At 36.9% G+C, this 121896-nt stretch overlaps 17 protein-coding genes across 50 annotated transcripts; 9 read left to right on the forward strand and 8 right to left on the reverse strand.

The window, feature by feature from the left end:
• The first annotated feature begins 37320 nt into the window (after positions 1-37320).
• Positions 37321-40189, forward strand: LOC103340689 (Translation initiation factor SUI1 family protein). Its single transcript, XM_008244130.3, has 7 exons — positions 37321-37589; positions 37749-37835; positions 38228-38280; positions 38358-38439; positions 38532-38599; positions 38689-38772; positions 39843-40189. Exons 1-7 carry the CDS (start codon positions 37442-37444, stop codon positions 39897-39899), a joined length of 579 nt encoding a protein of 192 aa, XP_008242352.1. The 5' UTR covers positions 37321-37441; the 3' UTR covers positions 39900-40189.
• A 1182-nt stretch (positions 40190-41371) lies between these two features.
• LOC103340727 (cytokinin dehydrogenase 4-like) lies at positions 41372-44183 on the forward strand. The gene is given in 6 exon segments (XM_008244171.2): positions 41372-41638; positions 41641-42192; positions 42808-42935; positions 43045-43311; positions 43409-43677; positions 43800-44183. Coding segments are annotated over 6 exon segments (1560 nt in total). The 5' UTR covers positions 41372-41592; the 3' UTR covers positions 44098-44183.
• A 6170-nt stretch (positions 44184-50353) lies between these two features.
• LOC103340690 (cytokinin dehydrogenase 3-like) lies at positions 50354-53444 on the forward strand. Its single transcript, XM_008244132.2, has 5 exons — positions 50354-51013; positions 51355-51482; positions 52023-52298; positions 52431-52699; positions 52939-53444. The coding sequence occupies exons 1-5, from the start codon at positions 50428-50430 to the stop codon at positions 53228-53230; spliced, it is 1551 nt and encodes a 516-aa protein (XP_008242354.1). The 5' UTR covers positions 50354-50427; the 3' UTR covers positions 53231-53444.
• Positions 53445-55779: 2335 nt separating this feature from the next.
• LOC103340692 (CRS1 / YhbY (CRM) domain-containing protein) lies at positions 55780-60057 on the forward strand. Its single transcript, XM_008244133.2, has 9 exons — positions 55780-56917; positions 57169-57649; positions 57735-57865; positions 58101-58451; positions 58567-58723; positions 58798-59090; positions 59179-59238; positions 59329-59421; positions 59514-60057. Exons 1-9 carry the CDS (start codon positions 55790-55792, stop codon positions 59598-59600), a joined length of 2781 nt encoding a protein of 926 aa, XP_008242355.2. The 5' UTR covers positions 55780-55789; the 3' UTR covers positions 59601-60057.
• Positions 60058-60184: 127 nt separating this feature from the next.
• LOC103340695 (uncharacterized) lies at positions 60185-62786 on the reverse strand. 6 transcript variants are annotated; one of them, XM_008244139.2, is made up of 8 exons: positions 62670-62786; positions 62497-62540; positions 62288-62406; positions 61978-62060; positions 61666-61787; positions 61176-61340; positions 60731-60824; positions 60185-60607 (listed from the first exon to the last, which is right to left on the reverse strand). In XM_008244139.2, exons 2-8 carry the CDS (start codon positions 62519-62521, stop codon positions 60406-60408), a joined length of 810 nt encoding a protein of 269 aa, XP_008242361.2. In that variant the 5' UTR covers positions 62522-62540; positions 62670-62786; the 3' UTR covers positions 60185-60405. The 6 variants fall into 6 exon arrangements, with proteins under 6 accessions (XP_008242361.2, XP_008242360.2, XP_008242359.2 ...); XM_008244138.3 differs by having other exon boundaries at positions 62288-62433; positions 62670-62782; XM_008244137.3 differs by lacking the exon at positions 62670-62786 and having other exon boundaries at positions 62497-62663.
• Positions 62787-65659: 2873 nt separating this feature from the next.
• Positions 65660-67704, reverse strand: LOC103340728 (UPF0481 protein At3g47200-like). The gene is made up of 2 exons (XM_008244172.3): positions 67538-67704; positions 65660-67237 (listed from the first exon to the last, which is right to left on the reverse strand). The coding sequence occupies exon 2, from the start codon at positions 67207-67209 to the stop codon at positions 65845-65847; it is 1365 nt and encodes a 454-aa protein (XP_008242394.2). The 5' UTR covers positions 67210-67237; positions 67538-67704; the 3' UTR covers positions 65660-65844.
• Positions 67705-71110: 3406 nt separating this feature from the next.
• Positions 71111-73749, reverse strand: LOC103340730 (UPF0481 protein At3g47200-like). Of its 2 annotated transcripts, XM_089042279.1 has the most exons (3): positions 73704-73749; positions 73579-73614; positions 71111-72646 (listed from the first exon to the last, which is right to left on the reverse strand). In XM_089042279.1, exon 3 carries the CDS (start codon positions 72624-72626, stop codon positions 71265-71267), a length of 1362 nt encoding a protein of 453 aa, XP_088898405.1. In that variant the 5' UTR covers positions 72627-72646; positions 73579-73614; positions 73704-73749; the 3' UTR covers positions 71111-71264. The 2 variants fall into 2 exon arrangements, with proteins under 2 accessions (XP_088898405.1, XP_008242396.2); XM_008244174.3 differs by having other exon boundaries at positions 73579-73743.
• A 511-nt stretch (positions 73750-74260) lies between these two features.
• Positions 74261-75752, reverse strand: LOC103340731 (UPF0481 protein At3g47200-like). The gene has a single exon (XM_008244175.3). It carries the CDS (start codon positions 75666-75668, stop codon positions 74388-74390), a length of 1281 nt encoding a protein of 426 aa, XP_008242397.1. The 5' UTR covers positions 75669-75752; the 3' UTR covers positions 74261-74387.
• Positions 75753-76482: 730 nt separating this feature from the next.
• On the forward strand, positions 76483-84811 carry LOC103340696 (uncharacterized). Of its 4 annotated transcripts, none has more exons than XM_016795986.2 (6): positions 76483-76663; positions 77453-77547; positions 78194-78280; positions 78487-78990; positions 80979-82563; positions 83391-84811. In XM_016795986.2, exons 4-6 carry the CDS (start codon positions 78624-78626, stop codon positions 84559-84561), a joined length of 3123 nt encoding a protein of 1040 aa, XP_016651472.2. In that variant the 5' UTR covers positions 76483-76663; positions 77453-77547; positions 78194-78280; positions 78487-78623; the 3' UTR covers positions 84562-84811. The 4 variants fall into 4 exon arrangements, with proteins under 4 accessions (XP_016651472.2, XP_016651473.2, XP_088899289.1 ...); XM_016795987.2 differs by lacking the exon at positions 78194-78280 and having other exon boundaries at positions 80979-81473; positions 81567-82563; XM_089043163.1 differs by lacking the exon at positions 78194-78280 and having other exon boundaries at positions 80979-81473; positions 81633-82563.
• Positions 84812-87612: 2801 nt separating this feature from the next.
• Positions 87613-91640, forward strand: LOC103340697 (basic helix-loop-helix (bHLH) DNA-binding family protein). Its single transcript, XM_008244141.3, has 8 exons — positions 87613-88388; positions 88490-88612; positions 88761-88866; positions 88966-88980; positions 89101-89163; positions 89257-90045; positions 90158-90568; positions 91059-91640. The coding sequence occupies exons 1-8, from the start codon at positions 88273-88275 to the stop codon at positions 91143-91145; spliced, it is 1710 nt and encodes a 569-aa protein (XP_008242363.1). The 5' UTR covers positions 87613-88272; the 3' UTR covers positions 91146-91640.
• Positions 91641-92638: 998 nt separating this feature from the next.
• On the reverse strand, positions 92639-96074 carry RECA2 (recA DNA recombination family protein). Of its 2 annotated transcripts, none has more exons than XM_008244142.2 (8): positions 95776-96074; positions 95549-95606; positions 95193-95410; positions 94928-95015; positions 94359-94531; positions 93964-94110; positions 93603-93737; positions 92639-93340 (listed from the first exon to the last, which is right to left on the reverse strand). In XM_008244142.2, the coding sequence occupies exons 1-8, from the start codon at positions 95830-95832 to the stop codon at positions 92969-92971; spliced, it is 1248 nt and encodes a 415-aa protein (XP_008242364.2). In that variant the 5' UTR covers positions 95833-96074; the 3' UTR covers positions 92639-92968. The 2 variants fall into 2 exon arrangements, with proteins under 2 accessions (XP_008242364.2, XP_016651656.2); XM_016796170.2 differs by having other exon boundaries at positions 94350-94531.
• Positions 96075-96988: 914 nt separating this feature from the next.
• On the reverse strand, positions 96989-100235 carry NAP1;3 (nucleosome assembly protein 1;3). Of its 4 annotated transcripts, none has more exons than XM_008244144.3 (12): positions 99996-100235; positions 99859-99902; positions 99619-99714; positions 99117-99209; positions 98857-98926; positions 98702-98763; positions 98430-98614; positions 98122-98299; positions 97993-98036; positions 97652-97859; positions 97529-97546; positions 96989-97365 (listed from the first exon to the last, which is right to left on the reverse strand). In XM_008244144.3, exons 1-12 carry the CDS (start codon positions 100039-100041, stop codon positions 97297-97299), a joined length of 1113 nt encoding a protein of 370 aa, XP_008242366.1. In that variant the 5' UTR covers positions 100042-100235; the 3' UTR covers positions 96989-97296. The 4 variants fall into 4 exon arrangements, with proteins under 4 accessions (XP_008242366.1, XP_008242365.1, XP_008242368.1 ...); XM_008244143.3 differs by having other exon boundaries at positions 99993-100235; XM_008244146.3 differs by lacking the exon at positions 97529-97546.
• Positions 100236-102228: 1993 nt separating this feature from the next.
• Positions 102229-104138, reverse strand: LOC103340701 (Ribosomal protein S16 family protein). Its single transcript, XM_008244147.3, has 4 exons — positions 103932-104138; positions 103597-103642; positions 102519-102730; positions 102229-102428 (listed from the first exon to the last, which is right to left on the reverse strand). The coding sequence occupies exons 1-4, from the start codon at positions 104062-104064 to the stop codon at positions 102355-102357; spliced, it is 465 nt and encodes a 154-aa protein (XP_008242369.2). The 5' UTR covers positions 104065-104138; the 3' UTR covers positions 102229-102354.
• Positions 104139-104301: 163 nt separating this feature from the next.
• EMB1789 (CCCH-type zinc finger family protein) lies at positions 104302-110036 on the forward strand. Of its 21 annotated transcripts, XR_016122548.1 has the most exons (11): positions 104302-104608; positions 104933-106245; positions 106622-106690; positions 106931-107059; positions 107346-107396; positions 107597-107737; positions 107922-108838; positions 108932-109078; positions 109325-109380; positions 109473-109554; positions 109619-110036. XR_016122548.1 is itself a non-coding variant. In XM_089042327.1 (9 exons), exons 1-9 carry the CDS (start codon positions 104428-104430, stop codon positions 108954-108956), a joined length of 2712 nt encoding a protein of 903 aa, XP_088898453.1. In that variant the 5' UTR covers positions 104317-104427; the 3' UTR covers positions 108957-110036. The 21 variants fall into 21 exon arrangements, 4 of the variants coding, with proteins under 4 accessions (XP_088898451.1, XP_088898452.1, XP_088898453.1 ...); XR_016122541.1 differs by having other exon boundaries at positions 108932-109380; XR_016122544.1 differs by having other exon boundaries at positions 108932-109380; positions 109626-110036.
• A 403-nt stretch (positions 110037-110439) lies between these two features.
• On the forward strand, positions 110440-113531 carry LOC103340703 (uncharacterized). The gene is made up of 10 exons (XM_008244149.3): positions 110440-111010; positions 111120-111214; positions 111302-111369; positions 111448-111491; positions 111950-112027; positions 112146-112299; positions 112430-112582; positions 112735-112842; positions 112950-113015; positions 113106-113531. Exons 1-10 carry the CDS (start codon positions 110712-110714, stop codon positions 113217-113219), a joined length of 1179 nt encoding a protein of 392 aa, XP_008242371.2. The 5' UTR covers positions 110440-110711; the 3' UTR covers positions 113220-113531.
• A 2239-nt stretch (positions 113532-115770) lies between these two features.
• Positions 115771-118190, forward strand: LOC103340704 (heat stress transcription factor A-2-like). Its single transcript, XM_008244150.2, has 3 exons — positions 115771-116530; positions 116729-117582; positions 117675-118190. Exons 1-2 carry the CDS (start codon positions 115919-115921, stop codon positions 117572-117574), a joined length of 1458 nt encoding a protein of 485 aa, XP_008242372.2. The 5' UTR covers positions 115771-115918; the 3' UTR covers positions 117575-117582; positions 117675-118190.
• A 1404-nt stretch (positions 118191-119594) lies between these two features.
• LOC103328057 (uncharacterized) lies at positions 119595-121322 on the reverse strand. The gene is made up of 5 exons (XM_089042678.1): positions 121135-121322; positions 120822-121008; positions 120415-120575; positions 120083-120311; positions 119595-119753 (listed from the first exon to the last, which is right to left on the reverse strand). The coding sequence occupies exons 1-5, from the start codon at positions 121320-121322 to the stop codon at positions 119595-119597; spliced, it is 924 nt and encodes a 307-aa protein (XP_088898804.1).
• Between the last annotated feature and the right edge of the window lie 574 nt (positions 121323-121896).

Raw genomic sequence — 121896 nt, forward strand, 5'->3', positions numbered from 1 at the left:
AATTAATATGATTATTCTTGAAGCAGCTCTCATAGCATGAATCCACGAAGCCCTTCACATAGCGTTTATCTACAATTTCAAGCAAATAAAACCAATATACATAGCATATCAATGACCGAAATATAATTCAAAACGAACATGATAAAGCTAGAGAGAGAGAGAGAGAGAGAGAGAGAGATAAAGGCAGATCAATAATCCCATATGGAAATATGCATATTACCAAAATTGGAAGTGCTTGTGGTGGCAATAGAGTTGGCACAGTTATGTGTACAATTATATACAACATCTGAAGGTCTATGTTTGCATCTGATCATGCACATGCCAAGGCATATTGGGTTCATCAGGCACTTTGTCGCACATTTTAAACCACAAGAAATAAGATGACCATTTGGAACCACATGATTTGTATTGGAAGGATAAGAGACATCATCAACTTGACCAAGAGTGTTTCCATTTGAAACCGTATTGGTATAGGAAGGATTAATATCAGCTTGAGCTATTGCAGGCACAAGCATGCTCATCAAAACCACAGCCCTCAAGATACTAGCATCCATACCTCCTCTTTCTTTGTTTCAACTTTTTTTTTTTATTGAACTCTGTTTGATTGCTGGAGTTTGTTGGTGGAGGAAGTGGAAGCTATAAAGCCACAATTTATAAGGAGACCCTGTGGCCATCTATGGTTCTAAGCATGTTGTAGCTGATTACATGAGCTGTAATGCAGGTATATTGAAGCGATACATGCAGGACTATCATTTTGAGCATAATTGAAGGTGTCTCTCTTTTGATTTCATTTGAATAAGTCCGAAATATTTATCTGGTGAGCGTCAAATTATTGTTAATTGGTGGATGTAATTTAGGCGGTTTGGTAGTATCATAATATATATTGTTTTCTCATTGTACGGAAATGACAGAATTATTGTTTATTTTCTTGATCAATTGCAGGTATGCTTTGATTTAGTTGATCTTGACTGTAATAGAGCCTTTTTCTTTGAAGATCAATTGCGTAGAGTCCCTTTTGATTAAGTCTTTTTGTCGGGACAATTATGTGCCTGGTGAAGTTAGTTTTCTATGCATTTATTTTGCCAACGGGGTGTAACCTAGTGGAAAAGTGTTTTGACATGCAAACAAGAGGTCTCATGTTCGAACTCCCACGACAATTTGACTGTGATTGTGTGAGAAACCCTCTCCCTTGTAGTTTAGACTATCACTTATACTAATAAAAAAAAGCCTTTTTGTCTGGACAAAATTCCTTCATTAATTGGGTCTCACCTCAAACGTTAAATTTATAATTTAGCAATTTTTGGTGTCTATACATCATTATATTGGGAAAATCCGATTATAGCCGAACGGCTGTACTATTTCTTTAAAAAATTAGAAATAAATCTAGATTAGCCGCACGGCTATACTATTTATTATGGAAAAAAGAGAGAGAGAGAGCCGAGTAACGCCCAGCTTCTTGATGGACATCCATTTCTTAATTGTACCAGGGGTTCCAATCACAATTTGTGCTGATACTGGTGCTCGAGATTGAATGGACGTAGAACTCGTCCTCTCCGTCGGGACAACACACTCTGCATTTATCCCCGTGTACTTCCCCATCTTCTGAAGGACCTCCATATTCTGCCACATTCACTTACCACCATCAATCCTCTAGTCCAAAAAGCTCAGCTATATTCAATTTCCACAAACAAATAAAAGAGCCTTTCTTTCTTTCTTTTAAGTAAATTGTATATCATTCACCATATAATTTCTATTCAAATTAATATAAAAAAAACAACAACAATTGGAGTAACAATCTAAGAAAAGAATGGAACTTCACATGAATGGCCAACTCTTTGGTGAGGTAGATACAGAGCGCCTGAGGAGCTTTAACATTGGAGCTCTCCATCTCTCCATCTGTTCAATAAGGGGAAAATTGCAGATAGTTTAGGATGAAATGAAAGGTGAAAAATGACGAAGCTGAAGACAAAGTTCACAACTATTTTAGGTAAAAGCTAAGCTCCAAGGGTCTTACCTTGATTCTTAGGCGTGAAACTCTCAGGAAGTTTTAAATCATAGCAAAACAAAACATCCCTACCAATTGCATTTGACATTAAAGTGCACTAGAGCTGTCTAATTTAGGAACATGTCATTTCATCAAGGTCTGGAGGCTCTAGATACCAAAAGCAAACTATTCAAGCAAGCTCCTACTGAGCACTGACAGCCTAAATACTGATAGAATAGAAACTAAAATGCCTTAAAGTGAGATGAAAACTCGTTACAAACCAGTCTACCAGCAACTAGATGATCAAGCATCCCTGCATATATATAATAGACTTCTCTTCGCTATCCATACAAACTTCTTCCCATCCTTCTCAACGTAGCCATTCATGTGCACTCCATAAGCCTATTCCAAGAAGAAGTACACATAAAAAATGTTAAAAATGAAAAGTTGCAAGAAAATCAAATGAACAACAATAAAAGAGTTAGCTGGCTTCCTTCCTACATGACCATTGAAAAAACGACCAGACTCAATGCTACCACCGAAGGTTCTAACCCTACAAAAAATCTTATATTCCTCTCTAGCCAACACTATAGCGCACAGTGTCCCCTCCATAACCTCATTATCAAGCCCTTTCACAGAACCTCCATGTCGAGGCACTGCAAGATACATATATAGCACCAATTAATCCAATGAGCCAGTTGCCATTCATCATACAGATTAATATAGCCAAAATGACTTGCTAGAGATGCATCAAAAATTGATTATAATTCACTGTTTAATCACCTAGACCAAGGTAAAAAAAAGGTGGCTCAAATCGCAGAAACAAACCGTAGCTCATTCCTTATACATGGACCATGTCTTCCCCTAAGCTTTTGATTAAATCTACCACAGCTCTCGTCCTGTGCTCAGCGATGAATACAAAGGAAGGAACTCAGAGTGCGATTCCTGCAAGCAGTTTCAATAACAAAGTACAACTGAAAAGAAGATTTTCTTTCTAAACATGTCAAATGTTAGTCTAAAAAATACTGAAATATGAAAATTAACAACGAAATGGTATTTTTACACTCGTCAAATTCTAAAACGAAAGAAAATTAAAGTCCTAAATACGTCAAGGTAGCATTTACCATATTAAATTCTCTCAATCATTTCGATGTATAGCTTAGAAACAAATTCTATTGTAAAGTATAAACGAATACTTTTGTTCTAGACGATAAAAAAAAAAAGTGGTTAAATATACATTAGAGTCCATTAAATTTTTAATATGGCTTCAGGATCATTAATTTCCTCATTTTTTATTTCCTTTAATTTTTTAACATCCCTGTTGAATTTTGTCCTTTTGTCTCAACTTGGATGCTTCTTCTTGTAAGAAGAAGGTATCTATTAATTTAATTACTAAATAATTTCTAATGTGAATGAAACATGTGGTTATCATAATGAACTGAAAATTAATATACGAAAAGTGAAACTTGTGCATATATAATTTTATGAAAAATTGGGAAAAATCTGAGTACAGCGGCGCTGCTATACTATTTCTTTAAAAAATTGGAAGACCTGTATAACCGGGGCTATACTATTTATTAAATAAAATAAAATAAAATAAAAGAGCCGAGTAAAGCCGATCGGCTATACTATTTTTAAAATAATTTTTTCTTCCCCGAGTTTAAAAAGAACTGGGCTCATTAGCCGATACAGATATATTTTTGGGCCACAAGAAATGCGTAAAGCATAGCTCTCCAACTCTCCATTAGTGAACCCACACATCTGTCTCTGACTTTACAACTACGATTGATTTAAATCTTGTTGGACCATTGATTTATGACTTTGCGATCAATCTTCGTCTGAGTTTGTGGTCTCGTGTTTTGCAAGTGCATATTGATTTCTCTTCCATCCAGTTGGGTTGTATTTGGCATGATATGGAAATCAATGCACCCGGGTGTGCTTCATATCTTGTTGATAGCTTTTTTGGGGTTCTACTCACTTGGTATTCCGGTGCCCTCCAATGCTTATGTATCCTTCCTAGTGCGTTATTGATGACCCGGGTCTTATATGTTTCCTACTGTTTTCGAGATTCATCCCTTGTAATTTTGCAATAATTTCTCTCTTTTAATGTGGTGTCGATTTAGTCCTCAGTTAAAGTTGCCTATTATTTTATTGCTTGTGTACATAACCACATGACATATTGGTGTGATTTATCAAAATTTTCTCAAATTATTATAATTCATGCACAATAGTTATAAAATTCAAATTTTACACAAAAAGAAGGAACAATAAGAGAAAAAATCATAGCCAAAGGTGGTTCATATTGTAGATCCAAAGATTCCTATGAAGATGAATCCATTCACTTAGAAAGGTTAGAATGGTGGGTTTTTCCCCAAATTTATTTGAAAAATACTACTTCCACATGCCTATACTAGGTTTTTCCCTAATTTTATTTTAAAAATAGTACAGCCGGGGGCTTTCTCGTATTTTCTTAATTTTTTTAAAATATTATAGCCGTCGGCTATACTAGGATGTTAAAAAATATTCTACAGCTAATCGGACTCGAACTCTTCTCTACGAACATCTAGGGCACAAAGCAAGCCGTTCCAGGTTTTGGCGGTGTTCGAGATATCGCCTAGGCTAGGAGGAGGACACCGACACTGGAGAGCGGCCGGAGGATCTAGCGGGCCTAGGCGGGGCGGATCTAAGGCGGCTGGCGGATCTAGGCGGCAAGGCGGCCTGGCGGATCTAAGGCGCACTAGGCATGGCGCCAGGCGGGTCATGTCCTTTTTTCCAAATGAAGACAGACAAGCTGCTGGTGCGAAGGAGCAAAGGTGACATGTATATAGTGTGTGTGATAATTGTATGAATAAATATTTCCAGTATGGAGAGTTTGTGATGCAATTGGAGTTCTCTGACAAACTAGCCATAATAATTTGCACGTTTTCTGGTGGTTAAACAAATAGGATTGTCCTTGCTTGCGATTTCTTTTATCACCCTACTCGACCTCTATTTCACATTCGCTCGCTATCGTCTTACATTGTCAGATTGAGATAACAGTCACATGAATTCGCTCAGTGTTGCTTTTCGTGGATATAAGTCTCGAACGTATTCAAAGTCGCATATTCCGTACTGTTTATTACACTAATGAAAATATACTAGTAAGTTATTGATTCTGTTGATTATGTGAATACCAAACCATTGCGGTGAAAGTGCGTTGATATGATACTTGCAGTTTGTGCTCCAACAGGAGCTGGCAAAACCAACATAGCTGTGATTTCTATTCTACATGAGGTATGCAAATGATTGGCTATTCCTGGGTTTTTGTGAGTTTTGTTTTGGACTGGTTGAGCATTACAGAGGTATCTCTCTCTTCATCCCACTATCTATCTATCTATCTCTCTATCTCTCTCTCTCTCTCTATAAGTTATATATAGCCAGTTTTATCGTTTCTTCATATTTGTGTGGCCGTAGTTGGATTTTCCTGGTATTGTCATGCATGTGGCTAGTGAACCATATTGAAGGTTATCAGGCAATGTTATTCGTTCATTCTCGAAAGGACACAACAAAAACAGCTCAGAAATTGGCACCTTTATATTCCATCTTACTTTTGTGGGTTTCTATTTGGTTGAAATTACTTTTTGAAATTGTTAATAATAAATGAGGAAGGTTCTGTTGGTTCTGATGCAATTGCATCAGCTGGACCCCTACGATTCCTTGCAAGTTTTGATTTAAGCCATAGCAACTGCCTTGATCTTTGTATAATATGTTTCCTTTGGGGTATATGCCATTTGCTTTTCTTAATAGTCTTTCTTTTATACTATTTCTTTATATATAAAAAAGGGATAAATCGAGTATCGCCGCGCGGCTATACTATTTTAAAAAAATTAAAAACTGAGTATAGACTATACTTTTTAAATTTACGAAAAATGAGTACTACGATCTGCTATACTATTTTTAAAAAATTAAAACTGCACGCTGGTGGCAATACTATTGATTAAATAAAATAAAATAAAAAAGCCGAATGGCTGTACTAATTAGGAAAAATAAGTCTAGCCGCTCGGCTATCGATTTATTAAGTAAAATATAATTAAAAATCCGAGTAAAGCCGGTCGGCTATACTATTTCTTGTTAAAAAAAATTAGGAAAATGAGTATAGCCTGGTAAAGAAACGGCGGCACGATTTCTTTTAAAAATTAAGAAAAAACCGAGGTTTGCCTTTTGTTTGGTTGTTGGTGATTCATTGTTGTGTTGCAGCGGTGGACTTGACACAAAAGTATTTCTCCACAGTTGCATCAGCGCCAACTATACACAGTGAGTCTGGAGTTTCTACCTTTTCGTTTCTTTCATCATGTGGTTGCATTCCTTGTGATAGGTTTTGTTTTCTAGCAGCTCCCTGTTCTGAAAATAATATTTGTAATCATTATGTACTTGTCCACATCCAGTTAACTGGTATGACGAAAACTGAATATCGCATCGCCCTAAGATCATATTTGCCAAAGGTGTGTGGGCTCAAACTGAATACCATAGCTTGAGCTATTGCAAGTATATTAAAAACACTAGATGCATCCATTGCTCCTCTCTTGTCTTTGATTTCTGCTGTTGCAGGAACTGGAAGCAAAACAAAGTACTGAAAAAACTGATAATCTCAAAACGCAATTAAAGTCTGATGATACGCAGAAAACAGGTTTACATAAAGTATAATGATCTTTCAACTCAATTAACTAAATTTGATCACAAAGTAAAATTCATTCTTGATGTGCAACCATTTCCATGTCTGTTCTGGATGGTCCAGCCTCATCTTCTGTGGTTTTCTCTTGCAAACTCTCTGAAGGTTGCTTCTCTTTGGCCTTGGAGGCAGCAGCACTGCAATTTCATGGGGAAAAAATAGATTAATTCAAAACTTATTACCAAAGGCGCAAAACATTAATCACTTTTATTAGAAAAAAGATTACTAAGATTATCAATATTCTGCAATTATTGTGAGAATCAATTATATTATAAGAAATGTGATTTATGAAGAACCACATTATGAAATGACAAAAATGGATTCCAAAATTAGATGTTTGAATTTCTTTTAAGCTTTTACTTTTAAGAGACGGTTTTTTGCACGTGACGTGTGTGACACGAGTACAGTAGAGTACAAATAACAATTAAGTAATATATACTTATTGATGCTCTACACTAGCGCGGGAGCATTGGGGGATTATAATAAAGCTTCTTATTTATTTTTATTTTAAAAAAATCTATCTCATCGCACGCTCCTTATAAGCGATGTTATCTCTCCTCCCACCTAGCAATCTCCCCTTCCTCTTTCTCTTTCCATCTCTATATAAATAAATAAAACAACAAATAAACATTATCAAACAAAAGTATAAAGTTTTGCACAACCTGGATTCTCCTGGTGAACTAGAACTTGCACTCCCCTTCAGATTGGATTCAAATAATACTGGTTCTATGAGCCGGATGTCAAAGACCTTCTCTTCTGCATCTTCCGAAGTTGACCAGTAATTGTATCCTTGTTCATATTTTCTCATCTCAGTTATGACATGAGAGGGCTACATTACACAGAACAAATATTCACATATCAGTTATTTATGTGTATATGTATGTTGTTTTGGTTAAACAAAAAAAAACAAGGAGGCAGAGAAAAATTAAGATCATAGTCTTACCAGATCAGGATGTATTGGTGAATTCAGACCATCAGATTGATCATGCTGCAAGTCTTCTTCTTTTGATTGGTTTTTTTTCCCATCAAGTTCTTCCTTCTCCTTGCAAAGTTCTAGGTGCTGTTTCATAATATGGAGTTCTCTTTCAAGTCCCTGAATTTGGGCGTTGAGACCTCTGATAATGCCAAGACAACCATTCACAGGATCATTTTTCCTTGCATTCCCTTCCGTGAGAATGCTTTCAGCAGCTGCCTGTCTTTGATCAGGTGCAGCCATGGCCATGATCTTTTGGATGTTGCTCACACCAAAGATCTTATGAGCATTTTGGAACTCACTGTACCTGCTGGCTGGAAAGTATGGGGCCATTTCACAGGTCTCGTCACATTTTCTCTTCTGCTGCTTGCAGGAAGCACAAGGGTGGTTTTGAGCTGCACCCTGAACCCTAAACCCTATTACTTAATAAATAGTAATTGTTTTTTTTTTTAATTTTTTCTTTAATAAAATACTTAAATACTAATTATTCACTAAGTAAATAATAATTAAAACACAACTACAAAATATAGTAATTAAAAAAGAGAAATTCAGATTACGATATTTCAAGGGTATAGCCGTGCGGCTATACGTTTAAAATATTATGTTAATGGAGCCTTACCAAAACAAATTTATGTCCGGAGTGCTAAATTGAATCAATAAATTTGTGATCATGAAAATACTTTAGTAATTCGCTGACTCACTTGAGAAGTTATTTTATTGCTTGTGTACATATCCACATGACATGTTGATGTGATTATAAAAAAAAATTCAAATTATTATAATTCATGCACAATAGTTATAAAATTCAAATTTTGCACAAAAAGAAGGAACAATAAGAGAAAAAATTGTAGATCCGAAGATTCCTATGAAGATGAATCCATTCTCTTAGAAAGGTTAGAATGGTGGTTAATTTTTTTTTTAAAAATAGTATAGCCGCGCGGCTATACCCGTTGAACCTAATTTGTTAAAAACCAGTATTGCCGGGCGGCTTTACTCGGTATTTTCTTAATTTTAAAGAAATATTATAGCCGTTCGGCTATACTCGATTTTAAAATTATTCAGCGTGTCGGACTCGAGCGTCTAGGGCACAAACCAAGCTCGTTCCGGTTTTGAGCGGTGTTCGAGAATCGAGATATCGGCCTAGGCGCTAGGCGGGAGGACACCGACACCAGGGAGTTAGCGCCTAGGCGGCCCGAGGATCTAGGCGGCGCCAGGCGGCCCGGCGGATCTGGCGGCACCTAGGCAACCTGGCGGGTCGTGTCCTTCTTTTTCCCAAATGAAGACAGACGAAGCTTGCTGGTGCGAAGGAGGAAAGGTGACATGTATATAGTGTGTGTATGATAATTGTATGAATATATATCTCCAGTATGGAGTTTGTGATGCAATTGGAGTTCTCTGACAAACTAGCCATAATAATTTGCACGTTTTCTGGTGGTTAAACAAATAGGATTGTCCTTGCTTGCGATTTCTTTTATCACCTATCGACTCTATTTCTCTTGTCATTATTGTCAGATTGAGATAACGGTCACATGAATTCGCCAGCTGCTTTTAAATGGATATAAGTCTCGAACCGTATTCAAAGTCGCATATTTCGTATTTATTACACTAATGAAAATATACTAGTAAGTTATTGATTCTGTTGATTATGTGAATACCAAACCATTGCGGTGAAAGTGCTGATATGATACTTGCAGGTTTGTGCTCCAACAGAGCTGGCAAAACCAACATAGCTGTGATTTCTATTCTACATGAGGTATGCAAATGATTGGCTATTCCTGGGTCTCTATTCTCATTTTTGGTAATCATACTTTTTCTCTTACTACTTTGGCTTGATCTCAAATTCACACATTTGTTTTTGTATTGTGTAAGAGTTAATCTGGGTTAATTGCATAGTTAAAACGGAATGGGAACGGCTGTAATGTTATATGAGCTGGTATTGTATATATTTTTCTGGGAGGGTTAGTGTGTTAAAGGTATCAGCTTGCAAAATAAAGCAAGGAAACTAGGCTTTTGACTGCCTTAGTTATTCGAGTGCTTTTATGTCATGCTGATGTACTCATAGTACTTTCATGTTGAATTCAACCTATTTAGTTTTTGAAAATATTCAGTATATCATCCATTCTGAGATTTAGATAGTGAGTCGGCATTTTCTGTGGTAGATTGGACAGAACTTCAAAGGCGGTTACTTGCATAAAGACGAATTTTAGATGGTTTATGTTGCGCCAATGAAGGTGTCCACTCTATAGCCATCGCGTATCTTCATTGAATATGACTGAGAGAACTTACTGGAGACATGCAGCTTTCTAAGAACGAACTTGAAGAAACTCAGGTCACTTTTATCAATTATGTGTGCTCCGTGTGGAAAAACTGTTACCCAAAAGAGGAAAATGAAAAACTTAATTAATGGCTTCACTTTCTTCTTATTAAGATGATAGTCACTGATTGATTATTTTTTCATATAAAGTGATTAAATGCTTTTAGATTTTGACATTATGGGTCCACTGTGTTTCCTATTGTGGTTACAGAATTCTTTGGTTTCTGTTTTTCAGTTGTTTTTGTTTGTTTGTTTGTTTTTAATCTTATTTGAAGTCTCTAGTACTCACACTCAGAAGTCTGAATGATATTTGTTCAGTGATGCTATTCATATATGTAGTCTTTTGCACATCCGCTTGCCATTAGTATGAGCTCTGCAGTTAAAATTAACTAATTTTAGTGTGACTGATCTTTTCACTTAACTTGACAAGTTTTGATAAGAGCTTGTTCAGTATGTGACGGAAAATATCATGTATTTTGTACACAAGTTTTTCTTAAACCTTTGTTCAAACTAGTAGGAATTGTTACAGAAGAAATTATTGTCTGCTCAAGTTTTCATTTTGATCAATTTCATAGACACATTACAGAGGTATCAAATGTCAATGTTTAGCCGTAAGGTTCCCTTTGGTTGTAGTTTTGTGAGTTTTGTTTTGGACTGGTTGAGCATTACAGAGGTATCTCTCTCTTTATCCACATCTATCTATCTATCTATCTATCTCTATCTATCTATCTATCTCTCTCTCTCTCTCTCTCTCTCTCTCTCTCTCAGTTATATATAGCCAGTTTTATCGTTTCTTCATATTTGTGTGCCATAGTTTGGATTTTCCTGGTATTGTCAAGCATATGGCTAGTGAACCATATTGAAGGTTATTGTAAGTTGTTCTACTGTAATGAAAAATCAAGCTTTGAATAGAGTTTTCATGAGCTTGCCTAAATTGGGTTCTATGTATATTATGTTCTATGAAGGCTTGTTAGATTTGAGAGAGTCTAAGAAGGAAACATGACAGTGCATACCTTACAGCCCGTATTGAATTGCAGAATGAGATATGGTACAAGAAGGTTTCTTTTTCCTTGGGCTCTCCTTTCCTTTGTGTAATGTATGCATTAGCAACTGCCTTGATCTTTGTATAATATGTTTCTTTTGGAGTATATGTGCCAATTGTTTTCTCTTATATTGTTTTTAGTTTTGGAGTTAATGATATTGCTCTGGTTCAAAAAGATAAAATTTATCAACAGAATATGACTTAAATGAAAAATAAATATATTAATGTACTAAAAAACTACGATCTATATTGATGCAGTAATCATTGGAAGTTTGATTTCACACATCTAACATAGAAACAGTGGCTTGCCTCAGAAAGAAATAATAATAATAATAATAAAAGGGATGCAATTGGGGATGCGATATTACATATACGGGGAATGTTAGCAACCTTCTTCTAACCTTCTCCTTTGGACCTTTTCCTTTCTTTACTTGACATGTATCATTCTCTTACACTTAAAACAATGTCATTAATATATTATTCAAGTTAACTTTTGTTTTCCAAGTTTACCCTTATTAAATGTATTCAATTATCTAAAAATATTTCACAACTTTCTTACCATCTTATTAATTTTTTTAAAAGAACATATTTGCTTTTAAGAGGAAATGTCCTTTTTTTTTTATAAATAAATTAAAAAAACAAACGAAGGGTTTAGATAGAAAAAGAAAAAGAAAAAAAAAGTCCTTTGTGTTTTAAAAAAAACGGACATTTCCTCTTTTGAAAAAAAGCATATATGTTCTTTAAAAAAAATGATTGACGTTAGAAAAAAATTAATAAGATAGTAAGAAAGTTGTGAAATGTTTTTGGATAAATTGAATACATTTAATAAGGGTAAACTTGGAAAGCAAAAGTTAGCTTGTATAATATATTAATGACATTGTTTTAAGTGTAAGGAGAATGACACATGTCAAGCAAAGAAGGGAGAAGGTCAAATGAGAAGGTTAGAGAGAAGGTTGCTAGCATTTCTCTACATATAAAAGCGAACGGGGCGAAGGGGTTATGGGTCACTAGTGGGCGAGGAGGTCAGAGAGAGAGAGAGAGAGAGGCGACGGCTCAGTGGAGAGAGAGGCAACATGGTTTTAAAAAATTTAGGATGTTTTTCCAGTTCCACTTGAAAACGTGGTGAAAAGAATAGCAAAGGGAAGATTTCATATATTTGGGTGTATGTTATTCGGCATATGAGTAAATTCTGTACCTATTAGAAAAGCAATGGTCCTGTTATTGGAGCTTAATTCCATCCATCAATGGGTTAAGGCCCCGTTTAGGATTGCTTTTTTTGGCAAAAAACCTGCTTCACTTTAAAGTTAAACAGTTTAAGATGTTTGGTAAAAATAAAATATTCTGATTATTTTAAAAGCAATGACCTTTTGACAGCAGTTTTTAAAAGCATGCTCTAGGTTGCTTTTCAAAGCTGTTTTCAAAAGAAGCATAGATGAATCTTTAATGAATTTTTTTATGGGAGTTTCACTAAAATACCTAAAATGGGAGCTGAAATTATAAAAAAACCTAACACCCAAAACACTTTATAAACACACCAAAAACCCATCATTACACACACTCAAAACTCATTTATAAACACACCCAAAAAATATACAATTGTTGATTTTGGGGTTGATTTTGGGTGTGTTTCTATGTTTAAATAGTGTTTGGGTTTTTTTATAAATACATGTTTAGGATTGGGTTTATTTATAAATTTGTATTTTTTTAATTCCCAAAATACCACCATTCATTTTAAAAAATGACACTCCCTCCACTTCCACATCCAACTCCACCACTTGCACCACCACAACCACCACCACCATCACCACATCCTACTCCTCCTCATCCATCGCCACCATCACCACAACCACCACCTCCTCCACCACCTCCACCTCCACCATCACCACCACCACCGCCACCACCACTGTCACCACCACCACCACCTCCACAACCACCATCCCACCACCAGTGGCATAGCCAGGAATCTTACCATAAGAGGTCTTAGTGTAAAAGTCCAAATAAAAATTTAGTGGCGGCAGCAAGGGAGGAGATGGAGTTAAGGGTTTGGGGGAGTTGGGAACTTAGGGTTTGGAAGAAAACAAAAGAATTTTGAGGTTGAGAATGGAGGAATCACTGATGTGAAGAAGGACATCTGGGCTTTTTTTTATTTTGTATTTTATATTTATATCTTTTTAAATATATAAAATATGTTTCAGACCTGCCCAAAACGACGTCGAATTTTGCCCAGTTGTTTAAAAACAGCCCATGGCTGCAGCAAACCCTCCCTTCTTCTTCTCCATTGCAAACCTTCCTTCTTCAGTCATTTTCGACCACTTGGTGTGCAGCTCAAGAGTCGCACTAACAACTTCAAGGGACTTCTAAGCTGATTTCCATGGCTTCCAAGAGGTTGTGCTACCCTAATGACCCCACTGTGGCTCCACCACTGCCCACCACCACCACTACCACTACCACTACCACAACCACCAACTCCAACTTCATCACCACCACCACCTCTACTCCATCATCACCACTACCACCACATGATTAGTACATAACACTTTCAACATCATGTCTATTTTAGTTATTATTCACAGTTACAATAATTTTATATTAAAACTTACCAAACGGTTTTGACATTGCTTTTTGTGCTAATAGCACTTTAAAAATATTATTTACCAAACATGGAGCTGCTTTACTTTACGGCTAATTATTTTCAAAGCACAACGTAAACAACTTTTTTTAAAAGTAAAGACAATCCCAAACTGGGTCAGCGTGAGACGTGTGAAATTGGTACTTAGGTGACGAGGGTAAATTTAAAGATATTCAACCAAGACGCAGCAAACTTCACACACTCTAGACCTTGACCAAATACTCTTATGACTAGTCAACTGTCATATATGAATTATACCAAACAATAACATACCACAGAGCACACCAAGATGTACCTGCAAGCCTAGAGAATTACTAGTGACAACCTAGGCACTCAGAAGGACCCGTCAATCTAGGCATCCCATGTGCTAGCAACAACTATGGTGAAAGTGTGTGAAGACCAAGCACAGCAGAATCAAGCAAACACCAAAAGCAGAAAAAGATGACTAGTCAAGCTGCACAAACCAGATGACTAGTCAAGCACAAGAACACAAACCCAGAAAATTTACATGAGTTGGAAACCGAAAGCTGTTTAGAAACCCACCATTGGGAAAAAATCGGGGTCATCAACCGACAGGCAATCCACTAAGTAGAAAAAGATTCTTACAAAGGAACACAAGCAAGCTCAAGAAAAACCTAGATCTATTTAGGAAGATGAGCTATACCTCCTTTGTGCAATCTTCTTCTCCAACTTAGCAAAGCTTGAAGCTCGGTTCTTCATGGCAATGGCAGCTCCTTCTCCAGCTCGTTCATCCCATGGCACTAGCTTGCAAGCTCCAACACAAACCGAAACCAATTTGGATTCAAAGGAGAAAGATCAATTTCTTCAAGAAACCATACTCTTGAAGAAATCAATCTTGAATCTGACCTAGATATAAATGAAAGATGATTTAAGTAGCTAGATGCAGATTTCGGGTTTCAAAAGCAGTTTTTCAAAAGATATTAATTGGAAAAACTCATAGATGAAATATTTGGTTTTCTCTTGAGGAAGAAGAAGAGAAAGATGCAAGCCAATCTTTCAAAACTTCCTCCCCAAAAGAGACAACGACCAAATGAGAAATCTCGTGGCTTTTAATGTCCACGAATTCCTTAGGTCGGACAACCCACTTGGCGGTTGAGAGAGAAAGAATAAAAGGACAAAAGCAGTTTGTTATCAGTGAAACAAGGATGACTAGTCATCTGAGAACGGATGACTAGTCATCATTTTATGAAGATTTAATGTAATGATATGCAATGCTCAATACCTTTGTCAAATTGCTTGAGCCACCATAGAGCGAGATTAGAGAAGAGCACCAATAAAAGTTTTCCCTAATCTAGACTTGAGCTTGATAAATTACATTACACATCCTATTACAAAGTTGTCAAGGGAAGCCAAAAGAAAATAGTAAAAACCATACATTAACAATCTCCCCCTTTTGGCTTTCCTTGACAACACACTCTCTAGGAACACTCAACCCAAAACCGAGACTAAGGAGATGATGAAATGAAGATACCTGCAAGAACAACCAATCTTCCCGGCACAAAAACAAGCATATTATCACAGAAATTTTAAAACAATGTGCAATGTGGGGTTGAGAGTGTTCTCCCCCTTGTTGATAAGGAAAGTGCAAAAAGGCAGAGAGATAGAAACAACATACAAAAGTAACCACAGAGTGATAGGCATATATGAACAAGGTTAACAGACAAATAACTTAGATTGATGACTAGTCAAATAACTTGAGATTGTTTAAAACAAAGACAGAACATAGATTTATGACTAGTCAAATACTAGTTGTTCAAAACAGACAGAACAACTCCCTATCAAAATGCAGGACTAATCACAATGTGATTACAAAATAACTCCCATACCGACTGCGGAGGGTACAAGATTAAAACCACTACACAAATAGAAACTCCCCTAAAGCAAAAACACCCCATTTAGAAAACATACTCCCCCAGGTATCATATAGCATAAAGGAATTAACCTTTGACGTACTCATTAAGCGAACTTTCCATAAATAGCCAACAAACACAAAAGTGCATCAGGCTAAAGAGAATAAGAAATGGAGCATAAGTTGCAAGGAATCATACCTAAAGCAATTAAAATCAAGTGGCTGAATTTAATTTCAATGTGTACACATTACACATAAAGAAACTCCCTTAAAAGATAGAGTTTCAGCAACATATTTATCAAAACAAGGGACAACCAATGAATTTTTCTTTACACACCATAGTACAAAATCAAGACAAAGTACTAAGGTTTCAAAATTTAAGGCATCAATCATTGTCAATTTGAAGAAAGCACCAAGCAAGATGAACCCTAAATTTTTGCTCAAGATTGAGGACATGCGAGAAAGAACACAAGACATAAGTCTCTAGGTTGTCCAAAAACACAACATAGCTTCCAAAAAGCACAAGAAGAAGAGAGTGGACTAGTGAAACGGACTAGTCACGCATGTCCAAATTTAAGGTGGCATCAAAAGACCAACAACCTCATAGACACAGCCAAGAATAAAAGAGAGCAAATCAATCAAGATAAGGCTTAGAAAGGCAACATTGATGTATGAAAATGATAAAAAGAATCAGCAAGAATGTTGCCAAAACACATGCATCTCAAAGAAACTCCCCCAACAAAATAAATTAGCCAACAATCCAAAACTCATATAGCACAGCAAACTCGTAAGGATTTCAAGACCAACTTATTAAGGACTGGTCATAGACCAAAGTGGCATCATCCAAACACAACCACACATAAACCACAGTACAGTGTTGAAGCAGAAGGTGTAAATGAGACAAGGAGAAGACAAGTGAGCCTTTGTGCTTTGTGTCATAACCAATGGTCTTAGTTCTTAGAGAGTGAAAATTAATTTCACCAAAAGGCACAAGATCCCTATTAAGCATACAGCATGACTTGATGGCGAGACATAGCTAAACAATAAGAGACAAGACCAGATACACGGTCAGAAACGAAAATAGATCATGATGACTAGTCAACCACAATCACGTATGCATATAGTGACTAGTCAACCAGAGCAGTAATCACAATAAGCATCATGTTTAGTATCGACCTTATAGAAGATGAAGGACTTTGCTAATACACAGAGAAGCACTAGCAAACATATCAAGTGACCAGGGATGTTCAGCAATCATTGTCTAGACCAAGTCTTCAAGCACATGAATTAAAAAGAAAAGAATTAAAGGCCTATGCCAGAGATCAATCCTAACAAGATGTAAGCAGTTCATAACATTACAAAGTGTTCCAAGGACAAGCAAATGACAAGCTCCTTTCATGGAAAAATCACAAAGTGCAATAGACCTATAAATGCAAACATGAGATTGCAGCCAAGACAATCATCATTCGAGTTACATAAAGCAACAACATCAATAGAAGACTACTCAAAAGTGACTTAAGGAACCCATAAGAGAGACAACGTGTCACATATGGTAACATGGGTCAAATCCAAGAAGGACTAAATACCTTAAGACCAATCCAATACAGTGACCAATGACTAGTATATATGACTAGTCATATGGGCTCGAAGACAAACACCAACATTACTTAAACAAGCAAACTCACAGATTTCTCAAATGTGTGACCAAACCCATGACATGTCAATGAAGAAGCTTCACTAAAGCAAAGTATGGACTATCACAGCCAAATAGATACAAGAGAGACTACCAAGTAGTCAATGACTCCAAAGTGTGCTCACAAATGCATACAATAAAACTCAACACAGTCCAAACCACATCAAAAGAAAAGAGCTTGAATGACATAAAGTGTAGAGCCCCTTTAAGCACAACAAATAACACAACAAAAATGCAACCAATAATGAATCAGTGAGACACAAAGAATGCTAGATTGGATGACTAGTCATGCGAGGCAGAAATGATTTCAGAAAGCTAGCATGAAACACATTGACCCAAGACATAGCATACAAAGAGATATCCAAGCATAATAAGCCATATTGAGATGGAAGCAACTAGAATTTGAATTAGAAAACGACATGCAATAGAATAACATGCATCTCCATAACATGTGCTTAGGTTATTTGGAAAAACACAAATAGGAAATTGTTAATCTATTGCCAAGGCAATATATGCACTCAATTCCCAAAATCAATGAGACACATAAGTTAGAACTTCTCATGAAGCTTAGAGTAAGGAGTTTGGGAAAATGAGGTCTAATTCAATATGAGCTTCAATAATGATTTCCAAGAGTTGCATGAGACTTTCCAAGCATCAAATCTAATATAAGTTCTAGAAATCAAGGCATAAACCCTACCAAGAAATGTGATCCAAAAGTTGACATTTATCAATATTTTAGAAAGGCATAGCACACTTGCTTGTACAATTTTGCTTTTCTATTTGATGATGTACAATGCTCTTCCAAGCGCTTTTACCTTTTTATAAAAAATGAAGTATAGCACACTTGCTTGTCCGAAAATGCTTTTTCTATATTTGTGGACATTGCTTTTCCAAGGCTTTTACTCCAACAATTTATTTGCATTTTGATTTCCAAATGGATCAAAAGATCAAGGTAGAGAGACAACTACAAGTGATCTTAGACACTTTATAGATAGCTCAAAGCATATCATGCAACCCAAGTATATTCAACAAAAAATGCTCAAATTGTAGACAAGAATGGGATAACTCTTTCACACCTACAACATCATGAAAAGACTTCCACTCATAAGAATCATGCATCTTGAGAGAAGAGAGCTTACATGCAATTTATTAACACAAACAAAATGGAAATTCATATTATGAGCACATGAAATTGAAAATACAAGTTAATCCATTTTGCACAACCCAATAGAAGGAAATCAATACCTTCAAGTATCTAGCGGTTGAAGAAAAATAAAAAAAAAAAATAGCTAGTTGCTTCTCAATAGACACAAATTGCAAGGCAAGGCAATTACTAAGATCTCTTGTGCAAGAAAATGTCTTAAGTCAATTAGTCAAATGTCACCAAGTTCTTACATAAAGCATGGAATTTAGTTGGACTCAAGATTCAAAGGATTGTGAGGGAGATGACTAAAAGACATGCACACAATGACCACATCTTTCTAAAACAAAAATGAAATAAATATATAAAAAATAAAAAAGAAGAAGTAAGATGCATGTGCATGACAGGGTATCTAGACTCCATGAAGCAACCACAAACAAGAGAATGGTCTAGATACATAAGATAAAGAAACTAGTCACCAACATGAGGAAGAACATGGTCTTTCTTCTTGATCCAAACTTGCTTCACTTTTGAGACTTTATGAGGCATAGAGATCACCTTAGGAATTTTGACAGCTTTATAAAGAAGATCATTCACTTGAGTTTGAAGTGAGTTGTCATTTACTTTCTTGAAATGAACAAAAGGCTTTTTCTCAAAATTCCTAAACTCAAAACACTTTGGTCTAATGTGTCCTAATGTGCCACAATGATGGCATATAGGAATGAACCTTTTTGGTTGTTGAAAACCAAATTTTGCAAGTGAAAAATGTTTATCTCTTGTACAAATAACAGATTTTGCAAGCTCACATGTTTTAAGAGATGAAATATGGTTCTTAAAGCCATTTGCATCGGTTGCTCTAGACACATTCCTTAGAGCATTATACCTAGGTCGAATATGACCTTTCACACCACAATGGTAACAAGTAGGAATGAATCTTTGAGTCCTAGTTGGCTCTAAAACATCAAACTTTGTATTTGACTCCTTGACAAATGTGGTCAAATGAGGAGGGCATATGAACTAGAACAACCATAACCAAAAGCAATTTTGTCTCCATGAACCTTACCCATATTCAACATTTTATCCACCTTTTTAGCCCTATGGTAAGCTTGATCACCATGTCATTTGCCTCATTTATCGAGTCAACAAATTCTTGTTGGAGGCATGGAAAACCAAGTTGTTTTCCTTGAGCACATTCAATTGGTTTGAAATGTCATTTTAATGACAATCAATGAATCCTTTTCACTCTTCAAGGTCTCAATATTTTCACTCAATTCATTATTTGCTTCTTTAAAAGTGCAATTAAGAATTTCCAGGTTCTTTACCTTCCTTTCAAGTAGGAAATTCTTTCCTTAAGCTTGGAAGTTTCAGTAAAGGACATCATACTTTTCACACATACCCAGTATGATTTGGTCATCTGCTTTCTTGTATGACTGGTCATCCTGCCTATCATCTCGGACATGATTCATTTTTTGAATCAGATTTTCCTTCCTTAACTACATGAACTCTAGCAATGCTAGAGTTATGAACAAAGAACCAACAAGGGCAAAATTATTTGTCTCTTCAAAAGATGAAGTGATATAGTTATTGGAATCAACACTATCACTATCACTCCATTGTGCACTAATTGACTCATCTCTCCCATTAGACTCTATCATGTGGTTATTTGCACATTCCACATCAGTGTGACCAGCACCACCACATAGATAGCACTTTACAAGACCCTTCAAACTTTTGTCCTCCCTAAAGCCATAAGAGTCCAAAAATTCATCTCCTTAAAAACATTGTCTTGAGACACACATGTAGACGAGCTAAGAAGATTTTGACAATTCCTAGTGACTTTGGTTTTACCTTTGACAACCCTTCTATATTTCTGAACAAACAAGGCAAGCTCATCATGAATGCAATGAGCAATTTGGTCCATTTTTATGTTTGCAAACCTAATACCAATTAGCACCCAAAGGATCTCTCTATTTATATTAAGAGCTGGTGCTCGATACCAATTGAAATTGGTACTTAGGTGACGAGGGTAAATTTAAAGATATTCAACCAAGAGCAGCAAACTTCACACACTCTAGACCTTGACCAAATACTCTTATGACTAGTCAACTGTCATATATGAATTATACCAAACAATAACATACACATGAGCACACCAAGATGTACCGCAAGCCTAGAAATTACTAGTGACAACCTAGGCACTCAGAAGGACCCGTCAATCTAGGCATCCCATGTGCTAGCAACAACTATGGTGAAAGTGTGTGAAGACCAAGCAGAATCAAGCAAACACCAAACAGCAGAAAAAGATGACTAGTCAACTGCACAAACCCAGATGACTAGTCAGCATCAAGAACACAAACCAGAAAATTTACTGAGTTGGAAACACTGTTTACGAAACCCACCATTGGGAAAACTGGGGGTCATCAACCGACCAGGCAATCCACTAAGTAGAAAAAGATTCTTACAAAGGAACACAAGCAAGCTCAAGAAAAACCTAGATCTATTTAGGAAGATGAGCTATACCTCCTTTGTGCAATCTTCTTCTCCAACTTAGCAAAGCTTGAAGCTCGTTCTTCATGGCAATGGCAGCTCCTTCTCCAGCTCGTTCATCCCATGGCACTAGCTTGCAAGCTCCAACACAAACCGAAACCAATTTGGATTCAAAGGAGAAAGATCAATTTCTTCAAGAAACCATACTCTTGAAGAAATCAATCTTGAATCTGACCTAGATATAAATGAAAGATGATTTAAGTAGCTAGATCAGATTTCGGGTTTCAAAGCAGTTTTCAAAAAGATATTAATTGGAAAAACTCATAGATGAAATATTTGGTTTTCTCTTGAGGAAGAAGAAGAGAAAGATCATAAGCCAATCTTTCCAAAACTTCCTCCCAAAAGAGACAACAGCCAAATGAGAAATCTCATGGCTTTTAATGTCCAACGAATTCCTTAGGTCAGACAACCCACTTGGCAGTGAGAGAGAAAGAATAAAAGGACAAAACAGTTTGTTATCCAATGAAACAAGGATGACTAGTCATCCGAAGAAACGGATGACTAGTCATCATTTTATGAAGACTGTTTAATGTAATGATATGCAATGCTCAATACCTTTGTCAAATTGCTTGAGCCACCATAGAGCAGAGATTAGAGAAGAGCACCAATAAAAGTTTTCCCTAATCTAGACTTGAGCTTGATAAATTACATTACACATCCTATTACAAAGTTGTCAAGGGAAGCCAAAAGAAAATAGTAAAAACCATACATTAACAACGTGAATTTCCACTTTTATGAATTTCGAGTTAGACTTGAGGGTATTGTTTTGAGATGTGATGATGCATGAAAGAATGATGTCACACCAGTTTAGCAGTAATTGAATAGCATACTTATTTTAGGTGTTGCTCCTTGGAGAGTATATTCTTTCCCTCTATTAATATTATTGATGATGTTGGTGATGACGGTAGGAGTGAAGAAGTTAACAGATTAAGATGGTGGTATGCAAGAAAGAAATAAGGTCCACAAAGCAATATAAATAGTAATTGGAACAATCTAATTATTATTTTAAATTAAAATTATTGCATATGCAAGACGTAATTGTCATATATTTTTCTGGGGCGCAAGACATTCATGCTGCATGCAGCTAGCTAGGCAACAATTGCCAATCCCTTAATTAATATGATTATTCTTGAAGCAGCTCTCATAGCATGAATCCACGAAGCCTTCACATAGCGTTTATCTACAATTTCAAGCAAATAAAACCAATATACATAGCATATCAATGACCGAAATATAATTCAAAACAAACATGATAGAGCTAGAGAGAGAGAGAGAGAGAGAGAGAGATCAATAATCCCATATGGAAATATGCATATTACCAAAATTGGAAGTGCTTGTGGTGGCAATAGAGTTGGCACAGTTATGTGTACAATTATATACAACATCTGAAGGCCTATGTTTGCATCTGATCATGCACATGCCAAGGCATATTGGGTTCATCAGGCACTTTGTCGCACATTTTAAACCACAAGAAATAAGATGACCATTTGGAACCACATGATTTGTATTGGAAGGATAAGAGACATCATCAACTTGACCAAGAGTGTTTCCATTTGAAACCGTATTGGTATAGGAAGGATTAATATCAGCTTGAGCTATTGAAAGCACAAGCATGCTCATCAAAACCACAGCCCTCAAGATACTAGCATCCATACCTCCTCTTTCTTTGTTTCAACTTTTTTTTTTTATTGAACTCTGTTTGATTGCTGGAGTTTGTTGGTGGAGGAAGTGGAAGCTATAAAGCCACAATTTATAAGGAGACCCTGTGGCCATCTATGGTTCTAAGCATGTTGTAGCTGATTACATGAGCTGTAATGCAGGTATATTGAAGCGATACATGCAGGACTATCATTTTGAGCATAATTGAAGGTGTCTCTCTTTTGATTTCATTTGAATAAGTCCGAAATATTTATCTGGTGAGCGTCAAATTATTGTTAATTGGTGGATGTAATTTAGGCGGTTTGGTAGTATCATAATATATATTGTTTTCTCATTGTACGGAAATGACAGAATTATTGTTTATTTTCTTGATCAATTGCAGGTATGCTTTGATTTAGTTGATCTTGACTGTAATAGAGCCTTTTTCTTTGAAGATCAATTGCGTAGAGTCCCTTTTGATTAAGTCTTTTTGTCGGGACAATTATGTGCCTGGTGAAGTTAGTTTTCTATGCATTTATTTTGCCAACGGGGTGTAACCTAGTGGAAAAGTGTTTTGACATGCAAACAAGAGCTCTCATGTTCGAACTCCCACGACAATTTGACTGTGATTGTGTGAGAAACCCTCTCCCTTGTAGTTTAGACTATCACTTATACTAATAAAAAAAAGCCTTTTTGTCTAGACAAAATTCCTTCATTAATTGGGTCTCACCTCAAACGTTAAATTTATAATTTAGCAATTTTTGGTGTCTATACATCATTATATTGGGAAAATCCGATTATAGCCGAACGGCTGTACTATTTCTTTAAAAAATTAGAAATAAATCTAGATTAGCCGCACGGCTATACTATTTATTATGGAAAAAAGAGAGAGAGAGAGCCGAGTAACGCCCAGCTTCTTGATGGACATCCATTTCTTAATTGTACCAGGGGTTCCAATCACAATTTGTGCTGATACTGGTGCTCGAGATTGAATGGACGTAGAACTCGTCCTCTCCGTCGGGACAACACACTCTGCATTTATCCCCGTGTACTTCCCCATCTTCTGAAGGACCTCCATATTCTGCCACATTCACTTACCACCATCAATCCTCTAGTCCAAAAAGCTCAGCTATATTCAATTTCCACAAACAAATAAAAGAGCCTTTCTTTCTTTCTTTTAAGTAAATTGTATATCATTCACCATATAATTTCTATTCAAATTAATATAAAAAAAACAACAACAATTGGAGTAACAATCTAAGAAAAGAATGGAACTTCACATGAATGGCCAACTCTTTGGTGAGGTAGATACAGAGCGCCTGAGGAGCTTTAACATTGGAGCTCTCCATCTCTCCATCTGTTCAATAAGGGGAAAATTGCAGATAGTTTAGGATGAAATGAAAGGTGAAAAATGACGAAGCTGAAGACAAAGTTCACAACTATTTTAGGTAAAAGCTAAGCTCCAAGGGTCTTACCTTGATTCTTAGGCGTGAAACTCTCAGGAAGTTTTAAATCATAGCAAAACAAAACATCCCTACCAATTGCATTTGACATTAAAGTGCACTAGAGCTGTCTAATTTAGGAACATGTCATTTCATCAAGGTCTGGAGGCTCTAGATACCAAAAGCAAACTATTCAAGCAAGCTCCTACTGAGCACTGACAGCCTAAATACTGATAGAATAGAAACTAAAATGCCTTAAAGTGAGATGAAAACTCGTTACAAACCAGTCTACCAGCAACTAGATGATCAAGCATCCCTGCATATATATAATAGACTTCTCTTCGCTATCCATACAAACTTCTTCCCATCCTTCTCAACGTAGCCATTCATGTGCACTCCATAAGCCTATTCCAAGAAGAAGTACACATAAAAAATGTTAAAAATGAAAAGTTGCAAGAAAATCAAATGAACAACAATAAAAGAGTTAGCTGGCTTCCTTCCTACATGACCATTGAAAAAACGACCAGACTCAATGCTACCACTGAAGTTTCTAACCCTACAAAAAATCTTATATTCCTCTCTAGCCAACACTATAGCGCACAGTGTCCCCTCCATAACCTCATTATCAAGCCCTTTCATAGAACCTCCATGTCGAGGCACTGCAAGATACATATATAGCACCAATTAATCCAATGAGCCAGTTGCCATTCATCATACAGATTAATATAGCCAAAATGACTTGCTAGAGATGCATCAAAAATTGATTATAATTCACTGTTTAATCACCTAGACCAAGGTAAAAAAAAGGTGGCTCAAATCGCAGAAACAAACCGTAGCTCATTCCTTATACCTGGACCATGTTCTTCCCCTAAGCTTTTGATTACATCTACCACAGCTCTCGTCCTGTGCTCAGCGATGAATACAAAGGGAAGGAACTCAGTGCGATTCCTGCAAGCGGTTTCAATAACAAAGTACAACTGAAAAGAAGATTTTCTTTCTAAACATGTCAAATGTTAGTCTAAAAAATACTGAAATATGAAAATTAACAACGAAATGGTATTTTTACACTCGTCAAATTCTAAAACGAAAGAAAATTAAAGTCCTAAATACGTCAAGGTAGCATTTACCATATTAAATTCTCTCAATCATTTCGATGTATAGCTTAGAAACAAATTCTATTGTAAAGTATAAACGAATACTTTTGTTCTAGACGATAAAAAAAAGTGGTTAAATATACATTAGAGTCCATTAAATTTTTAATATGGCTTCAGGATCATTAATTTCCTCATTTTTTATTTCCTTTAATTTTTTAACATCCCTGTTGAATTTTGTCCTTTTGTCTCAACTTGGATGCTTCTTCTTGTAAGAAGAAGGTATCTATTAATTTAATTACTAAATAATTTCTAATGTGAATGAAACATGTGGTTATCATAATGAACTGAAAATTAATATACGAAAAGTGAAACTTGTGCATATATAATTTTTATGAAAAAATTGGGAAAAATCTAAAGTATCTGTGTGCGTATTGGCTATACTATTTCTTTAAAAAATTGGAAGACCTGTATAACCGGGGCTATACTATTTATTAAATAAAATAAAATAAAATAAAATAAAAGAGCCGAGTAAAGCCGATCGGCTATACTATTTTTAAAATAATTTTTTCTTCCCCTGACTTTAAAAAGAACTGGGCTCATTAGCCGATACAGATATATTTTTGGGCCACAAGAAATGCGTAAAGCATAGCTCTCCAACTCTCCATTAGTGAACCCACACATCTGTCTCTGACTTTACAACTACGATTGATTTAAATCTTGTTGGACCATTGATTTATGACTTTGCGATCAATCTTCGTCTGAGTTTGTGGTCTCGTGTTTTGCAAGTGCATATTGATTTCTCTTCCATCCAGTTGGGTTGTATTTGGCATGATATGGAAATCAATGCACCCAGGTGTGCTTCATATCTTGTTGATAGCTTTTTTGGGGTTCTACTCACTTGGTATTCCGGTGCCCTCCAATGCTTATGTATCCTTCCTTAGTGCGTTACTGATGACCCGGGTCTTATATGTTTCCTACTGTTTTCGACTCCCTTGTAATTTTGCAATAATTTCTCTCTTTTAATGTGGTGTCGATTTAGTCCTCAGTTAAGTTGCCTATTATTTTATTGCTTGTGTACATAACCACATGACATATTGGTGTGATTTATCAAAATTTTCTCAAATTATTATAATTCATGCACAATAGTTATAAAATTCAAATTTTACACAAAAAGAAGGAACAATAAGAGAAAAAATCGTAGCCAAAGGTGGTTCATATTGTAGATCCAAAGATTCCTATGAAGATGAATCCATTCACTTAGAAAGGTTAGAATGGTGGGAAATATTTTTTCGAAAATAGTATAGCCGGTCGGCTATACTCGTTTTTTCCCAAATTTATTTTAAAAATAGTACTTCCACATGCCTATACTAGGTTTTTCCCTAATTTTATTTTAAAAATAGTACAGCCGGGGGCTTTTCTCGGTATTTTCTTAATTTTGTTTAAACTAGTATAGCCGATCGGCTATACTCGGATTCTAAAAAATATTCTGGCTAATCGGGCTCGAACTCTTCTCTACGAACATCTAGGGCACAAAGCAAGCCCGTTCCAGGTTTTGAGCAGTGTTCGAGATATCGGCCTAGGGGCTAGAAGGAGGACACCGACACCGAGGAGTTAGGGGGCCTAGCGGCCGGGAGGATCTAAGCGGCGCCTAAAGCGGCTGGCGGATCTAAGCGGCACTAGGCAACTGGCGGATCTGGCGCCGAGGCGGGTCATGTCCTTTTTTTTTCCAAATGAAGACAGACGAAGCTTGCTGGTGCGAAGGAGCAAAGGTGACATGTATATAGTGTGTGTGATAATTGTATGAATAAATATTTCTAGTATGGAGAGTTTGTGATGCAATTGGAGTTCTCTGACAAACTAGCCATAATAATTTGCACGTTTTCTGGTGGTTAAACAAATAGGATTGTCCTTGCTTGCGATTTCTTTTATCACCTACTGACCTCTATTTCTGTTTCTTGTCTTATGTGATTGAGATAACGAAGTCACATGAATTCGCTCAGGCCGCTCGTGGATATAAGTCTCTGAACCGTATTCAAAGTCGCATATTCCGTACTGTTTATTACACTAATGAAAATATACTAGTAAGTTATTGATTCTGTTGATTATGTGAATACCAAACCATTGCAGTGAAAGTGCTGATATGATACTTGCAGGTTTGTGCTCCAACAGGAGCTGGCAAAACCAACATAGCTGTGGTTTCTATTCTACATGAGGTATGCAAATGATTGGCTATTCCTGGGTTTTTGTGAGTTTTGTTTTGGACTGGTTGAGCATTACAGAGGTATCTCTCTCTTCATCCACATCTATCTATCTATCTATCTCTCTCTCTCTCTATAAGTTATATATAGCCAGTTTTATCGTTTCTTCATATTTGTGTGGCCGTAGTTCGGATTTTCCTGGTATTGTCATGCATGTGGCTAGTGAACCATATTGAAGGTTATCAGGCAATGTTATTCGTTCATTCTCGAAAGGACACAACAAAAACAGCTCAGAAATTGGCACCTTTATATTCCATCTTACTTTTGTGGGTTTCTATTTGGTTGAAATTACTTTTTGAAATTGTTAATTATAAATGAGGAAGGTTCTGTTGGTTCCTGATGCAATTGCATCAGCTGGACCCCTCGATTCCTTGCAAGTTTTGATTTCAGCCATAGCAACTGCCTTGTCCTTGTATAATATGTTTCCTTTGGGGTATATGTGCCGTTTGCTTTCTCTTAATAGTCTTTCTTTGGATAAATCGAGTATCGCCAGCCGCGCTATACTATTTTAAAAAAATTAAAAAACCAGTATAGGCGTTCGGCTATACTATTAAATTTAAGAAGAAGTAGTATCGAGCGGCTACACTATTAAATTTTTTTGAAAAACAGTATAGCCATTGTTAGTTTTTTTAATGTTTCCTTTTCTGATTTTGCTTATACGTTTGCAGAAATCAAATCTCCATCAACATGTCAAGGCAGTACACCTTGAACATAAACCTTTGTCCGTAGCTTTTCGGGTTTGTGGCTTCAGATTCGCAAACAAGCATGTGAGAGATAAGCATGAGAAGACTGGGCGTCATGTCTATGCATAGGCTAATGCGAAGGAAGTGATAAAGTAGCCAAACCGTTGCAGTTGCGTTGCAGTTGAAGCTCCATCAAGTGAACCTCAATCACGTACTGCAGTTAGAATTGAATGCTTGTTCACTTGTATTTTGAAACTATGGTTATTGGTTCCTGAATTCATTTAGCTTAATCTTTACAGTGGCCATACGTTTGTTCGGTGGATGATTGTCGTTCCAGCTTCAGAAGAAAGGACCACATAAATGATAAATCTTCATATTCTTCAGCACCAGGAGAAACACTTTATGTGTCCGATTGAAAACTGTAATCGTGGGTTTGTTTTTCCCAAGATAACATGAGGAGGCGTGTGAAAGAACTCCACAATGAGGATGATCCTTCGGCTAACGTTGGAGGTCAGAAGCTGCGGAAGCACGAGAATTCTCATGGTAGCTTTCATTTCTAAAGTCGATCTTCTTTTTGTATTCTGCCGAGTCTAGCCGATCGGCTATACTATTTCTTTTAAGAAAATAGTAGAGCCGCGCGGCTATACTATTTCATTTAAGAAAATTAAAAAGACAGAGTAGAGCCGATCGGCTATACTATTTCTTCACAAAAAATCGGGAGAACGGGGTAAACGACTACTGATTTTTTTAAAAAAAAAATTTTAAAACTGATTATAGCCGCTCGGCTATACTGAATTATTAGAGTATAGCGAACGGCTATACGATTTCTTTGAATTGCAAACATAAGCATGGGAAGACTGGGCGTCATGTGTATGCATATGTGAGTATTATTCTTTGATCATTCAATACCCTCATCATATGTTGGAGTTTGGGATAAGCATCTTTCCAGGCAATGCCATATTATGAGTTCATATGTGGGACATTATTGCTTTGAATTGCAGGGGGATTTTGAAGAGGCTGAGGAGAAATTCCGGTCAAGGCCAAGGGGTGGCCGTAAGAGGAAGTACCCCACTATAGAAATGCTCGTACCAATTGGGCCAGGAGTCTGAGTACCTTCTTAGAAGTTTGGGTGTCATGAATCTCAACACTAGATATGGAAATTGGGTGATGCTGTAAATATGTATAGCATTTCTGTGTTTTTTTGGAGATAAGCATTCTTCTGTTTAGTTGAATGGTATTTATTAATACAATATTTGAACCACAACCTCTGAAGAACAAATTTGTGCACTACTTGGATGGGCTGGAACAGTCATTTTGCATTGGCTCAAAGTTGTGGAATGAGTGCTCTCTCTTCTTTTTGCTCTCATTTTTGCCCACCAGAAGTTTATGTGGAACAACTTTGTTCTGCTTGTTCAGACCTTGTGAATATATAGTTTTGGATTGTTTTGATAATTAAGAATGACTTTGAAAACTCATCCCTTTCAATAGAACTTTCAATTACTGTAAGTAGAAAAAAGAAATAGATTTAATTTGGGTGGAATATTTGGTGCGTGGTATTTTGATTTGCGTTGTCAGCAAATGCACAGGCCACAGACTATTGTTCTGCTTGCATCTGAACATGCACAGGCCAAACCAAACTAGGTCTTATGAAAATTTGATATTGATTTCGAACAGGGGAAAGGGATTGGATAGAATGTATGTGACATGTATAAGCCTCTGATAGAATAGAAACTAAATTGCCTTAAAGCAAGATGAAAGCTCGTTACAAACCAGTCCACTAGCAACTAGATGATCAAGCATCCCTGGATACATTTAATATAAATGGGTTTCTGTTGACTTCTCTTCGCTATCCATACAAACTTCTTCCCATCCTTTTCAACGTAACCATTCATGTGCACTCCATAAGCCTATTCTAAGAAGAAGTACACATAAAAAATGTTAAAAATGAAAAGTTGCAAGAAAATCTGGCTTCCTTCCTACATGACCATTGAAAAAACGACCAGACTCAATGCTACCACTGAAGTTTCTAACCCTACAAAAAATCTTAGTATCTAGAGGTCAGTACGTTTTTATTTTAAATTTTCTTTTTAGTAATTAAATAAAATCTTAAGCCTTATTTAATTACTTTCATTAGTAATTATGTTTTAATCATTATTTATTTTGTGAATAATTAGTATTAAATATTTTAATTAACTTCATAAATATATTACTTAATAAATAGTAATTGTTTTTTTTTAATTTTTTCTTTAATAAAATACTTAAATACTAATTATTCAATGAGTAAATAATAATTAAAACACAACTACAAAATAAAGTAATTAAAAAAGAGAAATTCAGATTACGATGTTTAAAGGATATAGCCGTGCGGCTATACGTTTAAAATGTTATGTTTAAAGTGCACTAGAGCTGTCTAATTTAGGAACATGTCATTTCATCAAGGTCTGGAGGCTCTAGATACCAAAAGCAAACTATTCAAGCAAGCTCCTACTGAGCACTGACAGCCTAAATACTGATAGAATAGAAACTAAAATGCCTTAAAGTGAGATGAAAGATCGTTACAAACCAGTCTACCAGCAACTAGATGATCAAGCATCCCTGCATATATATAATAGACTTCTCTTCGCTATCCATACAAACTTCTTCCCATCCTTCTCAACGTAGCCATTCATGTGCACTCCATAAGCCTATTCCAAGAAGAAGTACACATAAAAAATGTTAAAAATGAAAAGTTGCAAGAAAATCAAATGAACAACAATAAAAGAGTTAGCTGGCTTCCTTCCTACATGACCATTGAAAAAACGACCAGACTCAATGCTACCACCGAAGTTTCTAACCCTACAAAAAATCTTATATTCCTCTCTAGCCAACACTATAGCGCACAGTGTCCCCTCCATAACCTCATTATCAAGCCCTTTCACAGAACCTCCATGTCGAGGCACTGCAAGATACATATATAGCACCAATTAATCCAATGAGCCAGTTGCCATTCATCATACAGATTAATATAGCCAAAATGACTTGCTAGAGATGCATCAAAAATTGATTATAATTCACTGTTTAATCACCTAGACCAAGGTAAAAAAAAGGTGGCTCAAATCGCAGAAACAAACCGTAGCTCATTCCTTATACCTGGACCATGTTCTTCCCCTAAGCTTTTGATTACATCTCCCACAGCTCTCTTCCTGTGCTCAGCGATGAATACAAAGGAAGGAACTCAGAGTGCGATTCACATGCAAGCAGTTTCAATAACAAAGTACAACTGAAAAGAAGATTTTCTTTCTAAACATGTCATTAGTCTAAAAAATACTGAAATATGAAAATTAACAACGAAATGGTATTTTTACACTTGTCAAATTCAAAAACGAAAGAAAATTAAAGTCCTAAATACGTCAAGGTAGCATTTACCATATTAAATTCTCTCAATCATTTCGATGTATAGCTTAGAAACAAATTCTATTGTAAAGTATAAACGAATAGTTTTGTTCTAGACGATAAAAAAAAAAAGTGGTTAAATATACATTAGAGTCCATTAAATTTTTAATATGACTTCAGGATCATTAATTTCCTCATTTTTTATTTCCTTTAATTTTTTAACATCCCTGTTGAATTTTGTCCTTTTGTCTCAACTTGGATGCTTCTTCTTGTAAGAAGAAGGTATCTATTAATTTAATTACTAAATAATTTCTAATGTGAATGAAACATGTGGTTATCATAATGAACTGAAAATTAATATACGAAAAGTGAAACTTGTGCATATATAATTTTTGCAAGTGCATATTGATTTCTCTTCCATCCAGTTGGGTTGTATTTGGCATGATATGGAAATCAATGCACCCGGGTGTGCTTCATATCTTGTTGATAGCTTTTTTGGGGTTCTACTCACTTGGTATTCCGGTGCCCTCCAATGCTTATGTATCCTTCCTAGTGCGTTATTGATGACCCGGGTCTTATATGTTTCCTACTGTTTTCGAGATTCATCCCTTGTAATTTTGCAATAATTTCTCTCTTTTAATGTGGTGTCGATTTAGTCCTCAGTAAAGTTGCCTATTATTTTATTGCTTGTGTACATAACCACATGACATATTGCTGTGATTTATCAAAATTTTCTCAAATTATTATAATTCGTGCACAATAGTTATAAAATTCAAATTTTACACAAAAAGAAGGAACAATAAGAGAAAAAATCGTAGCCAAAGGTGGTTCATATTGTAGATCCAAAGATTCCTATGAAGATGAATCCATTCACTTAGAAAGGTTAGAATGGTGGGTTTTTCCCCAAATTTATTTGAAAAATACTACTTCCACATGCCTATACTAGGTTTTTCCCTAATTTTATTTTAAAAATAGTACAGCTGGGGGCTTTTCTCGGTATTTTCTTAATTTTTTTAAAAATATTATAGCCGTTCGGCTATACTCGGATTTTAAAAAATATTCTGGCTAATCGGACTCGAACTCTTCTCTACGAACATCTAGGGCACAAAGCAAGCCCGTTCCAGGTTTTGGCAGTGTTCGAGATATCGGCCTAGGCGCTAGGAGGAGGACACCGACACCGGGAGTTAGGGGGCCTAGGCGGCTGGGAGGATCTAGGCGGCGCCTAGGCGGCTGGCGGATCTAAGCGGCTGGCGGATCTAAGCGGCACTAGGCGAGCCTGGGTCTGGCGCCGGCGGGTCATGTCCTTTTTCCAAATGAAGATGACGAAGCTTGCTTTGGTGAGAAGGAGCAAAGGTGACATGTATATAGTGTGTGTGATAATTGTATGAATAAATATTTCTAGTATGGAGAGTTTGTGATGCAATTGGAGTTCTCTGACAAACTAGCCATAATAATTTGCACGTTTTCGGTGGTTAAACAAATAGGATTGTCCTTGCTTGCGATTTCTTTTATCACCTACGGACCTCTATTTACATTTCTTGTCTTATCTTTGTCAGATTGAGATAACGAAGTCACATGAATTCGCTCAGCTGCTTTTCGTGGATATAAGTCTCTGAACCGTATTCAAAGTCGCATATTCCGTACTGTTTATTACACTAATGAAAATATACTAGTAAGTTATTGATTCTGTTGATTATGTGAATACCAAACCATTGCAGTGAAAGTGCTGATATGATACTTGCAGGTTTGTGCTCCAACAGAGTGCAAAACCAACATAGTGTGGTTTCTATTCTACATGAGGTATGCAAATGATTGGCTATTCCTGGGTTTTTGTGAGTTTTGTTTTGGGAGTGGTTGAGCATTCAGAGGTATCTCTCTCTTCATCCACATCTATCTATCTATCTATCTCTCTCTCTCTCTCTATAAGTTATATATAGCAGTTTATCGTTTCTTCATATTTGTGTGGCGTAGTTGGATTTTCTGGTATTGTCATGCATGTGGCTAGTGAACCATATTGAAGGTTATCGAGGCAATGTTATTCGTTCATTCTCGAAAGGACACAACAAAAACAGCTCAGAAATTGGCACCTTTATATTCCATCTTACTTTTGTGGGTTTCTATTTGGTTGAAATTACTTTTTGAAATTGTTAATAATAAATGAGGAAGGTTACATTGGTTCTGATGCAATTGCATCATTGGACTACGATTCCTTGCAAGTTTTGATTTCAGCCATAGCAACTGCCTTGATCTTTGTATAATATGTTTCCTTTGGGGTATATATGCCATTTGCTCTCTTAATAGTCTTTCTTTTATACTATTTCTTTATATATAAAAGGGATAAATCGAGTATCATGTGCTATACTATTTTTAAAAAAATTAAAAAACGAGTATAGACGGTCGGCTATACTATTTTTTTAATTCGAAAAATGAGTACCATGATCGGCTATACTATTTTTAAAAAAATTAAAAACCGAGTATCGCCGGGTGGCAATACTATTTATTAAATAAAATAAAATAAAAAAGCCGAATGGCTGTACTAATTAGGAAAAATAAGTCTAGCCGCTCGGCTATACGATTTATTAAGTAAAATATAATTAAAAATCCGAGTAAAGCCGGTCGGCTATACTATTTCTTGTTAAAAAAAATTAGGAAAATGAGTATAGCCTGGTAAAGCCGCACGGCGGCACGATTTCTTTTTAAAAAATTAAGAAAAAACCGAGGTTTGCCTTTTTGTTTGGTTGTTGGTGATTCATTGTTGTGTTGCAGCGGTGGACTTGACACAAAAGTATTTCTCCACAGTTGCATCAGCGCCAACTATACACAGTGAGTCTGGAGTTTCTACCTTTTCGTTTCTTTCATCATGTGGTTGCATTCCTTGTGATAGGTTTTGTTTTCTAGCAGCTCCCCTGTTCTGAAAATAATATTTGTAATCATTATGTACTTGTCCACATCCAGTTAACTGGTATGACGAAAACTGAATATCGCATCGCCCTAAGATCATATTTGCCAAAGGTGTGTGGGCTCAAACTGAATACCATAGCTTGAGCTATTGCAAGTATATTAAAAAACACTAGATGCATCCATTGCTCCTCTCTTGTCTTTGATTTCTGCTGTTGCAGGAACCGGAAGCAAAAACAAAGTACTGAAAAAACTGATAATCTCAAAACGCAATTAAAGTCTGATGATACGCAGAAAACAGGTTTACATAAAGTCTAATGATCTTTCAACTCAATTAACTAAATTTGATCACAAAGTAAAATTCATTCTTGATGTGCAACCATTTCCATGTCTGTTCTGGATGGTCAAGCCTCATCTTCTGTGGTTTTCTCTTGCAAACTCTCTGAAGGTTGCTTCTCTTTGGCCTTGGAGGCAGCAGCACTGCAATTTCATGGGGAAAAAATAGATTAATTCAAAACTTATTACCAAAGGCGCAAAACATTAATCACTTTTATTAGAAAAAAGATTACTAAGATTATCAATATTCTGCAATTATTGTGAGAATCAATTATATTATAAGAAATGTGATTTATGAAGAACCACATTATGAAATGACAAAAATGGATTCCAAAATTAGATGTTTGAATTTCTTTTAAGCTTTTACTTTTAAGAGACGAAGTTATTTGCACATGACGTGTATGACACGAGTACGAGTACGAGTACAAATAACAATTAAGTAATATATACCCTTATTTATGCTCCCACTAAGCGCGGGAGCATTGGGAGATTATAAATAAAGCTTCTTATTTATTTTTATTTTTAAAAAAAAATCTATCTCATCGCACGCTCCTTATAAGCAATGTTATCTCTCCTCCCACCTAGCAATCTCCCCTTCCTCTTTCTCTTTCCATCTCTATATAAATAAAAAAACAACAAATAAACATTATCAAACAAAAGTATAAAGTTTTGCACAACCTGGATTCTCCTGGTGAACTAGAACTTGCACTCCCCTTCAGATTGGATTCAAATAATACTGGTTCTATGAGCCGGATGTCAAAGACCTTCTCTTCTGCATCTTCCGAAGTTGACCAGTAATTGTATCCTTGTTCATATTTTCTCATCTCAGTTATGACATGAGAGGGCTACATTACACAGAACAAATATTCACATATCAGTTATTTATGTGTATATGTATGTTGTTTTGGTTAAACAAAAAAAACAAGGAGGCAGAGAAAAATTAAGATCATAGTCTTACCAGATCAGGATGTATTGGTGAATTCAGACCATCAGATAGATCATGCTGCAAGTCTTCTTCTTTTGATTGGTTTTTTTTCCCATCAAGTTCTTCCTTCTGCTTGCAAAGTTCTAGGTGCTGTTTCATAATATGGAGTTCTCTTTCAAGTCCCTGAATTTGGGCATTGAGACCTCTGATAATGCCAAGACAACCATTCACAGGATCATTTTTCCTTGCATTCCCTTCCGTGAGAATGCTTTCAGCAGCTGCCTGTCTTTGATCAGGTGCAGCCATGGCCATGATCTTTTGGATGTTGCTCACACCAAAGATCTTATGAGCATTTTGGAACTCACTGTACCTGCTGGCTGGAAAGTATGGGGCCATTTCACAGGTCTCGTCACATTTTCTCCTCTGCTGCTTGCAGGAAGCACAAGGGTGGTTTTGAGCTGCACCCTGATCCCTATTTTCCATGATTGCTTGTTCTCACTGAAAATGAACCAAACAGAAGCAATTGAGGGTGAGGAAAAGCAAAGAAATTGGGATTTAATTGAGAGTTAAAGAGGGATATAAAAGTTGGCTCAAGCTTTTGGTTCATGAGTTGGATAGCATCAGATTTTGTGAAATATATTTTGGCATCTAAAATTTATTTGGATTTTGTACAAAACCCAAATTATTTTTATTTTTGTGGTTTAAGGCAGCATACGCATGGCCTGAGTCAGGGTTTCAAAGCCAATTGTCAATTTGTCATCATTAGGAAAAGCCCTTCAGTTTCTTTGTTTTTGAATTTGACTCTGCTACAATTAATCTCTCCCGTTTCGTTCATGCATCTAACAGTAGTGTGACAAAGTTCAGTGATCAGCATATGACAACTCAAATCCCAACTGAATTTTTATAGGGAGAGGGAAATCGAACCTATGACTTCAAACATTGAGGTAAATGCTCATAAATCACTTAGTTATAAACCACTTCACCAAATTCCAACCGGATTACTAAAGAGTTATATAGGATTTTACCTTGCTTATTAAGCTAATTTACTATACTTTCCATTGTTTTCATATGCAGAATTAGAGCTGGGTTGGTAAGAAAACAAATGACAAACTGCTATATGGTGATTTTAATATGTTACTATTGTCTGCATATTTGCCTGCATACCCTTTGTGGTATGCAATTATTCACTCCAAACTATTTTTCTTTTTATTCTTCTTCTAGCTTGGAAATTTCTAGCACTACCAAATATGGTTGGTTACCCTGAATTTGTTGTGGTTCTATCTGTAAATTAAATTAGAATTTACTTATCAAGCATTGCTTCCTTTAAATCTTATTTGGGTTGTGCTTTCCATACCTATGTTTTGCCATCTTTATTTGAACATACATCAATTTTGTACAAATTTGAACCTTTGGAAATGTATAAACACAACCCATATTTATCGTAGTTTGATTCTCATGAAGTATATATCAACTAACTCTTAATTTAGTGTTTCTTTCTCTTTGTAAAATTAAAAGATGTTTCCAACTCGAAACTCCTCTCCAGCCCATTGTTGAAAGAAAAAGTTTAGGGGATATATGCACATTTTGGTGCAAATTTAAAAATAATTTATCATTTTATTCAAGCATGTGGGCCTACCTGGCTCAAGAAAACATAATCAGATAGCCTTATATGGTGAATGGGCCCAAGCAATCAAACGCACCGTATTGGGCCTACGGCGTCCACACTTGAAATCCGACAAAGACATATATCTCGCCATCGTCATCGAGAAACCACAAACACCGTCTTCAATTCAAGGATTGCGTAGTCGAAACGCAGCGTTTCATCTTTCCCAATTACACAGAGAGAGCGAAGAGAGAGAGAGAGAGAGAGAGAGGGGCTTGAGGTTGAGCTCTGATGGCGGGAAAACCCCAACCGGTTCGCGTACTGTATTGTGCGGTGTGCAGTTTGCCTGCAGAGTACTGTGAATTCGGTCCCGATTTCGAGAAATGCAAGCCCTGGTTGATCCAGAACGTCCCAGACCTTTACCCGGATCTCGTTAAAGGTTCTATTTTGCACCCAAACCCTAATTTCTTCTGTTCAGTTTTAATCACCCCGCTTATTTTCTTATGATTGCTCTGTTTTGTTTTCTTCACTTGCTATATGTAATAAATTTGTCATCTTTTTTTGTTAATAATTTAGTTCTTGTTTTTATTTTGGGCAGAGGCTAATGCGAAGGAAGCTGATAAAGTAGCCAACCAGTTGCAGTCTACTGGTATATCTTCTGGTGGAGATGGAGCTGCTTCTTCAGGTAATACTGTAAATATGTGTACAGGTGTATGTAGCAGTGTATGTTTGTATTTAATAATGAATTTATATGTTTTTGTGCATGTGTGTTACTATTTCTGGTCTGGATTGGATAAGTTATTAGTATATGTACATATTGTGTCTCTGGTATATGCAATGCATAAACATGGTACATATTGTATAAGATGTATCCGGGCGTTTGTATGTATGTTGTGATTGTTATTGTACGTTTGGCAGCTATAAAATGAGTTGGGATGTTTCTCTGTTTGTTTCTTCGTCTTTGTTTTTCGATTTAAATCTATTTGGAGAGAATTGTTTTCCACTTTGCAAATTCCAATTATAACGAATTTCATTACCCCCACTATCTCTCTCTCGGGGTTGGTGGTGGCACTTCAGCACCTAAGCAAGAAGAAGTCAAGCGTCTTCCAGGCGGGAAGATTAAGAAAAAGGTGAGACTTTTGAAATTATTTGTTTTTGAGGATCTTTATATTACCATTATTTAAACTTGGTATTGGCTTTTCTGTAGGAGAGGCAAGAAGTTACTATTGAAAAGATGACGCGTAATAAGCGAAAATGTATCACCACTGTGAAAGGGCTGGAGCTTTTTGGTGAGCAATCTTCTGCTTTACATCCTTGTTTTCCCATAGATTCTTATTTTGTTTCTTTTGTCATTAACTTAGTGCCTTTGATTACAACTCAGGTGTCAAACTTAGTGATGCTTCAAAGAAATTGGGGAAAAAGTTTGCCACAGGAGCCTCTGTTGTTAAGGTTTGATAGACTTTAAGAAGGGATTTTGAAATCCGTTCTGCCATGTGTGGTTATGCTTGTTATGATTAATTTGGAATAATTGGTTTCAGGGGCCAACTGAGAAGGACCAAATTGATGTTCAAGGGGATATAGCCTATGACATTGTGGAGTTTATTACAGATACCTGGCCTGATGTAAGCTACTACACATTGTTTTCTCTTTCTCCAATAGGATGTGTTATTTTCTCGTTCTCCAATAGGATGTGTTGTTTTCACCTTTTATTCAAACAGAACTTCTTTAGTGTTCCCATAAGAACGTTCACCTCTTTAATGCGTTTTATGTAAGAACTTAGGTACAAGTAGAAGTACTATATGCTAGAAGTGAGTGAATGAGGATCCCAGTATAGTTGTATGAATCCAATAAGATCTTCACAGCCTTGGATGTCTCATTAACATTGAGTTGATAAATGAAAACTAAACCATCACGCATATGAACAGCAGCCACAATTGGACTTTGGGACGTATCCACCATTCAGTGTCAAAATTTTCTGTTGTTGATGCCTGCTCATACTGGTTCTGCTCCTTGTTTTGAACTTCTTTTGACATTGTTTTGAATTTTATTATTATGAGTCCATGAATGATTGCAAGGGCTAGCACCACGTTTAGGAATTGTTTTTAACGAATTCTTTATAATGGCCAGGGCATCAAGGATTATCCTTTCATGCTTCTTTTTCTCTACATTTGTACTAGAGGGAGTTATTTAATATTCCATTGAAGACCAAAAGCCTTGCTTTAACCTTCCGATTATCAAATATGCTTATGTAGATGCCTAACCTAAATATCAAATCTGAATATAGACATCACAAGTTGTACTAATTTTTTATCTTCAATTTAATTGTTTAAAATAAAAAAGTTAAAATGTAATGCTGTATTTAGCATCATTAATGGCTTTAATTGATGTTGGAATTGAATCGTGGACTCCTTGGCTGTGAAGATGTATTCCTAATTTGTTTGCCATGAATTGAACCCGTACTTAAATCATACCAAAAACCCAAAAACAAACATTTATCTGAAGAAAACAATTGAGAAGGTTCTTTGTTTGATTGTTCCCCCACCCCTTCTTTTTCCAGTTTCGATTTGGTAGTCTTTTGTTCTTTGATAAGATCACTTTATACAGCCTGTTTGGGTTGAAGTTTTAAGATGTGCTTAGTTTACAGTACCTAAAATAACAATATATTCTTCTTCTTCTCCTCCTCCTTTATCAGGTCCCAGAAGCTGCAATTTTCTTTATAGAAGATGGCAGAAAGGTCCCAGCTGCTTGAATGGTATTCGTGGCACACAAATAAAATGGAGCATGTTAGCTTCAAAGTAAAAGGCCGCTGGACATACTCTTTAAAGTTCCAAGAGTCCAACAGCCAGTGAGACTTTTGCCCGCTCTAGAATCTCTTGTTATCTGGGTTGCAAGAATAGTGTATTTTTTTGAGTTAAAACAGTGTTTCAAGATCTATGATTTGCTTTGTATAGGGGCAAAATTCTATGTGCCACATTGCTCTGTTTTTGTGTGTCACATATTACCTATAGGTAATTTTAAAGAAACAGGTTTTCTCCGGTATATCGCATACATAGTTTATCATTGTGATGCAATACTCGGCTGCTGCGTCTTGTAAACTTGTTGCTTCTGTGAGTTAGCAAAATGAGAATCAGAATAATATCCAAAATTTTGAGTTACCACATGAATTTCATTCCGTACTTTTCATCTTCCACCTATCCTTACCAACTGAATCTATGCAGGTTATGAAAGTTTGCCAAAACCTTGGAAGCTTCACTTTTTTCTGCCTAATAGAAAAAAGGAGAAGAAAAAAATGGCTTTGGATTGGATAGTCTATTGCTCTGTGAAGCTCTTTTCTTAACAGAGAAGTTTTAGCGTGTGAAACCCCTTAGAGTAACAACCGTAATGCCGCATCAAACTATGTCTTCGCTAAGAAGGAAATGATTTTCCCTCAAATATTTTATCTTAATTTTATATTTATGGTAAAATGCTTGTCAAACATGCAATGCAAACCAGGGGCGCAGACAAACGTGAAAAGACAAATTTTTCCACCGACCCAAACAGGCAGATACGAAATTGGCTCTGTTGACTACAGTGAAAAAATATATATAAATTTATTTGATTTTGTCAAAGAAGAAGAGTGGTTTGATTTGATGGGATATTTATTTCAATAGTAGGTGCCATTAGAGGTGGGTTTATGAGTCCGCTGGATGATGGGCAACAAATTGTGGCCGTGAGGGCTTTTTGTGTACCAAAACAAACCCATTCTTGCAGGCCCCAAAAGCAATACTAGAAAAAAAGATTTCCATTAAAAAATAAAAGATTCGAAATAAAAATGCTAGTCATTCCACATTTACCAAGTAAGAAATCAACTAGATATAAACGCTCACAAAGAGAAAATACCAAGTAATTTGAAGTGGGAAAGTTGTACAAAAGGATTTATTATAGGGTAAATTTATATATATAATAAATAAATAAATATTATATCCAAGCCCCCAAGGCTGCAAATACGTAAACAATGACAAGAATGCATGGTCGATGAATCTGTACGGAAGTACAAGTCCTCTGCAGCACATTGGCTTGTAAAAGAATGTTTGTGATATTGTGAATATTAATTTATCATTTGACACAAGTAATGAACTCAGTCTGCTTATCTATTCAACCGACAATTTCTTACGGAAAATACAAAGTTTATTCAAGGTCTCTTAGTCCTTGCGTAAATATGCAAAAGGATGCATTTGGAGTTTACTGATTTGATCAGGTCTCTTCTTCTTCTTCTCCTCCTCCTCCTCCTTGCGTACATTTGGAAAAGCATATGCAACTTGGCCGGCCACTAAACGACGTCAATTAACGCCACTCCATGCTCCTCAAATCCCACGTCAAATTTCTTAACTCCTATTTAATTCACTCTCCTCTCTCAACACCTCTCTCCTTTCTCTACTTGTGTTATCTTTATTTAAAAAAAAATGGCTGAGAATTTTGCAGTGCCAAAATACTTGACCACCATGACTTTTTTATAGGGTTTACGATGCTATCCACAACCTGCACAAGTCTAGTCCTATTCCCACCCAAGGACATTGCCGGTATGCTTCGAAACGACACAGAATCCATCAATTCAACCTCTACAGATTATGGCCATATAGTTCAAGAATTCCCAGCTGCAGTTTTCAATCCAACGTCACCGAACGACATCGCAAGCCTGATCCTATTCTCAAACAACAATTCTGAGGCGCCTTTTGGCGTTGCTGCCAGAGGCCAGGGCCATTCTGTTCGAGGACAGGACCTGGCCCATGACGGCGTTGTCATTAACATGACGGCGTTGAGCAATGGGTCTAGAATTGTGGTCTCCGAGAGCCTGTCTTTGGGTTCTTATGCTGATGTTGGAGGTGAGCAGCTTTGGATTGATGTTTTGCATGCTACACTCTACCATGGCCTTACGCCGGTTTCGTGGACCGACTACCTGTACCTGAGCGTCGGTGGAACGCTCAGTAACGCCGGCATCAGCGGCCAAACGTTTCGTTTTGGACCTCAAATCAGCAATGTCTATGAACTGGATGTTGTGACCGGTATGAAGACTTATCTCAGCACTCTATCTTTGTTCTCTAAATTGGAATAGCCCCTTTTTCTTTTTTCTGTTTCCATTTTTTGTCCTTATCTATGCATGAGATATATTCAATGTATTTGACATCATCCGGCTTTCACTTTAAAATCCTAACCACTATATTGCCTTTTGTATTGCAATTTGCATGCATGTTCACTGGAAATAAATGCACCTCAACAATCGTTACAAACAGACCATGCATTAACTTCCCAAGACTTCTCAATCTGTTGTCCCTATTTATTATATGAAACAAATTTCCCAAATTTCCTAAAATCAAGCTCTTCCGATAATGAAAGTTAAAACTTGAATTTCCTTTTTAATTTTCCAATTACACATTTTTTTTAGTACAAGCTATCGTCTAAACTACATGGGAGGGAGTTTCTCACACACACACAACTGAAGCCATAAGAGTTCAAACCTAAGACCTCTAGTCTGCAAATCAAGGCTATTTTCCACTGGAATTGAACCAGGTCAAGTTTTTGGTTATTAACTATTATAGTTAGATTTGAAGACACATATTCATATAAAGTTTTCCCAGGAAAGGGGTTTAATGTGATGAGGATTTTGACTTTATCTACAGGGAAAGGAGATTTTATAACTTGTTCCTCAACCAAGAAGCCTAAGCTATTTTATGCTGTTCTTGGAGGTTTAGGCCAATTTGGTATTATAACCAGAGCAAGGATTGCCCTACAGCCAGCTCCAAACAGGGTATACATTATAATAGATATACTTTCATCTTTTCTTTCTTTTCTTTTTTTTTCTGCCTCAAAATAGGATTTGAGTTAGAGTTGACATGAACAACATATATACATTGCAGGCTAAATGGTTACGACTACTTTACAGCAATTTCAGTGCATTTTCAAGTGACCAAGAACTTTTAATCTCAACAAGTGGTAAGATGGAAAGAGATGGGTTCGATTATGTCGAAGGTCTCCTTCTAATGCAGCAAGGTCCTCTAGATCTTTCATTTTATCCAGTAGCCGATCAACCAAGAATAGCTTCTCTAGTAAACAAATACGGCGTCGTTTACACCATAGAAGTAGTCAAATATTACGATGATAGCACACGAGATACAGTGGACAAGGTACATTATTTCTATCCTCAACTTTGAGAATGTGCATGTCATTCATTTGGCCACTACAAGAGACTAACGATTTATATTTCCTTGTACATATATATAGGTAGTTGAAAATTTGACCAAAAGGTTAAGCTTTGTTCCTGGATTTATGTTCGAGCAAGATGTATCCTACGAAGAATTTCTGGATAGAGTGCGAAATGAAGAGAAAATGCTTAAATCACTTGGACTATGGGATATTGCACATCCATGGATGAATCTCTTTGTACCAAAATCACGAATTTCAGACTTCGATTCGGGTGTTTTCAAGGACATTCTTCTTAAACAAAAGGTCCCTGCTGCACTAACCCTCATTTACCCCATGAATCGAAACAAGTAAGTGTCCGATATACGTACATTCGATTACTATTCATGGAATCAAAAAATTCTGGTTTTTTTTTTTTTGTGTGATCTAATGAGAAAAACATGTTTTACATGGTTGAAAAATGATATTGCAGGTGGGATGGTAGGATGTCTGCAGTTATTCCAGATGAAGATGTTTTCTATGTTGTAGGACTTCTGCATTCAAGTGGGTTCAATGAATGGCAGGCATTTGATGAAGTAAATAAACAACTACTACAATTTTGTGAGGATGCTGGCATTATGGTCAAACAGTACCTTCCCCATTACGAGACACAGGAGGACTGGAAAAACCATTTTGGATCAAACTGGCAAAGCTTCCAAGAAATGAAAACTAAATCTGATCCAAACAAGATATTAGCTCCAGGACAGAGAATTTTCAACTCCTTATTGTAATTAAGTAGTGGCAGTTGGAAGTAGGGTGGTTGTTGTGCCCCCCACTGTAATAATCGAATAGTAATAATCTAAATGTTACCACTCAGTTCATGAAAAGCTTTCATTAATTGGTTCATTTTGTCTAATTAAGAAGTCAATCTGGAGTAGGAGAATCTGAGCAGTAAATCATAATTTGGAGAGAGTACACGGTAATAGTAGTCCAAGACTAAAAAACAAAAGAAAAAGTTTGGCTGTGAATCGAATTGAAGATTTGGAAAACCAAAAGCAACCAGAAAGCATATGCGGAAGAAATCACTTGCCATGATTTGGACAATACATTGATAGTTTGGATTTTGCGAGAGATTGCATTATCATGTGAAGGATATTTTGCAAGAGATTGCATTATATCATGTCAAATATATGGACAAAACTACTGTTGCTTGCTATTTCTCTGAAGGTCTCGCGTATATTGGTAGGGCTCACTTCTATTAAAGAGGTGGTCAAATTTCACGATCTATATTTATATATCTTCAAATTTCTATTTCTTTTAGTGTGAATGCATGAAATTTGAATTCTGAAACGATTTAATATCATGTTTGGCTGAGCTTTGCCAAAGTCGTCGCAGTCCACTAATTTCTTTGTTTGGATGGACAAAATTTTCATTTTTTTCGTTCAAAAAAGTGAAACCAGAAGAAGAGCATGCATGTCCCAATTGAGTCCCACAGAGAAGAAATAGACACATAACTACTCATTTCTGTAAAAGATACATACATGTATGTATGATGATATGAGTAAATATGGTAAAAGTAGTAATTAATATATTATTTGAAGAGAAATGATTGTGATATCCATGGGGTTGGGATATAAGGTCATGCTCCATAGATTATCAAGATCCAATTCACACTGCTTTATTGCTTAAAAAGAAAATGTGTTGATTCCTAATTATCATATGCTGCCAAAACGTTGGTTTCAAATTTCATTCACATCTCGGCAGCTGAATATTCAAATGACATGGGATAGAATAGAAGAAGCTTCGATTGCTTGGGGACCATGGGTTAAGTAAATCGAGTCAGTATCTACTCATATATCCTTCAAATCTTTGAACAATATTGCAAATCTTGCTGTCAGCTGGAAACTTCTCAATAAGGACCAAGAGAAGATTGGTCAATTGAACATAAATTTCCACTAGGCAATCAAAGACCCCATGCAAATTGGAGTGACCATGAGGTGTCCCCCAACTTGTCTAATTGATGATATCCAAAAATCTGATTTTCAAAAAATTGTCGTGTCATTAGCTGCATACGACTACAAGTCTTTTTTTTTTTTTTTTTTTTAAATCTTGTATCCGTAGTAATTATATAAATATTTGATGAAAACTCATAGTTGTATACAACCGATTGCATCTGACGAAGTTTCTTCCTCGCAATATCCTTAAAAACCCTAACTCTTCTAGTTTTCACTTGGCCTAATATAGCAACCAAGATCACTTGAAATACTAGTTTAGACAATTTGTACAAAATATATGTCGTAAGTTACAAGATGGTCACCACTAGACTCGAGGAACCAAAAAGTAGCTAGCCCACTAAAGAACAGAAAATGAGGTACAGTATTTACACGATTACGCGTTGGCTGGAAGCAAATTTCACTGGGAGAATCATGTACCGCAGTAGACACGTTCACAAGACAACAAAACAAAAGAAAAATATATACATGACATGAACAATTGAACATGAAAGAGGGACACAGTATCCAAGTACAATGGACTTGATGGAAACAAATCTTTCCCGATCGGACTGCTTGAAATGGACCATTGGATTCTGTCGTACATTGATTGATACTCTCCTATAAACTGACTACTCTTATGTCCAATAGATTGACTGGCAGGCTTTGGGAGCAAATTCCACAATAAACATCTGAATCTGACTCAATCCATCCAGTCTCCACCATGTAAAATTTACTTTACCTTGGAAGATATCTATAAACTCCATGAATGGTGGGTGGGTCCATACAACCAGGATTGGTGAGAATTTTGCAAATGTCGTCCGCGTGCTAAATCTTGTCATTAATGTAATGTAAACTTCATATGCATTAACAGTGAGATTTACCTACAAACACGCAAATGACTCACCGTAATATATCTCAAGATTGAAATTGAGAATCATTCAACGCATGATCTCATTCATTCTAATGGGTTGTTGGAGAACTAAATGGATGGCTCATAAGGACATTGTAATTTTAGGGGTCATGAAAGTCGATCATTCAATGAAAAATTAATGTGGAGATTTTGTTATCTTTCTTGATTTTCAGGTGAATATTGCAAATCATACACGTCATCTCACAGGCCAGCTAGAAAGATACGAGGGGGTCCATTTCATTGAAGAATATACTCTCCATGCCAGGCTCTTAATTATCACTGTTGAGTAAAGCACCACCATCAGCAGACAGTATCATGGTACGGGATCTATGAGCAAGTTGCTCATGTGGGTTTGTTTTGTCAAACTTGTACTTGAAGATTATTTTCCTCCCTCATCACGTAAGTATATATACAATTAGCCACCACTAAAAGATCGTGTATATTCACACGAGATGATTAGTTTTATCATGTTGTTAGACTGTGAATCTGATGAAATATTAATATATTTTTTTGTTATGTTGTTAATTTGTGAATTTTGACATAAATATCATAGTCTAATAAAATAAGCATCTTCTATTGCAAAACTATCCGGCAACAAACTAGTACTACTTTGTCGTCGTGACAACTTTTCATCATCACCTTGTATACCTATACATATACATCGATCGATGAGCTGTCCTGCTCAAAGTTCATGGTTCATTCACGTATGTATATGATTGAGTATAGTACGTGGGAGAGAGCAACGGAAATTGTATACATGACAAGAAGAGATTTTGGCGTGGTTGGTGTGCATAAGCCATGGTTTTTTGTTTCTTTTGGACCACGTGATCTTGTGTGCCAATTGACTTAGATCCCCATAAAGATTTGCAGTATCTTAGATAGTCCCCCCCCACGAGGCCCATATTCATGTTTGTCTGCAAATCCTCTCTCTCTCTCTCTCTCTCTCTGAGTGTATATGTTGAAGAAGCGTATAGGATCCACAAACTCGACGTTTGCATTGCCATTTCGTTGTTGGAACGGATAGGCAAAGTCTTGAGATCCTCTCGAAGAAAACAATTTGACAAAATGAGTCCAGATTCATATCTGCTGGACAACCAAATATTTATATTAATGTTTTGGTGAAATATGATTGTCACCAACACTAATTGATATATATAACTGGATCCGTCAAAGTCATCATATAGTTCATGGTCCATGACTTGACCTTGGTCGATTGAGTTTCATGAGCTACTCCATATTCATATTCATATTGACTCAAGAGTCACCTCATTGCACGCTTAGAAGGTCACCCATGTAGATCAATACTATGCTTTAGTGTGTGTGTGTGTTGTGTATATATATATACAATCCAAGTGCTAGCCAGTTCAACTTAAAACAAAAGGAAATGAAGTATGCAAAGCCTTTCTTATTATTAGGTACCAAGTGTGTATATGTTAACTTCAATAGGGACCACATATATGAACTCTCGGGTTACTCAAAAGACAAGATCATTCACGTTCACGTGTGTAGGATCACTTAAGAGAGAAAGGTATGCATATTTCATATGAAGAGGACTTTGTCGACTGTAAATTTCACATATATATGTGAACTCTTGGATTACTTTAGATTCCGAACATCATACTATTATTTTAGATAAACATAAGAGGGTAAATTACAAAACCAAATACTAGGCGATCTCGTTTGGAAGTGATTCTAGATAGGTTAGAATCACTTCGCGTTTGGGAGTGATTCTCCGTATAATCACTTTAAGTGATTTTAAGTGATTCTAAGCAGAAGCACCTCCATATGATTATCTATAGAATTACTTAAAAACCACTTAATCACTCAACATATATAATTAAAAATTGGAATGTTCTATAGTTTTGTATTCAATCTCTTCCATTTTACAAGCTCGGGTACTCATTATTATTAAAACAATATATATCGTTGATTGAGATTCTAAGTTTTAGATCCCCATTAGATCTTTAAAAGTTGCTTACGAATTCTTAAAATGCCCAAAAGATCATTATTTCGGCATTTTCTTGGTTTTATATAACATTTTTTCGCCTAGAGGCTATAGGCTCCAAAAAAACAGAATATAATAATACAGCCACCCCTTTCTGCCCTTTTTTTTCCCCCAATTTATATCGTCCCTTTTGTTAGGTAGAAGACCTAACTATCACTGTTTATGCATGTGGGAATGCATGCTTAGTTGTTTTCATGAAGTTTGTTGATTTTATATATATTATTTATCCCTCACTACAGTAACCTAATTAACTTGACAACCTATCAACTTATATGTACACATCCTATTCGCTAAATTTAGTTAGTGATTTAATAACATTAATTATATTTTAGTTATCTTAATTAGGGATATGTTCAACATTACATATTGAACTAATATATACATATATATATGTGGACGTCATGCATTTTCTACTACTCATTCCTGTTTTTCTCTCTGTTTATAATGACATTCACACGATAATAACATTCGGACATCTCTGCATAGGAGAAATATATAATATATTGATAAAATATGAATGCATGGGTCATACGCATATATGGACCAGAATATGGTGGAAGGTCTTGCCATCCGATAGCTCCTCCTACCTGTGAGATCTATAGGTCAAAGATTTATCTGTTGAATTTGAATGGGTATATTTGTTATAGTCCAACATACATTATTATTCCAATCAAAATCTTTGCTTGCGACATGGCCATATCTTTGGCTATATATATAAGTTCCATGACGTTGTAAGTGTACAACCTGACCAAAGAACAACTGTCCAAGTACAATATATATAGAATATTAATAAATTACGATATGGTTCATTCTTTTATATATAATAATGTGTATATATATATGTTTCTGTTGCAAAGCATCAATTTTTTAAACTTGAAGTAAACAGGCAGAGCCAAGTTTTGGTGAATTCATACACTAGATTCTCCGGTGTGCATGGCATGCAGTTGTTTTCTTGCTATTTTTTTAATGAATGCATGCAAGACGCTGCAAATTTTCTTGATTTTTTTTATTCGAACTCATACACACTACACGGATGTCAAGACTCGAACCTAGAATCCTTCATAGAGAAACAATTGCTCCAAACCACTACAATAATAGTGAGTTAATTTGTAATGCAGTAATGTTGCGACTCACATATGTTATAGAAGTAGAACTTATTTTATGCGCATTTTATTATGCCAAGTTATTATATATAAGCACGGGTAAAAATTGAAGCTGCTTCCGAAAATATTATGAAACGTTTTTGGATTGGCTTTGTTCTCTTCTGAGAGTACATGTATGTAATTATGCCATTGAAACCCAAACAGAGACACCATGGCTGCTTATAATTATAGCCCTATTTGACTTTTACCCATCACTTGTAGCTCTAGATACACACAAACAAATCTTATATGGAAGAAAGTTTGTGATTTTGTCTCCCACATTTATTTGGTGACATAATAAATCCATGAATCTCAATATAATCTAACGATTGGCTTAACTCGTGAAACTCTCCTCTCTAAACCCTTTAGGGAAAATCTCAAACTGGATCCTTTTGATGATTCTCAAATTTGACCGCCATCCATGCTTAAATAATAAAAAACAAAAAACAGAGACCTTCTAAATAAACAAATAACTAGAAAAATTGACCAAACTTGACATTGCTTGACCTAAGATCAGAATCCAACGGCCGAAACGCATCGGGTTTGGTCTTCATGTTGGCCCACATATGAAGAAATCTGAACCCTCCAAATGGCCCACAAGATTAATGGAGTTGGAAATCTGTGGGTGCCATGCCAAGGAATCTTCATCGAACATCATGATTTCTAACGCATACAAAAAACGCATACCAAAAACGCATACAAAAACTCATACCAAAAACGCATACAGAACGGGTAACAAACAAGCAGTAAAACCCTTTTTCTTTTCTTTTCTTTTTCCTATCTCACACGAGTAATTCATGACGTTGGAAGAAAAAGAATAATCAAATCCAAGGCCTCGTCCTTGCGTATCTTTGAAAAGATAATGCAACAAGTTAGGCCTCAAACACGACGTCGTTTCGAGGTTTCCACACTCTGGTTGGTTCTCATGCAGCCTCATTTTCCTATATATACATATATGCACATATCTTCCCCCTTCATCTCAAACACCAACAAGCACTCCCTTCTGTTCCTTCTCTCCTCTCTCTCTCTCTCTCTCTCTCTCTCTCTCTCTCCAAAAAAAGAAAAACAAAATGGGCGAGAAGTTTCCAACCCCAACACTTTTGATAGTCATATTCTTCATTTTGAGCCGTCTGATCTCAACCATCGGGTACAGTCTTCGTGATGATCCTGAGTCCATTAGATTAGCTTCTAGTGATTATGGCCACATTCTCAGAGAAAACCCAGCAGCTGTTTTGTACCCAACCTCCATTGATGAAATTTCAAGCTTGATCAAATTCTCAAACCTTATTTCCACCCCCTTCAGCATAGCTGCTAGAGGCCATGGCCATTCCACCATGGGACAGGCCATGGCCCCAAATGGGGTTGTGGTGGACATGATGTCCTTGAAAAATCACCACCCTTCTCATGCCTCTGGGATTATTGTTAACACTTTTAATTTAAGTGTTAATAATAATAATTATTATGCTGATGTGGGAGGTGGTCAGCTTTGGATTGATGTGCTGCATGCCACATTAGAACATGGACTTGCACCGGTCGCGTGGACCGACTACTTGTACTTAACCGTCGGTGGGACCCTCTCCAACGCCGGCATCAGCGGCTCGGCTTTCCGGTTTGGTCCTCAGATTAGCAATGTGTATGAAATGGATGTCGTCACTGGTATGAGTTTGTCCCTTTGTTTTTTTCTCTTTTGTTTGGTTGCTAATTCTCCATATTTTCTTAATATTTTTGTGTCTCAGCATGATGACAACTTTGTAGCATACTAAGATACAAAAAAGTTGTTGAGAAACATGAAATGTACAGTTGTTTCCCAACGCATTTATTCATGTTTGAAGCTTGTTCTTTGGGGGCCCCACACGTTTGGAAAACCCTTTTAGGATAAGTTCACACACCCCACCAGCTGATCATGAATCATGATCATCTCACTACTGTTAATTAATCAGTGATTAATTAATTAGCAAGTTATCATTCTAATTAATTAGGTTTGTGTTATTTTCCAGGACAAGGTGATTTTGTGACTTGCTCCCCACAAAACAACTCTGATCTCTTCTTTGGGGTCCTTGGAGGCTTAGGTCAGTTTGGGATCATAACCAGGGCAAGAATTGCCCTAGAGCCGGCTCCGAAAAGGGTACGTGTACGGCTTCAGCAACCGGCAGACATTCATATAAAATCTTGACTTGGACTTTCTCTTTGGTCATAAATATTGTTCCCATTTCAACATAAACAGACAAATCCGAATTTGTTAGGCTGATCGACTCAATTGCACTTTTTCAACTTTGTTTTTTTCAATTCAAAATGACTTGTCTATGTTGCTTAAACAGGATCACAACAACCATCACATTAATCTCTCCTTTTTTGATTCTAAACTTTCCCCTTTTCTTTTGGGTTTGGTGGTGGAATGGAAGCCCGTTAATTTAAGAAATTATAGAATACTACTGTAGTATAGTCATGTGGACATCTTATAATATGAGTGCACAATAATATCAATAAATATCCACTTATATTAACACGTGTACAAGATGTACTGTGTGGCCGAACTAGTGTAGTATTTTATAATTACTCAATTAACCCCATTTATTTCTCCTAACATAAGCTATGATTTTTACATGATTAATTATATATTAATTATGTCTCTGTCAATTAAATTTGGTGATCCATTTGTTTGTAGGTTAAGTGGGTGCGAATGCTTTACAATGACTTCTCGGCATATGCCAGAGACCAAGAACGTTTAATTTCAGTCAATGGAAGGAAGCAAAGCAATGCCCTTGATTACTTAGAAGGTTCACTTCTAATCAACCAGGGTTCCCCGAATAATTGGAGATCCTCCTTTTTCCCACAATCCACTTACTCGAGAATTATTTCTCTTGTAACCAAACATGGCATAATCTATTCCCTGGAAGTTGCCAAATATTATGACCAACACACTGAAACGACAGTGGATAAGGTACATGTATCCCCATATATGACACCAACATTCTACCTTGTAGTAAATTGATGGTGTCAAATCAACAAGACCCCACAATCTAGTTTCAATGAATGTAATTTTATTTTATTTTATTTATTTTTTTGGGCGCAGGAACTTGAACTTCTACTCAAAGGGTTGAGTTTTCTTCCTGGATTTGTGTTCGAGAAGGATGTCGCCTATGTGGAGTTTCTGAATAGAGTTAAATCTGGAGAGGAAAAGCTTCAGTCACAAGGACAGTGGGATGTTCCTCATCCATGGCTGAATCTCTTTGTTCCGAAAAGTCGCATCTCGGATTTTGATGCAGGTGTGCTTAAGGGCATTGTTCTTAAGCGAAACATTACCACCGCACCCGTCCTCCTTTACCCAATGAACCGGACCAAGTAAGATTATAAATTCCTATAATTTATACAAACATTATAATAAAAACTATTTCAGACTAACTACATGTCTTAACCCCGGGTCTTACTCATCGCCTCTAATAAAGATGAGGCTCACTTATCTTTTATCAAAGAAGTGTCACCAAAATAACTAATAAATAAAATATGGTACAAATAGCAAGTCGAGTTCTCTTTGTATTATTTTGGAACTCAAATTAATAACCTTTGGAAACTAAATGCAGATGGGATGATCGAATGTCAGCGGTTGTGCCCGAAGAAGAAGTTTTCTACACCGTGGGATTTTTGCATTCAAGTGGGTTTGATGAGTGGGAGGCACTTGAGGAGCAAAACAAAGAGATACTAAAATTTTGTGCTGGTGTTGGTATAGAGATTAAGCAGTATCTTCCCTACTACAAAACACAACAAGGTTGGATGAACCACTTTGGCTCGAAATGGAACACCTTCCAAAAGAGGAAAGCTTTGTTCGACCCCAAGAAAATACTTTCACCAGGACAAAGAATTTTCAACAAATAACATATAATAATTCGGACTGAGGCATTAATAAGTTAATTTTATTTAGTACGTTTAGAAAGCTAGTATTAGTTTAAATTAATTAGAGTTTATATATAAGTTTACCAATAATTATGTGGAAGAAGAATTGTAAGGTACCCTTGGGCGTGAAGATTAGCATTGTAAAATATTATTTGGACTTTTAAATTAGTATATTTCAGATATTTTGTTTTTTTCTCCTTTTGTTTTATTATACTGTCATCAAATCAAGGATATGAAGTTGGTGACTGCCCTTGTGCTCCCGGTACACTTCAGTAGTAGTACCATGTGAGATTCCTGCCACCGTGCCACGTATGCCATGTAGAAAAAAGTTAAAAACAGGTTGGATTTGGAAACCCTCTTTTAACATCTTCTTGTCAATGGTATAGAGGTTAAAATAGAAGAGGATTATCGGCTTATGCAAATTAATGGCCCGAGTAATGGAAAAAAGGACAGTGCTTAATTTCAACTTGCCAACTCAAATATGGGACCCCTTTTAGGATTTGTTTGAGAGTGATTCTAGAAAGGTCATAATCGCTTATGAGGCGAAACATCTCTCACGTCTACTCCGTATTATCATTTTAGGTGATTTTTAGTGATTATAAGAAAAACACATCTCATGTGCTTCGCCATAAAATCACTTAGAAATGATTCTCTATATAAGTGATCATTGATCTATCCAGAATCACTCTCAAACGAGATTTTGACTTCTCGATTAAAATCAATCTTCTCAATCAATTCCCTGCAAAATCAATTCATGGCCAACAACAACAAAATTCATCCTTAAAATTCTTAAATGTGACCAACCAACCTAAAGGAGTGATTTTACACAAGAACTTCTCCATCCAAAATTACACAAATGTTGGCTTAGAAATATATGAAGAAATAAATATTTAGTGTGTATATATGTTGGTGTTAGTATCCCAATTATCATGCGAGGACTAAAGACAGCTAAATTTTGTGAATAATTAAAGTGCAAATTGGAATGTTTCCAACTCTCATCGCAGCCTTGAGGCAAAGCAGGAGACATTGAAAAGTAATTAGAATGAGTATGTTTAGTTTTCCCACTTACTATTAAATTTCCCAAACAGAAGAAAAGCAAATGAGCCGAGGATATTATTAGATTCTGTCAGCATAAAGGCATGAAATAATATCCAATAAAAGTTCCCGTTTTCGGAAAGAAGACACCGTCCTTCACCTTTGCAGCTTGCACTCGTGCCCTCCAATTTGCACTTTCTCACGTAAGACAAGCCTGGATAAGGCTTTAACTTTTCCCTTTTGGTTAAGCAAAACACTTTGTTAGATGCCTGGTCGGTGATATAATAATAGAATAAGTGGATTGAATTATTCTAATTGAACGAGTTTAACATACGATATATATACAACCGACACATACAATAATTCTTTTACAACAATCGTATTTTTAGTGGACAACATATATGCTTTACCTAGAATCAATTAAATGTGGGGTTTTAGAGAGTTTGAGATTCTTAAATAATAATTCGTTTAATTACCGTTGTTATTTTTAATGGATATAACATATGCTTCATCTAAGAACATCTACAGTCACCTATTTTAAGAGGTGGACAGAGAACATAATTGGAGTACTACATTTTATTTAAAGAAATGATTTAGGGAGAGAATACGAGTTTTAGAGTTTGAACTTCAAAATTTACGAACTAGGATACAGAGATAATATCCCATTTTCAAATAGCCACTAGTTGCTACCCTACTTTATATATATATATATATATATATGTGTGTGTGTGTCATTGTAGCAAAGTGACAAAACCCCGACATAATTATCATGTTTACTAAAATTAAGGGGTAGTTTTTCTACTTTGTGGTGGCCTCAGAATAAGCTAAGTGCACGCACATAATATTAATTTATATTCTAGAACTTCGCACTGTACTAGGTCATGTCCGATTCAATTGCAGCTTGCAGGCGACTAGGAGACATGAAAAGGGCCTCCATCAACGTATGTGTTGTGTTCAACTGCTGTCTTCGTTGATTTTTGCTAGACAAGATCCAGACATTCACACTGTGTAAATTATTATGATCTTCAAAAAGTGAAGGAAAAAAAATAAAGCTTTTATTAATTTATATATACAAGACTTTAGTCACATGATGACTGCCCCCCCCATGGCTTCGCAGCAGCTGCACTAAAAATAATATAAAAAACCATCTCATCAAAATATGATAACACCAAAGGCTCCACTAATGAAACCAATCAACCATACTACCTAAAGTGAGTTAGGCATACTTTATCCATCCTCTTGCTCTCGAGTTCGAGTCTTAATTCCGCAAATTAGGGTAGTTAAGAGAAAAAAAAAGCTCCATACTGAATGTTGTTGAAATTTTGAATGGGCTCCGAAATAGGTTTGAGTTCAGTCCAAATTATTCTGGCCCATCAACAAATCTAATTTGAAATATGGAGCCTGGGCTTTTGCTTGAAACTCACCGACCATGGTTTTGAGCCCAAAGTCGTATCCTCGGTCTGGTCTGGTGTATAGAAGGCTAAGATACTCAACTTCTCACTAACAATGGCGCTGCCACTGTTTTCAGCGAACCCATCCACTACCTGTTCCTCTACTTGCAGTTTCCATGCACCTCATCCTCTGTGCTTTCTTCTTCTACATCATCAAACCCATTCTTTCAAAAGTTGCAGAGCTCTCAGGTTCAGAGTTTCGTGTAAGACTGTTCAAGTTGATACCCAGGAGCAGCCCCAGAGAATCAAAGTAGCTTTTGAGGCCACAAGGAAGAAGAGGAAGCCCAAGCCAAGCTTCTTCGAGCAAATTCAGGACAAATGGTCAATGAAAGTCAATTCCCCGAGAGACAAATTTCCCTGGCAAAAACAGAATGAACTAGTACAAGAAGAAAAAGAGGAGGTGGAGGAGGACGACGAAGAAGAAGGAGAAGAGGTGTTTGAGCCTAAAATAAGCAAACAAGAGGAAGGTCAGAAATGTTATGGGGAACGTGTGGCTGAACCAGTGAATCAGAAAGTGAGTTTTTCTTTGCCAAACCGTATTATTTATGCTCCTTGGGCTCATGGTAGCAAACGCATTACGCCCCAAGTTGATTCTGAGCCTGAAACCTCACAACACAGTGGTGCACAAGGCAAAAATCTTGATGGGTTTGCTGGGCATTCTACAAGTGGTGCCGTTAAAAAAGAGAAAAGCTTTGAGCGGCGATTTGATAGTAATAGAAAATTGGAGAGAGAAAGGGCTGGGGAAGTTGGTATAATTTCGATTGGAGTTTCGAAAAAAGAGGAGAAAATGATCTCAAAAGGCTTAAATGGCGTTTCTTTGGATGAAACACTATCTGGGGATGGTGAAAATGATGAAAAGGTTGAAAACTTTGTGTATTCTGGCAGTGGTTCTATTCGGTTGCCTTGGAAGAGAGAAAGTGAATTGAGTTCTGAGGAAGGTGATAAGACAAGGAAAAGGAGGAGCAACACGGAATTGGCGGAGCGAATGCTTCCGGATCATGAGCTGCGGAGGCTGAGGAATGTTTCTCTGAGAATGCTGGAGAGGATAAAAGTTGGAGTTACTGGTATCACACAGGCATTGGTGAATACTATACATGAGAAGTGGAAGATAGATGAAGTGGTCAAGTTGAAGTTTGAAGAGCCATTCTCACTTAACATGAAAAGGACCCATGAAATTTTAGAGGTTAGTGTTGGTACACTGTTTGCTCTGTTTGTTATTTCGTTCCTCACAATGTGTAGAATTATTCAATCAATTTTGAGGTTTCGATGATTAAGTGATACTTAACTGACATGTATTATCAAAATTATGTTGAAATGGAGATGCATTTATGATATTTGTCATAGGTAGGCAATGCTTTCTCTTTGTATATTAAGATGTTTGCAAGAATTGAGGCCGTTAGCAACTTATTTGGGTTATCTTTTGTTCTCTGCCAGAGTAAAACTGGAGGTTTGGTTATATGGAGATCAGGCAGTTCAGTAGTGTTATACAGGGGAATGACATATAATCTTCCGTGTGTACAAACATATGCCAAACAGAGTCAGACTAATTCACATATGATGCAACACTCAGAAAATGCTACCAGTGATAGCATGCACAATGTAGGTGTGAAAGATGTGTCTAGGACTACAGATTTTCCAAGTCTCGAGTCTGCAGAGTATTTGAAGGATTTATCTCAACAAGAACTCATGGCTTTGAATGATCTAAACCATTTGTTAGATGAGTTGGGTCCACGGTTTAAGGATTGGATAGGCCGTGAGCCATTGCCTGTGGATGCTGACTTGCTTCCTTCCGTGGTTCCTGGATATAAAACTCCCTTCAGACTTCTCCCTTATGGGTTTAGACCTTGTCTAAGAGACAAGGACATGACAAAATACCGTAGGCTTGCTAGAACTGTGCCTCCACACTTTGCTTTAGGTATGTAAGACCTACTGCATATGATTGTATTAAATTACGAAATCTTGTTTTCTTCACATGTTTCGTGTATGATAAATTGTCATAGGAAGGAATAGAGAACTGCAAGGTCTGGCTAATGCTATGATGAAGCTTTGGGAGAAGAGTGCTATTGCAAAGATAGCCATCAAACGTGGAGTACAGAACACATGTAATGAAAGGATGGCAGAAGAACTAAAGGTGAGACATAATGTCCATCTACTTCTTGAATGTCAAGACGTTTGCATATTTACTTACACTACCATACATCTTGAATGTACATTTCATGCTTTGTTTCCAGCTTTTGGAGGCTGTTGACCTCACTTCATTTTCTAGCAGCTGCTCTAATTCCATCTACCCTCTGAGTTATGGATTCTGAATACCCATTTTTCTAATCATTTCTATTGCTGATGAGTGTTGCATTTTATATGTGCAGAGATTGACAGGGGGTACACTTCTCTCTAGAAACAAAGATTTTATCGTTTTTTACAGGGGTAATGACTACTTGCCATCTGTTGTCACGGGGGTATTAGAAGAGAGGAGAAAATTAAGAGATCTCCAACAAGATGAGGAAGAACAAGCACGACAAATGGCTGCAGACTATGTTGTGTCAAACTCCGAAGCTTCTAAACGCCAATTTGTTGCTGGAACCCTTGCAGAAACCATGGCAGCAACCACCCACTGGAGAAACCAACTGACCATTGATAGAGTCGAAAAAATGAGAAGAGATTCAACTTTTGCTAGACGTGCATCTTTAGTCAGACACCTTGAGAAGAAACTGGCTCTTGTAAGTCAAAAATGCTGTATATCTAAGTGTTGTACATAAAAAATCTGGTGCGCCAAAAAACTCTCTTTTAGGAATTTCAAAATTGTGACATATTTATAACCTTGGATGAACCTAGGCAAAAGGGAAGCTCAGAAAGGCTGAGAAGGCTTTAGCAAGGGTGCAGGAAAGTTTGGAACCATCAGATCTCCCAGATGATTTGGAAACCTTAACTGATGAGGATAGGTTCTTGTTCCGTAAGATTGGTCTCAGTATGAAACCCTTCCTGCTTCTAGGTAAGAACTACTTCTACTTTGGATTTAATGAAGTCATTGGGGAGAGTTAAATGCTTGAGTTATTTCTATTTCAGGGAGGCGAGAGGTTTACTCTGGCACCATAGAGAATATGCACTTGCACTGGAAGCATAAAGAGTTGGTGAAGATAATCGTGAGAGGAAAAAGTTTTGAGCAAGTCAAGCACATCGCGATTTCTTTGGAAGCAGAGAGTGGTGGGGTGCTAGTATCTCTAGATAAAACTACCAAAGGCTATGCTATTATTCTCTATCGTGGAAAGAACTATCAATGCCCTCTTCCATTAAGGCCTAGGAATTTATTGACAAGAAGGCAGGCATTGGCTCGGTCAGTTGAACTACAGAGACGCGAGGTGACATTATAATTAATGGTGTTTGACATTTTGTATATATTAATGATGGCTATTATTTCATTTGTAATAGATTTCCTATCTTTTGCAGGCATTGAAGCATCATATTTCAGACTTAGAGGAGAAAGTTGGGCTGTTGAAATCTGAACTAGTATGATATCCATTGCTTTGTAGTAATTTTGATGTGGTGGTGACTTCATTTGCTTTTCAGTAATGTATATTCTTCTGCTGTTAATTTCAGGAGGAAATGGGGAATGGGAGAATGGTTGATGATGGAAGAACCTTGCATTCAACAGGAGATGATCCTCTTATCCCCAGTGATGACAGCGAAGAGGTAAATAATGACCCACTATGTCACTTTGAGTTAGTACAACGTGCCTCTTATTATGTCAAGAACTGAGATGCTTCAAATTTTTCTTGAACCAGGATGAAGGGGAAGAGGCATATCTTGAAGTATATGATAGTGGCAATGAGGATAACAATAACGAACATGAGATTGTTGGATCTGTTTAGTTAATTCCACAAGCTGATTGGTACTTCAGAGTTGAAGATTGATCTGCAAAGGAGATGTATGCTGAGGGTATCAGTGGCAGTCTCCTATAAGATATCTGCAGAGATCTAAACATTAGTTGGGATGAACCAGAGGGTACAGCTGGATCTAAATGTTTGTTAGGTTAAACCGGAAACCCCTCCTGTAAGTTTCATTTATGATCCCTGTAGACCAGTACATGCAAGCTAGGGACGTTGTTCAACTTCAAACCAGTTTAGCAATTCAAGCAGCTGATTGATACTTCAGGGGTGAAGATTGCAGATGTCTGAGAAGATAGCTCCGATCAGCATTGTCTAAGTAATCTCAGTAGTTTTAACGGCGTGTAAACGTGTATTGAGATTATTGTAAATACGTGATTTGTTAAAGTCTCATTTATTAATTATACGTTCGTCCCTTTATAAGTGCCAAAATTTTACGTTCCATGATGTTTCCTGGTTACTTTTGTTTTGAAGCAAATAATTTTACAGTTTTGATGTTACTATCATCCTACGTCTGTTAACTTAGTTACCAAACTTGTGGCAGATATGTATTCTGCTTGATAATAGGCTTCCATCCAACAATACATTTGCACATAAAGTCTGGTTTAATCATATTGATATTACAAGGAGATAAGACATTTCCACACCTTCCTTAGCCACCTTATTTCAGGAGTTGACTTCGTGACAACATCATACTCGTTACATGCAATCATGTTCTTGTATAAATCATCGTCATTAAAGTGGTTTGTACGACAAATGCATCATATTTGAGTAAATGCCAGGAAACAACTCAGTTGGAAGTAGCCTTGTCCTGCTGCAGAGCTGCCTTTATGAAGTCCAAAACAACTGATACTAACTCAGCCTGATGTGAGGTGTAACAATGATCAGCCCCTTCTATAACATGTAATTTGTGGTTTGGTATTATCTTCGAAAACTCTAATGCATCTTCAACAGGGATGGTCTCATCAGCAGAACCATGGACTGTCAAGACCCTGTATATACAGAATTGCCCATAAACTTGGTTATGCAGAAAATTCAAGGAAAAAGCCAGAAAGATGAATATACAAAAATCAACCATAAAACAATGAAGACAAAATTAACTAAAGTTTGCTTACTGGCATTCTTTGTCAATCTGAAGGCATGCTTCATGCATATCAGTACTCAGGCGATCCATCAAACTTTCCTCGGTCACACGATAACTAACATCTCCTACAAGCATGGCATCCCTTAACTGTGTTAAAGGCCAGCATACACATTGTTTTTGTGTGTTTCTTTGTGTTGTGTGTGAGTGCGCATGTCACTGAAAGCATCCAATCTTCTGGCATCTATTCAAAATTTGACCACAACTAATTACTATAAAAATCAATATCATCTCTAAATTTCTTAGTTGCAGATAATTTTTAAAAAATTCAAAGAAAAAGGAAGGGAGAAAACAGGTAAGTTGGTCCTTCATCATTCATCGACACTAGAACCACAGTAATTTATGCTCAAGAACAGGTTCAGCATGAACTCACAAATGAATTTTGTAATTCACCACACATGATAAGAATTAGAAATTACCTGTCTTATTCTTGACATCAAGATATCCTTCCTTCTTGATTGTTTCCAGAAAGTCTTTCCCTAAGCGTTCTTCAATACCTCTCTGGAGATCATAACGTCCAGAAACATTGACAACCGTGCGAATGCCATGATACTTAGAAGGATACAGGAGCACCACATCACCACCTGTAGTAACAATTTTCAGCAATAATTTTGGTGCAAAATACAAAACTACTCTGTTTTCAATATGGTTTTGCCCAATATCAGCAGTTATAGATTTATCAACAATAACTTGGCTAACAGCTAAGCTGCTAAGATCATGTTGACCTAAAGTTAACTTTGGCTCCAGACATTGCCTCGTTCAAAACTTTCATCAATGACTAACACGTAATAAGAGTAATATTAAAATAAGTCTCATTCAAAAGTTTCATGAATGATAATTTATAATAGCATTTTTTCCTCTATTTTATTAAAGTAAAATCTCACATACATGCAAAACAATCCAACGCACCTTTACTGTGCCCAAGAATTGTACTTGCTGCACGGTTTGCCCCAGAGAAGTGTTGGATCACAGCATGCAAGTCATCAGCCTCTCTCCAATAGTTACCATACTGAAAGGTGCCTTCACTCTCCCTGACAACCAAAATACCATCAATATAATTTTTAGATCTCAAACTCCGGGACTTCCATAACATGATGGCGGTTACGAACAGCATGACAGAGACAGTGCCACACTCACGACTATGAAACTAAAGCACAACTGAACTCTTCACAAAACCCATCAACTAAAAGAATTTCAAATCCTGTAATACCACAGCCTTACCCATTTCCAGCAAAGTCAAAACGGAAGGCACTAATTCCTTCATTTTCCAATGCAATGGCAAGGTTTGTAATGGCAGTGGTTTCCTGGAAATCAAGAGACATAGGCTGTAAAACTTTGGCCACAATGAAACCAACTGAGCATATAATTTTCCATAATGAAATGATACAGAAAATAACTTAAATTTAAAGCATCCTAATCAAGCTGGAATTTCAGACCAAAAATTAAATTAAATTAAAGCTGGAATTGAACTTTGAAAAGAAGGGAAAAAGAAAAAAGCGAAGTCGACACTACATATGTTACAAAAGCCAACCTTGGTGGATCGAAAACCATGACATAAGATTACAATCTCCTCAGAACCGGTTTCATGTAATAGGCCCACGAGTTTTTCACCATGTTTGTTGGGTACAATGATTTTCTGTTGCCGACCCACTGAAACAACGCAATTCACAAAGCAACCTAAATTTCTTAGAAAGTCGATACCTTGCTGAATGTTCTTGGCACGAAAATAAAAATTCTTACCTGGGTTGTGTGCAGATTGTGCCATTTTCAAGATTCGTTTTGGGCTGCGATTTTGGTAAAGAGTAAATTTTGGTGAAGGGAAGCTAATGGGAGTGAAAGAACTTGAGAGCAGCATAGCATTAATGGAAACTATAAACAGAGTAACTATAAATCTTCAAAGCAATGGAAGTTACCTTCGGCCTTTGCTTGCTGCTCTTTTCGTCTGCAATGTAAATTTACAGAGCTCCTGTGAGTTTGGAATTGGAGCATCGGACCACTCAGACTCGGTCACTTTTACTTGCCAACAAAATAATGGGGAATGCTACTAACTTCCTCTCTAACATTCTTTTTGGACTTTTTCTATTTTTTGTTTGACATGTTATTCTCCTTACATTTAAAATAATGTCATTAATATATTATACAAGTTAACTTTTACTTTCCAAGTTTATCCTTATTAAATATATTCAATTTATCCTAAAAAATTTCACAACTTTCTCACCATCTTATTATTATTTTTTTTAACGTCAATTTTTTTTTAATTTAAGAAAATGTCTGCTTTTAAAAAGAGGAATGTCCCTTTTTTTTAACGTCAAGTTTAGACTCTTTTTTTTAATTTTAAAAAAGGACATTCCCTCTTCTTCTTTTTTTTAAAAACAAACATTTTCTTAAAAAAAATAAATAATTGACATTAATTTTTCTTTAATAAGATGGTAAGAAAGTTGTGAATTTTTTTTGGATAAATTGAATATATTTAATAAAGGTAAACTTGGAAAGCAAAAGTTAGCTTGTATAATATATTAATGACATTGTTTTAAGTGTAAGGAGAATGACACATGTCAAACAAAAAATGGAGAAGGTTAGAGCACTTCCACCCACAAGGGCTAAGTCTAAGGCAAGAGCAAGCAAGGGCTGCCACTATTCACGTGAATAGTGTCAGCCTTTGCATCTATGGTTCCACCCATGAGGACAAAGTCTAGGGCAAGTCTAAGGTAATTACTATTCATTGTACTTTATTTCCTATTTTTTTATACTTTAAACCATTAATTTTGATAAGCTTTTTAGATTATATTTTCGGTTGTCACGTGTCACTATTTATTATAAAATTTTCACTTAAAATTTAAGATAACATTTTTCGGATAAGATTTTCAAATAAAATTTTCGGATAAAATTTTTGGTTGCCACATGTCCATATTTATTATAAAATTTTGACCTCTTCAAACATTTGTCCACGACCCTCCAGTTTCGATGGAAGATGACATTTGTATTTTTGCACAAATGAAATTTTGTAATAGAAAATTTGGTGTGGAAAGTGAAAAATATTTGAAGGAGATGAGTTTGTATGAAGATTTGGTGTGGAAAGTGAATAAAATTGTTAGGTATTTATAGGGAAAAAATCCAGAATTTTTTGGTATTTTTTAAAAAAAAAATTGAATTTTTTATGCCATTTGTTTTTTTTTTTTTTAATACAAATGGAAAGTAGTAGAAAAATGTGAGGGAAAAATAAAATGGTTATGTATTTATAGGGAAAAAATACATAATTTTTTGGTATTTAAAAAAAAATTCAGAATTTTTTTTGATTTTTAGCCAAAACAACGAGGATCGTCGGATTGCTGGAAAAAGGATCGGAGAGTCGAGGTTGTGACACGTGGCACATTACCGCGCGATGATGTCACGACGTCATCGAACTCTGAAGCCAGTGGAAACCTGCCCTTGGGCTTGCCCGGGAAGTGGGCGGAGCTGTTTTGGGCCATCTGGGGGCCTTTGCCCGTTCTGTACTGCGGTGGAAGTACTTTTAGAGAGAAGGTTGCTAGCATTCCTCCAAAATAATATTGGGGTTTTTCTGGTTTTGGTCTGCAACAATATCTTTTTTACTGTTGAATCTCTGATATTTATGGTATTTGCAAAACTGTCAACTCTACCTGTTTTTTTTTCTTTTTAAGGTTTTGTTTTGTTTTGTGTGTGTGTGAGCGTGTGCGCTCATTTGAGACTTTTTCCGCAACTTCCTTGGTCACCTTAATTTGAGAGTCAACTTTATGTGAAAATCTTCCTCCTTACATTCAATCACGTTCTTGCCTAATCTTCAACAAATTTGGTGATTAAATGCAGAATAAACTTATAGCATTTTGAGTTCATTAAGCTAGAAAGTCACAAATTACTGCTTCACATTTTGAGTTGAAACCATGACTGAATTTTGAGATAACACCTCAGATCACGAGGCAAATGGTTCACAATTACATCACGGAGTTGTTCATTGTTTCATGCCATTGAACAGTTTTCTCAGAATTCACCATGGCAAAGCATATGAATTTATGTACATGTATCCAACTAAATCAAGTTAAGAACCACCCAACTGACACGCCGACGGGTACAACACTACAGAAATTTATTATGCTGATTGGCATGGAGGATCTATTTGGAAGCAGCCTTGTCCTGCTGCTGAGCTGCCTTTATGAAGTCCAAAAACAATGATCAGCTCCTTCTATAACAAGTAACTTGTGGTTAGGTATTATCTTAGCAAACTCGAATGCGTCTTCAACAGGGATGGCCTCATCAGCAGATCCATGGACTGTCAAGACCCTGGATATACAGAACCGCTGATAAACTTGGCCACATAATAACTATTAATTAATCAACTATCTTTTCTTTTTTAATTTTGCACGATGTATGCTGGTGCCAATAGTTAATTGTTGCGAACGCCATGATCAGCTACTGCAATAATGTGAAAATGTGAATCACATGCAAACGATAGTTGATATTAAAAAACTGAAAGCAGAGCTGTCTTAAGAAGAGTATAATAAGTTAATCAGATCACTTGAGCTGTCTAAAAACTGAAAGCAGAGCTGTCTTAAGAAGACTATAATAAGTTAAGAAGAATATATAATATGATATGAGGTTAAATTACAAATTTCTTTTGGGTTAACAATTGGTGGTGTTGCCATCCGTTACCTAACGAGTTGTATCAAAACGTCAGAATTCTTTCATGTAGATGAAGACATAGCGTGGGAGCTATCTATTCTGCTGGATAATAAAGCTTCAACATCAAATGAGTCTGGTTTGATGTTATAAGTAGATGAAGAGATTTCCACAAATTTTGGTGAAACCGATGATAAATTTCATACTTTGCAGTAAAACTGCAGTCTGCAGCCAGAGATGAATTTAGTGCAAGTAATTAGAGGCTTTTGCGAATTCTCATTGCTAGCCACACAAATTTCATATAAATGCGAACAAGTACAACATTGGTTTTATTTTGAACATACAACAAATGAAATCAGCAGAGACTAAGACAACAATTCCAATTCACACAGGACATGATCATGTGTCTAGGAATATTACAATGACATTGACGAAAGTGCAAATAATCTTGCCTGACTAGTAGTAAGTCAGAAGGGAATACAAGGTTTGCAAGAAGGTAAAACCTAGGATCAAGAGCGCGGCAGCAAGCGAAAAGATTGACCATGGATTGCTGAAATAATCACGTCTGAGAATTGTTTGCCATCTGTGCCAGCGACCCTGATAATATGCATTCACATTCTTGGTGAGATTCTCGTAACAGAAATAGCCAACTACAGTGTCACTGTAAAGCCTATTGAAGAGACAGGCTATGTCCTCCTTGCTCAATTGTGTAAGTATAATTTTTTTCTGAATGAGAAAGTCCGCATCTGTGCTAGTGTTAATAAGGTTATCCAATATGACAGCGTAAGAGGTAATGTTACAATCTGTGATGCTTGGATCCGACTGTTCATAGGCGATGAGGTTTCTGAAGAGAGACTCTGCATTTTCTCCAATATCTATTGGTGGGATTTCCATAACTCCATTTTCGAAGGTTATGTCGAGCATGTTGTCCCAAGTATCACTTCTACGTTTAAATTCGACACCAGCTTGTAGAAGTTCTGTGACAGAAGGAATCGGTTCCCAATAATCATGAGTTTCTGCTTGCGGGGACGAGGCAAGTAAAGAGTTTCTTATGCCATCAAGTAAATGCTTAGTTTCCAATGGTCTGTCAGCCTGTGGATCCTGGCCGAATGCAGACACCTCAAAGAATTCCAGAGCAAGCAGGAGTAGAGCTTTGGATTTTGGTTCATCTTTTTCCTTTGTGTGGTGGAATAAACAGTCAACGACTTTCCAAGGAAGCTGGTTTTCAAGTAGAGACAAGTCTTTTCTAAATACCGACGTCATCCATGACGTATTAAACACAGGATCATCCTCGTTTCTGGGCACCTCTTTTGCATACTTGCGGAAGAGCTCCACGATAAAGCAACCATCAACCACCATCATTTCCACAAATTTTTGACTACTCATATGAATTTTTTCGCCATAACAATCACGACAGTCTTGCTCCATACTTTTAATGGTTTCTACCAAGTACTCCAAACTGGTCTCTGAAGTTGGCTTTCGATCAAGGAGGCAATGCAAATACCACAGCTTAATCTCTTGCATCACTTTCAGGTTCTTTTTTCCATGTTGAAATGGCCCTATTGAAACCAAATTTGGAACAAAAGCTTTTTCGTTATGCCTGCGCAACACGTTAGGGATTCTAAATATGCAACTTCTAGCTGTTGATGGAGGATCCTGGAGAAGCTTTCCTCGAATCGAGGATACTATTAATTCCACATAATTTCTATCTTTAGTCAAGGTTGCCATATTCCCATCATTTTCTGCAATCACATCATCTTTGTCCTCATCCTTAATTTGCAACACGGAGTGGTCACTGACATTGTTGTACTTGTATGCCATCTTGAACTCTTAACTCCTATCAGTTAATCTGTTTTTAATAGAAGAGAAATGGATATTGTTTCAACCAAATATGTCAATAAAAGTACAAATATTGGAACAATATGTTTAGATGGAATACCTCTAAATCTAATCTGCTTAGCAGAAAATATCGAAAATAAAATCTAGTCTGCTTTATGCATGCCTGTAACACTTGTTTCACACAACTCTGAGGGATTGTTATTTAGAGATAAATTTCATGTTTGTAGTATATACGTTACCAGTAAGTAAAATCATGCTTATGTCACCGCTGCGTTGTAAAATTTGTGCAGGGTTTGTAGGAGACACTTACCAGGAGGATTGAATTTGATGCAGCTCTCCAATTGCAGGCTCTCTCTTTTGCTTGGAAGAAACTTGAGGAACGAGGGATTCGTCAGCCCTCTTCTTATAGCGACTTCTTCTTCTAGGCATCCTTACTGCAATAATGTGAAAATGAATTGAATTACAATATGCATTCCTGTTTACTAGGACTAGTCTAAGTCTTTAAATATGAGTATATATCATATGACCAGCTAATGTGAAAATGAATTGAATTACGATATGCATTCCCAAGAAATAATTAAAAAAGAAAAAGTCATTTGATTTGGATACTCTTCAGCATGAATCTTGCTTTCATCTATCAAGTCAATCAATATAGTGTGATCCAAAATATTCTAGAATTCCAAATTTATTCAATTACTTAAGTCAAGTCAATACCCACCATTGCATTGTGGAAATTAGTGTCTAACTTTTAGTGTCTAATCGGGGTAGATGATTCGTGGTCTTTTTCATGTCATATATGTCTTGTATAAGTATATGGCTCTATTTGGTCTCCTGCCTGAGTGTGAATATCTCAAACACGTTACAAGGATGATGGAGAAGGATTTGAAAGGAAAGGATCCCATCTCAAGTTGAAAGGAAATGCCAAAATTAATACATGCTCATCTTTTGCAATATCTCATACTCTCAGTCGTATCGTTCACTCATAAAGATAATTCACTTGTGAAAAATCTACTTTTGGTAAAAGTTTGACAAAGACACACATTGTCTTTAAGAAACCAGAATGATCAAAGATGTGCTTTTTGTGGAATTAAACAGTCCAAGTTTTCAAAGTCAAGCTAATACTTACACTAGCAATTGGGCAAGAAGGAAAAAAGTTATGAAACAGAGCCATGAAAATTATATCACCATGTAAATTTGCTTAAGAAATATAGAAGTCACCGCGGAAAGTTTTGGTTAATGGGGCATTTTTTCCTTAATAATGGAATTTTCAATTACAATGCAGTATTGACGATACTTAATTGTATTGTCAATTGAAAAAAAGTGGTAGAGGCTATAAATGTTACATTAAATTAACCTTACCAACTAGATAAGTGAAGTGGTTTGATAATGTTTTTTGTATAAGTTTATTCTCACAAATTATTTATGCACAAAATTGGCTTGAGATGAAGTAGAATCACCATCTCAAGTCAAGTAGAGTCAAGACTTGCATTCTTAAATACCAATCAAGTCATTCTTAAATAGTTTGGTGCATGTTGGAAGGCAAATCACCATCTCAAGTCTAAGTCAATAGTTGCGGGGGAAGAAAATAAGAAATTTTGGGGCAAAATTCGAGTAGGTACTATCTAATAATTTGAAACTCATTTGTCAAGAATTTGCTGCCATTAATGCATCATTGAAAAAGTTGGGTTCAATTACTCTCAAAAAATTTCTCCAATATAAGAATAGAAATTATCGAAATACGGTGCTCGTCCAATAACGTATTTAGAAATCATTTTCACAAAATGTTTTTATGAAATGAAACAGAGAAAACAAATTAATTTCCCAATTCAATGAAGTTTCTATGCAGAACCACACACAAAATTGAAAATGAAAATGCATGTTCTTATGTGAATTCCACAGCATTAATTTTACATTAATTTTGACATGTGATATTTTACTCTGCTTTTATGGTTTTGTCTTGTATGAGAACATTTTGCTCTGTTTTAGCTTACACAGGGCTTCAACTACATGCGTACTATTCCAACCATTTGATAAGCTTCCTGAACTAACAACCTTGTCACTAGAGGAGTGTGATCTTCCTTCTGCAATTCTTTCCACTCTTTCTTACATTAACTCTTCTAAATCTCTTGCTATCGTTAACCTTTATTCCAACCATTTGAGTACTTCTTCAATATTTCTATGGTTGTCCAACTATAATACCAGCCTTGTTGATCTTGACCTCTCTTGGAACCTTCTAGCCTGTTCAATTCCTGATATTTTTGGACACATGAGCTCTCCGGCATATCTTTCTCTCTCTTATAGCCAACTTGAAGGGTCATTACCTGATCTTACAATTGGTAGTTGGGATGCTTGTCCGTTACATAACAAGTTGTATAAGAGTCGGAAGTTTACTGGAACGCATCCGTATCCTGACTGGAATAAAGGAACCGAGTTAGAACTGGCTGGCCGCCTTGACCTGCATGCCTAGCCTTCCTGATGTCCAAAACAGCTCCGGCTAACTGGGAAAATGGATAAAATCACACCAAAGCAACTGTAAGATTTGTATCAATAAATTTCAACCCCCATGCCATCTATAGCCTCACACATGAATTTTGGAATTCACCACACATTAGCTAAGAATTAGAAACTTACGTACCTATCAGAATTCACCGTGGTAAGATAAGATGAGGGTTATATTGCAAGTAGTGTTTTTCCACAAGCTGTGGTGAGATTAATGACGGATTTCATGCTTTGAATTAAAATTGTAACCAGAAATGAACTTAGTGCAAGTAATTAGAGGTTTCTTAATCAATCATGAACAAGTTTTCCACAAACTTAAACCGCCCTGCAAATTCTCATTTCTATAGCTAATAGCTATACAAAAATTTTGTATACACCTAAGCAATTGCTGCCTTGGTTTATAATTGAACATACAACATATACAAACAGCTTTCACACCATGAGCCAAACCACAATTCCAACTCAAACGCACAGACACGACAATGTATTAATTAGTAATTATCTTTACAAAGACGGCAAAAGCACAGCTGCATACTGGAAGCCTAGTAATACGCCAGAATGGCATATATGGTCTAAATGAAGGTCAAACCTAGGATCAAGAGTGCAGCAGCAAAATGAAGGTCTGCCACCGGTGCCAGCAATCCTTATAATATGCATTCACATTCTGGTGAGCTCCGCGTAGGAGAGATCGCGCGGGATGGTGTCATTGTAAAGCCTGGTGAAGAAACGGGCTATGTCCTCGCTCAACACGGTAATTATAATTCCTCTCTGAATGAGAAAGTCTTCATCTTTGCTAGAGTTAATAAGGTTGTCCAAACCACAGCATAAGAGGTACCGTAAGAAATCGAGATGCTTGGATGCATTGATCGTACGCTATGAAGTTTCTGAAGAGAGGCTCTCCGTTCTCTCGAATGTTTACTGGCGGAATTCCATCACTCCATTCTGGTTATGTCGAGCATGTTGTTGTTGAAAAATAAAATGCCACATAGAAAACTTGACAAAATAGGTAGTTAAGTTAAAAACAATATATGTTGCTAGTAGTGCAATGACCTATCTCTCTAAAATGTAACAGTTATAATTGGTGTTTTGAAGCCGAACTGAAACTGAAACCTAACTTCTAGAGAAGTTCTTTATATACTATTTATTTATAAAAGATATTTAAAATGAGCCGCGTAAAGCCGAACGGCTATACGTTTAAAAAAAAAATTTGGAAAAAACGGCTATATAGCCGCACGGCTATACTAATTTTTTTTTAAAAAACCGAGTATAGCCGCTCGGCTATAATCATTAGCACGTCTCTTATTCTCTATTTTCATCAGTTCTTCTTCTGTTATCACTGCAAATTTCCATTGCTAGCTACATAAATTTTATATAAATGCGAACAAGTACAAAGTTGGTTTTATTTTCAACATACAACAAATAAAGACAAGAGGTTCTACATAAGAGACTAAAACAACAATTCCAATTCACACAGGACATGATCATGTGTCTAGGAACATTACAATGACATTGACAAAAGTGCAAATAATCTTGCCTGACTAGTAGTAAGTCAGAAGGGAATACAAGGTTTGCAAGAAGGTAAAACCTAGGATCAAGAGTGCGGCAGCAAGCGAAAAGATTGACCATGGATTGCTGAAATAATCACGTCTGAGAATTGTTTGCCATCTGTGCCAGCGGTCCTGATAATATGCATTCACATTCTTGGTGAGTTCCGCGTAACAGAAATAGCCAACTATAGTGTGACTGTAAAGCTTATTGAAGAGACAGGCTATGTCCTCCTTGCTCAATTTTGTAACTATGATTTCTTTCTGAATGAGAAAGTCCGCATCTTTGCTAGTGTTAATAAGGCTATCCAAGATGACAGCGTACGAGGTAATGCTACAAGTTATGATGCTTGGATCACACTGTTCATAGGCGATGAGGTTTCTGAAGAGAGACTCTGCATTGTATTCGATCTCTATTGGTGGGATTTCCATAACTCCATTTTTGAAGGTTATGTCGAGCATGTTGTCCCAAGTATCGCTTCTAACTTTAAATTCGACACCAGCTTGTAGAAGTTCTGTGACAGAAGGAATCGGTTCCCAATAACTATGAGTTTCTGCTTGCGGGTACAAGGCAAGTAAAGAGTTTCTTATGACATCAAGTAAATGCTTAGTTTCCAATGGTCTGTCGGTGTGTGTAACCTGGGCGAATGCAGGCCCCTCAAAGAATTCCACAGCAAGCAGGAGTAGAGCTTTGGATTCTGGTTTATCTTTTTCCTTTGTGTGGTGGAATAAACAGTCAACGACTTTCCAAGGAAGCTGGTTTTCAAGTAGAAACAAGTCTTTTCTAAGTGCCAACATCATCCATGCCGTATAGAACAGAGGATCATCCTCGTTTCTGGGCACCTCTTTTGCATACTTGCGGAAGACTTCAATGATAAAGCAACCGTCAACCACCATCATTTCCACAAATTTTTCACTACTCATATCAATTCTTTCTTCATAACAATCTCGACAGTGTTGCTCCATACTTCTAATGGCATCGACCAAGTACTCCAAACTGGTCTCTGAAGTTGGATTTCGACCAAGGAGGCAATGCAAATACCATAGCTTAATCTCTTCCATGACTTGCAGGTCCTTTTCTCCGTGGTGAAATGGCCCTATTGAAATTAAATCTGGAACAAAGGCTTTTTCATTATGCCTGCGTAGTACATTAGGGATTCTAAATATGCAACTACAAGCAGGACGTGGAGGCTGCTGCTGAATCCTTCCTCGAATTGAGGACACTATTAATTCCACAGCATTTCTATTTTCACTCAAGATTGCCATATTCCCATTATTTTCTGCAATCACATCATCTCTTCTGTCCTCATCCCTAATTTGCATCACGGAGTGGTCACTAACATTGCTGCCTGCCATCTGGAACACCTTACTCCAATCTGGTAATATATGTTTTTAATAGAAGAAAAATGGTTATTCTATCTATAGGCTTAATTAATGTCTTCCCCTTGTAACGGACATTCGGTCTCACTTTAACCCATATGGAACTGAAATGTTCTCACTTAACTCCACAATCTCAAAAATTGCTTAAATTTTTCTCACTTTACCATCTTCATCCACAAAACCCTTAAGTGTGCTGACCTGACATGAACATTTTAGTATTTTTAGCTATTATAAAATTTGAAGTAATCATTTTTTAAAGAGAACAGAGAAGGTGGTTTGGGTGTCATCATAAGTTGTTATGTTGTTATTTTTTATTTTAAAGTAATATTCATTTTTGTTTTTTTACTCTTGGTATGTACGTGGCAGACTTTTTAACAAAATAATGGATCCCTTTCATGCCACATTATCAATTTTGACAGTTTTTTAAACATACTTGACGGTACAGGGCAAATTGAGATAGACTCTATGGAGGGTTAAGTGAGAAAATTTTAATTTCAAGGGTAAAGTGAGATTGAGTGTCTGTTACAAGAGGGAAACAATAATTAATCTTATTCTTTAAACCAAATATGTCATCAATGCCTAGTGGAAAAGGGCCTTAACTTGCATACTAAATGGTCTTAAGTTCGAACCTCCATGGCACCTTGGTAGTGTGTGTGTGTGAAACTTTTCCCCTTGTAGTTAGACTATCGCTTATCGATTGCTTGTATTCAAATGATATATATATATATATATATATATTGGAACAATATATTAAGATGGAATGCCTCTAAATCTAATATGCTTAGCAGAAAATATAATAAAATGTAATCTGCTTTATGCATGCATGCATGTAACACTTGTTTCACACAACTCTTTTTAGAGATAAATTTCATATTTGTAGTATCCGTTAGTAGCGAGCAGTAAAAACATGCTTATGTTTGTCAATTACCTGTTGTCTAGAGGGAGATCGAGGCCTCGCACACCACTGATTCACACATTATAGTATTATACATACATATATATATATATGTATAGCAGGTAATTGACAAAGGTAAAGAGGAAAGTGCTTGTTACCTGGGGTGTGCGTTGCTCTTCAATTGCAGACTCTCTCTTTTCTTTTTGCTGGGAAGAAACTCAAGGGAAGGAGGGATCCTCGGCCCCTCTTATAGCTAGCGACTTCTAAGCATCCAATGTTGAAAATACTAATGCTCATTTTGCGATAAAAGTATCTAAAAAATTCTATAAGAATCAGGAATATAAGTAACTTGGTGGAAGAGGCAATGTCGCCTAAAGATCGGTGGCTGGAATAACAGCAAAGAATAAGCGCCAAGTCGGCGGTGTCGAATTTTCTAGATTATTTCACCATGATAACTTCAGATGAGGATTCTATTAAGACAAAGAATGATTATTTACGTACCTGTCAGAATTCACCATGCTACGATGAGGGTTGTATTGCAAGTAGATGATGATATTTCCACAAGTTGTGGTGAATTTAGTGCAAGTAATTAGAGGTTTCTGAATCAAGTATATAGCAAGTTTTTCACAAACGTAAACCGCGCTCTGCAAATTCTGAATTGCTATAGCTATACATAAATATTTATATACATGTAAGCAATACAGCCTTGGTTTCATATTGAACATACAACATACACAAACAGCTTTCAAAGCATTGGCTAAAAATTCAGAGAGACAAGCCATGACAGTGTATTAAGTAAATTTACAAAGACATTGGCCAAAACACAATTGCATACTGGAAGCCTAGTAGTAAGTCAGAATGGTATATATGGTCTGAATGAATGTCAAACCTAGGATCATGAGTGCAGCAGCAAATGACAAGATTGACCATGGATTGTTGAAATAATCACGTCTGAGAATCGTCTGCCATCGGTGCCAGCGATCTTTATAATACGCATTCACATTCTTGGTGAGTTCTGCATAAGAGAAGTAGCCCGGGATGGTGTCATTGTAAAGCCTAGTGAAGAAACGAGCTATGTCCTCCTTGCTCAAGACCGTAGTTATAATTCCTCTCTGAATGAGAAGGTGTACATCTTTGCTAGACTTAATAAGGTTGTCCAACACCACAGCATAAGAGGTAATGTTAGAAATGGAGATGCTTGGATTGCACTGCTCATATGCGATGAGGTTTCTGAAGAGAGACTCTGCGTTCTCTCGAATGTTTACTGGCGGAATTTCCATCACTCCATTCTCGAAGGTTATGTCAAGCATGTTGTCACCAGTGTTTCGAAGCTTAAACTGAACTCCAGCTTGTAGAAGCTCTGACACAGATGGAATTGGTTCCCAGTAACTTTTGAACGTTAACTGTAACTGTGTATACGAGCCAAGCAAAGAGTTTCTTATGATGCCAAGTAAATGTTTGTTTTCCACTTCTTCATTGAGATGTGAAGACTGTGAGAAGGTGGAGTGCCTAAAGAAGTTGAGAGCAAGCTGGAACAGAGAATAGTTTGCTGGTTTATCATTGTTTTCCCTTGTGTTGTGGAACAAACACTCAAGAACTCTCCAAGGAAGCTGGTTTTCGAGTAGAAACAAGTCGTTTATAAGCGCAGTGTGCATCCATAACGTGTAGAACACTGGATCATCCTTGTTACTAGGCACCACTCTTGCATACTTGCGGAAAAGTTCTATAATAAAGCAACCATCAACCACCATCATTTCTACAAATTTTTCACTGCTCATATCAATTTTTTCACCGTAGCAATCTCGACACTGTTGTTCTATACTTCTAATGAGCTCGATAAGGTACTCCAGCCTCGTCTCTGATGTTGGTTTTCGGTCAAGGAGGCAATGCATATACCATAGCTTAATCTCTTCCATGACTTGCAGGTTCCTTTGTCCATGGTGAAATGGCCCTATTGAAACTAAATTCGGAAGAAAAGCTTTTTCGTTATGCCTGCGTAGCACGTTAGGGATTCTAAAGATGCAACAACAAGCTGGCAATGGAGGCTGCTGGTTAAGCTTTCCTCGAATCGAGGATGCTATTAATTCTACATCATGCCTGCTTTCACTCAAGGTTCGCCTCATATTTTTTTCTGCAATCACATCTCAGTTCTGATGACTAATTAGCACCGTGTAGAGGTCATTAACGTTGTTCTCTACCATCATGAACTCCATTCTAGCTCCTAGTTAGCTAAAATCTGGTTTCGACAGAGGAAAATGGAAATTGTTACAACCAAATGTCATACAAAGATTGGAGCAATTAATGAATATATATATTAACAAAAAAATGTGCGTTGAACCTCTACTTGGAAATTGTTACAACCAAATGTCCGTTGAACAACTGCTATTCTTGCAATCCTGTAGGGTGAAACTGAGATCTAATTATCCCGTTCCTCCGAAAATTCGAGGATGAGATTGATAAAAAAAAAAAAAAGCATTTAATTAAGAAAAGTTGAGGGGTTTTAATAATTTGGGTTGACGTTCATTTAACAATCTAACAATTTGTAGTGATTTCTGTGGTGTTTTTTACCTACATTGTAAAGGGGGATGCATATGCATGCATATGAAGATTTGAGGCGTTACAGTTAACACATTCTATATAGGAATTTAACAGGTAATTATTGATCAAAAGGTAAAGAGGAGAAACATGCTTCTTTCTTACCCGGGCATGCAAATTGCAATGCAAGTTCTAAACTGCGCCTGCACCATGTTCATCGAATTTGATGCAATTCTCCAATTGCAGGTTTTTCCTTGAGAGAATATTTTAATAGAGAGAAAAATTACAACATAAAAAGACCAATAAGGGCATGTTTGTTTGACAGTATTTAGCGCCAATCCTGTCTTGAACCAAACGCTTATTTAGCAACTGGACTATACAGAAGCATGGGCTTAACTAACACCAGCCCAAAATACACACGGACTCGAGCCGAAACACCGGCCCTAAACCCTAAACCCTCTTCGTCCTCTCTCGCCTTCAACAGCGAAGCCAAAATCTTCGCTGGTCTTCAACAAGGCAAATCTTCGATCGTAGTTAAATCTTCGTTCGTCTTCAAAGATTTGTCTTCGCTGTCGATAAACATGTAAGAGCCTTTTTCAAATTGTGTTTTGACATGGACAGTGAACTATCAATTGTGCTTACCCAGTACCAATTGATTGTTAACTAGCATTTCTTTATTGGGAATTTGGACTCTGATCATCGAACCTCAAATGTGTTTCGTCTGTTTTGTGTATTTGGGGTCACTTTTCCGATTGGGTCTGGGTCATCTACTCCTTTTTCAAGCTGAGAAATAATGTGCATAACTATAGTCAAATTTGTGATTCACTAATCATTTCAGATTCATCTAATGCTTTGGAATTCAAAGCACTTTTGAAATTCAGATTCCTCACTTGTGAAAAATTTACATGTTCTCACTTTAAGATTGGTGCAAAACCATGTTTAAAAGCAAGCTGAAATAGGAAAAATCGGTTTTATCAAACAAGAACAAGAAGTATATATGTTAAATCATGGATTTTTTTTCACATTTGGTACTCATTGCAAAATGCTAGGTGAAACCTAAAAAAGGCCAGTTGCAATAATTTCCCCATCTGTTCAAGAGGGAAATCTTATTTCCACCTTAGAGAAATGCATGAAGTCCTACACCAATATTGCAAACGATATTTTGCCTTTAATGAGACCTGTAGTTTATTTTTCTTTGTATGACTATCTGTCTCAACTCTCTCTCTATCTCTACCAAAAAAGAAGAGTGTCTTGTGCTGTTTATTTATTTATTGGTGATTTCATGTCCTTATTGGCAATCAATTTGATAATTCATTTTGCGAATGTGTTCTTTGTGCTGATTTGCATTGCTTAATTTAATACTTCTTTGTAGATTGTTAGTCGTTAGGGGCTGTCCTAAGGCATACCATCCATCGTGCATCAAGCGGGACGAGTCCTTCTTTAAAGCAAAGGCCAAGTGGAATTGTGGTATGCTACAATACATTAAAAGCTTGTTCATTTTTCACCAAATTTTTTTTAGTTTCTGTAGGCAATCTGGAAATGACTCATGTGTTTTAAGTTTTTCTCATGACTCCTCCTTGAAGAGGCACTCCTTTTTTCTTATTTTCCTGCCATTTTCTATTTCCAGTTGTGTTCTTATCACCATTCTCTATAACCATATAGGAAACATAACCTTTTTCTAATAAAGACAGGATTTATATCCACATCTCTGAATAGCATCTTTACACTTTAGTGGGGGATTTGTACAAGGTATGGTTGCAAAACTTTTGTGAAATTGTCTGTTCCCTTTTCACATGACGTTTCAATTTGGGGTCAGTTCTATTTTTCCAAGGCTTAGCTTTGTTATGAAATAAACCAGTTGCAACTTGCACGCCAAGACCATTAGTCTAGTGCTGCTACCTAGGCAAGAACAAAATTTACGTTTCATCTGATTGTTTGTTAAAGCTGCATGTCTTAATTTATACCCCATGCATTTTTTAGTGTGATTCCATAAAAGAACTGATTGTTGAAAATGTCTCTAAAAACTAGTGAGTTGTAGCATGCATTTTTAACGGATAATCTGTAACAATAAGTGCAATACACTGACCTTCTTGTTATGGTTTTTCTTAATTAGGTAGCGTTATCTGCATCTAGAGAACGTTAGCATATTGTGCACCAATATATCCAGTTGGATATTCTTATATGTTACAAATTTATATGAGTAAGTTGTAGTTAAAATCTTGGTTTTCCTCTAGTGTTCTGTGATGGTATTTATCAGATCCTTGTATGTCCTGCTGTCTATATATTGATATATACTGGTAATCTTTAGTTTTAGTTTCAATTTTATTGTATGACAATTGATTAATCTATGATGAATGGATTGCATTGGTGCACTTCAAATTAATTATATGTTTTTTTTAATGATAGCATAACCAATTGCAAAAGAATGGAGGAACAAGGCTTATCCAAGTGCACAGCACGTGCCTAGAGGTTTTAGATCGTCTTCCTCTTCCGCCCCAAAGCACTTTCCCCTAAACTTTAACCTAACTCTCATCCTATCCACCATGAGACTCATATCTCCAAGAACCCTCTACTGCTTGTCTTCCTCTTCGCTATCTCCTCCTTTTTTTCAGATTTCCCACTTTTCAACCTCTTCACCAGCTCACCATTTTCACAGTAACTATTCTTTCAGACGCCATGATGAGGATGTTCGGAATGTGAGGATTTCGGTTTGGTGGGACTTTGAAAACTGCCATTTGCCGGCTGGCGTCAACGTGTTCAAGGTAGCACATGCGATCACTGCTGCTATCAGGGCCAATGGGATAAAGGGTCCCATTCAGATCACAGCTTTCGGCGACATGTTGCAGTTGTCAAGGGCTAACCAGGAGGCCTTGTCCTCTACTGGGGTCAGTCTTACTCATGTTCCTCACGGTTAGTCTGATTCTTCATCTTAACCGCTTATCGTTTCTTTTTGTGTGGTGAGGTTTGTTGCAATGGCTGGAAAGGTGTATGATTGCAGACTATGAGATGAATGATTTAATTGCATAGATATAGTTGTTTTGTATGTATGCCCATATATTTCTATAATAAATATGTATAAAAAGTACTTTTATATTGAGGAAGATAAATGCTGAAACAACTTTGTTTTCTTTTGTGAATTATTTAATTCAATTTACAAGTTGCTGCAAATGAGTTGAAGTTGGGAATTATGTGGTGCAATGCTGAAATAAAGTAGCCTATAGTATACTCATACGTGTATATTTGTAATTGTATCCTATGAGTGCAAGTGGTGTGACAAGGGTTGACTAAGTGGAAGATTGTGTGAAAAAATTGTATATAAAGTATCTGGGGGAATGCAGTTGTATATCTGATCTTTCGAGGTTCTAAAAGTGAACGCATGAGACCTCCAAACATTTTGACCCTCTTGAGCTCTAGTACAGCAGAATGCTAAAGGTAGCACAATGGTACACACAATATATGTTGTTACTGAGTGCAATGATATACTGTTTAAGTTTTTAAAGAAATGTTTATTTTTTAAAGTGATCTAAGCGAACACGTCGAGGATATGGTTGACTTAGATTTTGTTGCTGTTTCTCTTGATAAATTTGAAGGTTGTTTTTACTTTTACTGAAAGTTATGAGGTGAAAATAAGTAAATCAAACCCAAAAAATAAAAATAAAACACTTAAGGAGGATTGCTTTCAGCAACTTAGATAAATATAAGGACATTACATTTTTTGAAATCTCAAATTTTCATGGATGAGATAAGGTTGTGTAAACAGTATTACAACAAAAAAGAAAAAAGAAAAAAAGAAGAAGCATGTTATGCTGCACATAGTGACCAATAATAGCACTAAAGGAGAACACAGTTAAGCAGTTAAAGGTGTAATTCTTTGAGGGTCTAGTGGCTGTCTACCATGGTGTTAGGCCTCTAGTTGTCACCAAAATGAGTATGAGTTGCTAAAATTTATGAAATTAAAAAAAAAAATTAAAGGAAAGGAGAAACAAAGATCTAGATATGGCTATCAGCGTAACAATGCATAAATGTAGCTTTGACCTGGCATTGCTGCACAATCGGAGCAGTAACTTGCTTTGTTCTTCGATGCTCACAATTTGTAACAAAGTAAATAGATGTTCAAATTTAATCTCTCCTTTGTATGCATTTGTACTTCCCAGTATGAAGAATAGATATATTTTTAACAGTTGCAGATCTTGGAGTCGACTGTCTCTAATCATGGTAAACTTCATCCATTTATAGTTGACTATAACATTCCAATAGTCAAGTATCGCTGATATGGTTAATTGTGAGATTGCCAACTAATACTAGTATTCTATTATATATGAATTTGGTTAGGGGTCTGAAGGGGCTGCATATGACCTCTTTTAAGTGTTGCTATTTGAACTATCGCTTTTTATCCATATGCAATTCTTTTGGACAGTAGGCTGTACTTTAATATGCTGAATATAAATCTAGGATCCTTCTACATGACAGTTTATTTAATCTTGACTGTGCTTTTATCTTTGGGCTCGTTTGTGTTCAAAGTTAGTCATTGCTGGTTTGTTAGAGAAAGCATTAAAGATTTATGACTTGCAATCTAAGTCAGGATGCAAATTTCTCTTCATGTTGTTGTTCTTGGTAAAGAAGGTATTTTTATTTATTGATATTTTTATGCAGAATATATAAATTTTTCACCGATGGTATTTGATATGTATGTCATCATTTTATGCAAGATGCCATACTGGTGGTAAATGCTTAATGTACCTTCTGAAGTAAATTTCACTACTGATTTTTCTGTTTGAAATAAAATTTCAACTTGAAATGGGTTTAACATGTGCATTCCCATCTGTGTCTGCGCACAGACAAACATTCAGTTCTTGTATCCTAACCATATTATATTGCAAATATTTTCGTTATTGCAGGTAGAAAGAACAGTGCTGATAGGTCTCTTCTTGTAGATCTTATGTATTGGGTTTCTCAAAATCCCCCACCAGCACATCTTTTCTTAATTTCTGGTGACAGGGATTTTGCTTCCATTTTACACCGGTTAAGAATGAACAACTACAATATATTGCTAGCAAGTCCTGAAAATGCTCCTGGTGTCCTCTGCAGTGCTGCAAGTATCATGTGGCCATGGCATGCTTTGCTTACAGGTGAAAACCTCACTGGAAAGTATTTTAACCAACCACCTGATGGTCCCTATGGTTCTTGGTATGGCCATTACAAGGTACCTCTTGAAGACCCGTACTCAGTGGTTGAGCCTCCAGCACAGTCACAAACTGAGAAGTTGTCTGAACCTGGTTCAGATTCTAAGCCTCGTCCAATTCCTACTGCAGTCATGAAGCAAATTCGTCAGATATTGAAGTCACACCCTAAAGGAATCTCCATTACAGACCTTCGCATGGAGCTTGGGAAATGTAAGTTGAGTATAGATAGAAACTTCTATGGGTATAAAAAGTTTTCGAGCTTTCTTTTATCAATTCCACATATTTTAAATCTCCAACCGTTAGGTGATGGAAAATTTCTTGTACGTGATGGAAGTGAAAAATCATCTGAACCATGTCAGTCCAATCTAGGTATGTCCACAGAATCTATTGCTGATAATGGAGGCCAGGATCTGAGTTTAGCCTCACAGTTAGATTGTGAGGACAAGTCTATTAATGTAAGTGCAAATAGAAAGTTGTCATCACCTTCATCCCATGAATCAAATGTGGAAGAACCTAATAGAGAATTGCAACAACCCTTTTCACCTAAATCGGATGGGAAGTCAATATTGCCTCCTTCCCTTGAGAATGTGAAGTCTTCGGCAAAACCACAACTTTCTGCACTTGATGAGAAGTCACCATCCACTCCTTGCACTGAGAATGTGAAGACTTCAGTGCCCATTGATGGAAAGGTTGTCGAAGTGGCTAAAGAACAAGATAATGAGCTTCATTTTCCCCCAGCAGTTGCACAAGGTTCTTCATCTGAGGTGGGTTATTTTAAGTGCATTTGGAGACAATGGTTTGGCTATAGAGGTAATGTTTCAGAGACTAGAAGTCATGACGGTCAAGAAGATCATTACACTTCCGGTAATGTCACTGAGAAGGAAGGCCATGACACTCCAGTGAAACAGTGTACTTCTGTTGGTAACTCTGGACAAAGAAAAGATAAGGAAAAGTTAGTGGGATCAACGAGTCAGGTCGTTGATCAAGCACCTCACCTTTCATCTTCTTCATCCTACAATGAATCAGATAAGGACAGCAAAACTGCAACAAGTTATGAAGTATATGCTCATAAATCTAAAACAAGTCAAGGGTTTTTTGATCAGATAGTAAACTGGTGTAAATTCTGGAGAAGTAGCCCGTGCTCTGATCAATTGAGTGATCAATCCTGTGACAGACCGAACCTGATGAACACTCACTCTCAAGAGCACATGCTCTTTTCGACGGATTCATTTTGGCATGACTTGGAATCTTTCATGGGCACACCTAAAGGATCAGTTCTTGTTTCCGAATCAAGGACCAGGTATCATTTACTCCTTCATTCTTTTTTGTGAATTATACACACACCCAGTTCTAATCTTCACGTTTGTGTTACCTTGTGTAGTGGAATTCTTTTTTTGATTAAAAAACAATGATCCCAACTTCCTTTTATTTCGTCACAGGGATAATTCTGTCCAACTTTAGAACTAGGAATTTGCTAACATGTTTATTGATTTTTTGTCTGATTCTTTAGGTCCTTAGATTTTGTAATAGAATACATATTATGTATGTACATAGGGTAATGTTCTCTTGCAAAATATCCGGCACGTATGTTGTAGTACTCAGAATTCAAATTTCGATTGTAAGTTTGGCAAGAGAGAATTTCCTTATATATGTGTATATGTATGAAATTTAAACCCTTAAGAAGTCTTGGATATAAAAGGATCCATATTCTTCATCTGAATTTCTGAATTTGTCCATGAGGCAGAAAATTTTGATGTTAGAGTTGAATGAATTGCATCAAGGCGGTGCAATAGAGTTTAATTATGGGTGTAGGAACTCTTTCATTGAGGATACAAGATTGATCAGTCCATTTCGAGATTGCAAAAAGTACAAGAAACCTGAAGATAGGCTTTTTTTTAAGCCTCGGATTGTATTCAACGTACTTTCATAGTCCTTAAGTTTTAAATAGTTCTCAATGATCCTTGCTCATACTGGAGTTGATATTCAAATATCCGGTCAATGGAACAGTTGAACCCAAATTGATTCTTTTGCTGATTTTCTTTGACAGTATTGTTTGAACTTGGTTGCGTCAGAAGTTGCTATTAAACTTGTATCTTAATGCTATCCTTGTGCCTTCAATTGTTACAGGGAACAGATGGCACTGAATCTTCAGAAGGAAGGACCTTTGTTTCTTAGATCTCTCCGCAAGGGCGATCTCGTTCACTTGGTAGATTTGTTAATATCAGAAAAAAAATGGGTGGAAGAAAGCCCCTCCCAGACGTCACCATTCAAACTTACCTATCACAATGGAAAGAGTTCTCTAGATCATTCTAATGATACAAATAGGTTGACATCCATCTTTTTGAATAAACCATCACAACATGACATACAAAGATCACGAGAACATGATGGAGATGAAAAATGTCGGAATATTCCTCATAGTGGAGTTTCACTACCTGCCATTAAAAAGAAACCCTCCAACAGGTGTAGAATTGAGATAATAGCCGATTGCCAAAAGCTTGTAAATGAGATATTGAAAGAGTACCCAGAAGGATATAACATGGCCTTATTCAGAAAGTTGTTTCTTGATAGGTATGGCTACCACCTTGATTTGCATATGCTTGGTTATCAAAAGTTGGCATCCCTGTTACAAATGATGCCTGGGGTTAAACTAGAGTCCTCTTACATCAGACCTGCTTGTAAGACTCCAAAAATGTCTGATATGGACAGTTATGTCCGTAATATCCAAAAACAGACTGTCAGTCATACAGTGGCTAATGCAGATAGTGAATTATCTGATGCGTCAACCAAGGATGATGTTAGCGACTCACCATGGGAAGAGCTGGGCCCTGTTGCCAGCAGATCGGAAAAAAATGAAGTGGAAGTAGCATCAAGGAGGAAGGCAATAGAATCAACATGTTTTGATTATGAACCGTCCCTTTCAGATGGCTTGTCAGATTCAGAAGGAGAGACTTCGCCCTTAACTGAATTAGAAGGAGAAGGTGCGGCCAGAGTGAACAAGGAAGATAGCTCCCTTTTGCAGATCCTTGACTCGTGGTACAGCGGTAAGGATGGCGGAAGTAGCAAGGACAGGTCAGAGAATTTTGAGGGGTTGGTTGATTTCACAAATGTTTCTAAGCTATCTGTTTCATCTGGAGTTGGCCCCATGAGTGGTACTTGTTCGGGAAACGAAGCCCGCAAGCAAAGACGTCAAAAGAACTACTGTTTTGTTGCAGATTCTGGTGATAACAAGGACAAGCTATTTGATGGCATAGTAGGTAGCTTGAAGAAATCAAGTGAGCCAAGGATGAAGAGCTAGAGGGTTTAAATAATTAAGAGTGAGAGCAAGTCAATGAAGCATATATCTTCTACATTCGGAATAGATACTAGGAAATGTAGAACTTGAGTAATCAAGTGATGTAATCCCTGGTCACGGATCATTTTTTTGAAATTAGGTTTCGTTTACAGATTTTATTTTTGTAAAAGGCGGAGCCATGTTTCAGGATGTTGATATAGATTTTCCTATCCTGATTAATTTATAAGAAATGGCTTTCCAAAATAATTCATTATTGATTGGCTTCCAATGTGTATATGGATTCGCTTTCAGGAATAGTCTTCCCAATGTATAGTTAGTTGCAAGAAATGGACCTACAGATACTGGCATCAAGCGGTATACAGAGGCAGTTTTATCAGGTAAAATTACTGCTACTGATCATAAATATAATTTTAAAAATAAATTACAACATTTTACATGCAGAAAACATAGTCTATGTGCAAGAAATCGCTAATACTTGATTTCTCTATCTGTTTGTAACAGGAAGCAAGGATTAAGGTGTGTTTCTTGTTGATTCACAATTTTGGTCTAATTCCTGATTCATTAGCTTTATAATATAAATGCATCTGTTCCTTTCTCTTAATTATCACTCTCTCTAAATTACAGACTGCAGTTTTCATAGGGTGCTTTAGTACTAAAGTTTTTATATATAAATCTAGCAACCAAAAACATTGACCTAAGAAAAACTTTAGGGTTTAGTATTGATCAATGTTAACTTTCATAACCAATAATTAATATTCAAATTTTTAAAGTTTTCTTTTGATTGTTGTATATAGGAAATTAGAAAGAAACTGAGTCTTTCTTTTGTTGTATATATATTTATAGGGACATTTGCATAATTCTTTCTATTTTTACGTTCATCTTTTCTTTGTATTTGTTGTGCTCATCTCTAATTTGACTCAAATGAGTGATGGTGGACTGAAATTGTACGTGAGTCTGAAGTCTGCAAAATGCCAAATAAAAGGGACGTTTGATATCCTAGCTGCACTGCATCTGCATGCAACTCATTTTGGTAAGCAATGTGGACATGGTCAACACATCCAGCTTCACGCTTAATTGTTTAAGGATCAAAGCCCTAATGTGATCGTTGTGGAAGATGGTGATTTCATTTGGGCTAGAGGGCCAAGACATAAGCCCATTGTTGGACCACAAGTCCAGTGTAATTTTTCAGAAAACCTGACGATTGTCTTTTTTATTTTTTTATTTTTGGGTTTGGTAGATGGTTTTAGGATAAACTTCATATACCAATCACTTGCAAATCAACACGTGTATATGTAAACTCTGATATTTCGAGTTTGTAAGAGTTCGAACTTATAATGTATGAGTTTATGGCTTGTGTCATGCTCACCCTTTGTCATTGAGCCACTTGTTCGAGTTGACAATATTAAAATACATAAAACAAGCCAATTCCATGTCACTTTGCGTGTGAGGAAATCTCATCTTCTTGTAATTTAGAACAAAAAAACACACAAAACAAGATTGAATCCTCCCCCTCCATTCGATACAAATGTGAAAGGTCAAGAATAAATAATATTAAATCATTCACCATGAACGAATAAACCAACAAATGAAAGGAACCAATAAAATAATAATAATACTTATTACAAGGGCCATAGGATGAGAAGACTTGATTAAAGAACGCAGCGATGCAATGATAATAGTTGTTACATGATAGCATTTTTTTATTTCTCTGGTCAATAATGTAATTATATATAGGATAATTTTTTCACGTATTATTGTGTTATTAGCCGAAAATAACAAAGTAGTATTATTCCCAAGTGAGTGTTTTTGCATAGGATGAGAAGACTTTGATTAAACTTTGGCTGGTTTGGTTTGGGTTTCACTTCTTCACATAAACTGGCGGCTGTGGTTCTCTTAACAATCGCCATTCAAGGACTCTGTCACCAACGAACAAGAACATGCGCCGGTCAAGCATTTGGCTTTCGAATCTAAGATGTCAGGACGTGGAGCCAAGCCAACCAGACTTTCTTTTTCTTCTTCATTAAACAATATATATTATTATTATTATTATTATTATATCAATTTATGGAACTTTACTAAATCGATTATAGACCCCAAAAAAAAAAAAAATCGTTTGATAACTATTTTAAAAAAATTAAAGAAATTTTATGTGCCACTTTAACACTCACTATGAATTTGAGTCCCGGTACGTTTTATTATCTTCATTCTCAGCTCTAAAATAATTTTATTCTAATAACATAAACCAAATGCAAAGTTAACTTGCAAAATGTTATATAAAAAATAACTATGGACAATTATGTTTTAGTTAATAATATAGGGATTAGATATTTTATACGAGCGATATTAGGAGAGGAAACCTCGGATGCTCTTAATTACCCTAATATATGTACTAAAAATGTGTAGATGAAATTAATGTAGTCAAACTCAACTGCCCTCGTGGACATGTGAATTCATGTATGTGGCACTCTAAGCTCTCTCTATCTGTGCCAACTCTAAAAGAAGCTTCGGATGATTCTGTGTATAGATTCAACATTAGGTACGCGCCAGAAGATTTTATCAAACGCGGACTGTGCATGGTGATCTAGAAAGAAAACGAGGATATAAACAATTCGAGTAGATTAAATTGTAAACATATCCCTTATGTTTGACACAGCTTAGACAAACGTCACAAGGCTTTAGACAAAAATTTGCATCGATCGATCCCTTTAATAATTTCCAAATTGTGACAGAAGAAGGTGTTGGGAAAATGCTTTCACACACACATGGTGAAATTCAGAAACCAATCTCATTGGTGGATCAAAAAAAATATTGTATATTTACCTTGTGAAGAGATGTGGGGATCAAGAAAAATATGGAAAATGGAAGAAAAGGACACTCTGCCTTCCCCCTTGACTCTTATTAAATTCTTATGTACAACTAATTAAAGCATATAATCAGTCCATCCATCCTCCTTGAGTCATGGGTGGACTTTGACCACTACTTTTCTAACCAGCTCCCTCTCCTTTTTCCCTTGCCCGGCTGCTCTCTCTCTCTCTCTCTCTCTCTCTCTCTCTCTCTCGCTTACTGGTACCACTACTTTTCAAGTTGTCCTCCTTCCTACTTTTCAAGTTCTCACTAAACCAGAAACAAATATTTCCCTCTCTCTCTCTCTCCCCCTTGCTTACTAGTACTACTACTTTTCAAGTTGTCCTCCTTCCTACTTTTCAATTTTCCACTAACCAGAAACAAATATTTCCCTCTCTCATCAAGTGCCCACCTCTTCTCTTATTGTTTCATCAGTTTCTGCGCTCACCAGTATGAATGGTTTCTTTTAATATTCTTGATATCCCTACTTTTCAAATCTCTCTCATCTCTCTGCCAGCTTCTTTCATAGTTAAAGGTACCAACCCCACATCACCTTCTGTACATACACACCATTGCCATTCTGATTCTGATCACAGATCCTTAATTTCCCCATAGATATATATATATGTGTGTTTCCAAAGCTACCACCTTTATAGTCAAGACCTTTCTCATTCTTTCTAGATCATCGTGGTGTTCTGCATATTATTCAAAATGAAATAAGGAGGACAAATGTTGGGTAGGGCCAGAGACTCATAGCCAGCTAGTCTTCTCAAATGACATAAAGGTCGGCTGTTGCAGTGTAGCTAGGGAGATCCAGAGGGATTGGATCTCCTATAGCCTGCAGCAACAATTTTATCAAACACTTTGTACATGGACACTGCCTTCCAGCTCGATGAAGGCTCTCGCGCCAGTTTTCTTAGACTCATCATGCAGTCTTTTGGCTGCTTCTACATCTGCTTATGGTCTTATATGCCCCCTCCTTCTAAGTATGCATCATCAAAACTCTCTCTCTCTCTCTCTCTCTCTCTCTCTCTCTCTGTATAAATGCGGCCACTATAGCTCATACATATTTTATATATGCATGCAGCTGCTTATTCTTTCTTGATGGTGTCTATGATGAAGAAAATCAACCAAGCTCTTCTTCTGGGAATCAGGCTCGGAGGCTTTTTGATGAGTATCGGCAATCAATATTCAATGTTGTCGAAAATGAGTAAGACAGACAGTACTAGAACTACTTTGTAATTAAATTTTGCTAGCTAGATATATAGCAAGTCCAATTAAACCAGCGACATTAGCTTCCAATGTGTATGTATATTGCTCTCATAAGTGTTTTTTTCTGCATTTATGTATATGATCAGATGTGTTCCAGGATTCGCTTTCAGGAATAGTCTTCCGAATCTAGAATTGCAAGAAATTGACCTACAAAGACTGGCATCAAGCAGTGTACAGAGGCAATTTTATCAGGTAAAATTACTATTGTTGATGATAAATATAATTCAAAAATAAAATACATTTACATACATTTTACATGCTAATACTTGATTCCTTATCTGTTTGTAACAGGAAGCAAGGATTAAGGTATTTTTCTTGTTGAATCACAATTTTGGTCTAATTTTCTGATTCATGAGCCATAGTTTTATAATATATAAATGCAGATGTTCCTTTCTCTTAATTATCAATTTTCCCTCTAAATTACAGACTGCGGTTTTCATGGGGTGCAAGAGTGGAGAGATTGAGCTTGGCCTCTCCAATGTGCCTCAAGTAAGAAAACCACAAACAATTCTCACCCTGCAAATCAATAAACTAAGCTTGTATGCTAATAAACTAATCCAATTGTTTTTGTTTAATTTCCAGATAAACATAAAAAGGGAACTGATGAGAAACTGGTTGCCAGAAGCTTTCACCAGACAATTATCTCCACATACAGCAGTTGCCAACAGGCCAAATAATCCTGATCAGCAAAACCCACTTTCATCCTCCTCCTCATCTTTTAGATCACTGTCCACCATGGATAGCCCTGAATATTCCTCCATCCTCTTCAACATTCCAACCACCACCACTACTTCTCACATTAATATCCCAGAAGTCTTTACACAACCAGCTCCTAATCCATTGCAACCTATTAATATTGTTACTTCATTAGAACCAATGCCACCTTTAAATATCATTAGTAGTTCCATTACTAGTCCTCATCAACAAGCCTTGCAAGCATTTTCTCGAATACGAAACACCCAATTCCCTAACCCTGAGATCGAAGATGCCGCGATGACAAGAGCCATCCTTGCAGTTCTATCTGCTTCTCCTTCTTCTTCTTCTTCACATCAGCCACCCCCACAAACTAATGTTCCACCTTCTTCTTCTACTGCTCACTTTCTCACTCCAAAGACAAGTGCTTTCAAGACTTACAATTCCTCACCTTTAGCCCCAAGAACGCCGAAGAGCGCTAATGTACGCAAGCAAATCATGCTCAAGAGATCCATTTCCTTCTTGAGAAGTTTGAATCTAATGAGACTTCGCGAAGGTATCCAAGCTACTCGCCCCACTAGCAGTCAGCTTCATCACATGATATCGGAGCGTAAAAGGCGTGAGAAACTCAACGAAAGCTTTCATACATTGAAATCACTACTTCCTCCAGGAACCAAGGTATATGTATGCATACACTTTTTTGTTTGAACACATATTAGGCGAGTTTAAGGCTTAGGGTTTCGCTCTCGGGTTTTAAGTATTAATGATTAGGCTTTTATTATAAATGTAGAAAGATAAAGCATCGGTGCTTACAACTGCAAGGGAGTACTTGATTAGTTTGAGAGCTCAAGTTGCTGAGCTTAGTAAAAGAAACCAACAGTTGGAGGCAAGGCTTCCTCCAGCTGCCAAAGAAGCTTATAATGAAGAAGCAGCAGCTGCAGCAGGCTCCTCAAATGAAAGAGTTAGTGTTACGCTTACACGAGTAGCATCCGAATCAACCCCAGATCAAGATCAGCAAATTTTTGACTTGCAAGTGGTTCTGAGATCAGTAGAATGCTGCACTGAAGATATGGTGATTCGAATATTGGAATTCTTAAAGCGGGTTAACAATGTAAGCTTGATGTCCATGGAAGCCAATACTTGGATGTCAGGATCTGATTCTAACGTCAACCGCGTAATCTTGAGATTAAGAGTTGATCAGGTATGTAATTAATACAACTACGTACTTATTGATTTTTTTTAATTTCTCAATTTCATACAACTATATTGTTCCCTTCTACTGAAGCATGTGTGAAGGTAATTGACCTAGCAATCACCATAGTATTAAAATTTTAATATATACATCTAGCAGCCAAAAACGATGACCTAACAAAAACTTTAGGAGGTATGACTCGGTTGAGCTTTTCCACCTTTACTCATGTGGGAAGAGGTTTGAAACCCCCTCTCCAAATCACTTGTACTAAAAATTAAAAAAAATTAAAAACTTTAGGGTTTAGTATTGATCAATGTTAACTTTCATAACCAATAATTAATAATATTCAAATTTAAGTTTTCTTTTGGTTGTTAGCTTGTTATATATTTAATGAAACAAAATTAGAATTATTAGTCTATATATATATATATATATATAGGAAATTAGAAAGAAACTGAGTAAATATTAATTATTTATTTTGTTGTTTATAATTTTGTAGGGGACCGAATGGGACGAGGCTGCCTTCCAGGAAGCAGTGAGAAGGGTGGTTGCTGACTTGGCATTGAATAATTGCAGCAATCCATGACTTCTTTCTGCAGGGTGGTTCCAATACATATAGCTAGGACTAGACTAGTCAAGATTTTGATATATGCATGGATGGATGCCCCTTCTACTTTTGGCCATGGATGCCTTCAAATTTTGACCCTATCACACATCATCACCATCCATTCCATTCATATTTTGTGCCTCATTTGTACAATTTTAATAACTGCTTCTTTGCGTGCATCCATTAGTGTAAGAGTCCATTAGTGTAGGAGTTTGGAGCAATTGCTTCTTTACAAAGCATCCATTAATGTAATAGTTTAGAGCAATTGCTTCTTCAAGAAAGGTTCTAAGTTCGAATGATCAGAAAAGTAACTAATGAAATAGAAGAATATATAGAAATTATTGTATTAATCTATTAGTTATATAAATATTTATGGGAAGGAAGTAGCCATGAACGGACTTGTTGGGACATCCATCCACCAAGGAAAGTTGGGGTGAGTCAAGCCCACCAAATAAAAGTCCTTGTTTTATCTTTCTTCCTTTGTAGGGGTCTTATGTGGGTTCCTACGTCAATTTTGTTTCTTGTACGAAATGATGTGTTGCCCAAATTGACTGCAAATAGGAAGAAACCATGAAAGCAACCGCCATGAAAGAACAAACACCAACAACTGTTTAAAGAGTTGATTGATACAAAGTTAGAACAACACATGTATTCAAAATCTTGGTCCGACATCAAAAATTCACTTTTTCAATGTTTTCTCTAAAACCACAATAATAACATATGCCATGTCATGCTGGGTGTTTAAGGTTGAGGTTGAGATTGCGGTTGGGTTCATGCATCGCATAATATTAATATTAATCTAGCCTAGAGATTATATTAAAATCCCATTTGTCTTTGGTCCTTTTGTTGGGCAACAATATCATCTGTCTTGAAATTTCAAGGTCAGTCAATCACTTTTCTACACAGGAATCAGTAAAGCCCTTCGAGACGGCGGTTTTGACTTTTCTATATATAAATATAAGAATATGAACCTTTCAAGGGTTGAAGTGCTCCACCTAATGGGGTAAGCAAACTCACCCGCAGGTCACAAGTTGGTCAAATTCATTCATCTAACAGGTTCTGGGCAAGGGCTCTAGCTGCCCATTTTGTATATTTCCGGTACCACTGCCACTTGGAAATTGGAAGTTGGAAGCTTTCCTTTCCAAGATTCTGTATAGTGTCGGCAAGTTGGGAGGGATCGGAATTATGTATACTAAGATCTGCTTGACTTTTATTCTCTATATGTCACCTTGATTAAATATAATGCGATGACTAAAAGATTATGCCACCTCAATTAAATATAATGCGATGACTAAAAGTTCGACACCACAACACTACCAAAAAATAAAATAAACAAGCAAAACGAAGTAAATGTTTTCTGTTTGTTGATGGTATTTCTTCTTGGATCATCTGATGGGTAAATGCTATAGGGTGTATGATAAGCCTCCGCACGTCTTCATCATCAGCTCAACAATATATTAAATCTCTTCTGGTAAACAAAATTGATATATAACATTGACAACGCTGAAATAGAAACCGTAGCTCAACATGTAATAACAAGCTAGGGTGAACCTGGAAATTTGAAAACCGACCCTGCATCCTCCCAAAATTGCCCCCTTCGAACCCGCAAAATTTCACTACACACATAGTGATTACTGATTAACAAATAATATTAATTTACAAGGACAGCAAGTGATTCTGAACGGCTTCCTCGACAGTTCCAACTTTCCAGCTGATGCGCTGGTGATGTCCCCGTAAAGCATTGAAGCCCCCAGGAAAAACAAGTAAAACTAAAACTCTGCAGCTTGAGGCCATCTGAACACTTACGTTCCGACTGCCGTAACTGCATCTTCATCAGTAGAATCAGGTGAAACAATTTCCTCCATGGGTTCTGTTTCTGCTTCATTGTCTGTCACAACATCTACTAGCTTCTCCCTAAGCTTTGTTGTAAGTTCTTCCATAGCAGTGTTATTCTCAGCCAAAAACCTTTTCAGAGCATCCTTGCCATGGAAATTTTGACCATTTAAATTATAATGTGAACCAGACTTTGTGACGAATTTGTTTTTCACTCCCAATTCTATGATCTCTGATTCGCGACATATACCCTTACCAAACTCCAGCTCTATTTGAACAGTTCTGAATGGAGGAGCAAGTTTGTTCTTCACTATCTTCACTTGAACTTGACTTCCTAAAGTCTGCATAGCAAATTAATTTCTTTCAAAAGGATGCATAACCATAGCATCTAATCCTCCAATCCAAAGGGGCAAAAAAACAAAGAACGGATAACAATGTAAGCCATATTACTCAGATTCAGGTTATTCTTCAGGGTCTCATTAAATGGTATTCAAGACCAATTCAAAGTTCTAATTCAGGGGTAATGGCTACCAGGGAAACTACTTCTGTCCACAAATAAAGTTCTAATTCATGGGCACGATAGACAGATGGTTTTGTACCTACCTCTTCACCCTTCTTGATAAGCCCTATTCTCCTAATATTAAGTCGCACTGAAGCATAAAACTTTAAAGCATTGCCGCCACAAGGAACTTCAGTTGGCCCACCAAATCCTCCAAAAGTAGAAATCTTCGACCTCACCTGAAGATAAACACAATCAATTGCAGAAGTCTGACCTTTGAACAAATATCCACATCTTTCAATGAGATTGAGAATATCAGATTATTATTTCAACAATACAAAAGCCACCAAATTCAGAAAGTAGTTCAGGATAGACTATGTACAAAAAGTTAAACCATACAAGTCAAAGTGAAACTACATAACAGAATTGTATTCAAATTGTATCAGAAATGAAACACACTAATACCTGATTTGTAAAGATTAATATTGTCTGCGATAGAGACAAGGAGTGACTCAATTTGCGAAGCGCCTGGCTCATTAATCTAGCCTGCATAGCCATATGAGCATCACCCATCTCACCATCAAGTTCACCTTTAGGCACAAGGGCAGCCACCTGTCATCATATGAAAACCATTCATCCACCCAGACAAGCTACTGTGCAATGTAAAAGACAAAAATCTGGCTGTAAAAGTACAATCTATAAAAGCCTCTTGAGATGATATGATGGGGAAAACATTCAATGAGAACCAAAACCAAAGAGGTTTTGTACGAACACATGAAGCATGCTTAATTTTCAATGGAAAAGTCGACATGGATAGTTTACCATGACAATATAATGTTACTGAAAAGCACCTTACTTACACTGTCAACAACTACAACATCAACTGAACCACTCCGGATTAGAGTGTCTACAAGACTAAGGGCTTGCTCACCGCAATCAGGTTGCGAGAGAAGTAGATTCTCAGTGTTTACCCCAATAGCCTGAGCTAGTGAAGGATCAAGGGCATGCTCAGCATCAACAAAAACACAGTACCCTGCATAAAGTTGCATAAAACAAGGAACTCAATATCATAACAGCAGCCAAAAGAAAACACTTTAGCATCAACAGGGTAACTCAAGATCATGAACAAATCTAAATTTTACCACACCAGCATTAGAACTTAATTGATATTTAGGTATCTCCTATATGGATCAAATAAAAACTTTTTACAGGGTACAACTGTTCTAACTCCAAGAAACTCAGGAGATGATCAGGAAACACAATTTAGATGTGTGCGTGGTAGTACCGTGTTCACATAGAATAAACAACTGAAAGAAAGAACGAAAAAGAAAGAGTATTTTTCACATACAATAGCCATACCATGTTCTATATATGATGTGCAAAATGTTAATGTACCACCAAATTATAGTAATAAATTCCATAGTCTAACCTCCTTGCTTCTGTGCTTGGGCTATTACATGCAGAGCAAGAGTAGTTTTCCCAGAAGCCTCAGGACCAAATATCTCCACAACACGTCCCTACAGAAATTCAAAGAATGAATATCACAAGCAGCTAATACATATTCAAAAGTGATGTATAAGGTCAAATCTGTGCATCTAGCAGCCTATGCACAAAAACACTCATGTGTGATCAAGACAACAAATGACCAGTAATAATGACCCTAAACATTCAACTGATTATGTTTTGCATAATACCTTCGGAAATCCACCAGTTCCCAGTGCTAAATCCAGAGCAAAAGAACCCGTGGATACCACGGGGACCTGTCGAGGAGAGGCGGACCGACCAAGCCACATTATAGATCCCTTTCCAAATGAGGATGTGATCTGATCCAAGGCTTGCTGCAGGGCTAAATCTTTCTTGGACATATTCTCTTCATTGGAGTCACTTCCATCTGACTTAGATTTCTTTCTGCCTTCAGAGACCAATTCACATTTTTTTAAATCATAAGGCGCACAAAGTGTCTCAGAAAAATAAACAAATAACATATACTAACATTTCCTAAACAAAGTTATCGAAGAAATCAAAAAAGGGAAAAACTTGAAGCAATCACCTTTAGAAGAAAAATTGCAAAGCTGAGTAGATGGCCCCAATATTCCTCTCCGATGTACCTGCAAAACAAAAACAAAAAATTAGATGCACGAACCTCTAAGGGTATAACTCTGTTTTAACTTTCTGTATCCGAATAAATAAACCATTTGCGATTCAGACACTGTTTTCCCAACTTTCACAGCGACCAAACAGACAACTAAAAATGCACAAAATGAAGAAATGGCAAACCTGTGGTGGGAATAGAAAACGTTTCATAGAAAGAGCGTTTCGGAGAAGCCTTGCCATAGGCAACAACCTCCAAGTTTCCAAGCCTCCACAGCCCAGCTTCTCCAGAATCAAATAAGAGAAGAGCAAAGCAAGGCAAAACCTAGCCTAAAAAGCAATTTAGAAAAATTTGCTAGGCCATGCATATACGAAGGGGCAGAGGGAAAGAGAGAGGGAGAGGGAGAGTCTGGGTTTTAGGGTTTTGGGTTTGTTTTCCCTCCTTTTTGAATGCTGAGTATCGCAGAGTGAAGAGCTGACTGTTCGGGCTTTCGACTTTTCGTTCTATTAATTTAGGATTGGGAATTTACACGTCGGATATTACGAGGGAGATGAGAGCCCCCCTATTGTAAATAAATACGACGGGCTTTTTCCTACATTCTCACCCTATAACAAATTATTATCGTATATTTCTTTTTTTTCTTTTTCTTTTTTGTAATGAATTATTTATACTAACACCCTGAGGTTTCTTCTGTTTTAAAAAAAAAAAAAAAATTCAATAATTACATGAACACCCTCTGAGGTTTTAGTTTATTTCACAAAATCAATTTTCGTTGATTGTTTGTCCAAAAATTGATGATTTTATTGAAAAAACTTATTCAAATGACAAAATTAACCTCAATGAAGTATATGCAATCTAATCTTAAAGGCCAACTTTGTCATTTGGAGAATTTTTTTTGTATAAAATCAGTAATCTTTAGATGAAAAATCAATTAAAATGAGTTTTGTGAGAACAATTTAAAACCTCAAACATTGTTCGTATAAGAGATTTTGTGAAAAAGCTAAAGCCTCAAGGGGTGTTAGTTTAAATAACTCTTTTTTCACAAATATTATTTGTTACTTTAAAAACCACTCTTAGGTATTTTTCTTTTTCATCTTTCTCTTTGAATTTTATTTTTTCAAATAATTATTGAATAAATGTCAATTTAGGCTCTTTTTGGAGTAAATCAATTTATAGAATTTTGGGGTACACGATCAATTGAGACTATTTGTAGGAATTGAAAAGACTGAATTAGACACGTTATATGATACGTGTTCTTCGTTTCCATTAAAATGTCATTGCATTAAACTTGCAGCTTGCGGGCCAGCCACTAAACAATCAGGCTAAAAAGCCACGTCTTATAATTTACCAACTCAAGAAAAAAGGCTCCATATAAAAAATATAAAAAAACTCAAGAAAGAAGGAAAAAATCAATTGAGATAAAAGGACCAAAAAAAATTACACATACCATTAATAGGGTACTAAAAACGTTGTCCATCAAATACCAACAAATCACAATGCCATCCAAACCATATTTTTTATCACATCCCCTCTAGACCAACTTAAGGTAAAAAAAAAGGAGAACCACTCCCACTATCACTCATCATACAGAGGTAAAAATATATTGATCATACAAAAATGACCAGCCACCATTTTCTATCAAAACAGTCTGAAGGTCCAATGAGAACGCTCAGCTACTCAACCCGCCCTTCGGAAACAATCATATTCTACTGCTGTTTGCATTCTGGAGGCCGCTCGCCCTGCTGACCGTCCGCAAGTTGTGCTCTTCCACTCTTCTGCATTACATAACACGAGCGATCAGGACACGGAAACGAAAAGTTGATTTTAGACAAAACAAGTTGAAGATGTGGGATCAATAAACAAATTTAAGGCAAGCCAGTATTTTCAACATTTGTTTCTTTTTGGAGGTGGCGAAAATATATGAAAAAAAGGAAATACCTTGTGAGCAGCTGATGTCTGCAACAGAATTCCGTAAATTTGACAGAAAAACAAGCATCATTTCAGACTTTGAAATAATTAAAAAGGAAGAGATAGTTAATCCAAATTTGAAAAATACTACACCTTCTTTTTGGTTTTGCCTTCATCATCATCTTCATCGTCTTCATCATCATCTTCGTCCTCATCTTCATCCTCATCATCCTCATCATCATCTTCATCTTCAATGTCATCGTCTTCATCATCTTCCAAGTCTCCAAAATCATCTCCCTGGATAGCTTCTCCCGTAAACCATGAAACAGCATGGGGGATGATCTTATCTCGAATGGTAGACCTACAAAATAATGATGCCAATAGCAGAAGAAAAAAATTAAACAAAGTTACTCAATTACAAAATTCCCAAAAACATCTAGCAGTAGCAGAGAGTTCAGAAATCTGTCAATGGATAGAAAAAAGTATGAACTCACCCAATGTCATAATCCTGTTCCATCTGGTTTTGGAGTTCCTCAGCCTGTTGATAAAAGGGAATGAATAAGACACCACAAAAGGCCAAAAGTCGTTAAAGGAAACAAAAATTAAAGAAGACCGTCTCTTACAGCATCTTCCTCAATATCTTCGTCATCCTCAGGAACTTGAGGTGGACTAAAAAAGTTGAAGAAGCTTTCGCAATTCTCAGTTCTAGTGATTGGCTTAGCATTCTTAGATCCCTTCTTAGGCTTCTTCTTAAGGAGCTTCTGTGTCAAACATTTTGCCGGATACCATTCAATCTCCGTCCTACAAAGCACCAAGTAAAACCAAATGTAAAATAAAGTCAAACTGCCATGCACATGACTTCTTGGTAACATAAGTATAAAATAAGGAACTAAACTATTTAGCATAAAGGCAATGTAGGAACCAAACTTACCCTATTGCTTTCTCAAGAATGGGTTCGTCTTCATCTATCATGTGATATATCTTTGTCAAGACAGAGTTCTTAAAGAAGGGGTTGGTGTCAAAGTAGAACTCAAGTTTGAACCCCTTGGGATTGTCTATCCTAAACCACTTGATGTCCCTAAGATATTTAAGGGCCCCTTCATCACGCTCAGTAATCTGATATCAAAGGATAAGAAGAAACAGTTTATTTGACATACAGCAACACAACTTCATAAATGAGAAACATTATGCACAAATGACAACCTCCTCAGCTAGCACTTCATTGTTTTTCATTGCATTGAGCCAGAAATCAGGCACTCCTTTCTCTGTAAAAATGCAAAAGCAAAGTCCAGAAACTAATAAGTTTCACACATTAAATAAAAACTTATATTGGTTCTGCAAAACTATCAAGAGTGTACCCTCAGCAGCGTTTGCTGCTTCAGTAGTAGCTCCTTCAGCTTCCACAACACCATTTACGATCTCGTATCTCTGTCAAGTGATCAGTACAATATATTTTAAAACCAAGGACATGCAAAGAAATGACAATAAGCAAACAGCATCCATAATGCAATAAACGAGCACACACTAACACAGGCCAGGGGTGCCACCGCTACCTTGCTTAGGTAGACTAGTGGTAAGCCACTAAACCACCTAGCCTTATGTGCTATGTAAAACATACCTTGCTATACAAAGGCTGGTACAATTTCTGATACTTGGCTTCCAGGGCTGCTCTCTCCTCAAAAAACTTTGCTTCTAATTCATCATGTTGGGTCTGCAAGTTGAGAAAGGCTCAGCGTGTTTCACACGTCCAAATAATATGCACACCTTCTTTCATTTTTCGTCAAATAATACTAAGAGAGCGATCAACAAGTTCCATTCAACAAATAACACCACCACTTGATGACAAATTGACTCCAATCATTTTGTCAATTACAATGAATATTTTGCAAATTCTAAGAGAACCCCCAACTCAAACTCAAAAAGTAAAATATACACCAGAAACCCGTCATATCAATCAGAAGTCAGAACTATTGTTACCAAATAAACTTATAAATGAAATAAGAGTGTAATATAATCAATCAATGAACCAAAAGACAAAAAACAAATATCAGCCAAACAAAGACTTAGACCAGCAAAGTACAGCACCAAACTACATGCTTCAGAGCGAGAGAGAATCATGCCTGGATTTCTCTAAGAACATCAACACGCTTTCTGACTACAGGAGAGAGACTCTCGAGGATATCAGAGTGCTGCCCGGCCAAACTCTGTATCTTATTCTGCGAAGACACAAAAAACCCAAACTCTATCAGCCAAACAAAGGCTTAAACCCCCAAAAAAAAACACTCAAATAAAAAACAAATATCGATACATAAAATTGAAAAATTAACAAGTCTAACGGTGACTGGGGATAAAGCACTGACCTTGAGAGCGTTAACGAGGCCTGCTCGATCCTCTTCGTTCAGAGCTGCAGAGACAAAAATGAAAAGCAATATAAGATCACCGCATCAGATTACCAAGCATGAGAAACAAAGAGAAAGAGATAGATAAAGAGTACCACCAGCGGCGAGATCAGACATGTTCATGCTATCCTTGTCGTTGCTCATTGTGATTGCAGAGGGAGAGAGGGGGAGATAGAAGAAGGCGGCAAAGCTAAAACCCTAGAAGCGGTGAGGGGGGAGGCAAAGTGTAAAGAGAGCTTTCAAAACGTGGCCTCCGTTTAATCCTTTGCTCCCTCTTTTTAAACCCTAACACCTCTCTCTCTCTCTCTCTCTCTCTCTCTCTCCTTATTATTATGGATGGTAGTGGTACACTGTGATGCGCTGTCCCATATTTTTTAAAATTAATTTCTACATTTTTCATAATTGATTTTTTAAATCTTTGGGCATGGTTGAAACTTGAGAAGGGCCGGTGTGATGAAATGGATCTCTAAACAAAATGGATACATGTGGCTAGTTTTTTTGTGGTCAAAAATATATTTGCCCATATGTTTTCTATTTATTCAAGGATTTTCATGTAATAAATTTGATCTCGTGAGCTCTTTCAATAAAATTATATCTCAAATTTGAGATTGTTGGAGAGCTTTATGGATTTGCATTTGATTTTCTAGTGGTTTGTGGAGGTGTTTAATTTGCGGGTAATGATCGCGGGAAGAGATGATTCGCGGGAAAAAGGTGGTTGCGTGAAAGGGGCTTGAGAACGATAAATTATTTCATTTTCCATGTTTAGTAAGTTCATATTTGGAAAAAGGTTTCTTACCTCATGTGAAAATACGGGGGAAAATAAAACCCTCCATCCATTTTGTGTTTCATTTTTGTTTTCCATGGGAAATCATGGTAAGTTTTTTATGATCAATTTACCCCCATTAAAAAATAACCAAATCAATGAAACTTCTTTTTTTTTTCTAATTTAAGGGTATAGTATAATGGAAAGTCTAAACAATTTTTATTTCCAATTGATAACCAAACCAAACATTGGTAATGATATATTACTTTCTAAGTATTACAAAACATGAAAAATGAATCTCCAGTTTTTTTCCACAACCAAACACAACCTATGTGGACCACACAAAAAACCCTATGTGTACACTTGTTTAGGTTCATTTAAAAGTTATCAGTATTGGTCTTTGAATTGTATTTTAGAGGTATTTAGTTCGTGTGAAGAGGTGATTTGCATTAAAAGATGATTCGCATGGAAAAATGAGTTACGGTGACAGGGGCTTGGGAATGGAAAATTATTTAATTTCTCATTTGTTTGTTAAGTCCATATTGGGGAAAAGGTTTTGTAGCTAATGTGAAAATGAGGAGGGAAATGAAACCGTCCATCCAACTTGTGTTTCATTTTCCCTTTCGATGGAAATCAAGGACCAAGGTACATTAATTAAGTTTTATATGATCAATTTACCCTAATTAAAAATTGAATAAATAAAGGAAAACAATAATTATTTTTTTATAACTTAACGGTATAATTGAAAAACTAAACCAATTTTATTTCCAATTCATAACCAACATAATAACATAATATAGGTAAGGAAATAAAAAGATATTTTTCAATTACTCTCTTTACTTTCCAAGTATTACCAAACATGGAAAATGAATCTCCATTTCTTAGAGCATCCATAGATGGGGGGTGTATATGAGGGTGTATGTTAAATATACACTCCGAGTAATCGGAATCGTCTCTAATGAAGAGATGTAAATGGATGTAAATATACATCACCACCATGGGGATGTAAAATAAAATATATATTTACATATATTTTTACATCCCTTGCGAGAAAATATAAGAAAAATAAAGAAAATTCAGCATAAAAGGGTGGGACCCACGACTACACCCCCAAATTTATAACCCCACTGGAGTAAAAACATATTTATACCATCCGAGGTGTAAAGGAGATGTAAAATGACTTTACACCCCCGAATTTACACCCCCACTGTGAATGCTCTTCTCCTTACAAAAAGACATAAAAACTTATTTTCATAAATTTATTTCCATGAACCGAACACAACTTGTGTGTGCACGTGTTTGAAACGTTATGAGTATTGGTTTACCATAGATTTCCACAATAATTTGTTTTGTAACGGGAGGAAAAATTGATCACCCCATGCAATTTCGTCGGCAAAAATGAACGTTAAAAATGTTGACAATAGAGACCATTCAATTTCGAAATAGGGTGAGATATTTGGCTAGAAACCAGGCTGCACAATCTGCTCCACATAACTAAAACGAACACTACATACATATAATATAAAAAATGAAAAACTGAAAATGACAACGATGATGATGATATGAGGTATCAGAACAAGCTGAAATTCATTCCATAAACAAAATAAAATCAGACATTCAATACAGTAGCTAGTAAATAGCACTTTCTTATGGCTACATGTGAGTTGAGTACTTGTTATCTCTTCACAAGCTGTTCAGAATTGACCGACACCAAGCTGCTTATCCTGCAATCCGATATGTAAGATTGTTTCTTGCAAACCCCGTTGCCCTAAAACAGATACAAAAGATATTTAATTAAAAATGATCTTATAAATTTTGGATGAAGAGTTTCATGGAGTTCTTGCACTGTCTTAACCACCATTTTCAGTGCTTTCAGCATCTTTCACTTGATCACCATTAGCTGGCTTCTCAGGACTCAAAATTCTTCCACTCAAAGGATCTACAGGCCGTGTGTCACGTGGCCCACCCTTACGTCCCATTGCCACCATTGGCGGTGGAGGTAACAACCCTGCTCTGAAAAGAATGCGCTGCACAGGATCTGAGGGCTGAGCTCCGACAGATAGCCAATACCTGCAGAAAGCAGGAACAAAATTTGTGTGACACAATTGTTACACTTATTTGAAGACACAAGAAACTTTAGCGACTATTTATTACTCTAGCAAAATAAAACCAATAAAAATCTGCTATATCAATTGTTGTCCGGAGATTATGAAGTCATGCGCATCCTGTTAGAAACTCCGAGGTACAACAGAAGGCATTAATTGTCTCAATAAGCACACAGAATAGAATAAAAATCTTCTGGGATAGTTGTTTCAGCTTCCTCAAAATCTTAAAAGAAGTTCCATTAACTAATTTCACCTTAAAGCATCCACATAATTAGAACAAGCAGAGAATCAAGTAAATCCATGATTGAAATTTATATTCCAGAAAACATGCAGTAATTTCCAAGAACAAAGTCACTTGATCAAAATATAATATAATTTTCCGTGAGAACACAGTATCCTTCTCTTACCTAACATCAGGAGAACTTTTTTTTTTTTTTTGGATGTAATCTTGGATTTTCATTCAAAAGGGTACAAAGACACCTACAGCAATTAGAAGAAACATAACTAAAACCAACAAGAGGAAAATACACTACAGCCAATTACAAAGCCTAGTACAGTATTTTCCTCCCATAGACAGACTAATTAAGGTGGACTGGGCAGTCCATCCGAAACCAAAACACGAACAAGGGACACAGACTAATTAACATCTGGAGATCAAGGTCACATTTACGCACAGCCACCTTCCAGTTCTAGCATGAACATGAGATATTATACCATTAATAACCCTAACACTGAAAGATACAAAATCTAAACTTAACCGACAAATTAGTACATCTAAAGGCAATTCACCAACAATGAAACATGCAAAATGAAGCATTGAAAGTCACTTACTTCACTCTTTCAAAGTTTAGACCCATTCGTTTGCCACCATCTTGGCCTGTACAAAATCATACACATTGAAGACAATTTGCTTAGATATCAACTATTCTTGTTACCCAAATGAAAAAGAAAAAGAAAACTAATCCTTTTCTTTGGATATTCAGACTCAAAACGCGTTATCCTTCTGAATTTTTACCCAGCTTCACAGAAATTGCAATTTTGTTCAAAATTCATCAATTCAGCTCTACCGATATGAAATGCTACATTTCTTTAGCTATCATTAACAAAACCCTAAGAAACCAAAAAAAAATTCTAACCCATACACAGAGAGAGAAGCGAGAGAAGACCTGGCAAGGGATTGTAGTAACCCAAGACTTCGAGGTGCTTGCCGTCTCTAGGAGATCGGCTATCGGCCGCCATGACCCGATAGAACGGCCTGTTTTTGCATCCAAACCTTGCCAATCGGATCCTCACCACCATTTTCTTAGCTTCACCAAAATGATCGCTCGGTCGGGAAAAACCAGTAACCTGAAACCAGTAACTCACTACACTATCTGCTTTCTAGGGTTTAAGGAACTGATCTGAATGTTATTTCGGGTCAAATTTAAAAACCTGTGCGGCCCAATATTACTAATAAACAGGTTTAGCCCAAGTTTTAGCCCGGCCCAGCCCGGCCCACCAAGTGCATGTTGAAGGCGGTTAGCTCCTACACGGGGGAAATCCTGAAAGTTTTTTCAACAGAAAAATAAAATAAAATCTGAAAGTTTCAGACTTTCAAAATCCCTTTATAGGGTTTCTGATTGGAAGAGAAGGAATTTGAATTTCTTGATATTTCTGGCAACAATGGAGGAAGCAAATATTGAAACCGGAAAACCCTCGCAAACTCTAATCGCTTTCCCTCCTCACTGTCGAAGACACCTCAAGAGCGGAACGTACCGTACCTTGGTTCGAATACTATCTCACTGCTACGACGAGTCGCAGCATTCAGCTGCCGATCAAAATGTACCTCAAGAGCTTAATCAAGGTAGATTAAATTTCCACAACTCAGTTTTTAGTTTTGTTTGGTTACTGAGAAACTCATTTTTCTTGTCATTAGGGTTGTTCAGTTGGCGATGGAAGTGAATTAGTAGCTTTCGAAAGTAAAAGTTTGATTTTTTTTTTTGTTTACTAAGATTATTTTGCTTCCAAATTTTAAAGCACGCAGTAGCTAGCCACTTGCACTTGGAAGAGGTGCTATTGGAATGTTTAGTTTTAGTTTTAAAGTTTTGGTTTTTCTTTTTAAGTTGACAAATTTTAGTTATAATTGTGTTGTTTTTCCTAATTTTGATCTTCTTTATCCTGTATTAAGATAATGGCAGCATCGAACCAGTGCAAGCAACTGAAAAAGAAGAGCTGGAGAATGTTGAATTGGTTGGTCCTGGCAGTATGGAGCCTAAGAATTCGGCAGCTGAAGAAGTCGGAGTGGCTGATGAGAGTTGTAATCCTAATGATTTTCAGGAACAATTAGAGCAGATAAAGAGTATACTGAACGTGGAAGAAAATGAGGATTTTTCCAAACTGAACGAAGTGATGGACATCGAAAATAGCCTTGCAATTGATTTTCAAGATTTGGATTTTGATCCTGAGCAGATTCTGATGGATGAGCCAGAGCGGATGGAGAAAGGAAATGAAGACGACACTCATAGACCCTCAGCCACATCATTGGACCAGAACCAGAGTGGCAGTGGTAAGGTTGCATTGTTGACTAACCAAGAAGAACATGATGCAACAGTGATATCTGAAAGGTCGGTTCAAATGGTTTCTGGAACACTTGATTCATCTTTACATACTGTTGCGATGGGTGAAAGTTCAAATCAAAGAGAATCTAATGAACAAAATTCCTTGTTGATGATTAACAGATTGGATGTAGAGCCTATAATGCAACAGAATGCAATGGAACTGGAGACTTATGTATCTTCCGAAGGTGCAAAGGAATCTTTTATTCCCATTACTGAAGTTGGAGCGATTAAGGAGCCAGAAAACTTTAGTCAAAAGGTCCCTGACTCCTTTGATTTCTCTTTAAATAAGGATATGGTTGCTGAAGCTTCAAAGCCTGCTGAGTATAGCAAAGACAAAAGTTCTTCACGGGAAAATAATGATTTAGAAGTAGAACATGAAATGCAGCAAAAGGATAAGGAACTGGAGGAAATAGTTTGCACCAGAACGGCAATAAATTCTCCCAGCCATATGAGTGAAGATATTGAAGAGGGAGAAATTTCTAGTGACGATGGGATGGATGACAGATCGAATGATGTGCTTTTGCATGATACAGTAGTGTTGGAGGAAAAGAAAGTTCCGGAGTTGCAGATATTTAAAGATGTACTTGATAGAAAAGAGCACTCTTGTAAGGTAGCAAATGACAAAGATTTTGGCTCCAATTCCTTTCTGGTGGACATGGTTGACGAAGGCAAAATTGATAGAGGGGCGGAACTCAGAGAAAGTAGTAGAACTGAGATGATTTGTAGACCGGGGGTTGTTGAGGGTAAAAATGTGAAAGCCTTAAAGGTAGATGACGCTAATCCTTTGCTAGAGGGTGGAAGAATTGAAATGCAAGATAATGGAGTGAGGATGGGTATTGGATGTCCAGCAGCCGGAAACCATGGAATCACATCTGAAGAAAAGGTATTGTTTTCACTTGCATACTCCTTTTTTTTTTCTTTTCTTTTTTTCTCTTGAAGTGCATGCAAGTTGGTATTTATTTTTTTATTGTTGTAAACTCATACCATTATAGCTGTTTGAATCGTCCATTCTGTGATTTATCAATATACCACCATTCTCTAGAGTTTGTCCTCAATCCATTGAGTATATTTTTTTTTTTTGGGGTAAACTGGAGGGGATAAACCCCGAAACCAACAGAAACTAAACAGAAGCAGGATAAACCAATCTAGCTTTCGAAAAGGGGATATCATCCAGAAGAAGATTCGTGATATTTTAATTATTTATTTGATCATCATGAAATTTTGATCATATGTTATGGTCTATTATTTATCATGTGCAGTGGGATGATGGTACCTGTAATAAAAGAAAGCGTGGTCCTCCAACAAAGGAAAAGAAAGAAAAGAAAAAGGTATTAGTTTTTCCTAAAATTGCATTTCACTCCTACATTGTTCAGTTGGGTTTGTTGATGTTACTATCTCATTGTAAATTGTTTCGAAAAGTATATTATTGTGATATTCTTTGGAATTCATCCTGACATATCTAAAAAGTAATTGAGAATTTTTTCATTGTCAAAGTGTTCAGTTCATAAAGGCAACATTTTCTGTCTGCTTATAGAAATATCTCCTTTTGTGAACAATGCATTGTGCAGGCTAAAGAACGAAAGAAACGAGCGGAAAAGAACAGGGAACTTGGTGTTAAAAGGCTGAAACTGCATCCAATACAGAAAGCAAAAACTGTAGCATATTGCCGCCATTTTGTGAGGGGAAGATGCCATGAGGTTTGTATTGTGTTCTCAATTCTATTATTCTTGTTTCATCTCTATTGAATGTGTAACTTACCTAAATTTTCACTTTAGAAATCTCCTTGGACAGGGTGCATTGATATTGCTTATTGCAAAGTTAATACTCTGAAGTTTTTTTCCTCAAAACTATCTCTGTAGGGTTGCCAAAGCAATCCTTGCTTTTATTTTCTAAATAATTTTGGGGTGCCAATCATCTGGCATCTTTTGATTTCCTTCCCATATCCATCTCCTTATTGTTATACACTTTATCTTTGTTTCACAGGGTGACAAGTGCAAATTTTCACATGATACGGTGCCTTTAACAAAATCCAAGGTATGCTCACTGGACTGTGTTCGTAATACTTTCTCGTGACGCTAGTTGCTTCCTATTAATCGAAGGATATATTTAAGAGTGCTTTTTTACTGCTGCATTTGCTCGCCCAACCCCTTTTAATAAGATTTAAATTATAAATGCTATATAAGCTTTGTGATTGGTTTAATGCATTTTCGTTATTTTCTATTCTGGTGTTGCAGCCCTGCGTCCATTTTGCTCGTCAGTCATGCATGAAGGGTGATGACTGCCAATATGATCATGAGCTCTCCAAGTATCCCTGTAACAATTTTAAAGAAAATGGTTTCTGCAGCAGAGGTGATCGTTGTATGTTTTCACACAAGGTAAATTCTTGTCTGTATAAGATGCTAATTAGAGCCAGTTATAATGTAAAGCCTGCTTGGCAAGGTCTATCATTACGTTACATATGTTTAACTATCTGTCCTGAGTAGTTATCATTAGAGCTTACCTTGTTGATTTGCTATTAAAATAAGTTAAATCACTAATCAAGTTTACAATTTTCCTCAGATGCCATCCAATGAAGATAGTGCAACTGCTGCATGTAAACCTGAATTGAAGCCTCCTATGGTGCTGAATAATTCCAGATCTCAACAAGTAAACACTGGTGGTGCCTCCCAGCAGAATGTCCATGCTTTGGCCTACTCAACGGGGATCCATTCTCGCAATAATACTAAACAGAATGTGACACAGACTGTTTTAAAACAACCTGAACCAGCTAACAAAGGGATTAGCTTCCCCCCTATTCCGAAATCATCGTTGGTTCATTTCAGTATGTCTAAACAAGAAGGCTTAGCCCCAGATAGGAATAATGGTGCCAAAGCTGGGAACCAGATAGATCAAAGTCCATTAAGTTCTGTTCAAACTTCCACTGAGATTGTAAAGAGAATTCCACCAGTAACCACTCCTAAAGGAATAAATTTTTTATCATTTGGCAAGGCTTCACCAGATGATGCAAGGGGTAAAAACCAAGTCAGCCGTCAGACAAGCCCAAGTTTGTCAGAGACTGTCAAAAACTTGAATGGAATGCTAAAGGCTAATCAATCGGCTGCACCACAGGGAACACACTTTAATCCTTTCGGGAAATCTTTGGTAGCTAGTTCTAGTAGTGAGAAACCAGTTAGCTTGCCTTCATTTTGGAATAATGGTAGCAATATTGATTCCTGTGAGAGTCAAACTACAGCTGATAAACCTCAAAATTCAAGCGGAATCTCGTTGAGGCTGCCACCTTCTCCACTTACTTCAGGTCAATCTTCAGATCTCATAGCATCCAGGTTTTGTAAAGATACAGCAAATTCATTCCAGAGGGGACTCTTTTCTACCCTAGCATTTGCAGCAAAGTATAAAACCCAAAACATGAACCAGTCAATTGGCTCTACTGGTGCTCAAGTTGATAAGGAAACTAGGAATAGCAGTATCAGTGACAGGTTTGCAGAATGATTCAGCAAAAGCTTTTAGAATTTTAGATTTCTCGCCCCTTATTGGTAGAAACATCAAGCAGTTTGCATGGTGTTAAACAGTGAATTGTGCCTTGGGCAGAATTGAGTGACAAGAAGGGTCCCCTTGCAACCAGAATCAAGATTGTTATTTGTTCAGTTTGGTCAAATACACCAGAAAAGGTACAAAGCTATAGGTGGCATCTCGCGTGCCCTTTGCCTGCACATGTAGTAAGTCCCTCACTCGTATAATTTCAGCAGCTGTCAGCAAAGTACAGTTTGCAGTTTTCTTGTTTACACTATTGTAAGTAATATTTCCTTATATTTCTTTAAGAGGCAGTTGTGAGTCTAACAGGTAAAGGCTAACTTTAATTCTTTTGTTTTATTTTATTTTTCAAAAGGAATTTATAGGAGTTTGATGGCTTCAATATAATGGATTTTGGTGACTGAGGATCTTCTTCATTGAATGAATTTCAGGCTGGCTAAACTTTTGTAACTGTAAATCAATTATACTCGATGGATACCAATCTCATGTGACTGCCATCTTAACCTTGTTCTTGTTGCTTTCATGCTCCCGTTTAGGAAAAAACCTAACTTTTTTACTGCCTTGTTATATGGAGGACAGATGTACTTGAATGCAACATTTGCATCCTTGTGTTCAGTGTGGAAATCCATCCACCTTCGTCGGCTGCCGGAATCGATCTTAGGTATTGGCTTTACTTACCAACTTGCAATGGATTACTTTAGGGCTACTCTGAACATGGTTAGCAGATTGCAGGTTACTTGTAATAGCAAGCTTGTTGAGTCATATGCCCATTTGTATCCTTTCTTGCTTCCTATTGAGAAGTTTGACAATTAGATTGAAAGCCAAAGATGTCACTACAACAAAAGCTGGGCTGTGATGCATTTCCATGTGCCAGAGAAAGCATTGGAATATTGTTGAAAAGCTTCAGACAATTACGGTATCAATGCACTAACTTATTATCTGCTCTCTGCTAATAATCCAAACTAGTCTTGGATCTGATGAAGGCTAGAAAGGATCTACATGTTGATGTTGTCTCCAATCCAGGAGTCAAATTTACATTATTTGTATTGTACCACACAATGAAATTACATCTCATATCGTACGGGCATTTCTGCAGTCCATGTGAATGAAATGAGTCGTGGACAAGTGGAGCCATTTTTGCCATCACGTTCGGTTAAAAACATTAAAGTTCAAGTGAAATGTCTTTAAATTTGTTGTTCCTGGTGAAATCTAATGATGTTAAGGCATCTAATAACATCTTTTGTTACTCCATCCATACCCCATGGGTACTATTTCACTATAATGCCAATAAATCAGCTGGCCGCACTTTTTACCTCTGTGGGTTCAAATCGGTGCCCCTTTTTAACTGGGGCCTAGAGGAGCTCGAGGACTCATGTGAGTGGGCCTCTTAACGTAATGAGCAAGAGAACGAACTTACTACGAACTTACTGTCCTAATTAAGTGGCATAATTAATGTCTCCAATTACCATTAACTTTTAATCGAAAAACTCTCACAACCTATTGTTTAATCTACGAGATAATAATTGAAATTCGTACCTACGTGAAGTTCAATTAGATCACCCATCCTCTACAAACAGAAACAAATTAGATCATCCACATGCAGAGTTTCGGTGCAAATAATTTAAGCCCAAAAAAACCAAAATAAATAAATAAACAACGAAAAGAAATAACCACTAATAAAAAGCAGGTATAGAAATACATTTCGCTCCAAAATTATTTAAACCAACTTCAAAACCGATCGTCTACCTCATACTCTCCATACATTCAACACCCCATTAATCTTTTCTCTGTTTTTTCTCTTTCTTCCACTTTCCGACGATGACGACCTCTGCGAAAAGCAACTTCATGCCTGCGAGCTTGGTCTCCAATCTTCAACAAGTACTCGCCCTCAAAAACGACGGCGTCCAGCAGCAACGGTCCTCCAACGCCTCTGAACTAAACAAAGTGTCTTCATCATGCTGCTCGAACAGCGAGGACGCCATTCAAGGCAAGGAGTGCGTAAAGCCGGTGGTTTTGGTCACAAATGGGGAGGGAATCGAGTCTCCTGGTCTCACATTTCTCGTCCAAGCTCTCGCTCTCGATGATCGCCTTGACGTCTACGTCTGCGCTCCTCAATTGTTAGTTTCTCTCTCTAGGAACACACCTTCTCATGTTTTTTCCTCCACTTTCTCACCAATCAAACAGACGGAGATCATTATAAAAAGCTTAATTTTTTGGGTGCTGCAGAGATAGATCAGTCGCCGGTCACTCTGTAACTGTTCGTGAGACAATTTCTGTGTCTTCTTCTCAAATCAACGGCGCCACCGCTTTTGAAGTCTCCGGTAATCTCTCTCTCTTTCACTGTACATATATGTATATAATCCGGAATTATATATTAATTATGTGATTATGGGCATAATCAATATCAGGAACGCCAGCAGATTGTGTGTCTTTAGCATTATCAGGGGCATTGTTCGCGTGGTCAAAGCCTGCTTTGGTATTATTGATCTCTAACTGTTTGATTTGAGGTTTGTTCAGATTGCTCCATCAATCAATGATCTTTCTTGATTTTCAGGTCGTCAGTGGAATAAACAGAGGATCAAGCTCTGGAAATAACACGTCAGTACTTCTTTCTTGCATTTCAGATTCAGATCTTTACTGGCGAAACGTGATTCTTCTCTGTAAAATTGGCAGCTTCTGATAGCTTTTTCAGTGACAGCTTTTTCATTGTCGTTCTAATAAAACGACAAACTTTTGCTCTACTTCAGTCAGTATACTGTAGTCCAGTACTTCTCCGGCACAACCGTGGAAACTTCTCTACTGCTGGTTTCTTTTGTAAACGACAGAGTTTTTGCTGTGGACCTGTGGTCCTCTCATTAGTGTAGTTTTCGTTTCTGAAAGCTGTCTTTTACTGTTGTTTGTTGGCTTGGCACAAGCGTCAGACTTGTTGTTTTCTGAACTGATAGATCATAGTCCTATAGATTCTATACCAAAATAAGGACACTTTTCGGTTTAATCAGTAACAACTTCTTTTTCGTGTCATTTTAACTAATGGATTTGTGACTTGATGATAACAGGTTCTACTCCGGTGCAGTGGCTGGAGCTAGAGAGGCATTAATATGTGGTGTATCATCTCTGTGCATATCACTGAATTGGTGATCACTACATTTTCTATCTCTAATAATCATAATATGTAATGGTTTTGTCTCTTCTTTATACATTGGCATTGCAATAGGTTTAACTTTTTTTTTCTCTTGTCTTTGATTTGTTTAGGAAGAAGGATGTAAGCTGTGAAAGTGATATGAAGGATGCAGTTGGTGTGTCCTTGTCATTAATATATGCAGCTGTAAAAAGCATCCAGGAGGGAGTTTTCCCCAAAAGTTGCTTACTGAACATTGAGATTCCTAGTTCTCCTTTGACAAATAAGGTTTGCTGTTTACAACTAGTTTAATTTCTAAATGAAGTGAAGGCATTATAAAATTCTGTTATGAAAAGTCGAACATAGTTTTAGACTTGATGATTAAAAGTCAAAATTTGAATATTGTGCTTTTCATCAGGGCTTCAAAGTGACCAGGCAGAGCCTGTGGCGATCCTCCTTGAGCTGGAAAGCTGTGTCCACCAATAAACGCCCTTCTGCTCCCCATTTCATGTCCAATCAACAAAGCCTTGGCATTCAGCTAGCACAGCTCAGCCGAGATGCTTCTGCAGCTGTAAGTAGCACCCTTTTCTGTTTTGGGGCTAAGAATTAAATAACACTTATTTAGTAACAGAAATGCTATAGTTTCTTCTATAACCAAAAAGTTGTAGGCAATGCTCTAGTGTTCATTCTTGAATGGCCTACCCCCTCCTTGGATTTTGTCAGGGCGCAGCACGCCGCTTGAACTCTCAGAAGCAGAATGTGGAGATTGAATCTGTTGGAGCTGCCAGAAAAAGCAACTCGGAAAAAACAGTAAAATGCTTTCGTTTAGAGGTATGAACAAGTGACATAAATGACTCTAAACTGCATGACAAAAACCATGTTAGAAAACAGAAATCCAGGATCTCAAGTTGAGCTATCCATTGCTTTCTTTTATGCAGTTCTTAGAGGAGGAGCAGGAAAATGTAGATGAAGATCTGGACATCAGAGCACTTGAAGATGGATTTGTGAGTTGGAAATTTTATTCCTTTAACATCACTTGATCAACTTCATTGCCCCAAATTGCTGATTTGGTGTTGCCTTTTGGCATATGGTAGGTTGCAATTACTCCTATTTCGATATCTCCTCCAACCATTGGATCAGAAATTCAAGCCTCAGTGTCGAATTGGATTGCCGGTGCACTGGCCAAGAATCCCTTGGCATTTCATTGATAATCTTTGAGCATTAGTGGATTACCTTAAAATTTTAGTGCACTAATTCAAATATTTAATTTCATCTCTTGGCTGGATATTATTTAGTATAAAGAGGAGTCTATGGCGAGCAAACTGTTGTGGCAAAATGGCCTGGCAAGGCAAAGGCAAGCCTCAGTTTCCTGTTATTAAAGGTGGAAAATATTATGGTGCAACTTGGAATGAATTGGGTTTTCTGAGCAAACCTAACTTGTAAATCTGAATTATTACACTTGGCATTCTGTGATTGGATCTGGATAAGCAACACTTTAGAACGTCAAAAAGTCATTTTTGATTCTTGTGGTTTGCCACTTTTACCACTTTAGTCCATATAGTTTCAATTTGATCAACTCTGTCCATGTAGTTTCTAATTTCAAACAATCAAGAACACTCGTTAGTTTCTATCAAATCTCTAACTAGTAACTTCCGTTACTTTTGAACATGTGCCTCTCACATGGAGGGGCAATTCGGTCCAATTATGCCATATAAGAGAATAACCAACAATCAAAAGATTTGGGGACTGGTTCTTCTCCTAGACATGTAATAAAAAAACCCAAATTTAGGCTTGATTTTGGGGATTATTTTGGGGTTTTTCTTAAATTTTTTTTACTCCTGAGTCTGAATTTGATTCAATTGATAATCCTACTGAACTTATAAGCCTTAATTTGTTGTTGTAAAACTCATCAATCAATCCACATTCTATGTTTCGGTGTTGGTTTTGGTGGGAGAGACAAGAGTAAATGTATACCCCACCAAGGTGTCAAGAAATGTCAGTGTGTTGATCATGTTAGAAGGGGCCATGAGGAAGGCTGCCTGCCTCTATGCTTGGTTAGTATGAAATCAATCACCCTTTTACTAATATTTATGTACTCTTTCTTTTTCAACTGAATTTACTATCCATAAATATAATTATAGGCAATATATATTATTGTTTTCATATTTTCAATTAAACAAAATTCAAACCTATGAGTCAAAACTTTTAAGAACCCTAAGCCTCAAAATCAAGCCTAAATTGAAATGGAAGGAGAACCAACTTGGTTGTTCTCTTAAATTGCACTGCTCGAAATTAGAAACTAAATTGATCAAATTGAAACAACATTGACCAAAATAATAATAGCGGCAAACTATAAGAACCAAAAGTGACTTTTCGTCCTTTAGAATTTCTTCAGAAAGGGGCATTGGAAAAAAAGAAAAAAAAATCAATGGACCAACTTGATAAGTCTCCGATTCTTTAAGCTTAGCTCAACCTAAACCTTGGTTTATGGTTGGGCTTCGACCTGGTTATACTTCAAATGAGCTGAATTACTCGACACATGTGTTTTTTCCTCTTCAGTTTATATTCTCAAACTGGGAACATGCACACACAATCAACTAACAATCAATTTGATCAACTATCATGTTTACAAAACTGCGAGAAGATATGTCGATGAAGCATTTCCAAGACCAATACTATACTTGTTTAGAAATAGTACTCAAGCACTTATCCGTATAACGGTATAAGCATGCTATGTTGCTAGTATGTGTATAATCATCCTATGTTGCCAGTATGTTTGGGAAAGGAACGTATGTGCTACTTTACAATACCCTAAAGTCTCTACTCTCTTTAACCGTTAGGGTTTTCATTTGATGATTTAGAACACGATAAATATTTCTTAAAAATTTACTAAACTTGCGATACTAGTATTTATATGACAAATAGAGTAGTAATAAACATCAAATCGTAAAAATTAAATAGCTAAATTTGTCATTTTGAACAATCATGTAACACTTGTTAAACACATGTGATGTTTTCAGAATTCATTGTTGATTGTCCATTGAATGCGTATAAGTCACCAGACCATATGATGCGACTAGTTATAACATTTGGCTAGCATTCACATGAGAAACCAACAATTTGAACCGCATAATCATGACCGTTTAAACTACCAAGAAACAATCCGACTATCAAATAACTTGCCACACAACTCTAACTCGACCCAAAAAAAAAAAAGAAGAAGAATATTATTGTGTAGTTCGGAAGAGCTGGTGAAAACATATACCCTACTTAGTACCCATAATTCAACATCCTCGAAGGGTGTTTGAGCTCTAAGTTTTAACCTGTGTCTTAGATGCAGTGGGACTTGGATTGTGGGGTCCCCTCATAGACTCACACTTGGCACTTGGATTGCAGGGTTCCCTCATAGATTCACTCTAGAGCTGTGCAATACCAGACCAGATCAACCCTACAAAATTATTTTAAATAAAGAGTTGGGGTCATTTGGAAGTTTCTAGAAAGTAGAGGGACTTTGGTTGTTAGGTGTGGGGACAAAAGAAGAGGTGATCAATTTAGCAAACCCAAATGGAAAAAAGTCTCAGAAGTAGGCATACGCGTCAATGCTTCCACAGAAGTTGCAAACCCCAAATGGACACACACACACATACTGATGCAATCGTACTGTCCTTCTCACAAAACCAGGAGAGAGTGAAGAGGCAAATTAAATTAAAAAAACCCAAATAATAAAAGAAAAATTAAACAAAGGCATACACAATAACACTCTGCTCCTGCCTCTGCCCTTAGGTACATGATATATAAAGCTCTGCCATTTTCACTAACCCCATTATTATTATTATTTTTTTCTGCAGACTGTTAGGTTCACTCGGCAACTTGTAAAAACCTTTGCTTCGAATTCAAAAATAAAAAAATGGTGGTGCCTGAAGGTGGTGGTGGTTGTGGCGGTGGGGATGCTGCTGGTGGTGGTATGTCTCGTCTGCCACTGTCATCAGCAACCCAGTCGCCAAAACCCAGCAATGGTTTAGAAGAAGCAGAGAACGAGTTGAATAAAGCCACAGAAGAAGTGGCTCCGGCCAAGGAAGAGCAAAAGGCAGTGACTTTCAAAGGTGGTAATTGTGATCGGTCATCTTCTTCGTCTTCATCCCCTGCTTTGCCAAAACCAGCCAAGGAACTGTTCTGTATTAAAGAAGAAAACATAGATGTTGTAGTTGTGGATGATGATGTTGATGTTGATGGGGGAGATGATGGGAACTTTAATGGTGGTGATGGTGGTACATTTTCTTCATCTTCATCCATGGCGTTGCCTAAACCCATGGAGGGTTTGCACGAGGCAGGACCACCACCCTTCTTGAACAAGACTTTTCAAGCGGTGGATGACCCAGAAACCAATTCGGTTGTTTCATGGAGTGCATCTGGTCAGAGCTTCATTGTTTGGGACTCTTACGAGTTCTCCAGGACTCTCTTGCCCAAATACTTCAAGCACAACAATTTCTCAAGCTTCATCCGCCAACTCAACACTTATGTAAAAATTATATCTTTTCCTTGAAATCTTTCATCTCTCACATTTGATTTGTGTGTTGCATGTCCTTTTTTACTTCTTCTTTAATTTGTTTGAATGATTTATAGTTTTTTCTCATTTGAACATATGGTTTCTGCTTAGTTTGTTATGCATAAATCTTCCTGATCATTGAGTTCTTGATGGATCTTATTATGCATTCAGGGCTTCAAGAAGGTTGATCCGGACAGGTGGGAGTTTGCAAATGAAGGGTTTCAGGGAAGGAAGAAGCACTTGCTGAAGAACATCAAGAGAAGAATCAGATATAACAAGCAGCCAACTGTAGGCTGTGTTGATTCAACCAAAACTGGGTTAGAAGCCGAAATTGAAAGTCTAAAGAAAGACCAAGACTTTTTGAAATTGGAAATCATGAATCTCAGACAACAACAAAAGTACTCACAGCATCAACTGACTGCTATTGAACAACGAATTCGAAATTCAGAGTGTAAGAACCAAAGGATGCTCTTTTTCCTCACCAAAACAGCCACAAATTCCACCATTGTCCAGCAGCTAATGCAGAAGAGAGTGATAAAGAGAGAGCTGGATGGGAGTGATCTACGCAAGAGAAGGAGAATGCCTTCAGTCCAAGTCCTTGAAAGCTTGCGTGATGGGATTGATACCAGCCTCAGTGTGGATTGTGGAACCCAACTTGAGGAAGAACTGGTGCCTATGCAGTCTCTGCTTGCTGAACAAGTGGCAGAGGCAAAGGTTGCCAAACAAAATGAAGGCCCATTGCCAGCTCCCATGATTGATAAATCAGGCAATGCAGTTCAAGATCTTAAGCCCCATGTGATGGCCAGAACCGGCACGGAAGACATGCCCACTGCTTATCATGGCATGTCTGAGAATTTCCTGGAGGAAAATGTAGTCTTTGATGATGATGAATTTGAAGTCGGTTACTCTAATTTTTATCAAGAATTGGAGGATTTGATTGGCAAGCCACATGATTGGAGTGGTTATGTAAGTCACTGCCTGATGGAGCAAGCTGGGGTAATTGGGGCCATGCCTTGATTTCACAGGTATGTTTTATGTTCTCTTAAATATGAAGAATTGTGTTTGTGTTGTGAATATGGAGAAATATAATGTGTTCTTGGGGTTGTTGCTTCTACAGTTGCAGAGACCTGAGAATCAAGATGCAACATCAGATGAATGAAGAACTCCTTAGCCTATCTTGTGTAGTTGTCCATATAACTTTCTGTACTTTTCTTCCCTAAACCCTTGTCTTTTTATACCTAAATTGTAAATATCTCTCCCTCTCCGCTGCTGAACTGATACTGCACAGCTTGGTTTAGCAGATAAACTCTGTATAATATAGAGTGCATGTTAAAAATCCCATCTTTCAGTTTTGCTTCAATTCATGGTGTCTTCTGTTGGAGTTTGGCTACAACTCAGCTATGTTAAGAGTGTAGCAATCCTGTTCATTCAGCTCATGTGCCTCCCTGGTACCTGAAAAAGTGGGTGATCTATGGGCCCCACCCTATCCTAACCCTGAATTTTAAATTCTTAAAGAATAGATGCGTGTAGCTGAATGTAGATAGATCCTAACTAGAAAATTCGAACAAGCTCATTTGTGTTTTCAGTCTTCCCACGTGTTTGAATGACACATAATGCTGCTGTATTTTATTGTTGATATGCTTTTGGGGAAGCTTAAGACGTTGCCAAATTGGGTTTTGGATGCAATCTTTGTGGTCTGAAAAAGCAAATACAAAATCAATGTTTTTGGAATTAAGTTAAGTTGGGTTTTTATGGTAATCAAACATCTTGATTAAGCACCACTTGGTTTTTATGTTTTTTTTTAGGGAAAACTACAATAAACCCCAACCTATAGGGTCATCTACGAGTTTATACCTGATTTTGAGGGCATTTATGAGTACATACACAACGTCGCGAAAACTTACAGATTGCCCCCTCCGTTAGTGAATCCATAAGGAAATCCGTTATGTGCCTACGTGGCATCTAGCTGGACAATTTTTTAAGGGCATTTTTGACAGATCAGGTCCTTGGGTTTCGCGTCCAAAACAACACGTGGTTTAGTTTAATTCAAAAAGAAAAACAGAAAACTCTCAAATCGTGTTCCATATCTAAGCCCCCACTCACCTAGCCCCAAATCGATAGAAGTGGATGCCTGTGTTCCAATTCGAAGAAGACAAAGACGACGATGTCGCAAATCGAAGATGCGGGCCAACCCATTTGTCATCTGCGGCAATCAATGTTGTCTCGACATGACGTCATGGATCGACAACAACCCTAGAAAAAGATTTTGGGGTTGCGACGATTATGGGGTCAGAAGAGGTTGTGCATTCTTTGAATGGTATGATCCACAGGTATGCGAAAGGTCCAAGATTGTGATATCTAGACTATTGAAACGATTGCGTAAGGAAGAAAAGGAAAACCGAAAATTGAAAAAAGAGGTTGGAGCTGCTTTGAAAGCACAAAGATTTCTATGAGCAAGTGTTCTGGGTTCTTGGATTTTTTTGATTGTGTTGTTGAGAATGCTAGTACTGGAATGGAGAGACTCTGGATCTTCCAAGAATGTGAAATTAGCACTTATATTTTAGGGTCTATATCTTAGAAGAGTTGGGTGATGTATTTTGAGGCCATTTGTGGGACATTTTGGAAAATCAAAGTGTTTTGTGTATGAAAGGTCTGTTTCTTGTAATTTCCCATGTGAAGTTGTATGAAAGATGTTTATGTATGAACAATTGTGAGGCAAATTGGAAATGCAGACTGTTAATGTATGGACAATTGTTAAGGAATTTCCAATTGAACAATTGCTTGAAGGCAAATTCCATTATATTTTGAGTTCAAAACACATGCATACATTTCCAACATTTGCATCTCAATTTTACAAAGTGAACATGAGCACCTAATCTGGAATACAATAAAACAGCTACCAAAACCAGAAGTTGGTCTCCACTTGGAGTTCAAAATACCAGAAAGTAAACTTATCAGGCCACATCACAAAACCAGAAGTTGTACTAATTCAAAATAAAATGGAATTTGCATAAACTAAGAACTAAGAACTAAGAGCCTATGTTCTCTGTCTCTTGGATGCCTTCAATCCTATTCCAGCAGTTTCAGCTGCATTTGGCTGGGAAGCATTTAGTGCAGCCTTCTTTGCAGCAGCAGCAGCCTTTGCCCTTACATATGCATTCTTTCTCCTAACTCTTGCAGCTGCTTTTGCTTCATCCTACAGATAAAATACACTCTCAGCTTCAAACAATAAAACAATGAAATTGCTTTTCCATTTTAAGGAAGAAACAACATAACATTTCATCAACACAACCTAGCAATAAAAATAGGCACTCACAGCAGCAACTGCAGGGTCTTAGTTAGATATCTTTCTTGGTCTTCCTTTACCCCTTGAAAGGGGTTTTTCCTTTTGAGGTAGATTCCGATGGTTAGTGGTTTTGTTATGGCCAGTTGAGCCATAAATACTACACCTCATTTACATTCCTTGTCTTCCCAACAATTTTTCCCAGTCTTATCTATTCTCTCTTCAGCTCATTTTATCCTCACCTTTCTAGGTCTTCCAGGTTGTCTAGTGTAGGCTGGTGGTTTTATTGCTGTCTGGTTGGTCTTCTCCCATAGCTGTGATCCATTAATTGGCATAATGAGATTGTTATAAAGGGCCATGTAACTATCCTTTCTGTAGTATGAATTCACATAATCCTCCACAGCTTTACCGCCTTTGTAATGTATGACAGCAATTCCATGAGCACAAGGAATGCCTGACAAGTCCCACTTTCTGCAAGAACAAGTGTGATTATCCAAATCCACTACATATTGGTCACCTCTTCCTACATCCACTTGATATTTAGGACCACCAGACCACTGCACAGTACAATTACATGCTTCTAACTTTTTCTGTTGCACATGGTAAAAAATGTTCTTGCATATTTGATGAGGCCAACTGCTTATCTTGTCCCTCATCCACTGGATCATTCTCATCAACAAGCACCTGATCATCTCTAGCATTGTGATAATTAGCTTGTCCCTTGCTGTCTTGATACTATTGTTGAAGCTTTCACATAAGTTATTCTGCAGCATATCACACTTAATATGTGTTTTGAAATGAGACTTACTCCATTGTGTTGATGGCTCCTCAGCAAGCCACTCCCATGCATTGTTATCTAAGGTCTTCATTACTTCCATTTGATACTTAAAACAAGGCAACGTTTTGTTGAAGTTATCCTAAAGGTGTCTCACACATAATCTTGTCTCAGCATTAGGCACAATGTCTTCAAATGCACCAGACAGTCTTTTTTGCTTCAGATATAAATGCCCATCCATAGGAATTAACAATGTCCACATCCTTGGCCAACAGATCAATGAACAATGTCCATGACTCCCTTGTTTCCATCTCAACCACAGCATATGCTAGCACCCAAGTCTCGTTATTTGGATTGATCCTAACTGCTGTAAGCAACTGTCCACCATAAACCCTGTTTAGATGGCAGACATCTAACCTAATAAAAGGCCTACAGTTCATCTTAAACCCTCTCTTTAATGGTTCTAAACAAATGTATAAACACTTGAAAACAGCTTCACCATCAACAAACTCACACTACATCTTTGTTGTGGAGCCAGGGTTTTTGTCTTCCAGCTCATGGTAATAATCCCAGAGCATGACATATTGCTTAGCAATTGATCCTTCAATCATTCGAAATGCGTCTGCCTTTGCCCTGTAAGCTTTCATCCTAAATATACTTACTTTAAACTCAGAAGATGCTGCATTCACTATAGACTGTGGAGGCATTGTGGGATTTGATTGATCCTAGGCAGGAACTTCTCTGTCAACCATTTACTTGAGGCTTATGTGTTTTGAAATACTCTGACACAATTGTGATTGAGATTATAGTATTTCACCACCAAGCTTCGATCTGTAGGGTTTTTCCAAGCTACATAAATATGCCATGGACAACTCACTGCTTTATAAACTGCCTTCAGCTTATACTTTTCATTCCTTATGAAAGTGACCTCTTTCCCACTCAACAAGCAATATTCATGAACAGCTTCTCTGAAAACCTTGCAGTCATTGAATATCAGTCCAGTATCAAAAAAGGTTTTGCTTGTCTGTTTCATGGTTGTAGTGTTTGAATTTTTTCCCCCTTGCAACTGGTTCATCATCTTCATCTGAATGAACACTTCTTAAATCATCCTCCACTGCTTGATCCCCCTCTTCCAATCTGGTGTCTTCAAAATCTGTGTGGTGAAAATTCGTAATCCGAGAAGAATGCTCCCTATTTTGACCAGTCTGTGAAATTTGGTGTTCATTTTGACCAGTTTGTGAAGGGTGGTCCCCACTTGGGCCAGCTTGTGAAGGGTAGTCC

Source organism: Prunus mume, linkage group LG8, assembly GCF_029339155.1.
Source record: "Prunus mume cultivar Tortuosa linkage group LG8, ASM2933915v1, whole genome shotgun sequence".
Classification (NCBI taxonomy): domain Eukaryota; kingdom Viridiplantae; phylum Streptophyta; class Magnoliopsida; order Rosales; family Rosaceae; genus Prunus; species Prunus mume.

Coding starts and splice junctions, on each gene's coding strand:
- LOC103340689 (XM_008244130.3), top strand. CDS start 37,442: ATGGCGGGAAAACCCCAACCGGTTCGCGTACTGTATTGTGCGGTGTGC. Junction 38,281..38,357: donor GCGGGAAGATTAAGAAAAAG/GTGAGACTTTTG, acceptor GCTTTTCTGTAG/GAGAGGCAAGAAGTTACTAT. Junction 38,440..38,531: donor GAAAGGGCTGGAGCTTTTTG/GTGAGCAATCTT, acceptor ATTACAACTCAG/GTGTCAAACTTAGTGATGCT.
- LOC103340690 (XM_008244132.2), top strand. CDS start 50,428: ATGGGCGAGAAGTTTCCAACCCCAACACTTTTGATAGTCATATTCTTC. Junction 51,483..52,022: donor TAGAGCCGGCTCCGAAAAGG/GTACGTGTACGG, acceptor ATTTGTTTGTAG/GTTAAGTGGGTGCGAATGCT. Junction 52,700..52,938: donor TACCCAATGAACCGGACCAA/GTAAGATTATAA, acceptor AACTAAATGCAG/ATGGGATGATCGAATGTCAG.
- LOC103340692 (XM_008244133.2), top strand. CDS start 55,790: ATGGCGCTGCCACTGTTTTCAGCGAACCCATCCACTACCTGTTCCTCT. Junction 57,866..58,100: donor GGATGGCAGAAGAACTAAAG/GTGAGACATAAT, acceptor TTATATGTGCAG/AGATTGACAGGGGGTACACT. Junction 58,724..58,797: donor GAAACCCTTCCTGCTTCTAG/GTAAGAACTACT, acceptor TTTCTATTTCAG/GGAGGCGAGAGGTTTACTCT.
- LOC103340695 (XM_089042815.1), bottom strand. CDS start 62,611: ATGCTGCTCTCAAGTTCTTTCACTCCCATTAGCTTCCCTTCACCAAAA. Junction 62,061..62,287: donor ATGGTTTTCGATCCACCAAG/GTTGGCTTTTGT, acceptor CTTGATTTCCAG/GAAACCACTGCCATTACAAA. Junction 61,788..61,977: donor TTTGACTTTGCTGGAAATGG/GTAAGGCTGTGG, acceptor TTTGGTTGTCAG/GGAGAGTGAAGGCACCTTTC.
- LOC103340728 (XM_008244172.3), bottom strand. CDS start 67,209: ATGGCATACAAGTACAACAATGTCAGTGACCACTCCGTGTTGCAAATT.
- LOC103340730 (XM_089042279.1), bottom strand. CDS start 72,626: ATGGCAGGCAGCAATGTTAGTGACCACTCCGTGATGCAAATTAGGGAT.
- LOC103340731 (XM_008244175.3), bottom strand. CDS start 75,668: ATGAGGCGAACCTTGAGTGAAAGCAGGCATGATGTAGAATTAATAGCA.
- LOC103340696 (XM_016795986.2), top strand. CDS start 78,624: ATGAGACTCATATCTCCAAGAACCCTCTACTGCTTGTCTTCCTCTTCG. Junction 78,991..80,978: donor TCTTACTCATGTTCCTCACG/GTTAGTCTGATT, acceptor TCGTTATTGCAG/GTAGAAAGAACAGTGCTGAT. Junction 82,564..83,390: donor GTTTCCGAATCAAGGACCAG/GTATCATTTACT, acceptor CAATTGTTACAG/GGAACAGATGGCACTGAATC.
- LOC103340697 (XM_008244141.3), top strand. CDS start 88,273: ATGGACACTGCCTTCCAGCTCGATGAAGGCTCTCGCGCCAGTTTTCTT. Junction 88,389..88,489: donor TATATGCCCCCTCCTTCTAA/GTATGCATCATC, acceptor ATATGCATGCAG/CTGCTTATTCTTTCTTGATG. Junction 89,164..89,256: donor GCCTCTCCAATGTGCCTCAA/GTAAGAAAACCA, acceptor TTTAATTTCCAG/ATAAACATAAAAAGGGAACT.
- RECA2 (XM_016796170.2), bottom strand. CDS start 95,832: ATGGCAAGGCTTCTCCGAAACGCTCTTTCTATGAAACGTTTTCTATTC. Junction 95,016..95,192: donor GAACTGGTGGATTTCCGAAG/GTATTATGCAAA, acceptor GAATTTCTGTAG/GGACGTGTTGTGGAGATATT. Junction 94,532..94,927: donor CCAAGCACAGAAGCAAGGAG/GTTAGACTATGG, acceptor AACTTTATGCAG/GGTACTGTGTTTTTGTTGAT.
- LOC103340701 (XM_008244147.3), bottom strand. CDS start 104,064: ATGGTGGTGAGGATCCGATTGGCAAGGTTTGGATGCAAAAACAGGCCG. Junction 103,643..103,931: donor TTACTACAATCCCTTGCCAG/GTCTTCTCTCGC, acceptor GATTTTGTACAG/GCCAAGATGGTGGCAAACGA. Junction 102,731..103,596: donor CTAAACTTTGAAAGAGTGAA/GTAAGTGACTTT, acceptor TGCTTTCTGCAG/GTATTGGCTATCTGTCGGAG.
- EMB1789 (XM_089042325.1), top strand. CDS start 104,428: ATGGAGGAAGCAAATATTGAAACCGGAAAACCCTCGCAAACTCTAATC. Junction 106,691..106,930: donor AAAAGAAAGAAAAGAAAAAG/GTATTAGTTTTT, acceptor TGCATTGTGCAG/GCTAAAGAACGAAAGAAACG. Junction 107,397..107,596: donor TGCCTTTAACAAAATCCAAG/GTATGCTCACTG, acceptor CTGGTGTTGCAG/CCCTGCGTCCATTTTGCTCG.
- LOC103340703 (XM_008244149.3), top strand. CDS start 110,712: ATGACGACCTCTGCGAAAAGCAACTTCATGCCTGCGAGCTTGGTCTCC. Junction 111,011..111,119: donor TACGTCTGCGCTCCTCAATT/GTTAGTTTCTCT, acceptor TGGGTGCTGCAG/AGATAGATCAGTCGCCGGTC. Junction 112,028..112,145: donor CTGTGCATATCACTGAATTG/GTGATCACTACA, acceptor TGATTTGTTTAG/GAAGAAGGATGTAAGCTGTG.
- LOC103340704 (XM_008244150.2), top strand. CDS start 115,919: ATGGTGGTGCCTGAAGGTGGTGGTGGTTGTGGCGGTGGGGATGCTGCT. Junction 116,531..116,728: donor TCCGCCAACTCAACACTTAT/GTAAAAATTATA, acceptor TTATGCATTCAG/GGCTTCAAGAAGGTTGATCC.
- LOC103328057 (XM_089042678.1), bottom strand. CDS start 121,322: ATGCCTCCACAGTCTATAGTGAATGCAGCATCTTCTGAGTTTAAAGTA. Junction 121,009..121,134: donor CCTGGCTCCACAACAAAGAT/GTAGTGTGAGTT, acceptor CCATCTAAACAG/GGTTTATGGTGGACAGTTGC. Junction 120,576..120,821: donor TATCTGAAGCAAAAAAGACT/GTCTGGTGCATT, acceptor CTTCAACAATAG/TATCAAGACAGCAAGGGACA.